This window comes from Notamacropus eugenii, chromosome 5, assembly GCF_028372415.1.
Source record: "Notamacropus eugenii isolate mMacEug1 chromosome 5, mMacEug1.pri_v2, whole genome shotgun sequence".
In the NCBI taxonomy this organism is placed as follows: domain Eukaryota; kingdom Metazoa; phylum Chordata; class Mammalia; order Diprotodontia; family Macropodidae; genus Notamacropus; species Notamacropus eugenii.
Window position 1 is genome coordinate 138,669,115 of NC_092876.1, and position 129,963 is coordinate 138,799,077.

General features: G+C 37.9%; 1 protein-coding gene and 1 long non-coding RNA gene across 2 annotated transcripts; one reads left to right on the forward strand and one right to left on the reverse strand.

Annotated features, from left to right (window-relative positions):
- Nucleotides 1-5,555: 5,555 nt before the first annotated feature.
- On the reverse strand, nucleotides 5,556-82,987 carry LOC140505245 (NXPE family member 4-like). The gene is made up of 6 exons (XM_072611049.1): nucleotides 82,440-82,987; nucleotides 66,338-66,458; nucleotides 35,645-36,372; nucleotides 35,274-35,335; nucleotides 17,342-17,560; nucleotides 5,556-6,312 (listed from the first exon to the last, which is right to left on the reverse strand). Exons 2-6 carry the CDS (start codon nucleotides 66,419-66,421, stop codon nucleotides 6,005-6,007), a joined length of 1,401 nt encoding a protein of 466 aa, XP_072467150.1. The 5' UTR covers nucleotides 66,422-66,458; nucleotides 82,440-82,987; the 3' UTR covers nucleotides 5,556-6,004.
- A 31,037-nt stretch (nucleotides 82,988-114,024) lies between these two features.
- LOC140508916 (uncharacterized) lies at nucleotides 114,025-123,985 on the forward strand. Its single transcript, XR_011968528.1, has 4 exons — nucleotides 114,025-114,231; nucleotides 120,874-120,973; nucleotides 121,315-121,478; nucleotides 122,068-123,985. It is a non-coding gene; the product is annotated as an uncharacterized lncRNA (long non-coding RNA).
- The last annotated feature ends 5,978 nt before the right edge of the window (nucleotides 123,986-129,963 follow it).

The window sequence follows — 129,963 nt, forward strand, 5'->3', positions numbered from 1 at the left end:
TGCCTCCGGATCCTCCCAGCCAGTGCTTGGGGTCTGAGACTCAAATGCTGCTTCCCAGCCTCAGGGCTTTGGGCAGGGGCAGGGCTGCTATTCAGTGTGAGATCAAGTTCAGCTGCCTGAGTGGGGGCAGGGCCTCCTCACAGGCTCAGTTCCCTCAGGGGGTTTATGCAGAGACCTTCAACAATGGATCCAGGCTCCTGCCTGCTTGGGGAGCCCTGGTCTGCTCCCACCTCCGCTGGTGCCTCCCAAGGGGGCCTGAGTCATGGGGGCTCCCCACTTCCCTCTCAACCCGCCAAAGAGACCCTCTCACCGACCCTTGTCCCCTGTGGGTGGAGGGATCCATGTGGCTGCTGGAGATTCTGTCCCTGAAGCCTGCTCAGATCTGCTCCTCTCGGCACTGGCGGCCAACGCAGGGCTGGGCTCTGCTCCGTTTCCGCAGCACGAAGAACCTTTTGCGAGAGGTTTTCAGGCTCTCTGGAACAGAAATCTTGTCTGCTCCGCTGTTCTGTGGCTTTTCCTGCTCCCGAATTTATTGGCAGCTCTTTTCTACAGATATTTCATGGACTGTGGGTTTGGAGCTAGCATATTTGTGTGTTTCTACTCCGCCATCTTGGCTCCGCCCCCCTGTTTTTCCAATGAGATAGTTCACGCTGTCTACTATTTTTCATTCCCTTGATTTTGTTTTATAATTTCTTATTTTTTCATAAAGTCATTAGCTTCCATCTGCTTCACCATAATCTTTAAGGAATTATTTTCTTCAGTGAGCTTTTGGACCTCCTTTACCCTCTGGTCAATTCTGCTTTTTAGGGCATTCTTCTCTTCATTAGCTTTTTGGATCTCTTCTGCCCTTTTGGTTAGCCTATTTTTAAAGTGTTATTTTCTTCTGCATTTTTTGGGTCTCCTTTAGCAGGCAGTTAACTCATTTTTCATAATTTTCTTACATCACTCTCATTTCTCTTCCTAATTTTTGCTCCACTTCTCTTATTTGATTTTCAAAATCCTTTTTGGACTCTTCCATGGCCTGAGACCAATTCATATTTCTCTTGGAGGCTTTGGGTGGAGGAGCTTTGACTTTGTTTTCTTCTGTTTGCATGTTTTGGTCTTCCTTGTCACCAAAGTAAGATTCTATATTCTGATTCTTTTTTCAGTTTTTGCTCATTTCCCCAGTCATTTACTTGACTTCTGAGCTCTGTCAAGGTAGTTCTCTGATTCCAGTTGGGGTGGGGAGTAGACACTCAATCCCCCCACAATCTGTGGACCAAGAGCTCCAAAAACAGCAGCTGCAGCTGCCCCTTCTACTGCTGTGGCTACTGTGGGTTCCTCCACCCTCTCCTCACTCAGCCACCCTGGGGCTGAGGCCAGATCACTGCACTCTCCTTCTCTGGTCCCACAAGCTTTTTCCACTGACCTTCCAATTTATCCTCAGCATTTTGGGATCACGAAGTCTGGAAACCAACGCAGGTGTGAGAGATTCAGTGTCCTTAAGGCCCACTCAGATCCTGTCTGTGCTGAAGCAGCCCACACTGGCCTTTTTGTGTTGTGATAGAAACTTCCTGGTGACCTTCCAGGCTGTCTTGGGCTAGAGCTTTGCCCCACTCCATCATTCTGTGGGTTCTGCAGTTCCAGAATTTTTTTAGAGTCATTTTTACAGGCTTTTCTTCACCACACAGTAGCTGGGAAGCATTTACAGAAGAGCTACACATGCTCTGAAGTAACAGGTTAAGGTTCTTGGCTAAGAGCCAGAGGCACATGTGTGAAGGACTGGGCCCTGTTAGACGAAAAAAGTTGGTTACCATTTTATCTTAGAGTCATTCACTTTTGTGTGTAGCAGCTTTCTTCTCTTTTATATAGGGCTGCAGTATGTGTGGATTTATCCAGTAAGACTCTTAAGACTCAAGACCACAACCCAGCAGGACATACCCTCCAATCTTCTTTTTCATACTGAGTTTAAAGCACTCCCATCATACCCAAGGAAAAACTTAGTCAAGCACAATAATATGGAATAACTATATTTAGTTCTTTGTACTCATAACCATAAAAAGAAAAGAAATTTAAAACTAAAAGACATGTCCCAAGAAGGCCAAATGTTTCTATTCAAGCCCAGGGAACACAGAAGTTTAAAAGATTGATTGTGAAAAGTTACCAAGAATGATTATTTTGATTAACATTTCAAGTACTTGGATTCATACTTTATCCTTCCTGCTGCAAAGAGGTCACAGTGTTAGCCTCACAGCTTTGCTCCCATCTGTCTAGGCACCTGAGGTCCTGAGCAACTCCCTTTGCTGCTATTTTTTTGCTTAATAGCCTCCTTTACATCAAAAACTTCAGGGAATTCAGGTCCCTGTGGGGTATGGTCAGCCCAGGCTTCTTAGTCCTGCCTAAGAAGGATGAAGGAAAGGATAAAACACATCAGCACCTGATGCCACTGCCCTTTTGCCTTCTTTGTCCTTGCCCTTTCTTCCCCCCTCATGTAATTGCAATATCCAATATTATTTTCTTTCCTACTAAACACTGTAGCTGCCTCTTTCATTGGCACAGGCTGACACACTGAGGCACGCCAGGGCAAAGAGGAACAGGGCAAGGGATATTAATTACACAAAGAAATGCCTCCCAAAAAGAAACACCCTTGATGCAATCTACCTGAAGTTTTCTTACTTTTACTAATGAGTCCTCCTCCCAGCAGCTTGGCAATGCAAGCTCCTTAAAAATCACATAAAGAAAAGACTCTATGTTATTGTCGTGTTTGTCTTTCATTTTCAAAGACCATGGCATCAGAGAAATGATCACATGACTTGCGCTTGACTTTGTTTTGAGTGAGGGAGGGCCATGCAAGGTCACCAACCTCACTTTCTCCTCCTGAGTCATCTAGGACAAGTGACCAGATATTCATCAGGATGAATGAAGATGGCCCAGGATGCAGTGGGAGACCTTGGCCTTTTTAGGTTGCCCTTTTCAGGTATTCATTTAGAATGAGGTAATGTCCATTCTGTGAATAGGCCTCTTTAAGAAGTAGTCAGGGAATGACCCTTTTAATGAACAAAAAAAAATTAACTAATCAAGCTAGGAGGGAAACAGAAACTGTTACTATTGATGAACACTCTAAGCCAGCCATTAAGTGGAGCTTGGGCAGAGACCTATTGTTGTCCATCCTATGGGCTTCAGAATGCACTGGGTTTAAGATTTTGGGAATAGGAAGGAAGGAAGGAAAGGAGGGAGGGAGGGAGCGAGGGAGGAAGGAAGAAAGGGAAGGAAAGGTTAGAGACATGCTTGACACTAACAAGAAAATTTATTGTAGCAAAATTCAGAGGAATTGAACACTTTGACCAAAACAGACCCCCATACTCTTTTCAGGAGGAGGGAGCATCAGATACAAAAGTGAGATTGGCTTTATACTGTTAGTTCAGGACAGATACTCCCATCAGGAAACGGATTGGTCCATTCTCCATTAGGTCACTATCTTCTCTACATGTCCATTACAAACCACCCCTGGTGTGATTCCCCCCTCCCAAATATGTTTTAACATAGGACCCATGATCAGAAAATGGAGGGATAATTTTATGTGAGATGTGTCTTCTTATATGCATGAAGTTCATTAATCAAGCACAGTGAAGAAAAGCCTTTTCCAGGTAAATCTAGGTCATTTTTCTTGGCTAGTTTCAGCTAGATGTAGATTTGGTTCCTTTATCAAAAACTTTGTAATTTTCTGAAGGCCACTGTCTGTCTCCTGATTGGTTGAGTCCACCTGCGGTCTGCTGGCCTTATTATCTGATTTATTCTCAATGACTTCATCAACTAATAATAATTTCTATGGAAACTTAACTTTTGCTGTCTCTCATGGAAGGAAGCAAGGAAAGAAGGGAGGGAGGGAGGAAGGGAGGAAGGAAGGAAGGAAGAAAGGAAGGAAGGGAGGGAGGGAGGGAGGGAGGGAGGGAGGAAGGAAGGAAGGAAGGAAGGAAGGAAGGAAGGAAGGAAGGAAGGAAGGAAGGAAGGAAGGAAGGAAGGAAGGCAGACATCTAGCCAGTAAACCCCAAGTTGACAGGGCAACCTCTGGCCATCCTTATTGACCTGGCCATCCAAATTGGCCTTCCTTTGGAGAGGAGAAGAAAGAAGAGAGGGAGACAGAAGGGAGAGAATGAGCTGAGTTACCCAGCTAGCTGGGTACCCACTCAGGCAGTTCAGTCTACTCACAGATTGTATTTATCCTTCGTTTTTGAAGAAGACCATGACATCAGAGAAATAATGATATGACTTACATTTCAGTTGGTCTATTAGTGACATAGTAAAGAAAACCTCAAATGGGACTAGCTCTAGCTAGAAGGCTTCAAGATTAAGATGGTACATATGGTGGGAAAAAGAATACACTGAGCCTTCGAGGACTGAGCTTTAAATCCTGGAACAACGGTTTATTACTGTGTGACCTTCTGGCAGAATTTAACCTCTTTGGGCACAGATTTCTTCATCTGTAAAATAAGTAGGATGGAGAAAATGCCTCTATGGTCCCTTGAAGCTCTGAATCTATGCTGCCACCTTTTCTGTCTGGGATGGGTTGAGTTTTTGTCTTGTTTTTGCTATTAGCATATGGCATAGTCCCCAAACTAGGAGTAGAACTTACAATTCCCTCTGGGAACAAAACAGCTGTTTAGGATTCTTTGCTGGAATAAGTAAAAGAACCTTAATTTAGTCTATTTTGCTAACAAATATATTAGTAAATTGTACAGCTTTGCTTGGTGAGAGGAGATTTTGAAAGAACTGACTAAAGAGGGTTTTAGAGTTCTTTTAGAATTCTAAAACATCTGCAATTCTGTCTCAACTACAAAGATTAGCTAGACCATAGAAATGAGCCAAGAAATATGAAATATTTGTCCATGGGGTCATTAGATTCCTGTATTTCCCAAGATTCAGACCTGGAACCACTGGGCCAGTAAAAGAGTCATTAGTGATTAAAAAAAAATCCATTCCCACACAGTTTATTTTCATAGGATGATTTACAATGCTTTGACATATTTTCTTCAATATTTTTTCTTCAATATTTTTCCTCTATCCACCATTCTCCATATTCTTTGATTCTCCTCCCCAGCCCCACTTGCTTTCTGTTTCTTTATGAGATGTTGGATTAATTGCCTTCAATTCCTTGTCCCATCTTTTTTTTATTGTTTATCTCCTTTCTTTTTTTAAAACCACCTTTCTCCCCTAATATCAACCTTCCTGCTCCTCTTTGATTTAGATATTTAAATACAGCTCAGTCCAAGGCATTTTCTGAGAGATATTAGGATGATTAAATTGAGGTTTCTATGTGGTTTCTAGTTAGCTTTCAAGTTCCAAGAAGTTTTCAATCACAGTTGGAAGAAGGTGAACTTTATTTAACAAGATAAATCTATAGATAGTTGTCCAAGAAAATCTGTCCTTCAGACCCATCACACAGATTAATTATAATTACTAATTAATTATGTGTAAATGCCTACTATGTAGAAAATCTTGTGAAAGGTACTGAGAGATCTGCTTTCAAGAAGCCTATAATCTACTACGAGTATTCATCACAAGATAGTCACTGAAGCTTTTTGTTGTTGTTTTTTTCATTTTATTGTGAAAAAGAGTATAACTGTGTTTAGGTAGGCTTACATCCTAATTTTTAATATTTGAACGTTCTTCTTTTCAACTGAACGTGACTGGTTTTAAGTATTTTCAAAAGAGACAGGATACTGGTAGGTTTGACATTATATTGGTGACTCCACAGTAGTGACAATCTGTTCATGGCATTTAGCAGGATCCATCTTTCCTAGCAAATGTAGTTTAAGAACATGTTAATCTGATTTCCAATCACATATTCAGGTAGATGGACCTCATTAGTGTCATAGGCAATGGTCATGTCCCAGGCATCAATGACACCTACACTGAGATACTGGAAGATGTCTTTCAAAACCAGAGACTGTATATAACCATGAAAGTCACTAACTCGCTCGGGATCATTATTAATTCCCCTAGTATTTTCACCCTTAAGGATCACTTAGGTGTCTGGGCTTCTCAGGAACAAGCGTTCAATGGCCTTATGAACATTAATGGCCCTTCGGATAAAGAGGTCAATGGGGAAGAATCTAAAGTGCTGACCCAGAGAAAAGACGATAATGGTGTTTCCGTCCCCAGCTATTCTGTCAATGACACGGGCCAGGTACTCATTCTCTTTTGCTGAATAGTTATATGAGCCAACCAAAGGGTAGCCATGTCTTTGCCACTGAATGTAGATCTTGTTTTCCAAATCCACAACAAGTTGACGATGGAGTATCCCAAATCCATGGAGGTCAATGGACTTCAGTGCTGATGTCAAAGGGAAAAGTAAAGTCACATATTAAACAAAATAAGTAAATATCCTATCGAATGGCAAATTATATATGACACAACCACATGTAGCCTCCCATGTGAGAAGAGAAATATAAATGAATTGAATGATTTAAAGTCATACACAAATGCACAGTGTTATATGTCTGGTTATTTTTTGCATAACTCATTTTGGTACTTATTTCCACATTGTCTCATAATATTCTTCAACTACTCCTTGTAGCAGACTCATTTCTCCAAGTAGACTGTAAGCTCCCAAAGGACAAGAACTGTGTCCTATACTTCCTTTAATCACACATCTTGACTACCATAGGGCTGAGCCTTAATAAATTCCTATTGTCTCAAAATGAATGAAACTCCATTGAGGAAATAGCAAATCTGGCACTCAGAAACATGAACTGGAGCACAGTGTGGTATGGTAAATAACCTTGCCTCTTCCCTCTGTACCCCTAAATAAAGCATTCTGTATGACTTAGGCAAAGCCAGGATTCTAAGGCTCTGGGAAAATACTCAGAAAACTCTTTGTTAGTTGTAAATAAACAGTTCTCTGGTGCATTTTCTATGCAGGAACAACACTGGCAAGTAAAAGACAGAAAAAGGAGGTAGAGTTCAGTGCTTATCTCTTGTTCCCTGATCCTAGCGGCTCTGTCTCCCCGCTTCAAGATAAAATCCAGTCAAATTTGACTTCTCTCTCTTTCTCACATGTGACTCTCTGTCTCTGAACTTTGTGTTGACTATTCCACATACCTGGAATGTTCTCCTCCCCCATCTGTACTTTCAAGCACCACCTTCTACAAGATGTTTGTCTTGATCCACCCAACTGCCAATGCCCTCCTTCCCAACCTATCTTGAAGCTGATTATTTGGTATTCATTTTTATTTATTCTGTTTATATTTATTTATGTGCTTCCCTGTACTAGAATATAAACTTGCAAGGAGTGTTTCATTGATTGTGTTGTATCCCTAGAGCCCAGCAGAAGGTCTGGCACACAGTAGACATTTCATAAAGGCTTACTAATTGTTTAAAATAAGTAAAGTATTCTGATTTATTAAATCAGAGAGATCACATAACACTGTCAGAGTCAAGTAAATTCAATAAATATTTATCGAGCCATGTGCCAGGCTCTGTGCTGAGCACTAGCAATACAAAAAGAGGCCAAAAGAAAAGTCAGTCAGTCTGTAAATAAACATTTATTAAGCACTTATGTGCTAGTAAGGAAGCTTGGTGGATGTAATGTTAATAGAATAGGAAGATATTCCCCATTCATTAATAGGCCTAACACATGGAACCTGTGATCACATAGAGCCTGAGTAACATGGAGCTCAGACTGGGAGGAGCTTGTTCAGGGAGAAGAGAGAGAGAGAGACAGAGAGAGAGAGAGAGAGAGAGCATGAGCAGAGAGTGAGAAGCAAGTTGTGAGTAGGAAGAGGGAGGAATTTGTGTAGGGGAACTTATTTCTGTGGGTAGGCCTGACAGAAAGAAGATTTAAGATGTCTGCCTTCCCTGGATTAGTGATAAGGACCCCTATAAATCTTACCTCCTGGTATTCTAATGGTATCTCAAATAAATATTTTAGTTTTGAGGAAGACAGTTTATTACATTTTGCAAATTTACCCTGGAAATACACATGTATATTCATAACAGCTGCTATGGGTATCACATTGGCATTACAGTGGTACATCAGATAGAGTGCCAATCCTGGAGACACGAAGATTCATCTTCCTAAATTCAAATCTGTCCTGGTTGTGTGACCCTGAGAAAGTCAGTTAACCCTGTTTGCCTCAGTTTCCTCATCTATAAAATGATCTGAGCTGGAGAAGGAAATGGCAAACCACTAGGGGTTTGTCAGTGAAAATGTGTCTGAGCTGAGAGATGGATTGGCACCTGTAAGGAAAAGCAAGGAGTCCAGTGCACTGGATCATAGAATGTGTAGAGGGGAATTAGATAGAAGAAAACTGGAAAAGGAGTCAGGCTACAAAAAAATTTGAACACCAAACTGAGTATATTATATTTGATTCTAAAGGTGAAAGAGAACCATGGTTATTTGTTGAGTTGGAGGAAGGAGGGGGGCATGATCTGACCTGAATATTAGGGAGATCACTTTGACAGCTTAGTGAAGGGGTCACATTTGGCCCTCTAGCTCCTCAAGTGCAACCCTTTGACTGAGTCTAACTTTTACAAAACAAATTCTTTTATTAAAAGGATTTGCTCTGGAAGTTTGGATTCAGTCAAAGGACTGCACTTAAGGATCCAGAGTGCTACATGTAGCCTTGAAGCTGCAGGTACCAGAGAAAGACTAGTAGCAAGGAACAAAAGCTCAACTAGCTATTCAGTTGTCTAGGAATGAGATGATGAGTGCCTGTTTCATGACAGTAGCAGTAAGCAAGTCAGAACAGAGAAGAGAAAATATACAAAAGATGTTACAAAGGTAAAAATTACAGGACTTAGCAACAGATTAGATAGGTGAGATGAGAGATGGTGAAGAGTCAAAGATGACATCTAGGATGTGATGGAGGGATGGTAGTAACCTCAATAGTAATAGGGAAAGCAGGAGGAGAGGAAGGTTTGGGAGAAAGATTATGAGTTCAACTTTGAACATGCTGACTTTATAATGTCTATGGGACATCCAGTTTGACATGTTCAGTAGAAAATTGGAGCTCAGGAGAAAGGTTAAAGCTGGATATATAGACATTTGAGAAACATCTGCTTAGAGATGATGATTAAAGATATGGAGGCTGATGAAATTATCAGATGAAATGGTAAAAAGCCTGAAGAGAAGATGACCCAAGACAGAACAGCTTGTTGGTTGTGATCTGGAAGAAGATCCAATAAAGAAGATTAAGGAGTGGCCAGACAGGGAGTAGGAAAGCCAGAAAAAACAGTGTTGGGGAAACCTAGAGAGAAGGAGAAGAAGATGACTGGCAATGTCAAAAGCTACAGAGAGCTCAAGAAGAATGAGGATTGAGAAAAGGCCATTCAATTTGAAAAGTAAGAGTTCATTGGGAACTTTGGAGAAAGAACTTTCAATTGAATGATGAGATGGGAAGTCAAAGTTCAGAAGGTTAAGAGAATAAAAGGAACAGAAGTCTTCTTAAAGAGCTTAGCCACAAAATGAAGAAGAAATTTAGGATGATGGCTAGCATAGATGGATAGATCAAGTGAAGGTTTTGGAAGATGGGGGAGACATGGGTGTATTTATAAGCAGTTGGGAAGCAGGCAACAGACAAGGAGAGGCTGGAGATTAGTGACAGTCATAAAGACCAGGAGACAATCTTCTAGGGAAGATGGAGCAGAATGGCATTACTTGTACTTACTGAGGGATTTGTATTCACAAAGAGAAAGAACACCTCTTATTGTGAGACAAGGATGAAGGATGAGGAAATGGCTGAAGGCATCAGAGTGGTGTGAGATGATGAGGAAGGTAACAAAGGTGAATGGACTCAAGTTTTTTCAGTAAAAAATGAGGGAAGGTTCTCAGTTGAGAAGGTGGAGGAAAGGAAAGTCATCAATTTTCAGGAGAGATGGAAAGGTTTGCAAAAGCTTCTGTGGTGAGTAAGATAGGGAATTCATTGGGGAGGTATAAAAGAATTGCCTTGCCATAATGACAGCCCACATGACATTAAATAGCATAAATTTATGGTGTACCCAGTCAGCACAGTTTTGTTATTTTTTCCAGCTTTGTTCAGCAGCATGTGAGTATTATTGAAGCCAGTAGATGATTAACGATTCATTTTTTACATGGAGAATGGTCTCAAATTGTGTGTACTGGCAATTTATTCTCAGCTTTGTACAATTAAAATTTATATCAGTTATTTGAATGAAGTCAAAACATACTTATTAAGTTTATATAACCCAAAAATAAATCTCAAATTGCTATATGATGACACAAGAAATATTATAACAAAGTTAAAAGATTAAAAAAATAAAAAAAAATTTAAGATATCTTATGTAAAAAACAACAGACTTGGAAAACAGATTAAAGTGAAGCAACTTTAGAATAACTAAATTACCTTCAAGTCATGACCAGAAAAAGAGCCTGGCTATCATATTTCAAGAAATCATAAAAGAAAACTGCCCAAATATATTAGAATCAGAGAGCAAAGTGAAAATACAAAGTATCCATCAATCTCCTTAAAAGACAGTCCAAAATAGACATTCTTAGGAACATCAGAGCCAAAAGCCAGAACTTTCAAGTCAAAGAGAAAATATTGCAACCAGCCAGGAAAAAATATTTCAAATCCTGAAAAGCCATCATCAAAATCAAACAAGATTCAGCAACTAACAAATTAAAGGGGGTCAAGAGTTTGGAATTCAATATTCAAAAAGGCAAAAGATAAGGGCTTACAACCAAGAATAATATCCAGCAAAGCTGAGTACAGGAAGAAAAATGGACCTTTAATGAAATGGAAAACTTCTAATCATTCCTGATTTTTAAAAAAAACTCTAGCACTAAGTAGAAACTTTCAAATACAAATAAAAATGGCAAAAGAAACAAAAATTGGTAAATATGAGCAAACAATTAAAAGGTACTAAAAAAGATATAAATACATTTTATGGGGGAGAAGCTACAAATACCCTTTCAAAACTATAATATATCAAGGGAAACTGAAGAAATTAAATAAGAAGGGGAGGTTGAGAGTGACTGCTGTTTTGATAATCTTAAAAGAAGAAAGAAAAGGAAGGAGGAAAGATATTAGTATGTAAGAAAGTGGGACTAAGGGGAATGTAGTATTGGGATGGGCAAGTTGAATAGAATACAAGCAAGAAGAAAAGCGGGGGGGGGGGGGGGTGCAGCAGCATACTTGAATCTCACTTTCATCTGAACTAATCAGAAGAGTACACACATAGAGAGATTTGGGTACAGAAATAAATTTAATTCAACCAGAAAACAGAAGGAGATGACAGATTCAAGGATGGATTAGTGATAAGCAAAAATACTTCTACCCTCAAAGGGTAGATTGTGAACAATGGTTTGAAAGGAAAGAAAGAAAGGGTAATAATTTGTAAGTGAGATCTGGGCAAGGGAAAGAGAAGAAACTCTGGAATCTAAAAGTCAATTTTATCAGGCATAGAACACTAGTGCTAAGCACATTCTTCTCTGACTACCTTTTTCCTTGTAATGAAGTAGCAAGGAGCAAAAAGGAAAGAAAAAAACAAAAGGATTAAGGAAAATACACAATTAACTATCACCATTGTAAATATTAATTAAATGAACTTACTCATAAAATAAAAAAGGATACCATGATGGATTAGGAAACAGAAATAAACAATGTAATGCTTACCCAAAAAGAATTGTTAACAAAACATAAACATGCAAAAAAGTTAAAATAAGGGGCTGAAGTGAAATCTGTATTTCAATTATACTTCAATTACGTTAACTTAAAGAGGGAGGTGTAGCAGAAATTATCTCAGACAATTCATAAACAATGAAAATCATACTTAACATATAAGCACCAAATGGCATGACATCTAGATACTTAAAGAGAAAGCTAAAAGAGTTACAGGGAGTTATAGACAATAAAACTGTAATGATTAATGACATCAATATACCCCTTTCAGAGTCAGACAAATCTAAGAAAGGAAGGAAGCAAGAGAAGAAGGAAAGAAGGAAGGAATGTTAAGTAAAATATGATTGCTCTTTGGCAATTGTAGAATTGTAATAGAAAAGTATTACACCTATTTCTCAGTTGCAAATGGCATCTTTACAAAAATGAACCAAGTATTAGGACATAAAACCTTACGAATACTGACCACAATGCAATAAAAATTATATTCAGTGTAGAACCATTAAAGAAAGAATCAAAAACTAACTGGAGACAAAATAATATGAAAGAATTAGTGGATCAACAAATTAATCATAGAAAGGATAGATAATTACATTAAGAAAAATATAACAATGATAAAAACAGACTGACATTTTAGGAATGCAGCCAAGGTAGTCCTTAGGGGAATCTCTAAATACTCATAAACAAAGAGAGAAAGAACAGATCAATTAATTGGACATAAAACTCAAAACAAAAACAAACTGGAAAACAAAATTAAAAATTCATTAAATATCAAAATAGAAATACTGATATTCAAAGAAGAGATAAGTAAAATTTAATGGGAAAAGTCCATTGAAATAACAAATAAAGCTGAGTTGTTTTTTAAATAAAATAAATTTTAAAAAGCAAGAAGAAAACCAAATTACCAAAATAAAAAATGAACAAGGGGAATTCACAATTAAAGAAGAAAAAATAGAAGCTATTATGAAAAACAATTTTACCTAACTAAATGAATAAAACTAACAAAAGTATAAAACATTAACTTATGGAACAAGAATTAAACAACAGTTTCATAAAACAATACTGAACAAGCCAAAAAGTGAACTCACAAATTAAAAAAATATATGAGATTCAGAGAATTTACAAGCAAATTTTATTTTACAGTATCCTCCAAAACTCTCTCCTATACTCTCTTCTCTTTTCTCACTTGGTAGTCTCATCAGCTCCCTTGGGTTCAATTAACATCTCTGCAATTAACGTGCTGATGATTCCCAGATCTATTTATATAGTTCTGGTCCTTTAATAAGGTGTCTCAGGAGAAAGAAAGAATATTGAATCACTTCAAAGGTCCAGAATTGTGAGTTGCCTTGACCCTGTGTCTCTCCTACATATTTCCCTCATTACTACAGTACTTTTTGTTCCTACCCACTCTTCTTTCCTTCCTAGAGTCTGGGTGTATTTGTGGGAAATGTGATTCTGGTGTTAACGAACATTATTTGTAAATAAAAATTATTCTTATAATGCCATTTGAGTAAGTGCTTTTGCTAGAAGATTGTTTAGGGGAAGCACACCTGTGGGAGTACATGACATGACATTGTGTTTGAAAGAAGAGCCCCCACAAGGTTACTCCTAAAACCCTGGGAGTAGTAACAGTGAATAGCACCCATCCGACCAGTGTTGTATAATTTAGACAAGTGAGCCCCAAGATGGCATTACACATGGGAGCTTAATCCAGGGGCAATTACAGAACGTCCACGTGTACTCCACAGTCTTTCAAAGAAATTTCTTTTATATGACCATGACTCTCCCACAAGCAGTTTCTCAAGTTCTTCATGTGGGAAAGCTGCATTAATTGAGTAAGCTGATAGGATCTGCATATGCGCCAGACTCCAGTTACCTATGCTACAAAAATCACTCTCAATATTTGAGAAAGAAATCTTTCTCTCACTCTCATTCTATGAGACAAATATGATCTTAATAGTTAATCCAGACATGTGTAGAGCAGAGAAAGAGCCCTATAAGTAAATATCAACAATGGTTATTTGTTCAAAATACATAAATAAAATCCTAGAGAAAAGACTATAGTAATATGTCCAAAAAGTAATTCAATATAACCAAGTTAGATTAATAACAAGAATGCAAGGATGGTTCAATATTAGGAAAACAAATAACATAATTAATCCTATGAACACTAAAGTAATAAAAACTAAACTATTTTATCCATAGATGTAGTAAAAGTCTTTAATGAAATGCAATAATCTTTTATGGGGCAGGGGAAAGGAGGAAGAGGAGAGGGGGAAAGGGGAAAGAGAAAGAGAAATCTAAATAGCCTTGGTATATAAGGCATATCAAGGCTATTTCCAATGATTAAAAATACATATCTAAAAACAATAGGTATTAGTTGTAATGGGGAAACACTAGATGTATTCTCTATAAGCACAGGATTTTTTAAAGGGTCCTCTGATACCCACTATTTAACACTTTTGACTTGGACTGAAATTATGATATCATTGTTATTGGAACTCCCAAGGAAGAAACACCCTCTACCAATGCAAACAGGCATGTGCTCTGCAAAGTGCAGCTAGATGGCACCATGCAGAGGGACCTGGGCCTACAGTCAGTTCAAATCTGGCCACAGACACTCATGATCTATGTGACCCTGAGCAAGTCACTTAACCTTTGTTTGCCCCAATTTCTTCATATGTAAAATGGGATGGAGATGATAATAATACCAACTTTGCAAGTTTTTTATGAGGATTAAATTAGACAATATTTGTAAGGTGCTTAACATATAGTAGGTGCAAATAAATCTTAGCTATTATCATCAGAGAGTTACTTAGGACATCAAGAAATTAAGTGACTTGCCCAGAGTCACACAGTCAATATATATCAAAGGAAGGACATGATTCCAGGTTTCCTGACACCACGTTCTTCTATCAGTCATACCATGTTGTTTCACCATCTATTTGCAAGCAATTTGATGTTATACGTAGAATACCCCTAAAGGACCAATAAATAAGCTGAGATGAAAACAGCTTTTAAAAAGTGGCAGGACACAAAATAAATCTGCAAAATTCATTAGCATTTCTATTTTGAAAGAAGAACTGTTATTTAAAAGAAAAGAAAGCTCCTTCAAAGTAGTTACAAAATCAATAAGATACCAAGACACACTCAAGACTTATAGATATAATCATTTAACAATCTACAGAAACGAAGAGGGAAAAATGGAGGAATCACTGTGACGATCTTCACAAGAAAAGAAAAAAATGGAGATCTATTCATTCTCCTGGAATAATAATAGTGTTAGATAAGACCTTAAAGGCAAAGCATTCAAACCCCTTCATCTTTAAGGAGAGAAAACCTCACAGGTTAATTGATTTCTCCAAGATTATACATTAATAGTAATATGCAGCTCTGTCTCATCCAATACTCTTGCCATTACACTATGATGCCTACTCAACTGTTTACAAAGCTAAGTAGCTATCCAAAGTTCCTGATGGTCCCTAGCAACTCCTCTACAGGATAATATATACATTTTTAAATTTGAATGTATTTATTGTATGAATGTTAAAGTAAATTTCATATGAATCATTAAATAAAATAATTACTTTCAATCAGTGAAATGTGTATATTCAGAGGGATGGTAATACACTTGGTGATCTTATCATCTCCCCTGTTTTCATTTATCTCCTCTCTGGGAGTAGCTAGGCAGTGCAGTGTTTAGAGCCCTGGGCCTACAGCCAGGAAGATCTGAATGAAAATCTGACCTCAGACACTGAGCAAGTCACTTAACTGCTGCTTGCCTCAGTTTCCTCATCTGTAAAATGGGGATAATGATAGCACCTACCCCCCATGTTGTTGTGAAAATCAAATGAAGTAAAATACAGTATTTAACACAGTGCCTGGCACATAGCAAGAGTAATACAAATGCTAGCCATCATTATTATTATTACCATGCAGATGACTCTCCGATCTGCTTATCTAGCTCCAATCTCTCTTCCAGCCTCCATTCTCACATTTCCAATGCCTAATCCAAAATTGGACATCTCATTGACTCAACATTCTGAATGTTGAATTCATTATATTTTCTAAAACTGAATTCATTATATTTTCCCCAAACTCTCTTCCCCTTCCAAACTTCCCTATTGAGGTACAGGGTATTACCATCTTCCCAGACACCCAGGCTCACAACTCAAGTGTTATCTTTGACTCCTCACTGTCTATCATCCCCATATCTAATCTGGTGCCAAGTCATTTGATTTGAACTTCATAACATTTCTTTTATACACCCCTTTTTCTCTTCTGACACTGCCATCACTGTCGTGCAGGCCCTCATCAATTCATTTCTGAACTGCTACAATAGTCTGCTAGTTGGTCTTCCTGCCATAAGTCTCTCCCCTTTCTAATTCATCTGACATTTAACTGTCAAACTGGTCTTTCCAAAATGCAGTTCTAACCATATCACTCCCCATTCAATAAATTGCAGTGACTCCTTATTGCCTCCAGGATCAAATAAAAGTTTCATGCCTCCTTCCTACCTTTCAAGCATTCTCACACCTTACTCCGCTGCACATACTCTGTAATTCAGAGACACTAGCCTCCTCACTGTTCCTCACTTATACTACTCTATCTCCCAATGTGAGCATCTTCATAGATTGTCCCCCATGGCTGGAACACTCTCCATCTTCATCTCTACCTCCTGACTTCCATGGCTTCCTTCAAGTATCACTTTAAGTTTCACCTTCTGCAAGAAGTCTTTTTCCCTGTCTGCCAGACCTAGAGGCCTGTGGGCTACCCGAGTCTTTCTTACCTCACCTCCCGAGGTCTTTGGCTGGCCATGCCGGGTGCACATATGAGAGAAAGGACGTTCCAGAGTCGAACAAGGGTTGAGCTTTATTTCAGGGTCTCGGTTACAAGTGCAGGGGATTCTTCCTTAGGAGGGAGAGAGAGAGGGATCTCCCAAGGAGGCAAAGATCTTACAATAAGGGATTGGAAGTAGAAGTATAAGTGAGGAGAGAGGGGGAGGGGAGAGAAGAGAGAGGAAAAGCGGAGCCTTGTTGTCCTGTCCGCTCCGCACCCCTCCCGCCAAGAGAGCTTTCAGGCTTTCCTGATCCTACTTAAACCCTGCAGCTGCATAGTTTGCATCTGAATACCGTGCCTGTTAGGTAACTAGGTGTGCTCCAATCCGGGACAATCTCGAGGGCAGGGAGAGCTCTCTCCCATCACGTTTCTCACGGGAAGAGGGGGAAATACACAAGATAGCTCGGTTCACCTCGATTCCCAGCCGTTTCCTGGGGGGGTCTCGTGAGAACTCTAAGATTTAGAAGTTCCCACCTTTACCCGCCCGAGACTGTCCACATGGAATTGAGCTTCCATCCCCAACACCTGTCCTCCTTTGTCTTAATGCCTTCCCTCTGAGATTACTCCAAACATCCTGCATGTATCTTGTTTATACCGAGCTACTTACGTGTGGTCTCCTAGATTAGACTATGAGTTTCTTGAGAGCAGAGACTTGTTTTGGGGTTTTTTTTGTAACGTCAGTATTTAGCAGTGTCTGAACATAGCAGGTGCTTAAATTCACTGACTAATTGGCTGACATCCCAGAAAAACAATATTGGAAAGTTTGTGATTAAAAGAAATGACAACAGAGAAAAGGTAGTCATGCTCTATTTCACCTTCAACCCCCAAGCCCAAAGAAGCAGTTTCTGAAAAGGTCCCAAGATTAGTTTAATGCTGAAACTCACTTTTGATATTTTCTGTAAAGTACATCATCCACTGACGGGTCGTGGAGTCTCCTATTATATAAATGAGTTTCCCCTTCAGACAATCTTTTATTTGGGTTTCAGTCTGGAACTGGGACAAATTGCAGGAAAACAGATTCCATGTGTTCTTCCAGACATATCCATCAGGAACTGAGGACTTCATCTCAAGCTTGCATCTCTCTGCCACTGGTGTCCTTTGGTCTGTTAATGAAATATAATATGATTTTAAACAACATCAAGCAATCCTTGGGAATTCACTGAGAGGCAGCATAGTCAAGTAGAATGACAGCTGATTTGAAGTTAGACAACTTAGGTTCAAAGCTCATGCAAATTACCACTTTTGGGGGCATCAGTTTTCTCCTCTATAAAATGAGGGAGTTGAACTACGTAACCCCTGAGGTCCATTCCACCTAAAAAGATATGATCCTACTGTTTGTTAAATTGGCCTGGGAGTAGAGAGACCTATGGTTTAGTATTCTCAGTAAAATTCCCCCTGCTTATCCTTGCTCAGGACTCTTTGACCTTCAATTTCTACTTCTGTGAAATGAGAACTGTTCACAAAGATTACTTCTAAAATCTCTTCTAACTATGATTCTGTTTAATCTTTGTATCTTCTCCAGGGGCTAGAAGAGGGTTTTGTACCCAACAGATATCTGATAAATGTTGGATGAATTGAAATGAAGGCATCTATGTTTGATGCAAACAAATGAAACAGATTGGTGATTTCTTCAGGACTTGCTATGCCTCCCTAAATAGGGTAAATACTTCCTAGGAAAATTGTCATTAAATATGGTTTTCATAAGTGAATACTGTTAATCTGTTTTCTAGGAGCAAGAATATTACCTACCAAAAGAAAAAGAGTACCCCAGATGTCAAATGTCTTTTTGGCACTCTTATTAGCCAAAGCAATTACAAGGGCACTTGCTTATGCAGCATTCTCTGAATTTCTCCCCATTGCCTTAGCTTATCACACTATCAGAAACACCATCATGGTCACTAGTTCCTTTGAGTTATCTTTTCCCAACATTAATTGTTTTAAAACTTTTTCTTTGGGTCCTGAAACAGGAAACACACATACACACATGCACACACACACACACACACACACACACACGCATACACACACTGCAACTGACCTACCTTCATACTTCACTGAGAACACTGAAGCAATATAAGAGTTCTTCCCCAACTCCTGGAATTAAAAACTTCAATATCTTCATCTATTCTCTCCTTTTTCCCTCCTGTCTCAGAGGATCAGGTACCTCTGCTCTATGCCAAAACTAATTTCTCTAGCTAATTCTTTAACTCCACATACCACCACATCCTCTAAGACATGGAGAGGCTAAATATGTTTGTATGGAAACCAGAAGTGGGAGTTAAGATCCATGAGAGCGTAAGGATACACTCTTCCACTAAGTAATACTGTGTGTCTTTGGTCAAGTGACTTAACACATGCATTTTCATTCTCTCTCTCCAGTGGCTCCTTCCCACCTACTTACAAAAAATTTTGTCTGAGGGGAGGCAGAATCAAGATGGCAGAGTAACAAAATACACTTTCTAGAATGCTGCCCCAAGCCCAGTCAAATACCTGAAAAAAATGTCTCTAAACAAATTCTGGAACTACAGAATCAACAGAATGACAGAGTGAAGTAAATCTCCAGCCCAAAACAGCCTGGAAGGTTGCCAGGAAGCATCTATCACGCCACACAGGGGGCAGGGCACAGTTCAACGTGGGCCACGCCAGCACAGACAGGACTTGAGCAGGCCTTTGGGACACTGAATCTCTCCTACATGTGGCAGTCTCCAGACTTCAGTACCCCAAAACACCAAGGACAAATTGGAAGATCAGTGGAAAAAGCCTGTGGGATCCGTGTGGGAGAGTAGAGTGATCTGGCCCCAATCCCAGGGTGGCTGAGCGGGGAAGGGACAGAGACAGCCACAGCAGCAGCAGGGGCAGAGACAGTGACTGTTTCTGGAGCTCTAGGCCCACAGAGGAGAGAGATGGGGAGAAAATTTGGAAGTCAGAATCTTATGGAAATGAATGTTGAAAACTAAAAATAAATAAATTAGAATTTAAAATAAATAAATATTTTTTTAGAGATTGTCTGAACTTCCCTTAGTCCAACAACTTTACTTATAGAATCCTAGAACATGAGAGTTGGAAGCACCTACAGAAACCATTTATTCCAATACATACACAAATATTCAAATAGATTTTTTTATCCCTTAATTTGAATGTTTCCTCCGATAACACAAATCAAGCCTATCCATGTCAGCCTATCTGGTGCAATTCTTGTACACATCTTCCCCCAAGTTCCCAATGTGCTAAAGGCCTCCTTTACTTTCTCCTGACATCATGAGAATGCCAGTTGAATGTTCATGTTGTCCTCTCATTCCTCATCCTTACCATATGGCTGGCCCATCGTCTTATCTCAGGCATTCCTGATAACCTCTTTTACACCTATTCTTCATTCGAATTCCTTGTGATTATACGTACAGCTTGATCAAACCTACTATACACCTCACCATTTTCTTCTGTGTGACACTTATTTAAAAACTGTGGCCTTCCATATCTCACAGTCATAGAATATCACCAGTAGAATACTGGTATAGAAAAGATGGGCTCTTCTTACTGGAAGAAGTTTGGGGTCATTTCTAAAGACAATTCAGCCTTTTCTCCTCCTACTGTTCTATTATGGGCCCAACTCATTGTCAATTTGTACTGTTTGTTCTGCAAATACACACTGATGGATAAGCTACACAGAAATATAGTTCTATGCTGTAATCTGAACAATAAACATTGTTGTGCATCACCTGAAATTTATAATCAACTGGTCACTGAATAGTTCTATTTTTGTTGTTACGTCTTTCAAATATTCATGAATGATTTAATGTATGTATGAGAGACTCCTTGATGGAAGAAAGCTTTTAATTGAAGGCTAATGAATCAACTGTTTTTATAGCTAACCGTCAGTAAATGCAATGAAACTTGTATTCTCTGCATCTTTTAGTCAATTGTAAGATGGTAAGAAGAAGTTAATTCCAAGTCATTTCAGTTTCTTTGCCAAGAAAAGCCCAAAGGAACACCTATCAGATTGGCTAACATAACAAAATAGGAAGATGATAAATGTTGGAGAAGATATGGGAGAGTTGGAACACTAATACATTGTTGGTGGAGCTGTGAGCTGATCCAAACATTCTGGAGAGCAATTTGGAACTATGCCCACAGGGCTACAAAAATGTGAATACCCTTTGACCCAGAAATACCACTTCTAGGACTGTATCCCCAAGAGATCATAAAAATGGGTAAAGGTCCCATGTGTACAAAAATATTTATAGCAGCACTCTTTGTGGTGGTCAAAAACTGGAAACCAAGGGGATGTCCATCAATAGGGGAATGACTGAATAAATTATGGTATATGAATGTAATAGAATACTATTACGCTATAAGACATGATGAACAGGAAGACTTCAGAGAGCCTTGGAAAGACTTATATGATCTGATGCTGAGCAAAAGGAGCAGAACCAGGGGAACTTTGTACACAGCAACAACCACAGTGTGTGAGGACTTTTTCTGGTAGACTTAGAACTTCATTGCAATGCAAGGACTTAAAAAATTCCTAATGGTTTTTTAAGGCAAAATGCCTTCCACATCCAGAGAAAGAACTATGGAATTCAATTGCAAAATGTAGCAGATCATTTTCTTTTGTATTACATTTTGGTTTGTTATATGATTTCTCCCATTCATTTTAATTCTTCTATACAACATGACTATGGTGAAAATGTATTTAATAAGAATGTATGTGTAGAACCTATATAAAATTGTATGCCATCTCGGGGAGGAAGGAGGAGGAAGGAAAGAAAAAATCTAGGTTGTATGGTAGTTATTGTGGAATACTGAAAATAAATAAAATTAAAATTAAAAAAAAGTCCAAAAGGAGTCACAAAGAATCAGACCCAACTGCAAATGACTAAACAAAAAACATGATAAGGATGTGATGGCTGTAGCATATCCTTTGCAAAAGACTACCTGTTTTCTATGAACACCTTCTAGTGTTCTCAAGTATAGATGATTCATAAAGACTTTGTATAGATGGGAAACTATATATATGCCAAAGTTAATGGTATTTTCTCAGTCAATTTTTACAACATTAATAAGGTGACATGTTATTAATACCTTTGGCATCTTCCTGTCCTTCAGATATATTAGAAATCATTCTTACTATGCCCTCACAATTGTGACATCTCTGGTATAGATCTCTTTTATGTGCAGGTTCAATCCTGTCTTTAGAATCTTTAATGTCATTTCTATCTCTGTTATAAGCCAATTCAGGACTGATATTAGAAATCATTTGTCCTTTGTAGTGAAAACACTTTGTTATTAAAAACAATAGCAACAACAACTTTGTAGCTCTTTTCCATCTTTCTTCTTGTGTATATTACCTTTCCATTTTCATCCACAAACACCTTTGGAATGATAATTGGGCTTAGGTGTCTCTCTTGCCAAGTTTTCTATGAATCATTAATATCTTCAACTATATCTCCCTGATTTATGAAGAAATTCTGCCATAATTATTAATTATCTAACTTAGTATGATTTCTATCTACACCAAAGTTGTCTTTAGTCAACATCTATCTTCACTTGGCAGTCAAGTATTTGCCAACTTTATTTTGGTATCTTTTCATGGTAAATTATTTATACATCTGTATAAAATTATTACAGTCAGTGTCAATATCATTTCTGCTGTCCAATAATATTCTTCATTAAGTTATAACTTACTTCTTTCAGTAATTCAGGATTAAGTTATTTCTATTAAATGTCATATTTTTTATCTTCTAACTTTTTCTTTTTTATAGTAAGTTTTACTGATGTCTTCTGTTTCTTCTATCATAGTCATTACAAATATTCTTCCTCATACCCTTCCAGGGAATCATCCCATATAACAAATAGTATTTTTTATTGAGGAAAAAATCAGCACAAGTTACTGATGCATTGAAAAAGAACAAAAACATGTCTGTTGTGTAACATCTATGGACTTCCCACCTCCATGAAGGGGTGGATTGGTGGTATCTTCTCATATATCTTCATTTGGGTCTTGCTTGATCTTTATGATTTTGTTGCATTCACTTATGATTTTTTGGTGTGCACTCATTCTTTCTACTTACATTGTTACAGTTAATACATATAATATTTTCTTATCTCTGCTTATTTCATTCTGCATCAGTTCAGGTAGATATGTTTGACAGGATTTTGTTTAAAACTTTTGAATCAATGTAATTGATTGTAATCAATATAATTATTGAACTATAGTTTTCTTTCTGTATTTTATCTTTCCTTGGTTTAAGTATTAGGAATGTATTTGTCTCAAAAAAGGGATTCTGATAGTCTTTCTTGATTTTTGAAAATAACTTGTAAAGTATAGTACCAATTGTTCACCAAAAGTTTGAAGGATAGGGAATATTCTTCCTCTTCCCCACTCCAACTCACTCTGTAGTACCTTTACAACTGGAACTATTTCCTTTTCTGACTTTGGTTTATTTAATATTTCCAGTCTTCTGATATTTTGCTTATTTTATGTTTTTGCAGGTATTCCTCTATTGTTTTATGTTCTCAGTTATGTTAGCAAATAACTGTGCATGGTCTCATTATTCTTTTTATTTCTTCTAGCTTTATTGTGATTTTACCTTGCTCATTTGCTATTTTATTAATTTTTTTCTGCCCTCTTCTTTTTTAATCAGATTAGCTAGATTTATCAATTTTTATTATTTTGCTCTCTTTCTCTCTAGTACAGTCTCCCCTCCCACCAAAAAAACAAAAAAACCCATTGATTCCCTTGTAGGCAGGAGATCACCAGGTTAAGACCACAATGCCTGTGCCTATCTCTTCATTGTTACCTCTACTGAACTTCTCTCTTCACCCTTCCTTATTTACATTTAGAAAAGAAGTCTCTTACTGGTTTTTCTGCTCTCACTCTGTTGCTGTTGCCTCAGCTGCTGCATTTATTCACTCCTTCTATATTTCTGTTGTCTGAAGTATTTGAGAAACAAATAATCTCTCTAGTTCTGGTTTTCTTCCTAAGAATGTTTCAAGTGCTTCTTTATTATTGAACATTTATCTTTTTTTTTCATTTATGATTAAGCTTAGATTTGAAGGGTAGGATACCCTGGGCTGCATCCTGAGCTCCATTGTACTTTAAAATGTATTATTTCATTATCTCCTATATTTTCTTGTAGATGAAGAAAAGTCTTATGTTAATTTTAATTTCCTTTCCATTGTATTTGAAGGTCTTTCTCCCAATTGCTTCCAGAACTTATTGTTTCTGAGTTGAATTATTAAATTTAACTAATCAACCACTTATTAAGTGTCTACTATGTGCCAGACATTGTGCCAAACACTGGAGGCATTGTGCATCTTGGAATTTATAGCCTTGAGTTTTGTTTGGTTGGGCTGTTTTTCTTTTTCCTAGAGGCAACCCTTGTTGTGTCCATCCTTCATTTTCAAAGAAGACCATGACATCAGGGAAATTATTACATGACTTGCACTTGACTTTGTTTTGAGTGAGGGAGCACTGTGCAAAGTCACCAGTCTCACTTTCTCCTCCTAAGTCATCTGGGTCCAGTGACCAGATATTCATCAAGATGACTGGAAATGGCCCAGGATACAATAGGAGACCTTGGCCTTCTCTAAGGCTAACCCAGCTCATCCTCTCTCTTTTTTCTCCCTCTCCCCTTACTTTGAAGTTTATTGAGTAGATGTCCTTTCTTCCTTCCTTCCTTCCTTCCTTCCTTCCTTCCTTCCTTCCTTCCTTCCTTGTCATTCTCAAAACCTTTTACCTAGTGCACTCTGAAGGTCATAAGTTGGACAATGATAGGACCCTGTCCAAGCTACAATTAGTAACTGGCTTAGAGTAATTATCAATAGTAACAGTTTCTCCTTCCTTCCCAGGGTGATTTAATTATTTTTTTTTCTTTTGCTCATTAAAAGAGTCATTCCCTGACTACTTCTTAAACAGGCCTATTCACTCAATGGGTGTTTTATGGCCCAGGATGCAATGGTAGACCTTAGTAGACCTTGGAGACAACCTATGAATTCTTTAAATTGATATTTCATTTTCATTTCACGTTCAGAAGTTCTGGCCATTTCTCATGGTGTTTTTTTTTCTTTTATTATAGCATTCAAGTTTTTCATGGTGTCATCTTCTTCTGAGATCTAAGATCCTAAGGTTGTCTCTACTCATCCTGGTTTCAAGAGTGGTATGCTTTGCTTCCATAAAATCCATATTTTCTTTTAGCATTATTTTTTGCTTCTCTTCTGCTAGGTTGTTCTCCATTTCTATGTATTTGCATTCCCCATCAATGGTTCTCTCTTTTGTTTCTTTAGTAAAACCTGCCATTGTATACAACAATTTTTCTATTCTGCCCAATTTTTGCCGTGTAGGACTTAAATTTTGCTCTCTTAATTCTCATTTCTCTTTTGAACCACTCAGAAACAATGTGCTGTGGTTCCATGTTCTTCTCACATTTCACAGACCCCTATGTCTTGTCTTATCAAAATGCTCAATCATTTTTTTTGTTTTCAGTGTTTATTCATAAATGCCAAAATTGTTTACTAGATCTGAAGGTTAAAATTTTCTCCATTGTTAATGCTTTGCTTATTAATTTGTCTCCTTTTGTTTAAAGTCTTTCAATTTTCTTCATCCTGAGATCTTTGGTAATTTCAGTCTACTCCTTTCCCCCTTATTTTCCCTTATTTTTCACTTTCTGACTCCCTCCCCTCTTATGGTGGTTTCCTTGGGGGCAGGATCTCAAAGTATTTTAGTTTCTTACCATGCTGGACAATTTATGGTTCACCAGCCTAGGTCTCTGCCCCCAGTGACTTTTGGATAAACAGGACTGGAGCCAGCTGGATGTCAAACCCTTTGCATCAGGTTTAATGGAATGCCACATAGTACCCCACATATACACACACAGACACAGACACACGTGGTAAGTTGTTCTAGTGATATGTCCTGCTCCCTCTGATCCTCATTTCACTTATCCAACACTAGCAATTCAGAGATTTTCTATATTGATGTTATGTGTATGATTTCTGTAGTTTCAGTCACTGAGGTTCTGGAAGAAAGAAGGGTGAGGTTGAGTTCCATTTCAAGCCCATATGTATTCTGCTCCTTTCTGTCATTCTGCTCCCCTGCAAAGAGGTTTTGCAGCACCAACTATTGTGCACAGTGGTGTTGGCTCTAATAAGCTTCTTGCCCTGAAGTGCTGCCATAGCACTGACTACCTACTATGATTCCTCCAAGTATCTATCCTAGAACAACAGCTGCTACACTGGTTAGGTATTGTGTCCAAGCAGAAAACCATAGCCTGGAACGACATCTCTATAACATTTGAAAGAGAAGGAGGCCCAGAGCTTGGGGCTAGGCTTTGTTGAAAGCCCATGTGTCAGGTCCTTGGGTCAGCTAATGTGTAGCTTTGCTGTCAGTATCATGGAAGTTGGGATAGGGATGCTGAGTAACATCAAGTTTGGAGTCAGTGCATGATTTTTACTATTTTTTAATCTTCTCCTGAATTATGGATGTCCTGAACAATGAGGACAGTTGAAGTTGTTTTATCTTTGTCACATAATTTCTGTTTTGAAGAAATTTGAGAGGTGATGAGGATCAGAAAACATATCTAGTCTGTCATCTTGTTAGTCTGTGACTCAGAAGGTTTTTTTATAGCTTTTTAATAATTTCAGTATTTTGTTCTGATAAATTAATGGTCTGATTGTATACAGGCAGCTGAATGTAACCAAATTAATTTTTGTGGTTACATTGTTACATAGTTCTTGTCATGTACATCACCTACCAATTCTTATTTTGTACAAATTATTCATTATGTAAACACATGAGACTTCTGTATTTACAAATCTTTGGCTTCTTTCGTTCCTTCTTCCTGATCCATGCTTTCTAACATATTTCTTACCATCTTCATCTGATGCTATCTTCTCCTTTAAAGTCACCAAGTATCAATGTATCAATTTAATTTGGAGGGTTTCTCAAAGTCTTCATAGAATTTCTCTACCTCTTCATTGTTAACAATTAATATTATGCATAAGTTGCAATTATCTTCACGACAGTCTTTTTTGCAAGCATTTATCATAGGCACTGAAATATTAGATAACCATATTCCCATGAAACAATGTTCTTTGCTGTTTTTGGATACACAATAAAATCAATTCTCCCAAACCCTTTCTTTAACTCTCAAAGAGGATCTATGAGTCATCCTTCCATTTATCTGTAGCTTCTTCCTTTCTTCTGGTATCAGTTATAACAGGAATGTCAAGAATAATATAATTCTATTCCTCCAGCAGTATGGCAACTTACTGATCATTGGGAAAGAATATAGTACCAACAGGCAGGTCAAAGTTCAAGTTTATATTCAGTCTGAAAACTGTAATTCTTAGAACATCCTGTCCCCTCTCTTGCTATTCTGCCATTGATGCTCTCCTGTTCAATGCATACCAGTCCAAAAAAAGCCTCTGCATCATCTCCAACAAGAAATCATCCAACCCTTTCTTAAAGATTACTTGGGGAAGTGAAAACCACCACCTCTGGAGGCAGACCATTCCATTTTTAGATATACTCTGATTATCCAGAAGCTTTCCTTCATGTCAGGCCTAATCTCTCTCTCTGTCTCTGTCTCTGTCTCTGCAACTTACACCCACTGCTCATACTTCTGCCCTTTGGAGTCAAGCTAAAGAAGTCTAATCTCTCTTTCAATGGGCCTTCAAACATTACTCAAGTATTCTCTTCTTCAGCCTCTTTTTACTGATCCTTAAATGGTATAATCTCCAATCCCTTCAACACCCTGGTCACCTTTTTCTGGATGTTCTTCAACTTATCAATGTCCTTCTTAATACATGGCACTCAGAACTGAATAAAATAATCCCAATGTGTTCTGCTCAAAATTGGATAATTACCTCTCTAGTCCTGGAAATTTGATAGTCTAAGTTTGAATTAGCATTTTTGGCCATTTTATCACACTGTTGATTCATACTGAACTTTAGAATTCTCTGAAAACCCAATTGCTTCCACCATCTTGTACTTGTGATGTTGATTTTTTTTTAACTCGAGTGTCAAACTTGTCATTCATTCCTTTAAATGTTATCTAATTAGATCCAGTCTAATATCCATAGGATGATATATTTAGAACTTATTGGAATTTAGAGGTCTTCTTAGAACAAAGATCATCAGACTGTAAGATTATCTATTTAAAATTGGAGGGAATCTCAGAGGCCATCTAGTCCAAATATCTCATCTTAAAGATGAGGAAACTGAAGCCCAGAGTCAATTAGATGACTTGCCCAAGGTCATAGGTAATAACCCTCAGAGAGAGGATCTGAAGCCCATAGTCTGACTCTAGAGCTAGTGGTTGTCCACTGTACTAGGTTGCCACATGAGGAGTATCTGTGCCTGGAGTCTTTCCCTTTGATGCTGAACTCAGAAGATGCTCCTACTGAACTCTACCTGGGGCCTTTCTCATTCCTAGGCCTCCTGACTACTTCCTATGCTGGCTCTGCCTGAGGCTTTTCCTCCCTACTACTAGACCCCAAGTCTGCCCCCATGCTGGGTTTTCACCAAAATACTTCAGGCTCCCCTCCAGTTAGCTTTTGCCTAAGGCCTTTCTCCTGTGACTGGACTCTTCCCTTTATTCCGTGCTCTAGTTGTAACTCCACTGATCACCTTCTTCAGTTGCCCTAGGGCTGCTTTGAACAAGGCTTTCCATCTACCTGGTTGTGTACTTCATGATTTCTGCATGATTCTGACAGTCTTGCTCTATGTCTCGGGGTTGTCAGAAGGATTCTATAAGTAATTGCCATTTCATTTTCAAGCTTTACTAAGGTGTTTGCAGGGAATTGGGGCTCCTCTAGATCACAGCACACTTCCATATTCCCCAAACATTAATTGTTCATATTCTCTATGTAACCTCTTTTCCATATTCAATGATTTCACATTCTCCTAGAGGAAATGAAGTATATGCATAAGCATTATCACTATTAATGAAACCAGAAATCATATTTTTTTTAAAAAAGGCCAAAATTAAGAAAGAAATATGAAGAAACCAGTTAAAATTCTCTACTAAGTTGGGTTTGTTTGGTTTGATTTTTTGTAGGGGGAGGGAGGAGTACTTGCATTTTAAGTATAAGTAAGTACTTAAGTACTTGCAAGTACTTGCATTTTAAAGTATATATGGCAACTTCCCAAATATTCCAAAATATGTGTATGGGGCAGCTAGGTTGAGTAGAGGAGTACCTACCAGGCCAGGAGGCAGAAAGATTCATTTTCCTGAGTTCAAATCTAGCCTCAGACACTTACTAACTATGTGATCCTGGGCAAGTCACTTAACACTCTTTGCTTCAGTTTCCTCATCTATAAAATGAGCTGGAGAAGAAAATGGCAAACCACTCCAGTATCTTTGCCAAGAAAGTCCCAAATGGAGTCACAAAGGGGTGGACATGACTGAAAATGACTAACTAATAAGAAAATGTGTGTATGTGTTTAAATTTTGCATGCTAAATGATCAAATCAGAGAGAGAGAATTATAGACACCAATTATTGGTTACAAAATTAGCAAAAACAGTCTAAGAAAGAATATTGGAGGGACAAAGCTTATTGACTTCTCCCAACAGAATTTTTTTCTTTCTCTCACAAAGCTCTCACCAAGAGAAGTTAGATATAGAGTTTCTGTTTCCTATGACAGGATGTTTACTTGGAAAAAATATATAGGAAACAACTGAAGATAGACAGATTTCTTGGGCAGAGGGGAAAGTTGGCAAGGTTACTAACTCAAGGCACATTAGCAGATGATTTCCTAGTAAAGAAAGCAGAAAAGGTTAGCAATTAAGCATCAAATTAAGGAGAAGGTTAAACTAAGAATAGACATGCAAAGGATTAAATGCCTACCAGGTATCAGACACTGTGCTAGGTGCTAAGGATGCAAATACACTAAATAAAACAATTTCTAGAAGCCATGGAATAGTGATTAAGAATTAATGGTGTGACATTATTTGATAAAAACTGATCAAGAACTGGAAAATAGTTTGGCAGAAACTAAGTTTAGCTCAATAACTCACAGCATATACCAAGATAAGGTCAAAATGGGTAGACATAAGACATAAAGAGTTATACCATAAACAAATTAGGAGAACATGAAATAATTTAACTGTCATGTCTATGGATAAGGGGAGAATTTAGGTTGAAATAAGATACAGAAAGCATTATAAAATGTAAAACAGATCATTTTGGCTATATCAAATTTAAAAGGTTTTGCACAAACAAAACCAATGCAACCAAAATTAGAAGGAAATCAGAAAACTGGGGGGAGGGGAATTTTTGCAACAAGTATATTTGATAAAAGCCTCATTTCTCAAATATGTAGAGAACTGAGTCAAACTTATAAGAATACAAGTCATTCCCCAAAGGATAAGTGGTCAAAGGATATGAACAGCAATTTTCAGAGAAAAAAAAATAAAGCTATCTAGGCATATGAAAATAATGCTCTAAATTACCATTGATAAGAGAAATGCAAATTAAAACTTACCAGATTGGCCAATGTGACCCCGCCCCCCAAAAAAAGAAAAAGATAAACGTGAGAGGGGATGTGGGAAAATTGGGACACTAATGCATTGTTGGTGGAGTTGTAAACTGATCTGAGCATTCTGGAGAGCACTTTAGAGCTATGTCCAAAGAGCTATAAAACCATGTGCATACCTTTGATTCAGTAATAGCACTGCTAGGTTTGTATCCAAAAGAAATTTTTTTTAAAAAAAGGAAAAAGGACCTATTTGTACAAAAATATTTATAGTAGCTCTTTTTGTGGTGGCTAAGAATTTTAGACCAAGGGGATGCCTGTCAATTGGGGAACTGCTGAACAAGCTATGGTATATGATTGTGATGGAATATTATTGTGATATAAGAAATGAGGCGGGATGATTTCGGAAAAACCTGGAAAGACTTATGAACTGATGCAAAGTGAAGTGAGGAGAACCAGAACATTATACACACAACAGCAATACTGTATGATGAAGAATTGTGAATGACTTAACTACTATCAGCAATACAATGATCCAAAACAATCCCAAAGAACTTGTGATGAAAAAATGCTGTCTGCCTCCAGAGGAAGAGCTGATGTTGCCTGAATAAAGACTGAAGCATATGATTTTTCAACTTCTTTCTTTTTTCTAATTCAAGTCTTCTTGTACAAAATGAATAATATGAACATGTTTTACATGATTACACACATATAACACATATGGGATTGTTTACCATCTCAAGGAGAAAGGGGAGAAAGGAAGGATGGTTAGAATTTGGAACTCAAAACCTTAAAAACAAGTTTTAAATTGTTTTAACATATATTTATTTAAATTAAATTAAATTTATTTAAATTTAATATTATTTAAAAAATAAAATAGCACAGCGCTTGGCACAAAAAAATTAATGGAGTGAGATACAATTATTAATTATATCTTATCTATTTTGGTTTACTGAGATACTTTAAAGAACTGGAGTTGGTATTAAGTGACTTGGTAGTTATGTAGATAATGGATCAGCAATTTGGACCTGGAGGGGCGGTTAGAAGTCATTAGGAACCTGAGACCCAAGATGGTTAAATGAATTGCCCAAGGTCACACAGGAAGTAGATAAGTACAAAATATGATTTGCACTCAGGTCTTCTGGTGCTAAAACTAGCACTCTTTACACTAAACTAAAAAATTCGAGTTATTTCCTAAAGATAAAAAAGTGAGGAGAAAAAGGCCCATACTTAGTAAGACTAAAATAATTATAAATAATCAGGTTTTTAATTTAGTATAACATTTTTATTTGGTATAAAATTGTGACTTACAAAGTGGTATAGTGGATCAGTATCCATCCTGAATACAATTCAAAAGGGAAGCATCAGTCAGTAAGATCCTTTGTTTCTTAAGACTTTGCCAAGGAGAGGATTCTAGGAAAATGGCAGAGTAGGTCAGAACACTTGTGGCTCTCCAAATTTCCTCCACAGAAAAAGACAGAACATTGCCTCAGAGGGAATATAGAGCAGCAGAAATAAACAAAAGTCATGGTAAAGCAGTTGCTCTTCTAAGACAACCTAAGAAGATCACAGGAAAGACCTGACCTCCAGGGGCAGAAGTGCAGCCTGAATGAAGAGCAAACACCTCCAGGTCAACTCTGTGGAATGAGCAAGCAACAAGCCCTAGGAGCAGCTGGGGCTGGGAGGCAGCCTCAACCTTAGAAACTTTCATCATCTCACAGACAGTGTGGAGCAGTATGGGGGTCTGATGACTGAGGAGGAAGAGACTGAAGGACCTTTCACTCTCAAGGGATGCCAAGCCCAGCTCTGCTGACCAGACATGTCCTGGGTTGTGGTTGCAGAAAAAAGGAGCTAACATATTCCTGGTGAGTGCAGTAGCAGGGCAGCAGGGACTCTGCTGTTTGTGGCATTTGCAGGACAGCAGGGTCCCTGGTTTCAGCTCCAGAACAACTATAGTTAGCAGCCACCAAAAGGACTAAAGAGAGTAAGAACATTTGTGGGACAGCATGACTGGGAGTTCTAGCCATAGCTTAGGAGTACAGAAGAGAGCCCAAGTTTGAGCCCTGGGACAGACTTCAGAAAATAACAGTAAGAAGGACTTGAGGCTTGGGACATTACTCCTCATATCTTGTGACTATACTCTGTTTGCACTAATAGCTGCAAAAAAATAAAAATAAAACAAAAAAATAAATAAAAATGATCAAGCAAAGACAGATAGCTGCTATGGGGATACAGAAGATCTGGATGCATATTCAGAGGAAGATAATGGAGCATAAAAGCCACTCCTTTTTTGATGAGAAACATCAAATGGTCCCAAGCACAAAAAGATATCTTAGAAAAAAAATTTAAAAAGGACTTCAAAAATCAAGTAAGAGAGATCAAGGAAAAATAAGAAAAAAATAATAGCATCCCAAGAAAATCAAGAAAATTATGAAGAGGAAGTCAAACCAACTTGAAATACAGAACCAAAAAGTTAAGGAAGAAAATAAGTCCTTGAAAATTAGAACTGGGCAAAGGGTAATGACATTCTAAGACACAAAGAAATAATAAAACAAAATCAAATAAATAAATAAAAAAAAGAAGAGACTGTGAAACATTAGAAAAACAACTGATCTGGAAAACAGATCAAGGAGAAATAATATTAAAATAGTCAGATTGCCAGCAAGAAGGCAAAGCAGAAAAAGAAAAAAATCCACCAATTAACACCTGAAAGAGATCCCAGAAGTAAAACTTACAGGAATATCACACCCAAGTTTCAAGGCTCCCAGGTTAAGGAGAAAATATTAGAAGCAACAAGAAAAAAAAATTGAATGTCATGGAGTTACAATAAGAACTACACAAGAACTAGCAGCTACTACATTGAAGAACTATAGGTTTTGGAATGCTATATTTTATAAAGCAAAAGAGCTGGACTTACAGTCAAGGGTAACTTACCCAGCTAAGTTAAGTATAATCCAGAATGAAAAAAATGGATATTTAATAAAGTGAAAGACCTTCAGGTATCTGTGACAAAAACAGCAGATTTTAAGGGAAAATTCAGCATATAATATCCAGGAGAAATATAAAGCAAACATTAATAAAAGACTCAATATGATCGAATTGCTTACTACTTATATATGAAAATATTATCAATTATAGTATGATAGTCATTTTTATTTGGGTAGTTTGAGAGAAGGGATTGGACTGAGTTGAGTATGATGGGATGATTCTAAAAACACTGCAGAGAGAGATAAAAAGGAGCTATTATCTCATATAAATGAGGCAAAAAAGGAAAAAATATACAGAAAAAGCTAGTAGGAGGGAGGCAGGTAGTAATGAAACTTTGCTTTCATTGGTAATAGGTTACAGAAAGTTACATATATATCTAAAAGGATATAAAAGTCTTTAATATTCAGAAAGAAATAAGAGGGCAATGATATAGGGTGAAGGGATAACGGAAGGATTCTTTCAGGGGTAGGTAGGTTAAGGAATAGGAGGACAAGGTAGCAGGTAGAAGGAAAGCAGAGGAGTGAAGAATGATAGGAATAGGATGAGAAGCATAATGAAGAAAAATAGGAAGGAGGAAAATATACAAGTAATTATAGCTTAGAATGTGAATGGGCTAAATTGACCAATAAAATAAAAAGTGATAGCAAGTTAAAATTTTCAATTCAACAATATGTTGCTTTCAGGAAATGCTATAGAAAAAAGAGAGACACACAAACATAAAATAAAGGTCAGAAATAGAATTTATTATGTAAAAAAGCTGGCATAGTAGTCATGATTTCAGACAAAGTTAAAGCTAAAACAGATTTGATCAAAAGAGAAAAATAGAGGAACAATACTATGTATCAGCCATATTATTCAATATTGTTTCAGACCATTTAAAATAACTAGGCAATATAAAATACCTGCCAAAACAGATACAGTTTAGGAATATAAACATAAAACACTTTTTATAGATATAGTTAGATCTAAATAACTGAAGTAATATTTATTGTTCATGGATAGGTAAAATCAATATTTAAAAAAATGACGATTTTACCCAACTAATCTTTTTATGTAATGCCATCCCAGTTAAATTACTAAAAATTACCTTATTGAGTTAGAAAACATAATAGCAAAGTTCATTTAAAAGAACAAAAGGTCAAGAACTTCAAAGTAACCAGGGGAGAAAAGATGTAAAGAAAGCAGATTCAGTAGTATCAGACCTTAAATCATACTATAAGGTAAGAGCAGTGTTGAAGTGTAAAATGGATAATTTTGATTATTTTAAATTACAATGTTCTTGTATAAATAAAACCCATGCAGCCAAGAACAGAAGGAATGCAGAAAATTGGGTAAAATCTTTCATGAACAATCTCTTAGACAGAATGGGATTGGGTCAGAATATTGCTGTGGTGTGGGGAATGAGCCGGTTGATTTAGAAAAACACAGAAACACCTGGACTTATGAAGGAAGATGCTATCCACCTTCAAAGAAAAAGCAGACCAATAGAAATAAGCATAATACTGTCTAACATATATATGGGTATATTTGTGTATGTTTATAGATGTCTCTGTACAAGTATAATGTGTGTATATGCATGTGTGTAGGTGTGTACATGTATATATACACACGTGTATATATACATGTACACACACATATATCCATGCTTAATTGTATCCTTCTTGGGTCAGGGGGAACAGGAGGATAAAAAAAATAAAGTAAAAAGTGCATAGCAGAGAACAAAAGAAAACCTACAAGGAAGCAAAAAATGCTGGACAGCTTTGAAAACAATGTGCAATATTTATTTATATAGGTTTCCTTGAAATGTAAATTTATTGCTTTATGTCAAATCCTCTCTAATGTTCTATTGTGTACATAGCCATTTTTTTCTTTTCTTAGTTTGTAGTTATATTTAAAATGATTTTTAAAACTTTTTTTAAAAAAAAAGACTTTGCCAAATACAAAAAGTTGTGTTTTCTTTTTCTTAAAAGAAGCAAACTAATGAAAAAGCTAAAGGCATAATTTCACTTCAACATGCTCTCTAACTGTTCTGGCATTTAGAGTATTTGTAAATCACTACTTCGGGTTACCACAGTCTCCACATTTCTGTGCTAATTGTTAAGCATAGAGAGGAGGGAGAAAGTCTATAGGCTGTTTCAGGTAAATAAGAGCATTGAATCTGGTACAAACTATGGGAAATATAAACTTTTTGATGTGCAAGTGAATTTCATCTAGAGATGTTCATTTCACCATCTCAGAAGCAGACAAGACTGGCAGCATTCCTGTAAGGCAGAGATGTGTGCAAAAAATGAAGAATGGTAATATCTTTTCAAGGGTTCAATACTATGCACTACACAGCAAAGAGAAGGCTTACTGTTACAACTGGAGACTTCAATGGAATTAAAGTCCTTCATAATTTCCATTCCCATGTTGGACCTTCAAGAGACAGGAAGAGAAATTACTTTTCAGTCAGGCATTCAAAAAGAAATGCTACACCCCCAGAGCCAAACTCTTTGGAGTTTCTAAGGGATGGAGTTTGAGGGCAAGCTCTCTGTGAACTACAGCCACAATTTCAGGCCATTTAACAAAGGTTAGCTTCTGCTCAAGGATGGTCATTGCCTGTGTGGTAGATTCATGTCAAAGTCTATTCAGCTCCACTTTCTAAAAAGCAATTCCATATAAACTTCCAAAATAAAATTGGTTTCAAAGAACTCTAAATCTACATAGGGCTCCTGGTTTATTTACCTGACAAAAAGTCTCTTCTCTAGGTTGCTGAGATAAGAAACTGCCTTATTCTTAGATTTCAGGTGAGTCAGTGCATCACAGGACACTTGTGGTGGTTTCACACAGTAGAAGGCTTCTTGATCTCGAGGGTCCAGGTACTGGCACAGTTCAGCACTTGTGTTTAGAACCAGACCACATTCAGTGAAGACTTGGGATGTGCCGTTGGCAAACTGGCCTGTGAAAATCACCTTATCATAGCTCCTATTTCTTGCTCTCCAGAGTGCAGATACCCCTTCACTGGGGTGGATAAGCAGAAGAGACACAGAAACTCTGCCCTCCCAGAATAAAGTGAAGCTGATAAGGTAGGTGCCATTGTTGAAGTCAGTCACTCTTCCTGATGCCCCTGCCTTTAGATCTGGGGAAGAAATCCTGGCCCTTAAGTAGTCCCCTCCATATGTTTTTCTTTGTCCTGAGTAATCTCTCACCTCCAGGAGAATATCTAGCTGATCCCCACTACAATAGGTGGTTTTGGTATTAAAGATGGTTACCACACTGTGGGCTGCACTTGTGGTGGTGTTGATATGAGAGAATGGCCTGGGTGGAATGAGCTGGTCTAGCTGTTCCGTGATTTTTTTAATTTGCAGATCAGCTTCTGTGGGTGCTGTGGCTTTGGTAAATGGTACATCAGGGCACACAGGTTTCTTAGGAGTGTCACAGGGATACAGGGAGATGAGAAAGTCTAGCGCAGGCTGAAACCGAAACAAGAAAGAAATTACAAAACCTGACTTGACTTTAGGTGAATATAAATGAGCATCATTTGGTACAAATTTTTGTGGATCAAAAGGGGTCAGTTGGTTGACTAAGATTATTACTGGTCAGGGTGACTCCTTAATTTTAGACCTATATAGGGAATCTTCCTCACAAGGGTAGTCTCCTTCCCAATGGACTTGTGTCATTCAAATAAGTTAAGGATACAGAGGAGACCAAAGTCCACTTCTTTTGTTGCCCTGGATTATGCCTTGGTCCATCCATTGTCACTTCTCTAGCTGCATGGCCACACACACAATCCCCTTCCCCCCAAGAAGCTAGAACTTGGGGTTATTAGAAAGACAAACATAGGTGGATGACTGTTCTTTCTCTCTCTGGAAGACTGGGTTCCTGAACTCTTCAGGACTGCAACAACATCAGGAAATTCCACTTTCTTCTCTCTAGGGCTCTGGGTCTATAAATTCTCTAGTTTGTTGTTGCCTGAGAAGCAACGCTAAGGCTAGTACAGCTCAGAAATTTCCCTATTCTCCCTAGCTGGGTTTCAGGAACTCTTGATTCATGACCTAATGGTTCCCTTCTCCTAGAACCACACAGTTAAGAACCCATATCATTTACAGTATTTCTTAGCCACTTCCTCTCCAGGGCCAAGTTGATGAATTTACAATCCAAGAATGTGGAATCCAGGAACAATTTATACTCCATGGTTACTGCTGCCATCTTTGGGATTAAGGTCAGAGGCCAATTTGTATATGTTGGAGGAGGGCAATGATAGGTGGTGGGAAATGGGGGACAAGTTTATGCCAATACACAGGTCCACTCCACCCCCTTCCCTCTAAGGACCACTCTAAGTTTTTAATCTGTACCCAGTTCATCCCAGTCCTCTCTGTAAATGGAAAAGTGCCAAAAATGAAAACTTCTTTTTATATGCTTAGCTCTGAGGGATGTCTCTACATGTGCAAACTCATTCTATGATGATATATTTACAGCTAGAAGGCAAAGAAAATAAATTCATACCCAATTGATCCACATAAACCCAAGATAATTATTCATTTTTAATTGCTAAGACTCAACCATTCATCTTTAATGTTCAATGTCCACAAGTGTCAATTGTGATGTTCCCATACATTTGAGGGAACTTCAATCCACATACCAATCTAAGGCTCATCACCCTGTAATTTCATCAAATTGATTGTGGGGAAGAAGAGGAATCAACTTCCAAAAAAGTGTTCTTTTAAGTGTGTACAGGTAGTGGCAACTAGATGGCAGTGGACAGAGCTTTTAGAATTGGAATCAAGAAGTTCTGAGTTCAAATCCAATCTTAGAAACTTAATAGCTGTCACTTAATCACTGTTTCCCTCAGTTTTCTCTGCTGTCGAATAGAGAATATAGTAGCATCTCCCTTCCAGGGTTGTTGTGAGGATCAAATGAGTCAATATCTGTAAAATGCTTAGCACAATGCCTGGCACATAATAGGCACTTAATCAATGCTTGTTCCCTATCCTAAGTCCAGGAACTAGGGGAAAACAACTTCAGCAGGTGATCTGGTAAGGATAGATGGATGAGGCATCTATTCTAGATCATGCTTCTACCAGCCCCAGCATCACTGGAAATTGGTAAGTGCAGGTTAAATTCACAGATGGGATTTGGAAATAAAAGGGATGCCACTAAACAATCTGTGGCATATGGTTGTGATGGGATGTTTTTGTGCTATAAGAAAGGACAAGGATAATTTTCAAAAAATCTTGGACTTATATGAATTGATGCAAAGTGAAGTGAGCAGAACCAGGAGAACACTATATAAAGTAACAGCAATACTACACAATGATCAGCTGTGAATGCTTTAGCTATTATCAGCCATACAATAACCCAAGACAATCCCAAAGTTCTCATGATGAAGCATACTATCCACTTTTAGAGAAAGAACTGACATTGTCTGAATACAGATTGAAGCACGCAATTTTTCATTTTTTCTTTCTTCTTTTCCTTCATTCTTTTTTTTTAATTTGACAAAATTCTTGTACAAAATGACCAATAAAGGAAGTATTTCCCATGATTGCACATATATAACCTTACCATCTGAGGGAGAGGGAAAGAGGGAGGGAAGAAGAAGTAGAATTTAGAACCCAAAACTTAGAAAAAAATTGTTGTAACATGTAATTGGGAGGAAAAAATTTACACATTTTTTTTAAAATTCAAGGATGGAAATGTTTCCACATTAAGGGCCTTAATCTCTTGGATCACAGGTCTAAATTGAATTGCTTGTGTTCTTTAGTAATCCAACTAATAGACCAGTTCCCTGGTTGCCTTCTACTTTCTTCAAGCCCTAACACAGCTGTCATATTCAGATTAATGTAGGAGTAAGACATCAATAACAGTGCACATGAAGCAGGTGGTGTAGATGGCTTTAGTCATATCCTTGTAAGGAAGAGTGTAGAGAACCTTGAGGGGTTTGAAAGAGCCCCTTATCAAGAGTTCCCCTCCTCCAAGGGAGAGTAGCTGTTTTGAGAAGTTAAGTGATATATTGTTCTCAGGTGCACATCCTTGAATTCGGGTGTTGAAGTTCCAGGAATCAGGGCCCCTGCTATACAGGATAACATTCTGATAAAGAGGCCTTGAGGCCTCCCTTTCTACTTATCACAATCTGTTCTGTTTCACGCCTCAATTGCTATCCCTATGGTTTTTTACTATTTAAGCACCCCGACCCCCTTATTTATTGGCTCAGTATGTCCAGAATAAACTCAGCTTGTTCAGACTGCTGTGTCCCACCTGTCTTTTCATCCTTGCTCTGTGAGACTAGTAACTGCCCTGAACCTGCTGGACTGTGCTGGCTGCAGCAGAAGAGCAGGAGCTTACTCATCATATGCTGATGATAATGTCAACCTCAAGAGTTGAGGGCATTCCTCTGCTGAGGAGAAGATGGCAGAGTATGGATCTAGAATCAAGAGAGTTTAAAGGCAGTCCCAAACTAGAGTTGCTCTAGAGTGACAATATCCAGAAGGCTAAAGTATAAATAAGAAGTTGGATGACAGAGAAGACATGCAAACTGAGCGAGTCAGTACCAGATTAGAAGGCAAGAAAATGGAGTATGGCTATTGGTTGGACTCTGTATTTTTCCTTCAAGTTCTATCATTTTATTCTAATAGTATGCATTCTCTATTCCTGTCGGTCCTCACTTTATCCATATCAGCATGCAATAACAAGATCGTCTTTGGACTGCTGTATCAGAAATGCCTTGGGAATGGACCCCACATACCCTATTTTAAGAGTCAGCAGACACATCAAACTGCTAGAATGAATCAAGTTGCCTTGGACTTCTTTGATTCTACATTAAGTCCTGGTATTAGATGTTCCTTGTTGCCCATTTCACTGACACTGTTTTGGCTTGCAGCTCTAATTTCATCACTGCCCTCTAGATGTTACTGCTTTAAATTACACTGTCATATGGAAATATATTTTTGCCTCTGGTTCATTTGAACTTGTTTTGATTTACTGGATTGTTTTGCTCTGCTTTGGACAAGAATCCCAACAGATTGTCCTGAACCATCAGATCCAGGAGCTAGAGCCTGGGACGTTGAGGGGCCTTGTCCATCATTTCTGGCCTAACCCAGCCAAGTCCCACAACCACCCTTAGTGATTCTAGCTGTTCTATCCAACAGAGGAAACCTACTAGCCACAAACAGAGGTGCACAACATTCTTTCTGAGGAGTCCTCTCTATCTTAGTCTTACAAAGACATGTTGAGAAGGGAGAGACTATGCTAGACTGTCAGTTCCCTGCAGACATCTTGAAACAAAGAACTCAGACTGATTAAGCCATTTGTAATCACCTATTGAAGGACTGAGAGAAGCTCCAAAAGCTCTGTTCTTTCCACAACTTCTCCTCCCCATGTCTCATGGAATAGACACCACAAGATCTTTTTTTGTTGTTTCTTTCAAATTCAAAGATTTTTCCTTAATTCTGATTACTGCTTCATATAAAAAGTTATGGTTAGTCATGAAGGCTTCTAGTGCATTTAAGAAAGGGGGGGATGGAGAAAGACATGGGTTAGCTAGAAATAAATACAAAATTTAAATTAGGGAGGAGAGCTAAACCTTTGTCTGTTAATAATTTTCCAAATAAAGGCTTTGAGCTGTCATTTAAAATTCCAGTTTCCATGTTAAAAATGTGTTTAAATCAGTCAGTGAACTAGTGTTTATTAAGCTCACTCCTGTTATGCACCAGGCCCTATACTAAGTGTTATAATAGAGCTCTTGACATTGGTTTTCCAATTTTTGTCTATTAAACTCTTTCCAGCTTCATTCTTGCACTTGAATACATAGAAAGTCAACTTCAGAAGCAAATGATGGTTTGGACAGCAGCTTTATGAAAAAGATCTGGGGGTTTTAGTGGCCTCCAAGCTGAACAAGTCATTAGTGTGATACAGCAGCCAAGAAAGCTATCACAATTTCAGACTACATTAAGAAGGACAGAAGTTCCTGAAAAGGAAAATGATGATCCCACAGAGCTCTGCTCTTAATCAGACCTCATCTGAAGTATCTGAACTTTAAGAAGAAATATTGACAAACAATGAAGATGGCGATGGGCCTTAAGTCCATTGCATGGGAAGTTCAGCTAAAGCAGCTAAGAGAAAAAATTTGACAGGTACATGATAACTATGTTCAAGTATGTGAAGGGCTATGAGTTTGAGGAGGAATTAGACTTGTCCTGTCTTGCCCTAGGTGGCTGAACTAAGAGCAGTTGGTAGAAAAGTTAAAAGGAAGAAAATTCTGGCTTAAAATCAAGAAAAACTTCTCATCAATTAGAGCTGTCCAAAACATGGAATGGTCTGTCTTGTGAGATGGCAGATCCACCCTTCTCAGAGGCTTTTGCATAAAGGCTAGATGATCACTTGTTGGGTATATTCTGGTAGAACTCCTTTTGTGACTGCATTGGACTAGATGGTCACTGTGGTGTCTTCCAACTATCTGTTACTTTCTGATCCTTAAATGCTCTTTGGATGGTGCAGTTTAATTGGGTCTCATGACAAATTACAAATGTTCTATAAATATATTTTCCCTTATTGCTTTTAGCTATTTTATGAGCTGATAATGCTCATAATTTTCATAAGGTCTTAGACTTTACAAATGAGTTTATATCATAAATTGGCAGTGCCATTGGATGCTGCTTGCCAAGGAGAGCAAGTGATTGCTGGCAAGGGCAATTTCTAGGCTCTTGGTATTACTCATTTGTGGCATAGCTTTATAGCAATTCATTAATGTATGCATTCATTCAACAAGCTTTATTAAGTGCCTACTTAGTAAATATTATTTTATACTCCTCATCATCTTTTTTGTTTATGCTTCATTTTTTAATATTTTATTTTTTCCAATTACATGTAGAGACAAACTTTAACATTCATTTCTTAAAAAATTTTGAGTTCCAAATTTTCTCCACATATATATGCACACATATACATATATGCCTGTGCACATATATATATATAACTTTTCCTTTTTGCTTTTTATCTCTTTGGGTTACAAACCAAGTAGTGTTATTTCTGGGTCAAAGGGTATGCACCAGTTGGTTGCCCTTTGAGCATAGTTCCAAATTGCTCTCCAGGGTGACTAGATGAGTTCACATCATGCATTAGAGTCCCAATTTTATTCTACTTTTCTGTCATATTAATCAATATGACAGGTGTGAGTTGGTACCTTAGAGTTGTTTTAATTTGCATTTCTCTCAGCAGTGGTCATTTAGAGCATTTTTTCATATGACTAGAGATAGCTTTGATTTCTTCATCTGAAAACTGCCTGTTCATATCCTTTAAAAGTTTATCAGTTAAGGAATGACTAGTATTCTTATAAATTTCACTTTTTCATTCAGTTTCATTTGATTGAATTGATTTTGTTTGTACAAAATATTTTTAATTTAATATAATTGAAGCTATCTGTTTTGCATTTCATAATGCTCTCTGTATCTAGTCCTAAATTCTTCCCTTCTCCATAGGTCTAAGAGGTAAACTAATCCATGCTCTACCAATTTGCTTATAATATCACCATTTATGCCCAAATCATTAACCCATTTGACCTTATCTTGGTAAACAGTGTTAAGATATTGGTCTATGCCTAGTTTCCACCATACTGTTTTCCAGTTTTCCCAGCAGTTTTTGTCAAATTGTGAATTCTTGTCCAAGAAGCTGGGGTATTTGGGTTTATCAAATACTAGTTACAATGGTTATTTATTACTGTGTCTTCTAGACCTAATCGACCCCACTGACCCAGAAGTCAATTTTTTTAGCCACTACAAGATACTTCTGATGATTACCATTTTATAATAAAGATTGAGAGCTTGTATAGCTAGGCTACCTTCCTTCACATTTGTTTTCATTAATTCCCTTGATATTCTTGTCCATTTTTGTTCTTTATTTTATTTTAGACTCAAACACCAGAACACAAATACAGAATATAGAAAAGAACCAAAAACATATCATAAACTTAAATATTGGAACTTAAATACAAAGTTAAAAAGAAAAAAAGCATGTCATGTGCACAGCAGAACATAAGAGAGGATTCAAATTACGTGACAATAAATTTTCATTTCAAGAAAGCCTATGTGATAAATAATACTTGCTGTGTGAAAATTGTCCATCTTTGCTTCCTTGTGAGTTCTTTTGTTCTCTGCTGTGCACTGTTTTTACTTTGTTCTTTTTTTTCCTTCCCCCACCCCTCCCAGAAGGCTACAATAAATTTAGATATGTTTCTTTATAGTTATAGATATATACATACATATATAAACATATACTTTCCCACACATATTCTACTCCTAATCTTTGTTTTTTTATGTTTGTGCATATCTCATTTCCTATCCTTCCTGCCTCCTCTACTTTACTTCTACCCATTAGCTTGCCCTCCTATTACTTGCCTATCCCCCTCCAAGGATCCCTCCCTTATGTTCCCATTACCATAAATCTAAACACCTTTCTAAATACCCTCCTTTTGCCTATTCCCTCTCCCTCCCCTCTAAAGATCCCTCCCTTGTCCTCTCCCTCCTCCCAATGACCCTACTGATTTATTTCTTCTGAATTTAGAAGACTTTTATACTCTTCTAAATGTACATGTATTGTTCCTGCTTAAACCCATTCCTGAGGGAAGTAGGTTACCAAAACTACCAGCCCTCCTTCCCATCTAATTCTTTGTATGGATTTTTCCTCTTGCACTTCATTTTTATAAAATAATTACTTTTTTGAGCTGTTCCTAAATGGTTTTACTTTTTAAATTCATATCCTACTCAAGTTTTCCTCCATCTTATTTATGAGCAACCCAATTATTACTAAGAATCTTAGACATACATTTTATATATATGAAAAGTAAAAAGTAAACAGTCTATCCTTATGAATCCTTTATAATAAGTCTTTGTACATACGATATATTTTTCTTAGTTCTTGTATGTCAAATCTTTTATTAAGTTCAGGATTTTTTTAACAGTCTTGAAAGCCTGAGAGTTTATCAAATGTCCTTTTTTTCATTCAGGATAATACTTAACTTTGCAGGGTATGATGTTTTCAGCCAGAGCCCCAGTTCTTTTGCTCTTCACTATATTATTTCTGTGGTCCTTTAATGCATCTGTTGCTAGCTCTTCTGTAAGTCTAAATGTGGCACCACTATATTTAAATTGTTTTAATCTTCATGCTTTTAGTATTTTATCCTTGAGTTATGGGTTTCAGAAATTTACTATGATATTCCTATGAGTTGTCCTCATAGGATCTCTTTTAAGCGGAGATCAATGGATTTTTTCTATTTCTACTTTCCCCTTTGTTCTAATGCTTCAGGACAATCTTTTTTATTTCTTGTATTATTGTATCAAGATTCTTTTTTTAATCATAACTTTCAGTTAGTCCAATTATTTTTATATTTTCTCTTCTTGATCTAGTCTCTAAATCTGTTGTTTTTCTTATGTTTCATTTTCTCTTCTATTTTTTCATTATTCATATTTTGGTTAATTATTTCTTGATCTCTTATAATTTTGTTGGTTTCACTTTACCCAAGTCTGATTTTCAAGGTGTTATTTTCTTCCTTAAGATTCTGTATTTCCTTTTCTAATTGGTTGACTTACTTTCATAATCTTTTTTTTCTTGGGTTATTCTAATTTTTTTCTTTATTTTTTCCTCCATCTCTGTCATTTGGTTTTTAAACTCTTTTTTAAAATCTTAAAAGAATTCTTTTGGGGCAGGTGACCATTTGACACTACTCTTTGGGAGTTTCTTTATTTCAATATCCTCCTCTGAAGCTGAACCTCAGTCATCTCTATTCCCATAATAGCTTTCTATGGTTGGATTCTTTCTCCTTTGCCTGTGCATTTTTGGTGGTTAATAGCTTAATTTTTGCAATCACCTCTAACCCTGGGGCATGGGAAATGGTGCCTCTTGCCCCAGATGTTCAGTTCTCCCCTCTAGCTTGGAACCAAAGCCAAACCTCCAACCTCCTGTAAGTGCCCACAGCTAGAAGCTTCTACCCCACTGTGTCTGCACTCATCAGGCATGTGCTGGTTTCTTCTCATCCCCACAGCTCTTCTGCAGCACAGCTGGGTCTGGCAGAGATTCCCTCAATCTTGCTAGGCTCAAATACCCAACTCTCCTCACTATACTGGGGTGAAAGTTCCTGTGGCTGTGGCCAAGACAGCCTCTCAAACCAACTAACCCCAGAGCTTGCCACTTGTTGTTCAAGTGGCTTGCTGCCTATTGTTAAAAGGCACCCTAGCCTGGAGGTCTTTACTCTTCACAGAGATCAAATGTTGTCCTGGGATTTTCCTTCTGTTCTTCCCAAATTGTCCCCAGAAGACCCCAGTGGTGCCCCAATTCTTATTTATCTCCATCCACACTTTGTTCACCCTAAGGTGCTATTTTAACTGTTTTGTGGGGGAAAATTTTGAGAGCCTGAAATTTTCTGACCTACTCCACCATCTTCCCAGAATCCTTTCCCATTTTGGTTCTTACAGATTTTGTTACTTTTTCTAGCTCTATGAACAAATTTTTGGTAGTTTAGTATGGCACTGAATAAATTAATTTATGTAGAATTGTCATTTTCATTACAGTGGCTCACTTTATCCAGGCACAATTAATATTTTCCCAATTGTTTAGTTCTGACTTTATTTGTGTGAAAAGTGTTTTATAATTGTGTTCATATAGTTCATATAGTCTTGGCATGTAGACTCACAAGTATTTTATATTGCCTACACTTATTTTAAATGGAATTTATCTTTCTATCTTTTGCTGCTGTGTTCACTGGCTAATAGAAATACTGATGATTTATGTGGGTTTATTTTATATCCTGCAACTCTACTAAAGTTGCTAATTATTTCAAGTAGTTTTTTTAGTTGATTCTCTAGGATTCTCTAAGTATGCCATCATATCATCTGCAATGAGGAATAGTTTTGTTTATTTATTGCCTATTCTAATTCCTTAGATTTCTTTCTTCTTCTCTTATTGCTACAGCAAATATTCTAGTAGAATATTGAATGTGGTGATAATGGAGATCCTTGCTTTACCCCTGTTCTTATTAGGAAAGTTTCAAGCTTATCCTCATTACAGATAATGCTTTCTGATAGTTTGATAGAAACTATTTATCATTTTAAGGAAAATTCCATTTATTTGTATGCTCTCTAGTGTTTTTAATAGGAATGGGTGCTGTATTTTGCCAAAAGCTTTTACAGTATCTACTGAAATAATCACATGATTTCTGTTGGTTTTGTTATTGATATGGTCAATCATGTCAATAGATTTCCTAATATTGAACCCACTCTGCATTTCTGATATAAATCCCACCTTGTTATATATTACTACAATCTCCTTGTAAGTATTTTATTTAAAATTTTTGCATCAATATTCATTGGGGAAATTGGTCTGCAGTTTTCTTTCTCTGTTAAAGCTCTTCCTAGTTTAGTTATCAATAGCAGATCTGTGTCAAAAAAGGAATTTGGTAGAATATTTTCCCAAAGAGTTTGTATAGTATCAGAATTAATTATTCTGAGGTAGAGCCAAGATGGTAACAGAAGCCAGGAAGTTGCCAGAGCTCTCCCCAGTTTTCCTCAAAAACAATGTTAAATCAAGCCTCTAAATGAATTCTGGAGCAATAGAACCCACAAAAAGATGAGGTCTGCCTCACTTGGGTGAAAGGGGAGCACAGCCCAGTACAGAAATTATCTAGGCAAACCAGTGGGAGGATCTCAGCCATAGCACAAATCAGCAACTGAGGCACCTTGGTCCTGGATTGGCAGACGTGTAGCACAGCAGGTCCATGGCACAGCAGGCTAGCTGTGAGGCCTCCAGGCCCAGTGCAGAAGGCAAATTGCCAGCCCAAGAAACCAGGCAACACCAGAACAGTGAGCAAGCCACCAGCACCTAAGACCTCAGCACACAAAGCCAGTGATCAGACTCCTGGCCTCCTGCACAAGAAGTTTGGAACAGCACCCCTCATGCCCCAGGAGCAGAGCTCAACTTTAAAAGTCACCAAATAGGCCAAAAACAAGCAAGAAGCAAAAAAGAACCTTGACCATAGAAAGCTACTATTGGGACAGGGAAGATCAAAACACAAAATCAGAAGAGGACAACAATGTCATAATGCCTACATGTGGAAACTCAAAGGGGAATATGAATTGTTCTCAAGTCCAAAAAATCTTTTTGGAAGAGCTCAAAAAGGGTTTTAAAAGTCAAATAAGAAAGTTAGAAGAAAAACTGGGAAAAGAAATAAGAGATATGAAAAAGAGTCAACAGCTTGGAAAAGGAAGGACAAAAATTGACTGAAGGAAACAATTCCTTAAAAAATACAATCAGCCAAACGGGGGGAAAATCCACCAAAAAAAAAACCACAACTCCTAAAAAAAGCAGAATTAGGAGATGATTCTGTGAAGATGGAAGAATGGGTCAGAAAAATCCAAGCTCTCCAGACTTCCCCCACAAATGAGATAAAATAGTGCCCCAAGGTGAACACAGAGCAAAAATATGTAGGAGTAGGGACAAAACGGTGGTCCTCCTGGGACAGGCAGAGAAGATCTGAAGAAAAACTCCAGGATGAGGTTTGGTCCCTGTGAAAAGTAAACACCTCCAAGCTAGGTCTGCTTACAAAAACAAGTGGCAAGCTCTGGGGTTATCTTGGTTGGAAGACAGCCTCAGCCCCAGCCATAGGAATTTTTACCCCCAGAATAGTGAGGGGAGTTGGTCATCTGAGGCAGGGAAAATCAAAGGAACCTCTGTTGACAAGGAATGACAGATCCAACTGTGCTGCTGAGATGTGTCCAGGGGCAAAAAGGAACCAGCACATGCCTGATGAGTGCAGAGGCAGTAGGGTGGGGATGCCACTGCCTATGGGCAGTTACAAGAGGCTAGAGGTCTTGGTTTGAGCTTGAGGCCAGAAAAGAGAACTGAAGGAAGATCTAAGATGAGAGGCACCATCCCCTGTGCCCCAGGACTAGAGGTGATTACAAAAACTGAGCTGCTATAATTTTTTTTAAATGAACAAGCAAAGGAGAAAGAATCCAACCATAGAGAGTTACTATGAGAACAAAGAAGACCAGGGTTTGTCTGTACAGGAAGATACTGAAACAAAGAAACCCTCTTCTACCCCAAAGAGTAACATCAAAAGGTCACCTGTCCAAAAAGAATTGTGTACCAAAAAGTTCATGAAAACTTTTAAAAGACTTAAAAAATCAAATGAGAGAATCTGAGAAAAAAATTTTTAGTTAAGAATAATCCAAGAAAAACAGCAAGATTATGAAAAGAAAGTCAACCAATTAGAATTAGAAAAGAAGATCCAGAATCTTAAGGAAAAAAACAATTCCTTGAAAATCATATTAAGCAAGGGGAAGCCAGTGAAGTTATGAAACCAAAAAATAATAAAACAAAATAAAAAGAAGGAAGAAGTAGAAAAGAATGTGAAATATCTCATAAAAAAAACTACTGATCTGGTAAACAGATCAAGAAGAAAAATACAAGAATAATCAGACTACTTGAAACCCATGATCAAAAAAAAGAATCTTGATACAATAATACAAGAAACAATTAAAGAAAATTGTCCTGAAGTATTACAATGAGGGGAAAGTAGAAATAGAAAAAAAAATCCACCAATCACCACCTGAAAGAGATCCTCTGAGGAAAGCCCACAGGAATAGTATAGTCAAATTCCAAAGCCCCCAGCACAAGGATAAAATATTACAAGTGACAAGGAAAAAAATTAAATATGGCAATGCCACAATTAGAATCACACAAGACCTAACAGTGGTGACACTAAAAGACTACAGATCTTAAAACACTATAAGTCAAAGAGCAAAAGAGTTGAGTTTCCAGCCAAAATTATGATACCTAGGAAAGTTAAGCATAATTTTGAATGAGAAAAAATACAAACGACATTCAATGAATTGTTAGACTTTGAGATTTTTGTTTTTAAAAAAAAAAATGAACTTAATAGAAGATTTGACACACAAGAGCCAAGAGAAATACAAGGTACATACCAAAGACTAATTTCAAGGGACTCAATAAGGACAGACTGTTTACCTTTTATGTGTATAAAATGTAAAACATATGTCTAACATTGGTATTAGTAATTAGGTAGTTCCTAAGAAAGATTGGAGTAGACCTGAGTATGATATGATTTTTTAAAAGTCAAATTGTTTAGGAACCAAAACAGTAGAAGTCAAAAAGAGTAATTATCTTAAATAAAGGAAGTGCAAGAGGAAGAAATGACCCAGAGGAATTAGATGGGGGGAAGGGTTAGTAGTTCTGAAATATACATGTCTTCTAAATTCAAAAAGAAACAAAATGCTAAGAGGATAGGAGAGAATAAGGAGAGATCTTTATGGGGAGGGTGAGGGAATAGGTTAAAGTAGGGTATAGAAGAGTATTTAGATTAATGGGAATGGGAGGATAAGAGAGGGATCCTTGGAGGGGGGGAAGGTTAAGTAATAGGAAGGCAAGGGAGCAGGTAGAAGTAAAGTAGAGGAGTCAGGAGGCATAGGAAGTAGGAGATACACACAAACAAAATAAAGATCAGGAGTAGAATGTGTTAAGAAAAAAAGAGGAAGGATGGTAATCATGACATTGGACAAAGTTAAGGCTAAACCAGATTTAATCAAAAGAGAAAAATAACTATACTATAGGTCAGCCATATTTATCAACATGGTTGTCAACTATTTAAAACAACTAAATAGTATAAGGTGAGAAAATTGCTGTGGTGTAGGAAATGATGACTTGATGGACTTGGAAAAATATGGAAAGCCTTGAACTAATGAAGGAAGAGGTTATCTAATCTCAGAGAAACACAATAAATAAGTATATTATGGTCTTACATAGATGTATGTGAATGTGCATGTTTATATATGACTATGGTTATCAATATCTAAGTATATGTAAGTATACATATATGTGTATATATATAGGTATATGCATATAAGTATGCCTATCATTCTGTATCTATGTCCATATATGTATGTGTGTGTACATGTATGCACATATGCACAGGTATACCTATAATTATCTATATATGCATATATACCCATGCCTAATTATAGCCTTCAAGGGGGGAAGGAGGAAGAGGGGAAATAAGAACAAAATAAAAAGTTCACAGCAGAGAACAAAAGAAAACTTACAAAGAAGTAAAGAAAAAATGGACAGCTCTCACTACAATGAATAATATCTATTATGCAGGCTTTCTGGAAATGGAAATTTATTGCTGTATATTTTGAATCCTTCTTTTTGTTCTGCTGTGCACATAACAACAGTTTTTTATTTAGCATTATTTTAGTCTTAGTATTTAAATTTTTCTCTTTTTTCTTTTCATATTTTATATTTAAATTTAAAATTTTTTAAAATCAAAAAAATTCTAAAAACTAAAAATAAATAAAAAGTAGAATTGGCCAAATGAAAAAGGAGATACAAAAGCTAAATGAAGAAAATAATTCCTTAAAAATTAGAATTGGGCAAGTGGAAGTTAATGAGACATCAAAAATCAGCCAAATAAAATCAAAAGAATGAAAAAATAAAAGAAAATGTAAAATATCTAATTGAAAAAACAACTGACCTGGAAAATAGATCCAGAAGAGATCATTTAAGAATCATTGGACTACCTGAAAGCCATAATCAAAAAAAACAAAAACAAAAAAAAAAAAACCTGGACAGCATATTTCAAGAAATTTTCAAGGAAAACTTTCCTAGAACCAAAGAGTAAAATAGTCATTGAAAAAAATCCACCAATCACCTCCTGAAAGAGATTCCAAAATGAAAACTACAAGACATATTATACAAATTCCAGAACTATTGGATCAAGGATAAAATACTGCTAGTATCCATAAAGAAACAATTCAAATATTGTGAAGTCACAGTCAGGATCACACAAGATTTAGCTGCTCCTATATGAAAGGATCAGAAGATTTGGAATATGATACTCCAGAAGGCAAAGAAGCTTGGATTACAAACAAGAATCAACAACCCAGCAAAACTGAGCATAATCTTTCAGGGGGAAAAATAGACATTCAATGAAATAGGGGACTTTCCATCATGCCTCATGAAAAGACCAGAGCTGAACAGCAAATTCAATCTTCAAATACAAGACTCAAGAGAAGCACAAAAAGGTAAACAGAAAAGAGAAGTGGGAAAAAAAAACATGTTTTCAATAAGTTTAAACTATTTTACATGCCTACAATGGAAGATGATACTTGTAACTCTTGAGAACAGTATCTTTATTAGGGCAGTAAAAAAGGACATACATTGCCAGGGGTGTAGGGACAAGTCGACATTGATGTGATGACATTAAAAAAACTTTAGGAGTGAAAAAAAATCTACTGGGAGAAGAAAAAGGGGGAGGCAGAACAGGGTAAATTATATCACATGAAGAAGCACAAAAGATCTATTATATAGAGGGGGAAAGGGGGAGGGATTGAGCATTGCTTAAAACTTACTCTCATAGAATTTGGTATAAAGAGAGAATAACATTCACACTCAGAAAGAGGAGGAAGGAGGAGGAAGAGGAGAGGGGTGAATAGAAGGGATAGCAGAAATAGTAGGGAAAAGGGGATAGAATAGAGAGGGGGCTGATAGAAAGGAAGGCAGACAAAGGAAGGTGATAGTCAGAAACAAAATATTGATGAGGAGAGACAAAGTGAAAGGAAAGAGAAAAGTAGAAATAGGGGGGAAATAGGATGGAGGGAAATATACAGTTACATTACTGTGAATGTGAATAGGATGAACTCTCCCATAAAACAGAAGTGGCTAGCAGAGTGGATTAAAAATCATAATCCTATAATAAGTTGTCTGCAAGAAACACATCTGAAGCAAAGAGATATACACACAAGGTAAAGATAAAAGGCTAGAGAAGAATATATTGTGCTATAGTTGAAGTAAAAAAAAGCAGAGGTTAAGAATCCTCATCTCAGACAAAGTAAAAGCTTTGCAAAATTAGTAAAATGAGAATCCTCATCTCAGACAAAGCAAAAGCTTTGCAAAATTATCAAAAGCTAATTAAAAGAGCTAAGAAAACTACATCTTGCTAAAAGGTACCACAGAAAACAAAGTGATATCAATACTATACATATATGCACCAAGTGATACAGCATCTAAATTCTTAGAGAAGTTAAGGGAATTACAGGAAGGGACAGACAGTAAAACTATACTAGTGGGGGATCTCAACTTACCCCTCTTAGAACTAGATACATCTAATCATGAAACAATTAGGAAAGAAGTTAAGGAGGTGACCAGAATTTTATAAAAGTTAGATATGGTAAACTTATGAAGAAAATTGAATATAGATAGAAAGGAATATACCTTTTTCTCAGTGGTACTTGGCACATACAAAAATTGACCATGTTTTAGGGCATTAAAAACCTCACAATCAAATGCAGAAAGGCAGAAATATTAAATGCATATTTCCTAGATCATGATGGAATAAAAATCACATGTAATAAAAGATCATGAAAAGATAGACTAAAAATTAATGGGAAACTAAATAATCTAATGCTAAAGAATGAGTGTGTCAAACAACATCATAGAAATAATTAATAATTTAATCAAAGGGAATGACAATGATGAGACAATGTACTGAAACTTATGGGATGCAGCCAAAGTGGTTATTAGGGGAAATTTTACATCTCTAAATTCTTACATGAGTAAGATTGAGAAAGAAGAGATCAATGAACAAGGCATGTAACTAAAAAAGCTAGAAAAGGAACAAATTAAAAATCCCCAATTAAATACCAAATTAGAAATTCTGAAATTCAAAAGAGATTAATAGAATTGAAAGCAAGAAAACTTTGAACTAATAAATAAAATTAAGGGGTGGTTTTATAAATAATGTAGATAAACCTTTGGTTAATTTGATTTAAAAAAAGAAGAAAACCAAGTTACCAGTATCAAAAATGAAATGGGCAAATTCACCACCAATGAAGAGGAAATTAAAACAATATTTAGGAGGTATTATGCCAAAAAATCTGACAATCTAAGTGAAAAGGATGAATATTTACAAGAATATAAATTGTCCAGATTAATATAAAATGAAATAAAATACTTAAATAGCCTCAGTTTAGAAAAAGAAATTGAACAAGCCATCAATGAGCTCCCTAAGAAAAAAAAAATCTAAAGAGCCAGATGGATTTATAAGTGAATTCTACCAAACACTTAAGGAATAATTATTTCCAATACTCCATGAACTATTTGGAAAAACAGGTAAAGAAGGAGTCCTACCATACTCTTTTTATGACACAAATATAGTGCTGATACTTAAACCAGGAAGAACAAAAACAGACAAAGAAAATGATAGACCAATTTCCCTAAAGAATATTGATGTAAAATATTTAAATAAAACATTAGCAAAGAAACTACAGTAATTTATCACCAGATAAATAAACAATAAATAAACACTATAGCTATGTTGGATTAATACCAGGAATGCAGTGATGTTTCGCTATGAGGAAAACCATCAAAATAATTGATCATATCAATAAAAAAATTATTCTGATAATCTCATTAGATGCAGAAAAAACCTTTGAGAAGATATAGCATCCATTCCTATTGAAAACACGAGAGTATAGGAATAAATGTAGTTTTCATTAAAATGATAAATAGTTTCTATCTAAAACCACAGCAAGAATTATTTGTAATAGGGGTAAACTAGAAGTTTTCCCAATAAGATCAGAGATGAAGCAAGAATGCCCAGTATCAGCTCTATTATTTAATATTGTACTAGAAACATTAGCCTTATCAATAAGAAAAGAAAAAGAAATTGAAGGAATTAGAATAGGCAATGAGGAAATAAAACTATCACCCTTTGAAGATGATATGATAGTATACTTAGAGAATCAACTAAAAAACTACTTGAAATAATTAACAACTTTAGCAAAGTTGCAGGATATAAAATAGACCCACATAAATCATTCACATGTCTATATACTATAAACAATACCTGGCAGCAAGAGATAGCAAGAGAAACTCCATTTAAAACAACTGTAACAATATAAAATGTTTGGGAATGTACCTGCCAAGACAAAACCAGGAATTATATTGATATAATTAGAAAAACACTTTTCACTCAAAAAATTCAGATCTAAATAACTGGGAAAATATCAACTTCTCATGGGTAGGCTGAGTTAATAAAATAAAAATGACAATTCCACCTAAATTAATTTACCTATTCAGTGTCATACCAATCAGACTATCAAAATAGCGTTTGATAGAGCTAGAAAAAATAATAACGAAATTCATTTCTAAGAACAAGAATGGTCAAGAATATCAAGGGAATTAATGAAAAAAATGCAAAGGAAAGTGGCTTATCCATACCAGATTTAAAACTATATTATAAAGAGACAATCATCAAAACTATTTGGTACTGATTAAGAAACAGAGTGGTAAATCAATAGAATAGTTAGGTATACAAGATGCAATAGCCAATGACTATAATAATCTCCTGTTTGATAAAGACTCTAGTTTCTGGGATAAGATCTCAATATTTGACAAAAACTGCTGGGAAAAAATGAAAAACAGTATGGCAAAACCTAGGCAAAGACAAACATCTTATACCATATACCAAGATAAAGTCAAAATGGGTGCACAATTTAAATGTTACATTTTTTACATGCTGATACTATATTTGTATAGTATACATACTATATACACAGTATATATTGATATTATATATGTATATTTTATATAGATAGATACTTTAAGCAAACTAAGAAAGCAAGGAAGAGTTTACCTGTCAGATTTACAGAGAAGAGAAGAATTTATGATGAAACAAGAGATAGAGTACATTATGAAATGCAAAATGTACAGTTTTGATTACATTAAATTAAAACAAACAAATTACACAAAGTCAAAGCAACCAAGAATGGAAGGAAAGCAGAAAGATGGGAAATAATTTTTGTTGCCAATGCTTCTGATAAATGTCTTATTTCTAATATATACAGAGAAATGAACAAAATTTCTATAGAGAGAGAAATGAACAAAATTTATAAGAATGAGAGTCATTCCTCAATTGATAATTAGCCAAAAGATATGAAGAGGTAGTTTTCACATGAAGAAATTAAAGTTATCTATAGTCATATGAAAAATGTTCTAAATCATTATTGATTAGAGAAATACAAATTAAAACAACTCTAAGGTACCACCTCACACCTATCACCTTGGCTAACATGACAGAAAGGGAAAATGCTAAATGTTGGAGATGTGGGGAGAATGGGACACTAATGCATTGCTGTAGTTGTGAATTGATCCAACCATTCTGGAGGGCAATTTGGAACTATGCCCAAAGGGCTATAAAAGTGTGCATACCCTTTGATTCAGCAATACCACTACTAGGTCCATATCCCAAAGATCATAAAAATGGAAAACGACCCACATGTACAAAAATATTTATAGCAGCTCTTTTTGTGGCAGCAAAGAGTTAGAAATCAAGGATATGCCCATCAGCTGGGGAATAGCTAAACAAGTTGTGGTATATGAATGTAATAGAATACTACCTTGCTATAAGAAAGTATGAGGAAGATGGTGGAGTAAAGGGGCACACCTCTAAAAGCTCTCCTCCAACAGCCCATAAAATATCTGTAAAAAATGACTCTAAAGAAATTCCAGAGCAGCAGAAGCCACAAAATGACAGAGTGAAAGAGATTTCCAGCCCAAGGTAGGCTGGAAGGCTTACAGGAAAAGTCTGTTGCACCAGATGTTAAGCAGAGAGCAGCCCAGCGTTGGCCATGCCATGGCAAGGACAGGACTGGAGCAGACTTCAAGGTGCCACTGGCAGCAGCTGCGGGTCCCAGACTCCTCAAATCACAAATGCCAAAGACAGCTTCAAAGGTCAGTGAGAAAACTCTTTCATCTGGGTGAGAAAGGAACTCAGTAGTCTAGCCCTGGCCCCAGGTGGTGGCAGCTTCCATTGTTGGAGCCCTGGCCTAAAAACCGTGGGTGAATTGAGCTGCTGATCTGGATCTCAGGTCTGAGTGGAGGCCCTGGGATGAGGAGGAGCTCTGACTGGTAAAGCTGGCAGAGGCTTTGGAGAGGGAATTCTACTTGCAGAAAAGAGTGCTTGTAGTTGCTCCTAGACCAGAGTACAGGTCAGGAGAGGAATACACTCCTCTCCCTTGATTGTGCCACCCTGGAGAAACTGAGAACTTACAAGTCCCCAGAGCATATTATCCTCTTGACAAAGAACTCAAAAATCAAGTAACTGACTGGGAAAATGCCCAAAAAAAGAAAAAATAAGAAGACAATAGAAGGTTACATTCTTGGTGAACAGGTATTTTCTTCCATTCTTTCAGATGAGAAAGAACAATGCATGCAATCAGATGAAGACCTAAAAGTCAAGGCTTCTACATTCGAAACCTCGAAAATAAATATGCAATGGTCTCAGGCCATGGAAGAGCTCAAAAAGGATTTTGAAAATCAAGTAAGAGAGGTGGAGGAAAAATTGGGAAGAGAAATGGCAGCAGTCCAAGAAAATCATGAAAAGCAAGTCAACAGCTTGCTAAAGGAGACCCAAAAATTGCAGAAGAAACTAACATCTTTAAAAACAGACTCATTCAAATGGCAAAAGAGGTCCAAAAAGGCAAGGAGGAGAAGAATGCTTTAAAGAGCAGAATTAGCCAAATGGAAAAACAGGTTCAAATACTCACTAAAGAAAATAGTTCTTTAAAAATTAGAATGGAGCAGATGGAAGCTAATGACTTTATGAGAAACCAAGAAATTATAAAAACAAAGCCAAAAGAATGAAAAAATGGAAGGTAATGTGAAATATCTCATTGGAAAAACAACTGACCTGGAAAATATACCCAGGGGAGACAATTTAAAAATTATGGGACTACCTGAAAGCTATGATCAAAACAAGAGCCTCAACATCATCTTTCATGAAATTATCAAGGAAAACTGCCCTGATATTCTGGAACCAGAGGATAAAATAAATATTGAAAGAATTCACCAATCACCTCCTGAAAGAGATTCAAAAGGAAAACTCCTAAGAATATTGTAGCCAAATTCCAGAGCTCTCAAGTCAAGGAAAAATATTGCAAGCAGGCAGAAAGAAACAAGTTGAGTATTGTGGAAATACAATCAGGATAACACAAGATCTAGGAGCTTCTACATTATGAGATCAAAGGGCTTGGAATATGCTATTCCAGAAGTCAAAAGGAACCAGGATTAAAACCAAGAATCACCTACCTAGTAAAATTGAGTATAATACTTCAAGGGAAAAAATGGTAATTCAATGAAATAGAGGACTTTCAAGCATTATTGATGAAAAGACCAGAGCTGAATAGAAAATTTGACTTCAAACACAAGAATCAAGAGAAGCATGAAAAGGTTAACAGGAAAGAGAAATCATAAGGGACTTACTAAAGTTGAACTGTTTACATTCCTATATATTTGTAACTCTTAAAACTTTTCTCAGTATTTGGGTAATTGGAGGGATTATACATAGGTAGATAGATAGATAGATAGACAGACAGACAGACAGAGGGCAGACAGTGAGCTGAATTGGAAGGGATGATATCTGAAAAAATACAATTAAGGGGTTAGAGAGGAATATATTGGAGGAGAAAGGTAGAAATGGAATGGGGCAAATTATCTCATAAAAAAGGCAAGAAAAAGCTTTTTCAGTGGAGGGAAAAGGGGGAGGTGAGAGTGAAAAAGTGAAGCTTACTCCCATCACATTTGACTTAAGGAGGGAATAACATGCACACTCATTTTAGTGTGAAAATCTATCTTACACTACAGGAAAGGAAGGGAGAAGGGGATAAGTGGGGTAGGGGGGATGATAGAAGGGTGGGCAAATGAGAAGAGGGGGGTAATTAGAAGCAAATACTTTGGGGGAGGGATAAGGTCAAAACAGAATAGAATAAATAGGGGGGCAGGATAAGATGGAGGAAAATATAGTTAGTCTTTCACAACATGACTATTATAGAAGTCTTTAGCAAAACCTCACATATATAGCCTGTATTAAATTCCTTGCCTTCTCAATGGGGATGGATGGGGAGGGAGGAAGGGAGAGAAGTTGGACCTCAAAGCTTTAGGAACAAATGTTGAGAACTGTTTTTGCATGTAACTGGGAAATAAGAAATAAAGGTAATGGGGTATAGAAATCTATTTTTCCCTACAAGAAAAGAGAGAAGATGGGGATAAGGAAGGGAGGGGTATGATAGAAGAGAGGGTAGATTGGGGGAAGAGGTAATCAGAATGCATTGTGTTTGGGGGTGAGTGAGGGGAGAGATGGGGAGAAAATTTGAAACTCAAAATCTTGTGGAAATGAATGTTTAAAACTAAAAATAAATAAATAAATAAATAGAAAAAACTTTAAAAAAGAGAAACTATGAGCAGGCAGATTTCAGAAAAACCTGGACTCGCATGAACTGATACTGAATGAAGTGAACACAACTAGGTAAACATTGTACATAGTCTAACAGCAACACTGTACAATGATCAACTTTGATAGACTTGGCTCTTCCCAGCAATTCAATGATCACAGTTCCAAAAAACTCATGATGGAAAATTATTTTCCCATCTAGAGAAAGAACTACAGATTCTGAATGCAGATCAAAGCATATTATTTTCACATTTTTGCTGGTTTTTTTTCATTCTTGTGATTTTTCCCTCTTTTTCTGATTCTACTTTCACAACATGACTAATGTGGAAATATGTCTAATATGATTGGGTATGTGGTGCTGCTTCTATTCTAGCTGAGATTTACAAGGTAGGGGGACCACTGCTCAAACAAAAGCTGACTGAAATTTTCCAGGTTATATGGCAAGAGGAGGTTATCCTCCAGGAGTTCAAGGATGCCTCCATTGTCCATCTCTATAAGGGCAAAGGGAATAGATTGTCCTGTGACACTCACAGGGGGATCTCTCTCTTAGTCATTACTGGCAAAATTCTTACTAGAGTCCTTCTTAATAGATTGATCCTTCACCTGGAAGATGGTCATATACATGAGAGACAGTGTGGCTTCTGAAAGAGCTGAGGAATAGTCGATATGGTGTTTGCTCCCCGACAACTCCAGGAGAAATGCCAGAAGCAGAACAAAGGTCTGTACACAATGTCTGTAGATCTGACCAAGGCCTTTGAAACTATTAGTCGTGAGGGCTTATGGAAAATTATGTCAAAATTCGGTTTCCTGGAGAAGTTCATCAATATTGTATGTCACTTACATGATGGCATGTTTGTTTAAGTTCTGGATAATGGACAAAGCTCCCATGCCTTCCCAATCACCAGTGGAGTGAAATAGGGCTGTGTGCTTGCTCCCATGCTTTTTAGTATTATGTTTTCAGCCATGTTGTCAAATGATTTCATTGAGAATGAACATGGCATCAAGGTCAACTACCATACTGACAGCAAATTCTTCAATTTGAAAAGGCTACAAGCCAACACCAAAGTGGAGAAAGTGTTGGTGCATGACTTCCTGTTTGCAGATGATTGTGCACTCAATGCAGCCTCTGAAGCTGAGATGCAACAAAGTATGGATCAAATCTCTTCAGCCTGTGCTAATTTTGGCCTAATAATTAACACCAAAAAGACACAGGTACTCCATCAGCCACCACCACATTATCCATATGTGGAACCATCAGTCACAATAAATGGAGAAGTTTTGAATGCGGTTGATAAGTTCACTTACCTTGGTAGTGTACTTTCCAGGGATGTACACATTGACAATGAAATGGATGCACACATTGCCAGAGCTAGCTCAGTGTTTGGGAGGCTCCAAAGAAAAGTTTGGGGGGCGGAGCCAAGATGGCAGAGTAGAAAGACGCACATACGCTACCTCCAAACCCACTGCCCATAAGATATCTGTAAAAAAAGAACGACCGGCGAATTCTGGAGCAGCAGAAGCCACAGAACAATGGAGAGGAGGAGATTTCTGCTCCAGAGAGCCTGAAAACCTCTCGCAAAAGGTCCCTCGCCCCGGACCTGGAGCAGAGCCCAGCCCTGCCTCGGCGGCGCGGTGCTGAAAGGAGCAGATCTGAGCAGGCTTCAGGGACAGAATCTTCAGCAGCCACGTGAGTCCCCCACCCAGAGGTGACAAGGGTTGGTGAGAGGGTCTCTTTGGCGGGTCGAGAGGGGTGTGGGGTGCCCCCATAACTCAGGCCCCCTCGGGAGGCAACAGCGGAGGTGGGAGCAGACCAGGGCTCCCCAAGCAGGCAGGAGCCTGGATCCATTGTTGAAGGTTTCTGCATAAACCCCCTGAGGGAAGTGAGTCCGTGAGTTGGCCCTGCCCCCACCTGAGCACCTGAACTTTATCTCACACTGAATAGCGGCCCTGCCCCCACCCAAAGCCCTGAGGCTGGGAAGCAGGATTTGAATCTCAGACCCCAAGTGCTGGCTGGGAGGATCTGGAGGCGAGGTGGGGGTGGAGAGGACACTCAGAAGTCAAGTCACTGGCTGGGAAAATGCCTAGAAAAGAGGAAAAAAAAATAAGACTATAGAAGGTTACTTTCTTGGTGAACAGGCATTTCCTCCCTTCCTTTCTGATGAGGAAGAACAATGCTTACCATCAGGCAAAGACACAGAAGTCAAGGCTTCTGTATCCCCGCGCACTCAATGGGCTCAGGCCATGGAAGAGCTCAAAAAGGATTTTGAAAATCAAGTTAGACAAGTGAAGGAAAAACTGGGAAGAGAAATGAGTGACATGCAAGCAAAGCATGAAAAACAAGTAAACACCCTGCTAAAGGAGACCCAAAAAAATGCTGAAGAAAATAACACCTTGAAAAATTGGCTAACTCAATTGGCAAAAGAGATTCAAAAAGCCAATGAGGAGAAGAATGCTTTCAAAAGCAGAATTAGCCAAATGGAAAAGGAGATTCAAAAGCTCACTGAAGAAAATAGTTCTTTCAAAATTAGAATGGAACAGATGGAGGCTAATGACTTTATGAGAAACCAAGAAATCACAAAACAAAACCAAAAGAATGAAAAAATGGAAGACAATGTGAAATATCTCATTGGAAAAACAACTGACCTGGAAAACAGATCCAGGAGAGACAATTTAAAAATTATGGGACTACCTGAAAGCCATGATCAAAAAAAGAGCCTAGATGTCATCTTTCATGAAATTATCAAGGAAAACTGTCCTGAGACTCTAGAACCAGAGGGCAAAATAAGTATTCAAGGAATCCACAGATCACCGCCTGAAAGAGATCCAAAAAGAGAAAGTCCTAGGAACATTGTGGCCAAATTCCAGAGTTCCCAGGTCAAGGAGAAAATATTGCAAGCAGCTAGAAAGAAACAATTCAAGTACTGTGGAAATACCATCAGGATAACACAAGATCTAGCAGCTTCCACATTAAGGGATTGAAGGGCATGGAATAGCATATTCCAGAAGTCAAAGGAACTAGGACTAAAACCAAGAATCACCTACCCAGCAAAACTGAGTATAATACTTTAGGGTAAAAATTGGTCTTCCAATGAAATAGAGGACTTTCAAGCATTCTTGATGAAAAGACCAGAGCTGAAAAGAAAATTTGACCTTCAAACACAAGAATCAAGAGAAGCATGAAAAGGTAAACAGCAAAGAGAAGTCATAAGCGACTTACAAAAGTTGAACTGTTTACATTCCTACATGGAAAGACAATATTTGTAACTCTTGAAACTATTCAGTATTTGGGTACTGGGTGGGATTACACACACACACATGCACACGCACATGCACACACATAGAGACAGAGTGCACAGAGTGAATTGAAGAGGATGGGATCATATCTTAAAAAAATGAAATCAAGCAGTAAGAGAGAAATATATTGGGAGGAGAAAGGGAGAAATGGAATGGGACAAATTATCTCTCATAAAAGAGGCAAGCAAAAGACTTTTTAGTGGAGGGATAAAGAGGGGAGGTGAGAGAAAAACATGAAGTTTACTCTCATCACATTCCACTAAAGGAAGGAATAAAATGCACACTCATTTTGGTATGAAAACCTATCTTACATTACAGGAAAGTGGGGGATAAGCAGGGTGGGGGGAGGATGGAAGGGAGGGCATGGGGAGGAGGGAGCAATTTCAGGTCAACACTCATGGGGAGGGACAGGATCAAAAGAGAATAGAAGTAATGGGGCACAGGATAGGATGGAGGGAAACATAATTAGTTCTTACACAACACTACTATTATGGAAGTCATTTGCAAAACTACACAGATTTGGCCTATATTGAATTGCTTGCCTTCCAAAGGGAAGGGGTGGGGAGGGAGGGAGGAAGAGAAGTTGGAACTCAACGTTTTAGGAACAACTGTCGAGTACTGTTCTTGCCACTAGGAAATAAGAAATACAGGTAAAGGGGTATAGGATGGAGACAAGGGCAGAGAGGGATGATAGAAGAGAGGGGAGATTGGCAGACAGGGGTAATTAGAACACTCAGTGTTTTGGGGTGGGGGGAGGGGACATAAGGGGAGAAAATTTGGAACCCAAAATTTTATGAAAATGAATGTTAAAAGTTAAATAAATAAATAAATAAATAAATAAATAAATAAATAAATAAATAAATAAGGGGGAAAAAAAAGAAAAGTTTGGGAGAAAAGAGATTATTAGAGTAACTACCAAACTGAATGTCTACAGAGCCATTGTGCAGACCTCTTGTGTTGTATGCCTATGAAACATGGACAGTCTACCAGTGCCATGCCAGAAAACTGAATCACTTCCATTTGAACTATCTTAGGAAGATTCTCAGGATCATCTGGCAGGATAAGGTACCAGACACTGAAGTCCTTGCTTGAACTGAACTGCCAAGCATTCAAACTATGTTTCAGAGAGAGCAACTCTGATGAGCTGGCCATGTTGTTCAAATGGAAAATGTATGCTTGCCAAAAAGACTTTTATGGAGAACTCACATGGGGCAAGTGATCACACAGAGGTCAGAAGAAGCAATACAAGGACACTCTCAAGGTTTCTCTCAAGAACTTTGGATATGCCTACACAACATGGCACAGGACCACTCAGCACGGTGTGCCCCTATCAGAAAAGGTGCTGTGCTCTTTGAGCAAAGCTGAATTGAGACAGCACAAAGGAAATGTAGGATGTGTACCCCAAATATTCATATGAACTATCTGTGCCTAATCTGTGGTAGAGCATTCCGAGGTCATATTGGTCTGATCAGCCACAGTTGGAAACACTGAAACTTCACTTTATCGTGGTGATGTCATTTTGGTCCTCTTTGTGAATGGACAACAACTGAACCAATTTTACCCTCTGGTTCTAGGCTTATCAGGGAAGTTTTCTTTGATAATTTCTTGAAATGATGTTCAGGTCCTTTTTATGATCATGGCTTTCAGGTAGTCTAATAATTCTTAAATTATATCTTCTAAATCTATTTTATGTTTTCTTCAATTTTTTTCATTCTTTTGAGTTTGTTCTGTTGATTCTTGATGTGTCACAGAGTCATAGCTCCCACTTGTCCAATTTTTAAGGAGTTATTTTCTGTAACTTTTTGCACATCCTTTTCCATTTTCTGTTTCCTTTATCAGGCTATTGACTCTTTTCTCGTGATCCTCTTGTATCATTCTTTCTTTTCCCACTTTTTCTTCTACCTCTCTTATTTGATTTTTAAAGTCCTTTTTGGTAGAACTCCTTCTGAGAGTTCTATTTTTGGGCCTGAGACCAGTTCTCATTTTTCTTTGGGGCTTTAAGTGTAGGTTGTTGTGGTTTTTTGTTTTTGTTTTTTTTTAACATTGTTGTCTTCTTATAAGTTTGTATTTCAATCTTCTCTGTCAGCATAATAGCTTTCTATGGTCAGGCTCTTTTTTTTTCTGGTTTTTCCTCATTTTTTCCAGTCTATTTCTATACTTTTAAAGCTGAACTCTGCTCCTGTAGTGGAGGGGGTACTGTCCCAAGCTTTGTGTGTCAGACATTGCAGGCCCTGGCTACTAATCTGGTGTTACACAGGTGCTATATAGGCCTGGCCACTTACCTAGTGCTGTGCTGCTACTCCACTAGGGGCCTGTTGCTGCTCTAGGTGCTATGCTAGGACTTGGTTGGGTGGAGAGGAAGGGAGGGGAGCCCCAGCCATTCTGGCACTGCACTGGGGCTACAGGTGGGGGACCCGGCTGCTAACTTTTGGCCAATAAGGGTGGGAAGAAGGCCTAATGCTGTGCTGGGGTCCATGATGGTGGGGTTGGAATAGGCATTGGGACCCACAGGGGACCTAGTGCTGATCTAGGACCTCAGCGGCAGTAAGGGAGGGGGGAAAGGAATCCTGGTCTCACACTTGCTGCTGAATCAGGGCTAGAGGGCATTCAGTGATCTATGCTAGGGCTTGAGGCTCCCAATGGCTTGCTGTGGCAGGGCCTGCTTCAGGCTTGCCAGGATACCACCTGCCTTTGACTGTGCTCCTCTTTTATCTGAATGAGGCAGACCTTTTCTGCCAAACTTCCAAGTTCTCCTGGGCCAAAAAAATGTTTCACCCTGTCTTTTTGTTGGTTCTGCCTCTTCAGAATTCATTTTAAGGCACTATGTTATAGTTGTTAGAGGTGAATTCAGGAGAGTTCAGGTGATTCTCTGCTTATTCCACCCCCTTGACTCTCAGAAGTCTCTTCTAATCATCTCTTCCATTTGTCCTCCTCTCTCTACTTACATAGCCTTCACCCTAGTACTGGTCTTCACCAAACTCTTGGTGGCACAGTTTAGCAAATTCTAGATCCTTAGGGGCAAGTCAAAGAAAGAATGTGACTGGAACATTCTATGTGCCACTCAGATTGCATTTGCCCCTCTTAAGATGTGAGTAGCTCACTCTACACTTTGTACAGCATGTGAGACTTTTGATAGCCTCATTTTGATAACTCATTTTCCATATAAAAAGGCCATGAGAGACAATGGATTTGGCCCAGGCATAGGTCATAGAGCATCTTTTCCCCAGCCACTCATTCACATAAACCAATGGGAGAATTTGAGTTTTTAAAAATTGGAGGACCTTGCACCTCAGAGCAATTTGGTGGTTACTGGGCAAATGGCCATTACCTGGTTAGGGCCCAGGCTACATACAGAGACAAAAGTTTGGAAAAAGGCCTGAACTGTCACCACAAATTAGGGTGATGTATTTTAATGGAGGAGACAAAGCCCAAAAGCTGGAAGAGTATAGAAGTACAGAATGGATTAAAAAAACAGAAGCCAATAATATCTTGTTTACAAGAAACACATCTGAAACATAGAGATTCACAGAGTTAAAATAAAAGACTGGAGTAGAATCTATTATACTGCTGCTAGAGTCAAAAATGTAGGAGTAGCCTAAAATAAGGTATAATGAGAGTTAAAGATCTTCTCTCCTACCCCCCGTTAATGGACCTCAGGTGAAGTCTATTAATGGAAGCTTGATTAGGGGAGGCTTGTTTTACAGAAAGGTTGCACCTTTTGCTAAATGCTAATGAAACACTGGGTCATGAGGGTCATGCCCTCTAGCTCTGAAAAGTGTATATATACTGTGAGTGAGGTTTTGCTTTGGGTGCTTACTCTTTGGAAGAAGGTTCATGTGCCAGATGAGAATTTGGGTAGCTGTTAAGGAGCCCCACCCCCAGCTTTGAAAACCCAGATGTTGGTGCTTCTCTCTCTGCTAATTATGTACCTGCGTAATGGTCAGACAGTTGGATCTGTCCTTTGATTTGTGATGTATGTATTGTTTGTGGTCAGACAGAAGCCCTATCTGTGGGTCTTTATTTCTCTGCTTATATTTTCTCTCTTGGTATACCTGATTAAAGAAGAATTGTTGACCCCTCAAAAGTTGCTTTCCTTTTAGAAAAGCAGATCTAAGAACCTGTGCCAGAAGGTCATCCTGGATGTCTGGCAGGGTGTTTGCTGTTACACAAGGCAAGTTTCTACAGTAGTTTCTACAGATGCAATCCATTTCAAAGATCATTGGTGTAAAACTCTCTCCTTATTTGGCAAATATAAAGGCCCTGCCCTATAGGAGTAGCATGTAGAGTCCCTGTCAAACTTCAGGACTCTTCAAGTATCCACTGATGGGCAGTTTTCCCTGGATGAGATCTAGGAGCCTCTCTCTTCATTAAGCTGAATTACAAACAAACAAACAAATTTCAACAGGCAAGTTCCTTCATTCTATAGTGTCTGGTATTATCTGGTATATATTCAGTATATAAAGAGTTGACCATCCAATTGCAGATGCTAGATAAGACAGTATCATATTAATCTGCTTCATCTCAAAGATACTAAATTTACAAAGTTATAGATATCATAGAGGAGCAACAACCTTTCCCTAAGAACTGTCCTATAGTCTGGTTCCCAAATGGGGCTGAATCACTGTTATTAACCTGCAAAAAATATATCTATTCAATCTGTCTTCAGTTAGATGGAGGTGAAAAGCTTTTGCATGAATAAAATCAGTGCAGATAGAATAAGAAAGAAACTCAATTAGAAAAAAGAACTTCATCAAATATCTCTGAGAAGTATCTAATATCTAAGATACACAAGAAATTAACACAAAAGTATCAATGAAGCTGGATTTAATACTGGAATAGAAAACAATTCATACCTTTGTTAAATCTTTGAAAGTTACAAATATGATCCAGATAACCACAACAAACATCAATATCAAGAGTATGTTACGAGTTTTCATACTTGAAGATGAGGTGAGTATCCTTCAAGAGATTAATCTGAAAAAGGAAAAGTACAAACAAATTCATTTGTAGGAAGATAATCCTTCATGGAAATTAATAAGGTTTTTCTCTAGCGCACTTTACCTGAGAGAAATCAGACATAAGGGGAGAAGCATTTTGAAGACCACAGACCAGGACCGTATGTTTTGCACATAGGGGATGATTTTCTTATTAATTATTTTATTTGCTTTCAGTGTTCTACAATCATTTCCATGTAGCTTAGATTTTCTTCCCCTCCTTCCTCCTCCTTTCCCCCACCTCTCTACTCCCTCCCTGAGACAGCATACAATTTTATATAGGTTCTACACATACATTCCTATTAAGTACACTGTCACCTTGGTCATGTTGCATAGAAGAATTAAAATGAATGGGAGAAATCATAAAACAAAACAAAACATAATACAAAATAAAATGATCTGCTTCATTCTGTGATCAAATTCCATAGTTCTTTCTCTGGATGTGGAAGGCAATTTGCCTTAAGAGACCATTGTGAATTTATTAAGTCTTTGCAATGAAGTACTAAGTACTTAGTAAGTACTAAGTACTAAGTCTACCAGAAAAATTCCTCACACACTGAGGTTGTTGCTGTGTACAAAGTTCTTCTGGTTCTGCTCCTTTCACTCAGCATCAATTCATACAAGTCTCTCCAGATCTCTCTGAAGTCTTCCTGTTTATCATTTCTCATAGCACAATAGTATTCCATTACATTCATATACTACAACTTATTCAGCCATTCCCCAATTGATGGGCATTCCCTTGATTTCCAGTTTTTGGCCACCACAAAGAGTGCTGCTATAAATATTTTTGTACATGTGGGATCCCTTCCCATTTTTATGATCTCTTGGGGAAACAGTCCTAGAAGCGGTATTGCTGGGTCAAAGGTTTTGCACATTTTTGTAGCTCTTTGGGCATAGTTCCAAATTGCTCTCCAGAATGGTTGGATCAGCTCACAGCTCCACCAACAATGAATTAGTGTTTCAACTCTCCTACATCTTCTCCAGCATTTATCATCTTCCTGTTTTGTCATGTTAACCAATCTGATAGGTGTGATGTGGTACCTCAGAGTTGTTTTGATTTGCATGTCTCTAATCAATAGTGATTTAGAACATTTTTTCATATTACTATAGATATCTTTAATTTCTTCCTCTGAAAACTGCCTGTTCATATCCTTTGACCATTTATCAATTGGGGAATGACTTGTATTCTTGTATGTTTGACTCAGTTCTCTATATAATTTAGAAATGAGGTCTTTATTACAGACACTAGTTGCAAAAATTCTTTCCCAGTTTTCTGCTTCCCTCCTAATCTTGGTTGCATTGGGTTCAGTTGTGCAAAACTTTTCAATTTAATGTAATCAAAATTATCCATTTTGCCCTTTATAATACTTTCTATCTCTTGTTTAGTCAAAAATTCTTCCATTCTCCATAAATCTGATAAATAAGCTATTCCTTGCTCCACTAATTTTTTTACACTATCAGTCTTTATACCTAGATAATGTACCCATTTGGACTTTATTCTTGTGTATGGTGTCAGGCATTGGTCTACTGTTATCCAGTTACACTGGATATCCAGTTTTCCCAGCAATTTTTGTCAACCAGTGAGTTCTTATGAGGGGATGATTTATCTCGGGGCCCAGGAAACTGGTTGGAGCGCACAGGTTGCTGAATCTGAAGTGAATTCTTCAGTCAGAGTTAAAATTACATAGATCAAGAACTCGAAGGGAACTCAGAGAAACTTTCCATTTCAAGCCCTCATTTTGTAATTAAGGAAACTAAAGCAGAACACAATTAAATGACTTCCCTACAATTACATAAGTAGTTGCTGGGATTGGAAGCTCAATTCCATGTGGACAGTCTCGGGCGGGTAAAGGTGGGAACTTCTAAATCTTAGAGTTCTCACGAGGCCCCCCATAATAACAACAGGGAATCGAGGAGGAGACCGAGCTATCTCGTGTATTTCCGCCTCTTCCCGTGAGATACGTGATGGGAGGAGCATCCCCGCTCTCGAGGCTGTCCCGGGTCTGGGCACACCTATTGTTACCTAACAGGCTCGGTATTGACATGTAAACTACGCGACGGGAGAGCTTAAGTAGGGTCAGGAAAGCCTGAAAGTTCTCTTGGGCGGAGGGGCCACGTGTGTGGACAGAAGGCTTCCCTTTCCTCTTTCCTTTCTTCTCTCCCCTCCCCCTCTCTCCCCACTTACACTTCTATTTCAAATCTCTTATTGTAAGATCTTTGCCTCCTTGGGAGATCTTTCTCTCTCCCTCCTAAGGAAGAATTCCCCCTGCACTTGTTACCAGAACCCTGAATAAAGCTTAACCCTTGTTCGACTCTGAGAGGTCTCTTCTCTCATATGAGTATCTGGCTTGGCCAGCCGAAGACCTGCGATAGAGGTAAGAAGACTCGGGTAGCCCACAGGCCTCTAGACCTGGCAAGTAGTAACATCAGAGACAGGATTTGAACTTAGTTCTTCTGAAGGAAGAACCTGAAGTCGTTCCATATTGTTTGTCTCATGTTTTAGTCCCTCCATATACACCAAAGAATCAGAAGACATAGAAAAGGGTTCACCAAAATTTACATCAATAATGTCAAATCTCATGGGATTTTTTCATTTTGGTAGGGGAGAGGGGTGTAATTTCTTTTTTGACTTTACATTTAAATACAAAATGAGAAAAGAAAAGAAAAACATTGCCATGTGCACAGCAGACCACAAGAGAGGATTCAATATAAAACATTAAATTTCCATTTCAAGAAAAACTATATAATAAATACTACACATTGTTTTCAATGCTGCCCAGTTTTTCTTTGCTTCATTTTTAGTTTTCTTTTGTTCTCTTCTGTATGCTTTTTAGTTTCTTTTTGCCCCTCCTTCCCTCCACCCTCAAGATTACAATTAAGTGTAGATATATATGCATAGATATCTATAAACATACACATATACACTCATTCATATACATATATATATACATATATATATGTATATATATATGTATATATATATACATATATATGTAAGCCTATACTATACTTATTTCTTCCTATCTTCTGTTTCTTTGAAGCTGGACAGCAAGTCAAAGTCTCCCCATGTTTTGTTAAATCAACCAGCTCATTATTTCCCACATCACAGCTATATTCTTTCTGGATTCAAATAGCATCTTCCTTCATAGGATCTTTGAGGTTAATTCTCATAGTTGCTCTGAAGACAATACTGCTATGGACTATATACAGTGTTCTCTTGGCTCTGCTCATTTCCCTCTTCATTATTTAGAGTTCTCACCATGTTTTTTTAAAATCATTGAGCTCATCATTTCTTATAGCAGAGTAATAGTCCATCATGAACATACACAACTTGCTTAGTCATTCCCCAATCAACAGGCATCGCCACAATTTCCAGTTCTTTGTCCCGACAAAGAGAGCTGCTATAAGTATTTCAGAACATGAAAGATTTTTTTATTTCCCCTAATCATCTTGGTATCTAACAGATCTAACAGTGGTATTGCTGGGTCAAAGTGTATATATAGGCAGTTTAGTAAGTCTTTGGGCATAATTCCAAATCTCCAAAATGGTTGGTTCAACTCACAGATCCACCAATAATGAATTAAAGTCCCAATTTTTCACATCCTCTCCAACATTTGCCACTTTCCCTTTCTATCATTTTAACCAATCTGATAGGTATAAAATTATATCTCAAGGTTGTTTTAATTTGCATTTCTTTAATCAATAATAATTTGGAGTATTTTTTTATGAGACTATAAATTGTTTTGATTTCTTCTTCAGAAAACTGCATGTTCATGTCCTTTGCTGTAGATTGCATTATCCACTGATCTAACTTTCTATTTCTTAGCCAGTACCAGACAGTTTTGATAATTACTTCCTTATAATACAGTTTAACATCTGGTACTGTTCACTTTGAGTGAGAATCTGAAAAGACCTTAGCTTAAAAGGGTCAGGGTCTCCCATTGCCTCCTAGGCCATCTCCAGTCATCCTGATGAATATCTGGCCACTGGACCCAGATGACTCTGGAGGAGAAAGTAGGCCTCCCTTACTCAAATCAAAGTCAACAATGAGTCATGTCATCATCTCCCTGATGTTATAGCCCTCTTCCAGAATGAAGGACAAACACAACAATTATTTCAATTAACTTTTTAATAGTCTTTAGGATTTTCAAAGTATATTGTCATAGCCTCTGCAAAAGAGATAGTTTTATTACCTCATTCCTTCTATTTCTTTTTCTTCTCTTATTGCTATTGCTAGGATTTCCAGTACAATACTAAATAATATCCATAACAGTGGGCATCCTTGTTTCACACCTGATTTTACTGAAAGGCTTCTAGGTTAACCCCATTACAAATAATGCTTGTTAATGGTTTTAGGTAAATGTTTCTTATCAACTTAGGGAAAAGTTCATTTATAACTATACTTTCAAGTGTTTTTAATAGAAATAAGTATTGTACTTTATCAAATGCTTTTTCCTGCATCTATCAATATTATCATATGACTTTTTTCTCTGATTATTGACATAATTAGCTATGTTAATAGTTTTCCTTATCTTAAACCATCCCTGCATTTCTGGTATAAATCCCACTTGATCATAGTGCATAATCTTTGTAATATATTGTTATAATCTTTTAGCTAGTTTTTATTTAGGATTTTTGCATCCATATTCATTAATGAAATTGGCCTATAATTTTCTTTCTCTGTTTTTACTTTTCCTGGTTTAACAATCAGTATCATATTTGTTTCATTAAAAAAAAAAAGTTTAGTAGGATTCTTCTTTCCCTACTATTCCAAGTAATTTATTTAATATTGGAATTAGTTAGTCTAAAACTGGTCTTTTTAAGGAACCTGTGAATTCCAACCACCTTTTCTATATGTATTTACTCTCTCTCTCTCTCTCTCTCTCTCTCTCTCTCTCTCTCTCTCTCTCTCTCTCCCTCTGTCTCTCTGTCATTATCTCTAATCCTCTGTCCCTGTCTCTCTGTCTCTGCCTCTCTCTCTGTCTCTGTCTCTCTCTCCTTCCCTCACTCACTCCTCCTCTCCCTTCCTCCCACAAAGATCATTCCCCAATATTAAAAATTTTATAGTTCAACAATATTTATTGAATAAAATGATTTTTTTCTTATCAATAATTATTTTCTCTTTCAGTTACATTTTAACATTGGTCTATGGTCTAGAGTTGTTGTGGTGTACTCCACAGTATCCCCTCCCACCTTTATTCATCCAGCCCAAAGGGACAGGCAAGAAGCTACCACACCTAGAGAAGGAAGGCTTTCCCTCCATTTCTTAGCCACAACTCCTGCTGTTTTGTCCACAGACATGACAGCAGACTACAGAGGTTCCTGGAATAAGGCTCTGTTTTGTTAATATATTTTCTGCTTAATTTGAAAATCTTTCCCACCCTTTAATAGGCCCATGTGACCTGTTTGAATCACATGGAGGCCTAAGTCACATGAGTTTGAGTCACATGAAGCCTGTGGTGGGAGGAGTTTGCTGAACAGGTAGAACAGGAAGAGGCATAGCTGGAGCAGAGCTGAGAGGAAGTTGGTCAGAGTAGTCAGAGCTGGGAAGGCCAGAGGAAGCAGTGGGTGGAAAGACCTGATAATGTATATAGACTTCTTAGTTACTAGGATGGATTTCTTTTTTGCTATGATGGATTTGGTTTTCTGGTGTCTGAATAAATGTTTTAGTTCTGTTTGTTGTATTTTGTGATTCAGAACTGTGAGGGTATATTCAAAGCTTCCATAGGCACAGTGAATATCACGTTGGCACTACACGCCCCTGTGATGGCAATCAAAATAGAATCTTTTGCTGTTTTTATTTTAGCATAATCAAGCACTTCTGGTTGAATCTTGCCTTTATCAATCAAGAGCCTTTACAAGGAGTAAAGTGCAGAAATAAGAGTTTGTTTAACTAGAAACAGTGTATGCATTGTTAATTATTTTAATGTGATTAAAGATCTTTCCTACCCATTGATGGGCCTGCCTATTGTGTGAAGCTTGATTAGGGAAGTTGTTTTATAAGAAGGTCCCATGTACCTTTTGTTCTTTCTACTGAGGCACTGGGTCAAAGTGTTCAGATTTCCTCTGGCTCTAAAAAAGGTATAAATACTCTGAGGGTGAGGTCTTACTTTAGGGCTTAGTTTTTGGTAAGGTTTGAGTGCCAGATGAGGACTCTAGGAAGATGCTAAGGAGTCCCCCAGCTTTGAGAACTCAGAAGTTGTGCTTCCCTCTCTGGTAATTATAGTCAGACAGCTGTACCAGTCTGTTGAATTCCGGCAGAGAAGCCATGTCTGTGGATCTTTTGATTTCTCTGTATTTTCTTTGAAGTTCAGGGTGCTGACTCCCCTGAATTAGGAGAATGATATATGTGCTTTGTTAAAGGATTGATACTTGTGCTTGATTAAAGTGATTGTTAACCCCTTGAAAGTTGCTTTCCTTTTATGAATGTAGATCTAAGAACCTGTGATAACAGCCTCCCCATCCCTGCTGTATATGTTGGGGTGCTTACTGATATAGCCTCCCAGGGTGCTGGTTTCAGATTTGGTCTATCCCTCTTCAGCTCTTAAGACAAAGGCTGTAAATGCCAGACCTAGACCAGGACCTTCCAGATGGGATCCACAGACCTCCCCTGGCTTTGCAGAAAGATCTGCCTTTCTCAGGGATAAAGGTCAAGGGAAGCTGAAAGGAGGCAGATAACTCTGGAGAATGTTAAGGGTAAATGTATCTTCAGTTAATACAGGCAAAATCATGAGGGTGAATGCTAGATCATAAACTACAATTACCTTTCATATGTGATGATTAAAAAGGTTCAAGAGACCAGTGTCTGGGTAACTTAATCATTTTATAAATAAGGCCAGTAGGTTATTAATAAAAGGATGGTCATATGACTTCTCTTGGACCAAAGACAATATTGGTGGCAGGCTCACAGTTTATTTACCATTCAAAGGCTACATTCAGTGACAGACAAAGAGTGATCTCATGTCACCCTTGGACAAAGAAACTATCTTTATTACAGACAGCCTTGGGCTATCTATACAAAAAGATTGGTCTTCATCTAAGCTTGAGTAGAACACAATGGGCTTTCCCACCTTAGATTAAATTCCTTTTAAGGTTGGGTGGAGTCTGACCAAGATGGAGGAGAGTTAATTCAATCTCATTATCAGTAATGTCCTTTGATAGACTGAACTTTTTAAAATCATGAATTTGGAAGGATAGAGCTCTGAATCTCCCCATGATATTGATTATTAATAATCATTTCTCTCCCATGTATCTCCATTTGGCTGTCATGAGAACTCTGCCCTCTTTTGCAATGGAGGAGGGAAATGCGAAAATACTATGTATACAGCAGGCATTCAAATACTCTTTTGAATAAATGGAGCCAAGAGGATTAGGAAATGGCAGTACAGGCAGTGATCTCTGAATTACTGAAGGCTGATCTACCCCATTTCCTCTTCAGTATTCTGAGCCCCATTTTTATCACTTGTTCCCTTTGACCCAAACTCTCAGATCCCCCATTCCTGACTGAGAGAGCACAATTCTAGGTATGAATATCAGAAGGATGTGTGTATGTGTGAGAGACAGACAGACAAGGACAGAAACAGAGAGAGACAGAGATACATGGCAGATGATATTAAAAATTTCAGTAGCAGTGACTTCTCTATAATTACCAAGGGATGTATGGGGTGCACTTTGTCTCTTCCATAGTTACTATCCCTGCAGATTCATGCAGGACATGACATACTTGAGAGTGAAAGGATGATACTCCTCACTACCATATGGGGGTCAGACCTGATAATCATTTAATATCATTTGAACCTCAATAAGGACCCTAGTCTGAACTGACCAGCCAGAAAATATCCCTTTGAGTAAACTCAGAGAATACCTCTTCCAATGTCAACACGGCCATATGGGTCTAACTTAAGAGCATTTTTTTCTGTTTATGGCCATTAAGGATGAGACCCTCAATCGAAGACACTATTTTGAATGAGACTTTTCTTATCTTAATATTTTATGGACATATACTATGTTATGGCATGTTAATGGTAAAGAAAATACACTTTGTCAACTTTTATTGTATTTGCTACCTATTCAATTAAGAAAATTCCTTTCTCATAATATGGTTAAACATATATGAAGATCATAAATTTCAGTGGCACAGAGACTCTGAGTTGAGATTGTTCTAATACATATTTAAGGCTGATCATTCTTTTATCAGACAGTCAGAATTCACATTCTTGCTCCTTGTACGTACATGTTTGCTAGTTTCATCTAGCTTTAAGGGAATAAACAATATGAATTTATATATCACCTCACCTGTTTGCCTCTTTAACCAAATTTTCAGGTTGACAAGCCTTTTCTGGATGAATCCAGGTCTCATGAACATATCTCCTTGTGAGAGGGGTCTCCCCCTGTGTGAGTCACTAGTCACAATATCTTTTTAAGCAGAGGCTATCCCATACACTGTGAAAAATGAATATTTCTCTCATATTTAATGAGTTATTGTATTAAATTAAATCACATGGAAGCCTAAATCACAAGGTTTTTCTCCTCTTCTACTTCCTCATCCAGAAATCAACAAGTGTGGGAAATCTCTCTTAAAAATCTACCTAGGCCAAGATCTTTTTATTTTTAAGTTAAATATTTTATTTTTCCCTAATTACATGTAAACAATTTTGAAAAATGTAATTCAATTTGGAAAATTTTTGACAACCAAATTCTCTTCTGGCCTCTCCCTCTCCCTACTCCCCGCAATGAGAAGGCAAGACCTTCCATTTTTACAGAAAACTCTTTTTTTGTTATTTATTTATATTTATTTATTTAACTTTTCAACATTCATTTCCACAAAATTTTGGGTTCCAAATTTTCTCCCCATTTCTCCCCCACCCCCACCCCAAAATGCTAAGCATTCTAACTGCCCCTATCACCAATCTGCCCTCTCTTCTAACATCCCTCCCTTCCCTTATCCCCATTTTCTCTTTTGTCCTGTAGGGTAAGATAACTTTCTATACTCCATTATCTGTATTTCTATTTCCTAGTTGCAAGAACAATACTCAACAGTTGTTCCTAATACTTTGAGTTCCAACTTCTCCCCATCACTCCCTCCCCACCCATTCCCTTTGGGAAGGCAGGCACTTCAATATAGGCCATATCTGTGTACTTTTGCAAATGACTTCCATAATAGTCATGTTGTGTAAGACTAACTATAATTCCCTCCATCTTATCCTGGCCCCCATTGCTTCTATTCTCTCTTTTGATCCTGTCCCTCCTCAAGAGTGTTCACTTCAAATTGCTTCCTCCTCCCACTGCCCTCCCTTCCATCATCCCCCCCACCCTGCCTATCCCTTTCTCCCCCACTTTCCTGTATTGTAAGATAGGTTTTCATACCAAAATGAGTGTGCATTTTACTCCTTCCTTTAGTCAAATGTGATGAAAGTAAGCTTCATGTTTTTTCTCTCACCTCCCCTCTTTTTCCCTCCACTGAAAAGTCTTTTATTTGCCTCTTTTATGAGAGATAATCTGCCCCATTCCATTTCTCCCTTTCTCCTCCCAATATATTTCTCTCTCACCGCTTGATTGCATTTTTTTAAGATACGATCCCATCCTATTCAATTCACCCTGTGCTCTCTGTCTCTCTGTCTCTCTCTGTGTGTCTGTGTGTGTCTCTGTGTGTGTATGTGTGTGAGTAATCCCACCAACTACCCAGATACTGAAAAAAGTTTCAAGAGTTACAAATATTGTCTTTCCATGTAAGAATGTAAACAGTTCAACTTCAGTAAATCCCTTATGATTTCTCTTTGCTGTTTACCCTTTCATGCTTCTCTTGATTCTTGTGTTTGAAGGTCAAATTTTCTTTTCAGCTCTGGTCTTTTCATCAAGAATGCTTGAAAGTCCTCTATTTCATTGAAAGACCATTTTTTCCCTGAAGTATTATACTCAGTTTTTCTGGGTAGGTGATTCTTGGTTTTAATCCTAGTTCCTCTGACTTCTGGAATATCCTATTCCATGCCCTTCAATCCCTTAATGTAGAAGCTGCTAGATCTTGTGTTATCCTGATTGTATTTCCACAATACTTGAATTGTTTCTTTCTAGCTGCTTGCAATATTTTTTCCTTGACCAGGGAACTCTGGAATTTGGCCACAATGTTCCTAGGACTTTCTCTTTTTGGATCTCTTTCAGGCGGTGATCTGTGGATTCCTTGAATACTTATTTTTCCCTCTGGTTCTAGAGTCTCAGGGCAGTTTTCCTTGATAATTTCATGAAAGATGATGTCTAGGCTCTTTTTTTGATCAAGGCTTTCAGGTAGTCCCATAATTTTTAAAATGTCTCTCCTGGATCTATTTTTCAGGTCAGTTGTTTTTCCAATGACCTAGTTCACGTTATCTTCCATTTTTTCATTCTTTTGGCTTTGTTTTGTGATTTCTTGGTTTCTCATAAAGTCATTAGCCTCCATCTGTTCCATTCTAATTTTGAAAGAACTATTTTCTTCAGTGAGCTTTAGAACCTCCTTTTCCATTTGGCTAATTCTGCTATTTAAAGCATTCTTCTCCTCATTGACTTTTTGAACCTCTTTTGTCAATTGAGTTAGCCTATTTTTAAAGCTGTTACTTTCTTCAGCATTTTTTTGGGTCTCCTTTAGGAAGGTGTTGACTTGCTTTTCATGCTTTTCTTGCATCTCTCTCATTTCTCTTCCCAGTTTTTCCTCCACCTCTCTTACTTGATTTTCAAAATCCTTTTTGAGCTCTTCCATGGCCTGAGCCCACTGAATAGTTATTTTGGATGTCTGGGATATAGAAGCCTTGACTTTTTTGTCTTTCCTTGATGGTAAGCATTGTTCTTCCTCATCCAAAAGGATGGGAGAAGATATCTGTTCACCAAGAAAGTAACCTTCTATAGTCTTATTTTTTGGGGCATTTTTACCAACCAGTTACTTGACTTTTGGGTCCTTTGTCAAGAGTAGGGTATACTCTGGGAATCTGTAAGATCTCAGTTCCTCCAAGGTGGCACAATCAAGCGTGTACTGGTCTGGACGTAGAAAGGGATTTTTGTGCCCAGAATCTTAGCAGCTACCTCTCCACAGCCACCTGGCCTCCAGTTCCACCAAGTCAGCACTGGGGGCTGACTTTCAGATAATCTGCATGGGCAAGGCTACCATTCAATGTGAGACAAAGACTAGCTCCCTCAGTGCCCCCAGGGGTTTTTATGATCCAGCAATGGTCTCAGGCTGCTGTAGGGGCTGCCATGAGAACTCCTGCCGCCTGCCCAATGTGGCCTCTGCGGATCACTACCTGAGGCCAGAGATATGGGAAGGCCCTTCTCCCTTCCCAGCCAGCTGAAAAAACCCCATCACTGACCTTTAGCGCCTATGGGTTGAGGGATCTGCAGACCTGCTGCTGCTGCTGCAACTGGGGATTCCGAGACTGGAAATTCTGCCCCAGAGGGCTGTTCACAAGCCATGCTCTGCATGGCCAAGCCTGGGCTGGGCTCCGCACTCCACTCCACGTCCTGTGCAACAGGCATTTCCTGTGGGTCTTTCAGCTTACCCTGGGCTGGAAATCTCCTCCACTCTGTTCTTCTCCACTTCTGCTGCTCCAAAATTTGTTGAGAGTCCCTCTCTACAGGTATTTTATGGGCTGTGTGGGGAGACTCTGCGTATGTGTGTCTTTCTACTCCGCCATCTTGGCTCCACCACCCCCCCCAGGACAAGATCTTAACAAACAGTAAAACAAATTCCAGATTTGGGCCAGTAGCTATATTCCTGCTCATTGTATTTTTCCAGAGAGAATTGGGGAACTATTGATTTTCTTTCTCTCTTAAGAAGTGAAAATGAAATTGATGTCTCTATTAACCAAGATTTGGATGACACAGGTCACGTACCACCAAGACCCTCATTTTAATATATAGCCCACCTCCCATAATAATGCTCACTCTCTTGTTGATCAATCAGATCTGATTTTCACTCTCATGTGAGATCTTTTTTTCAAAAGACTTTATAAAGTTCAAGGGGTTTGCTCTCTTTGGCTACTCAGTGAATAATGAACCTATTTTGTTGACTGCTTTCTAAATGTAGTCCATAAAACTGAATTTAATTTACCTAGAAACCCAGTCTCTCACAAATCATCACAATATCTTGTTTCATTCATTAAGAGAATGAATAAAGTCTTTAGTCTTGGCCTAAGTGAATCATCACTCCTTGTCACCTAATGCCATCTTTAAAAAAATAAAAATAAATAGACCAACACATGACACCATATACCAGAAAAAAGTCTAAACAGGTACATGATCTAGGTATAAAGGCTGATACTATAAACAAATTAGGGGAACAAGGAATAGTTTATCTATCAGATTTATGGAGAAGGGAGGAATTTATAACCAACAAGATAAAGAACATTATGAAAGACAAAAATGGATGATTTTGATTACATTAAACTGAAATTTTTGCACAAACACCAAGATTAGGAGGGAAGCAGAAAACTGGGAAAGAATTTTTACTATTAGTATCTGTGATAAAGGCATCATTTCTAAAATATATAGAGAATTTACAAGAATACAAGTCATTCCCCAGTTGATAAATGGTCAAAGAATATGAACAGGCAGCTTTCAGAGGAAGAAATTAAAGCTACCTATAGTCATATGAAGAAATGCTCTAAATCACTATTGATTAGAGAAATGCAAATCAATACAACTCTGAGGTACCACATCACACCTATCAGATTAGTTAACATGACAAAACAGGAAAATGGTAAATGTTGGTGAAGATGTGGGAGAGTTAGAACACAAATTCATTATTGGTGAAGCTGTGAGCTGAGCCAGTCATTCGGGAAAGCAATCTGGAACCATGCCCAAAGGGCTAAAAAAATATGCATACCCATTGACCCAGCAATACACTAGGGCTATATCCCAAAGAGTTCATAAAATTGGGAAAAGAACCCATACGTACAAAAATATAGCACGTCTCTTTGTGGTGGCAAAGAACTGGAAATCAAGGGGATGCCCATCAATTGGAGAATGGCTGAACAAGTTGTGGTAATAGTAATAGAATACTATAGTGTTATAAGAAATGATGAACAGGCAGACTTCAGAAAAACCTGGAAAGACTTATATGTACTGATGCTGAGTGGAGTGGGCAGAACCAGGAGAACATTATACACAGTAATAGCCACAGTGTGCCAGGACTGTTTTTGATAGACTTAGCTCTTCACAGCAATGCAAGGACCTAAAACATTTCCAAAGGACTCATGATGCAAAATGCCATCCACATCCAGAGAAAGAACTATGGAGTCAGAACACAGAATGAAGCAGACTATTATCCCTTCTGTTATGTTGGATTTTGTTTTGTTTTTCTCATGGCTTCTCCCATTTGTTTTAATTCTTCTATGCAAAATGTGTTTAATAAGGATGCATGTGCAGAGCCCATATAAGATTACATGCCATCTTGGGGAGGAAGGGGGAGAAAATTTCAAACTTATGGAAGTGATTGTTGAAAACTAAAAACAAATAAATAAATAAATCTATAAAATATATACATTTTAAAAATTAAAAAAACAACACCCTTAAGAAAATACTCCTCACTGTTTTCTGTAGCTCACATCAGGTTCCTTACTTGAAAAGATTGAGCTCCTTCTTACTGAATTAATAACAAGTGTCTGAACCACAGTCTCTTGTTTGACAGTGGTTCTTATCCTTTATGAAATGAATCCTCCCTTGAAGAGACTTTCCTGTTGTCCTCTGAAGTCACATAAGTTGTCTTTTCCTCCTGGCTTCCTCTTATAATAAAAATTATCCAGAAGAAAAGGGTATGGGGAGGAAGACAAACTAACTGTAGTTTGTACAACAAATGAATACTATATATTCCCATAAGCAACTGCCATAAGCCCTGTTGATGTGATAGAAAACCACTATTAGTTTTCCATTATTAGCTGAGGCACAGAATGCTGGTTTTCTGTTCAATGAGAATACCGAATATGAAGTGAGAATGCAAAATAAAAATTCAATATTATATGTGTTACAGACAAACAAGACTTCTAAAAATCCCACATATAATAAATATTTCAGGATCTAACACTAAAAAAAAAAATTACCCTGAAATATTAGATTCAGATGGAAAAATACAAGTCAACAGAATGTACAAAATATCAGTAGAAATAAAACACTGATTTAACTCACCAAGAAATGTTATGGTCAAATTTTGATAACAAAGGGGGGAAAAAATTAGAATATTCCATAAAACAAGGATGATCACTTTATTTTAAAAATGCATTCAGCAAATAGGGAGAATTTATGCCATTCTTTTTAAAGAACCTAGAAATGAGCAGAGTATTCAACATGGCTAAATCAAACAGATGAAAATATAGAACTTCACAGAGCAGTGAAAAACCGAGAAATTAATTTTGTGTCTGCTGGAGAAGGAACTCACCAACTACTCCAGTATTTTTTTCAAGAAAACCCTAAATGGGATCACAAAGAGTAAGACATGACCGAACAACAAAAGTGTTAGAAAAGACTATGAAGAGATGTGTTTGCTTGCTTTTTAATTTTCTCTTTTTAAAAAGATCATACAACATCTGAGATTATCTGAGAGACGCTAAGAGAACAAAGAGTGTCTTTGGACAAAAGATTCAAAAAAAACAGACATTACAGAAATAAAAAGGGCAAATGATGATGAAATAAAAGGCAAAGAATATCAGCATTCCAGGGTTTGGTTCACAGAGCACTCCCCACTATTATCCACTGCATTCTTCATGAATCAGTATTCCTAAAATGTGATTTCTAAAGTGGGGAGGAGTGAGAGAGAGAAAACAGTACATGGAAGTTCAAGGACGTTGGGCATGTAATAAAAGACAAGGGGAATAGGTCGGAGACCAGGACATATTGGTGTATATTGGTATGAACAAATGGTGAAAACCAATGGGCTAAGTGACCTAACATCTAACTTGAATGAAAAACATAGTTCTGATGGAATCCTAATAAAGCTGGCCCAGTCCCAATATTCTAACTTCCTTGTGGGCCTCACTGAACAGAAGCCCTGTGCTGATCTGACCACACAATCTGGCTTTAACCACACCACCAGACCCCAGACTCAATATCCTAACTTTTTCATATGTGCCTCACTGGAACAGCAGGTGTGTCCATGAACTCATGCCCCACTAGAACAGCAGGCATGTCTGTCTGCGTGATGGAATCCCAGCCATTGCCTTAGCTAGCCACTGCCCCCATATTCCTCACAGAAACATCAGGTGCGTCCGTGCATTCAACCACAGCCACATCCATCTAATCTTAGACAGGGCCATGACAGCCAGTCAATCAGAAAGCAGCACCAGCAGGATGTGGACTCCAAAACAATAGAAGGGACTTTCCTGAAATAGGTGTCTGTGCAGTAATGGAAAAAGCTGTCCTTTAGGTGAACTTATGATGTAGAGAAACTTATTATAATATCATTATCATACATACATGCCCCCCTCCAAGGGATTTTCTGTATGCATTGTAGGTAATCACATGTGCAGTTCCCCTCAGGCTGGGACCCCACCTCTATTACCTAATCCCTTCACAAAATACTCCTGCCTTTTTAATATTCATATTTTCTGTCAGGTAGCTACATCCTGTGCCCTATAAAAATCAGTCTTGCTTTCACTAAATTGCGAGTTCCTTCTTGGAACTCAGCGCTCTCCGGAGAGGTGTCACTCTCAATAAATGCCTTTGCTTGGGCTGGAAATGGTCTGAGTCTGAATTCTTTTGAGATGACCCCCCCCAACACACCATGAAACCAGAAAAGCAGGAGACCACCCTCCAACCTACTGAGCATGTTGTTTGGATAGCTGCATCCTTATACTGAGCGTCCTTGCAAGTGGAACAGTGGAGAGAACACTGGGCCTGGAGGTGGAAAGACCTGAATTCAAATTCAGCCTCCCACACTTACCAGTCACGTGACCTCTAGATGCCCCAGTTTTCTCATCTATAAAACAGGGATAACAGTAGCACCTACCTGCCAGGGTCATAGATGTAGGTTTAGTGCAGTGTCTGGTGCATCACTGGCGCTTAATAAATCTGTTCTTTCTGTCTTCCTTAGTTTTGAGAGCTGATGACTGTCCAAGGGGTGGTGCCCTTGGTCCTGACCCCACTGTATTTCTGTATCAGGGGACAGTCCCAGACCTCCCTGTGGCTGGAAACAAGTCAGTCCTCTTGTGCTGTGTTTTTATCATCAAGAAAGCAGTGTAGACTACAGGGCACCCGAATCCTGGGGAAGTCTGCTGGGAGGACAGGCTGGGCAAGGGGCATACAGAGACACCCTGACCCGGGGAGAAGCTTTGGGGACTGCACCCCTTCCCAGAAATCTTCAGCCCTCCCAGAAATATTGTTGGTGGTGGTGGAGGCATAGGCAGGGGATTGTTGTCAGGGACATTGTATTTAAAGGCATGAAAAACGTTCTCCTTCCGTGTGCTTGGCAGGGAAGGGAAGGGAAACCCACCCAGAACCAGACAGGGGAATAAGGGTTCCTGATCACATGACCAGAGAAGTCTGCTACCCTGCCCCCATCCCAAGCCCTTCTGGGCAACCTGCCCCTCCTCCCCTCCCCTCCCCTCCCCTCCTCTCTTTTCTGTCTCTCCTCTATCCACTCTTACTGGATCTGTTTTTCTTGGTCTCTTTTTCTGGAGCTACACTAAAGTTGAGTAACGGAAGCCACTAACAAAGATGGAAAGATAGGGCCGGGGGTGTGACTACTAACAATTGACCAGAAGTTCCTCTTTCCCAGTTCACTTTGTGTTTACAAAAAGGCACCACCTGTAAGGCAAGGATTTCTGGGTAGGATTAAGAAAACCTGGGAAAAGATAACCAGTAGAATTATGCTCAAAACGAGTTTTTGTTTGTTGTTTTTAAAATTCTTTTCTGTTACAAAAATCAGCTCTGTAAATCACTCAGGTTCTCTGACCTCTGAGGAGTCAGATGACCTGATTTGATATACAAATGCTAGCTTTGCAAATTAAATCAAACTACACTCTCAAATTTTGTGGCTCAATTTCTTTATATTTCAAATAACTTTAACATAATGGCCAAAACATACTTTGAAGCAAAGACTCCTGGAAATTAGGTATAAAGAAGCGCTTCCTCCCAGTCCCCAGGAAAGCAAAGTGCAAACTCCTACAGGCAACCTGTGTTCAGAATGATGAGGGTACATAGAGCCATAGATGAATAAATCAACATCAGACCATTTGTTTTACAAAAGAATTAATATGACAGGGAAGTGATTAGGTTTTAAATCTTCTTCTCCTATTTGGTGGTCACATTGCTTCCAGATTAATCTTTCTAATGTCTAGTTCTTTTTTTACAAAACTTTAATCTTTTTATTTATTTTAGTTTAGAACATTCAGTTCCACAAGGTTTTAAGTTTTAAATTTTCTCCCCCTCCTTCCTCTTCCCCTTCCCCCAGAATGGTATGCAGTCTGAAATAGGCTCTACATATACACTCATATTAAACATATTATCATATTAGTAATGCTGTAAAGAAGAAGCATAACCAATGTAATGAATCATAAGAAGGAAAAAACAAAACAAAAAGGAGAGAGCAATTTGCATTCGGAGTCCATAATTCTTTCTCTGGATGTGGATAGCATTTCCATCATGAGCCTTTTGGAGTTGTCTTAGAACCTCACATTGCTAAAAAGAGTCAAGTTATCTAACAATGTGACTGTAACTGTGTACAGCATTCTCCTGGTTCTACTCCCCTCACTCGGCATCAGTTCATATAAGTCTTTCCAGTTTTTTCTGGTGTGCCTGCTCATCATTTCTTATAGCACAGTGGTATTCCATTACATTCATATACCACAGCTTGTTCAGCCATTCCCCAATTGATGGGCATCCCCTCACTTTTCAATTCTTTCCCACCACAAAAATAACTGCTATAAATATTTTTGCACATGTGGGTCCTTTTCCCATTTTTATGCTCTCTTTGGGAACACAGCCCTAAAAGTGATATTGCTGGGTCAAAAGGTATGTACATTTTATAGTCCTTTGGGCATAGTTCCAAAGTGTTCTTCAAAATGGTTGGATCAGTTCACAACTCCACCAACAATGGACCCAATGTCTAATTCTTATCCAAGCTTCAAAACTCAAAAGCCTTCAGCAGTGCTTTGCCTGCTGAAAGTCTATTTACCTTATTCTGCCATTTAAGGGCCAAGAATATCTGGCTCAGACCTAGCTTTTCATACTTGTTTTATACTCATCTCTTAAATGTACTACACGTTCATCACACTGGTTTTCCCAATTGGAGATTCCTCATTTCTAACCTTCACCTGTAATCTCACACCTGGTTTAATGTCTTGTCTAATGCCAAAAGGAGAGCCATGACCACTAAAAGGAATAGGGTTCTGTTGGGATGGAATATAGGGGAGAACTTTCTAATTTATCTGAGGTCCTTCCTGATCATTGGTCTTTGTTCTTAGGAGCATGTAGACTTGTGGATCTAATTTTCAGTGGCCACGACAGAGTGGATTTTTAAACATTCAAGTGAAAGGGGAAAAGTCAAAGATGTTTTTAAATGGGAGAGACATGGATATGTTTGTAGGTAGAGAGTGGGGATAACAGAGAGATGAGATGGAATGAGCAGGTAGAGAGATTAGCATTGTTAAGGAGTAAAACCACTTTATCATGTGAAATAGGGCTGAAGGAGGAAAGAATGGCAGAAGATACCTGAGTGAAATGAAATGAGAAAGAGAAAAGAGGGAGATCATGGAGAATGGCCTCAATTTTTTGTATAAAATGTGAGGCAAGATTCACCTCTGAGAAGATAGGGTGCAGGAGGAGCCATGGAAAGTTTGAGGAAAGATGAAAAGGCTTGAAAGAGTCACTGTAGAAAGTGGGATCGCAATAAGAGAGGTGCAGAAACATTAGCAGCAGTGAGGTCCCAGTTGAGGTTGTATAACATAAATTTGTAATAGACCCCATCAGAATGGTTGTGTGATTTTCTCCACCTTCAATCAGCAGCATGTATTTAGGAGGGAATGATGGGAATTATCCAAGACTGAGGCTTAATAGGAAACAAATGGCAATAAGGGGGGCCAGGGACTCAAGAGAAGAGATCACTGTACTGACCAGCAAATACATTTACCAAAGGGTCATTATGGGGAAAAGAAAAGAGAGTGGCTAGTGCAGGGAAGATGACTTAAGAAAGATTAGAGGATCAAAGTATGAATGAAGAATCAAGTTTGGTAAGGGAAGGCAGAGGGAGAGATGAAAAGCCAAAAGATTATGGTCAGAGAAGGAAATTTCAGAATTCTTCTGCATGAAGGTGGTGTATTTGTGAGTGATAGCAAGATTAGAGGTATAACCATCTTTGTGTGTGACTAAGGCAGGGTGGAGGAGTCAGTCATGGGAAATGAATGAGAAGGCTGAAGAACCAAGTGATTCAGATGTTCATGAATCATGTTGAAGTTTCCTAGTATGAGAGCAGGAGCTGGGGAGGAGAGAAAAAAATGTGAGTCATGTACTAATGCAATGAGGAAGGAAAAGTAATGACCTGGGAACCTGTAGGCAATAGTTACCAGGATTTTCATTGGATGGCAGAAACAGATTGCAATTAAAGACTTCTCTTTAATCCACCTTCATTCAGCTTCTTCACACATATTTCCAAATACTGGTAAAATGTTGCTAAAGTATCATCACATTTCCTGGCTTTTTTTACCGTCCATTTTACTGGCCTTACTTGCCACCAAGATCTTTAATACAAATTTTCAAACTTTATAACCATGAGGTATTTATTTGAGCTTACCTAGTATAATCTTAAAATGTACCCTCTATTATCCCTAAAACAAAAAAAAAAAGTTTTAGGGATTTTGAAAGATTTAGTTTTAAGTTGGCAAATTATATTCTTCCTTTCTTACTCCTTAGTAATTTTCAGGCTATTGGTTCAGTAATGATATCATACAGTTAATATTTTATTTATTTTGGTTCTAACTGTAATCTAAGTCATGGTACCAAAGTTCCGAACTTATACTCCTCCTTCTTCCCTCTAGGAGGGTAAATTCTTCGCCTTGGATCTGAACTGAATATTCTATATAACTCATAGGACCAATAAAGAGCAAGATACAAGTTGCACTTCCACATCATAGTTCTGTCCCTTTCTGTCAATTCATATTTTGTCCATAAATTTTTTCAATGGGTAAAGTAAGCTTGGTCCAGCAATAACTGCATTACTTTGCTGTCATGACTCTATTGGGCCAATTTGCATACCTGAAGCTACTGCCTTGACTTGGACATTCCTTACTTCTTCACTATCACTTCTTCACTACCACCTCTATATGCTGTTATCTCAGAGTATGCAAGGTTCTGTGGAGGAGGCACATACATATTATGGTTTCCTCTCTGCTGGGCCAAATCCAAAAATCTGTTTAGTTCCTCTTCTCCGTGTCTCTTGGCTTAAATGCCCTACATGTCTGTTCTTGCTCTCCTTTAAAAGGATAAGTCCAAGGGTATATGGTGCAGGTGTACGAATGAGCAAGAGAAGTGAACAATCTGACAAAAAGGCAACCTGGTAGGGAGCTTAGAAAATATTGTGAAAGGCAATGAAGCCATGGACAAGAAGCCAAAGACAATAGCAGAACTGGTGGTGTTTTTTATCACTACTATCCTTCACAGCCAAGGGAGAGAGAAAGAGAAAAATGGTAGAAGAAAAAATGTTATTTCAAAAGTGAACACTGGCTAAGAAGATGGTGTCTGACAATGAGCTTTGTATTTCTTCACCTTGTCATAAAATATAAGGATGACATCAGAGATGAAGTATACCTCATTGTCTTAGGTCATGTACATATAATCAGAACAGCTTTAAAATAAAAGAATTAGGGGGCAGAGCCAACATGGCAGAGTAGAAAAACACAAATACGCAGGGTCTCCCCACACAGCTCATAAAATACCTGTAGAGAGGGACTCGCAACAAATTCTGGAGCAGCAGAACTGAAGAACAACAGAGTGGAGGAGATTTCCAGCCAGGGTGACCTGAAAGGCCCACAGGAAACATTTGTTGTTGGTTGCACTGGACGCAGACACAGAGCCCAGCCCAGCCTTGGCCATGTGGGGAACAGTCCTCAGGGGCGGAATTTCCAGTCATGGAATCCCCAGTCCCAGTAGCAGCAGTTCCCAGATCCCTCAAACCACAGGCGCCAAAGGTCAGTGACGAGATATTTTCAGCTGGCCAGGAAGGGAGAAGGGCCTTCCTATAGGTCTAGCAGTAGGCAGCGGCCACAGAGGCAGCACAGAAGCATTTATGGACTGCTCCATTGTTGGAGCGTAAAAACCCCTGGGGGCATTGAAGAGCTGAGTCTCACCTCAGCTCTGTGTGGAGGCCCTGGCCAAGCTGGTCTTTGTCTCACACTGAATGGCAGCCCTGCCCATCCAGCTTATGTGAAAATTAGCCCCCAGTGCTGACTTGGTGGAACTGGAGGCCAGGTGACTGTGGAGAGGTAACTGCTAAGATTCTGGGCACAAAAATCCCTCTCTCCACCCAGACCAGTACATGCTTGATTGTGCCACCTTAGAGGAACTGAGATCTCACAGATTCCCAGAGTATATCCTACTCTTGACAAAGGACCCAAAAGTCAAGTAACTGGTTGGGGGAAATGCCCAAAAAAGCAGGAAAAAAATAAGACTATAGAAGGTTACCTTTTTGGTGAACAGATACTTTCTCCCATCTTTTCAGATGAGGAAGAACAATGCTTACCATAAGGGAAAGACATAAAAGTCAAGGCTTCTATATCCCAAACATCCAAAATAAATATTCAATGGGCTCAGGCCATGGAAGAGCTCAAAAAGGATTTTGAAAATCAAGTAAGAGAGGGGGGAGGACAAACTGGGAAGAGAAATGAGCAAGATGCAAGAAAAGCATGAAAAGCAGGTCAACACCTTGCTAAAGGAGACCCAAAAAAATGCTGAAGAAAGTAGCACCTTCAAAAATAGGCTAACTCAATTGGCAAAAGAGGTTCAAAAAGCCAATGAGAAGAATGTTTTAAAAAGCAGAATTAGCCAAATGGAAAAGGAGGTTCAAAAGCTCACTGAAGAAAATAGTTCTTTCAAAATTAGAATGGAACAGATGGAGGCTAATGACTTTATGAGAAAACAAGAAATCACAAAACAAAACCAAAAGAATGAAAAAATGGAAGATAATGTGAAATATCTCATTGGAAAAACAACTAACCTGGAAAACAGATCCAGGAGAGACAATTTAAAAATTATGGGACTACCTGAAAGCCATGATCAAAAAAAAGAGCCTAGACATCATCTTTCATGAAATTATCAAGGAAAACTGCCCTGAGACTCTAGAACCAGAGGGAAAAATAAGTATTCAGGAAATCCACCAATCACCACCTGAAAGAGATCCAAAAAGAGAAAGTCCTAGGAACATTGTGGCCAAATTCCAGAGTTCCCTGGTCAAGGAGAAAATATTGCAAGCAGCTAGAAAGAAACAATTCAAGTATTGTGGAAATACAATCAGGATAACACAAGATCTAGCAGCTTCTACATTAAGGGACTGAGGGCTTGGAACAGGATATTCCAGAAGTCAAAGGAACTAGGACTAAAACCAAGCATCACCTACCCAGCAAAACTGAGTATGATACTTCAGGGGAAAAAATGGTCTTTCAATGAAATAGAGGACTTTCAAGCATTCTTGATGAAAAGAGCAGAGCTGAAAAGAAAATTTGACTTTCAAACACAAGAATGAAGAGAAGTATGAAGAGGTAAACAGCAAAGAGAAGTCAGAAGGGACTTACTAAAGTTGAACTCTTTACATTCCTACATGGAAAGACAATATTTGTAACTCTTAAAACTTTTCAGTATCTGGGTAGTTGGTGGGATTACATACACACACACACACACACACACACACACACACAGCACAAGGTGAATTGAATAGGATGGGATCATATCTTAAAATGATGAAATTAAGTAGTGAGAGAGAAATATATTGGGAGGAGAAAGGGAAAAATGAAATGGGGCAAATTGTCTCTCATAAAAGAGGCAAGTAAAGACTTTTTAGTGGAGGGAAAAGAAGGGAGGTGAGAGAAAAACATGAAGTTTACTCTCATCACATTTAACTAAAGGAAGGAATAAAATGCACACTCATTTTGGTATGAAAACCTATCTTACAATACAGGATAGTGGAGGAGAAGGGAATAAGCAGGGTGGGGGGGATAATGGAAGGGAGGGCAGTGGGAGGAGGGAGCAACTTTGGGGAGGGATAGGATCAAAAGAGAGAATAGAAGAAACAGGGGGCAGGATAGGACGGAGGGAAATACAGTTAGTCTTACACAACATGACTATTATGGAAGTCATTTGCAAAACTACACAGATATGGCCTATATTGAATTTCTTGCCTTCCCAAAGGGAATGGGTGGGGAGGGAGGGATGAAGAGAAGCTAGAACTCAAACTTTTAGGAACAACTGTTGAGTATTGTTCTTACAACTAGGAAATAAGAAATACAGGTAATAGGGTATAGAAATTTATCTTGCCCTTCAGGACAAAAGAGAAGATGGGGATAAGGGAAGGGAGGGATGTTAGAAGGGAGGACAGATTGGTGATAGAAGTAATTAGAATGCTTGGAGTTTTAGGATGGGGGGAGAGGAGAAATAGGGAGAAAATTTGGAACCCAAAATTTTGTGGAAATGAATGTTGAAAACTTAAATAAGTAAATTTAAATAAAAATCAAAAAAATGAAATAAAATAAAAGAATTAGTAAGGAGAAAGCCAGCAATTCCAAGCTAACAATAATAGAGAGTAACTATAATGAAAGAATAAAAGCTGTAATTCATAGGACAAAGCAATCAAGACAGGAACCTACAGTCAGACTCATGGCTTCATATGTGTGTATTGAGATACCCAGAGTTTAAGTAACAAGCAAAGAGGAAATTGAAGTGTCAATTCAAGAATATAAATTTAACTTCTTAGTTACCACTGAGACTTAGTGGGAATAAACTCAGAGTTGAATATGAATCTGAGTGGGTCACCTTATTCAAAAGAAACAGATTATGTAGAAGGTAGAGAGGGCTGTCATTGTAGTTCAAGAAGGTATACTTATGTGAAGGAATCCAGTAACCCTATGGGGAAAGCATGTTGAAGGGCATCTGGGTGAAGATCAATGGAAAGAGAAACAGAAGCAATTTTGTCATCAGAGCATATTATAGAACACCTGGACAGAACAAGAAAATAGATGAGAAGTCTAGGGAACAAATCATAAGCCTGAAATAGAGGCCTGATATAGTGATGATGGAAGATTTCAATTATACAGCCATCTGTTGGAGTTCTCTTTCTGTCAAAAGCATAGCAACTAACAACTTATTGACTTGTCTTAATGATAATTTCATCATTCAAAAAGTGGAGGAATCAGCCAGAGGAAAATACTAGATCTTATTCTTACTAAAAAGAAGGAACTAGTTGCAGAAGTAGAAATGATGGAAATGCTGGGGATAAGTAACTGCATACTCTTAGATTTTGTGATGGAAAAAGATAAGAAATCCAGGCACAGTCTGAAATTAACCCTGTTTGTTAAAAGCAGATTTTCAAAAGTTCAGAGGAAAGATAGATAAGAACTCATCATAACTCAGCAAATGTCACTCTAGGAAGAAGATTGACTGAGGAATGTTTTTCTACTCTCCTTTCCAGGGAGATGGCAAAACTAATTCTCTCTGACCATGCCTATCTCCACCCACTTCTGCTGGCTCTAGGCTTGACCTCCTCCTGAGAGCTGTCTTGATTCCCCTTCCTTCTCTCACCTCATGGGGGAGGGCATATAGAAAACCCAAAGGACCCTGGTCTAGGATGTATCTCCTTGGAGGTAATGGTATTATGGTATTATGAACTTGCCAGGTAAACAAGGGTCACTCTTTCATATGACTTATTTTCTCTGCAAAGTTAAAAATCTTACCTTCAAGAACTATATGAATACACCTACAAAGCACTCTTTACATAAATAGAGATGGACCTAAATAATTAGGGAAATTTTAGTTGTTCATGAATAGGCCAAGCCAATATAACAAAAATTATACTAATGCATAAATTAATTTATTCAGTGCCATACCAAAGTAGAAAATGATTATTTAATAGAACTAGGAAAATACAAAATTTATCTGAAGAAACAAAATGTCAATAATCTCAAAGGAAATAATGAATGACACTGGAGTGCTAACCACTGGCAATTGATTTTGGTTAGAAGATGACATAATGGTGGCACAAGCCAATAGCATTAGAGAGTCACCCCTAATCCCCAAGGATACCCCTAGAACTCTGAGAAGAGAGAAAGATAGTTAGCCTTTCTCTGGGAAGCCAAATTGCTAATGTACATGTAGGTTGAACAAGTAAGGCCAGAGTCTCACTATAGATAAATTAGCCAGTGACAACATCTGAATGGGGGGGGGAGGGGTGATCCAACTCAGGGGACATCTGGAGGATAACAAACACCTGCCTGGGGTGTTTGTGTGTGGCACTGGAGGAGAGAGGAGGCAAGAAGTGAGAAAAGGTGTAAATTGGGAGGTGGATGAGATGGATGCAAACTTCCTAAAAAGACACTGTGGTGTAGACATTCTTGTATCTCATATTGAAAGTAGAAGATTTGGGTTACAGTTGCACTTTTTCTACTAGCCCATGGAACCTTGGGCAAGTAATTTCCTCTCTTAGTCTTAAGTCCCTAATTATCTGTAAGATGAGGGGGTAGGACTAGAAGTCTTCCAAGATCTTTTAGCTCAGAAGGAGTAGATAAGGAGGAATTGGTTTCAAGTCTTGGCTCTGATGCCTGTGTGACTTTGTGCAAGTTATCTGATGCCTCTAGGTCTCCATTTTGTCATCTGTGAATTGGGGGGATTGGATTGCATGACATCCCTTCCAGCTTTGAGTTTAAGATTTTATGACTTGGCAATCAATGGTTTGAAATGAAAAAAGGAGGTTGGGAATAACTGTTTGAATTAACCAGAAAGAATAAAATGTGAAAAAAGAGTGCTGGAGAGGCAAAAGTTTCCCTAAATATTCTTACTGTTCTCTTCCTCAAACAACCATATATATGTATGTATGTAGATGGATCCATATCTGTGTATAAAATATATAGTAATATATCAATGTAGATGATGGAGACAGAAATAGAGATGGAGTTGGAGACAGAGCTAGAGATATGGGTAGATACTTATATATTGGTAGAGATGGCCATGAAATAACTGATAAGAGAGTTGACCTCAGAACCAGGGAGATATGGATTCAAATCTTGCCTTGTATATTTCTGGCTATGTGACCCTGGGCAACTCATTTATATTCTCAGAGCTTTAGCCAATTCATTAAGACTATAATTTTTTTAAGTGCCAACCTGCATTGGTAAATAGAGTTTTTGCACTCAGAAGTTTCCTATACCAATGAAATCACAGATCCAGACCTCATCCCTATACTAATTTATAGGTTTATATGTTATATACTACTTATAGAATCCTTAAAGAGAAGAAAAAATGCATTTCCCTCTCTTCTTTAACATAGGGAATAATAAGTTTATACAACTGTATATACTGTCAGAATCTATTTGCTTATATACAATTGTGAGATCATGGATCTGGAGCTGGAGAGCACCTCAAAGGTCGTCTGATCCAACCTACACATCTTACCAACAAAAAAGCTGAGTGGCAAACCAAGAGTTACACAGTGATTGCTGAAGGCAGTGTTGGAACCCAGGTCCTCTAACTCCAGAGCTACCACTAGGTCTGCTATACAATTGGCCAATCAGACAAACTTTAAAAGAAATTTTTAAAAACTAATAAAATCTCCAAAGGAAAATCTATTAGTCATTTGGATTTGATTATTCAGGGTTTCTAAGCCAATAGGCAAGTTCTATCCTATAAACTTTTAGTCTACATAAAGATCTTAGACAAGCCATCTCATGACACCCTAAGGTAAACAGTCTATGTCTGCTTAAAAATTAAAAAGAAAAAACAACAAAGAACAAGGATGAGCTCTCACAATGTACTCTAAGCAAATACTAGGCACCAGATGACTATGACAAGTACACTACATCCATATTCTGCATATTACCTTCTATGCTGATAATGGTGCAGTACTATCCCAAATATTAGTACTTAAATATTTAACCAAACAAAAGTTAACTCAAAGAAACTGGTATGAATCATAAAGGAAAACTGATCATATAATTACATTCTGAAACAAAAGGAAAAAATACCAAATTATGTTTAGTGGATTCCTATAAAACTAGAACACAAAAGTTGAGTTTTAGATAGAATATTCTTGAGTGGATTCCTGAAAATCCATAAATGACCCAAATATATCTTGGACAATGCCCCCATTCTGATCTTTTCCACAACTGGCACACATATTCACTAGCTGAGTTCCCAGAGTGCAGCTGCAGCCTGCGGTAACCTACTAGTCCTCACCTGTGTGCATTCCATTAAAATCAGTCAGTAGACACAATTATCATTTAGCACAGTCATTTACTTAGCATTATTTAGCAAAAGTAAGTATCGTGAGAACAGTAATCTTACAAATCTTGGACCTAATCTTCCCATAAAATGTAAATGCATTTGCACTCTTGAGAAATTGGGGATATTATATAGCAATGTGTTCTGAAAAGGTGTGTGGGGAAGAGATAGGTAGAGAAAAAAAAGAGTATGATAAGGATAGGAGGGGAATGATGTTGCCCTTGAATGTAGTCTGCTATTACTGTGGTCTTGCATCTACCTGAGAGGGGTAAGAGGAGAGCATGATGAGGAGACCTCATTACCTTTTTCACGTAGGTAGCCACTTATTATGCCAATGATCTGCTAATAAATGTTTAACTGGCTTTTTTTAAGTATCTATAACACATTTTTAAGTTGAATCTGTTTTAGTGACATTTATTTTCTCTACCACTTGCCTAGGGCTAGAAATCAATAAAACAATAAATTAAGCCCTGATTTGTAGAATTTGCTCATTTTCAAGGGGTAAATGCTCACACTAAAAATTCAATCAGCCCCTTGTAGTAGCTGACTTTAGCACACCCCTGTTTTATGCCATCCTCTAGGTTTATCCTACAATATCCCAGAATCATAGTTGACAAAAAACCTAAGTTCATCCAATCCAACCAATGCCTGTATAGAAATCGCCTGTACAATGTTCCTTACAAATGGTCATCCAGCCTCTTCTTGAAGACCTCCAAAGATGGGGCATTCAAGACAGCCCAGTCTGCTTTGGTAGAGCTTCAATTGTTAGGGAGCTTTTCCTTCCATTTCAGACAGAGACCAGACTTGAACCCAAGTCCTCTAGTCCTCAGTAAAGTGCTTTTTCATTTGTACCAGAATTGAATGTTACTTCTTGAGGGCAAAGATTATTTTGGTTTTGTCGTTGCTTCCTTCAGTGCCTTATAAACAATAGGTGCTCAATAAGTATTTATTAAATTGAATTATTTTTTCTATACCCCTGCTCTTAAATAAAGACCTAATAGGTGAATTTCAGACATCAGCAAGTTCTGTGTAGGAGATGGTAGAGAGCCACCCTAAGATAGCCCACCTCTCCACAATTCCAGAAATCCTTTGGGTTTATTAGACAGCAAGAAAGTATGTTAAAGTTGTGGGCTCTTCCTCCTCTCTTCCCTTATTAGGATTGTTGTATCTGCTCATTTCTATCCCACCACATTCTCATCAACTGCATCACACCAATAACACCATGGTTTAGTCCATTGTTTATCCTACTGGCAATAGAAAGAAATCAGCAGAAGACTTGTGACAAAAATGCTTCCCCAGTGACAGTTTGTATGCTATATATGTATGTGCATGTATAGTGTATATATGTGTCTGTGTATTCAGGAGTAGGTGCTTGAGCATTTGAGATTCCAAAGCTTCACCAGGTATTTTATACCCCAGGGATGGGGCTCCACAGGAAAACGTCAGTAGCCTAGAGAGACTTGGAATGGTGGAGCTGTCTTGCCCATTATGGAGCACAACATTATGACTTTCCCTGCCTCACCCTTTCTCAGAGGTGATGAGACAGGTAAGAAAAACTCGTCAGGGGATGTACCAGTAGAGGAAGCCAGAGCTGCTTGAATCACGCAAAGGGAATGCTCAGTGCTTATAGGGAAGTATAAGAATGTCAGTGTATGGCACATTCTTTGTCTCCCACAAGGATTCTCAAGGCCTAGAGAAGGGAAAGGATTTGTCCAACATTGCAAAGTACATCACTCCAAACTTATTACTAAAACTCACATCTCCTGAATCCCAGGCTGGTCCTCTTTCTACCACATCACATCTAATTTAATGATAGTTTGAATTCTGTTTCATAGTTTCTTATCTCCCTATGCCCAGGAAAATGTAATAATTTACAAAAGGAGAGATACAAAGAGAAAGACATGAGTAAATTAAAAACAAAACAAACAAAAACAAAAAACAATCTATTCTGGCCCAGAATTACCTTCTCTTTTTCATGCCTGGCTCCTATAGAAGTAGATATGAATGTTTAGTAGAAGTGAATAGTCTTAGTTTAAAAGTTCTAAGTAGTTGGAGAACAGAAGGGAAAGGTGAGGGAACCTGTGGTTGAAATGACTTGCATTTATAGAATTGAGTGGAAAGATGTGTTACATTATTTCTGTCCCAATCTCTCCCAGGATCTGAGAAAATTAGCCCTGGCCTTATCTTCCAACACTCCCTTGGTACTCACCTCTCCCCAAACATGCCATTTGAATTACCTCAGGACTTCCCCAACAAACACCATTTTTGCAGTTCTTTTAAAAACCTAGCTTCTTCTTAGAGGGTGGAGCCAAGATGGTGGAGTAAAAGCAGGGACTTACTAGAGCTCTCCCCACAAACCCAGCCAAATAACTGTAAAAAATTACTCTAAGCAAATTCTGGAGCTTCAGAACCCACAGAATAGTGGAATGAAGGAAATCTCCAGCTGAAGACAGACTGGTAGGTCCATGGGAAGCTTCTACTGCACTGTGCCAGGAGAAGAGTGCAGTCCAGCATAGGTCACACCAGCACAAATGGGATGACCTGAGCAGGCCTGAGGGGACTGAATCTCTGGCACATGTGGCAGTTTCCAGACTTTACAACCCCAAAAAGCCAAGAACAAATTGGAAGGTCAGGGGCAAAAACCTGTCAGGCCTGTGTGAGGGAGTACAGTGGTCTGTTACCAGCCCCAGGGCAGCAGAGGGGGTAGAGGAGCCTGTGGCAGCCACAGCAACAACAAGGGCAGCAGCTGTTTCTGGAGATGTAGGCCCTCAGACTGTGAGGGGGATTGAGCAGCTGACAGTAATGGCTAGGGAAATGAGCAAAAACCAGAAAAAGAATTTTACTTTGGTGACAAGACCAAAATATACAAAGAGAAGACAATAAAGTCAAAGCTCCTACATTCAAAGCCTCCAAGAAAAATATGAATTTGTCTCAGGCCATGGAAGAGTTCAAAGAGGATTTTAAAATCAAGTAAGAGAAGCAGAGGAAAAATTGGAAAGAGAAATGAGAGTGATAGAAGAAAATCATGAAAGCCAAACCAACTGCTTGTTGAGGGGCCCCCCAAAAAAAGCTGAAGAAAATAACACCTTATAAACAGATTAACCCCAATTGGCAAAAGAGATCCAAAAAGCCAATGAGGAGAAGAATGTCTTAAAAAGCAGAATTGGCCAGATGGAAAAAGAAGTCCAAAAACTCACTGAAGAAAACAATTCCTTAAAGATTAGAAGCTAATGACTTTACAAGAAATCGAGAAATTATAAAACAAAACCAAAGAAATGAAAAAAATAGCAGACTGTGAAATATCTCATTGGAAAAAAAAATTGACCTAGAAAAATAGATCCAGGAGAGATAATTTAAACATTATTGGACTACCTAAAAGCCATGATAAAAAGAAGAGCCTAGACATCATCTTTCAAGAAATTATCAAGGAAAACTGTCCTGATATTCTAGAACCAGAGGGTAAAATAAAAATGGAAATAATTCAGTGATTGCCCCCTGAAAGAGATCCAAAAAGGAAAACTCCTAGGAATATTGTAGTCAAATTCCAGAGCTCTCAGATCAAGGAGAAAATATTGCAAGTAGCCAGAAAGAAACAATTTGAGTATTGTGGAAACACAATCAGGCTAATACAAGATCTAGCATTTTCTACGTTAAGGGCTCACAGGACTTAGAATATGATATTCCAGAAGTCAAAGGAGCTAGAATTAAAACCAAGAATTACCTTCCCAGCAAAACTGCTTCAGGGGACAAAATGGTCATTCAATGAAATAAAGGACTTTCAAGCAATCTTGATGAAAAGACCAAAGCTGAATAAAAAATTTGACTTTCAAACACAAGAATCAAAAAAAGCATGAAAAGCAGGAAAGAGAAATCATAAGGGACTTGTTAAAGTTGAACTGCTTACATTCCTACATGGAAAGATAATATTGGTAACTCTTGAGACTTTTCTCAGGATAGTTGAAGGGATGACATATATAGAGACAAAGGGCACAAGGTGAGTTGAATATAAAGGGATGATATCTAAAAAAACAAAATTAAGTGGTGAGAGAGGAATATATTGGGAGAAGGAGAAAGGGAGAAAGAGAATGAGATAAATTATCCCTCACAAAAACAGGCAAGAAAAAGCTTTTTCAATGGAGGGGAAGAGAGGAGAGGTGAGAGGGAAAGAGTGAACCTTGCTCTCATCACCTTTAGTTTAGGGAGGGAATAACATGCACACCCAATTTGGTAGGAAAATCTATCTTACACTACAGGAAAGTGGGTGGAAGGGGATAAGTGGAGGGTGGGGGAATGATAGAAGGAAGGGCAAATAGGAGGAGGGTGTAATTAGAAGTGAGCACTTTTAAGGAAGACAGGGTCAAAAGAAAGAATAGAATAAATGGGATCAGGATAGGATGGAGAGAAATAGTCTTTCACAACATGACTGTCATGGAAGTATTTTGCATGACTGCACATGTATAACCTATATTGAATTGCTTGCCTTCTTGGTGGGAATGGTTGGGGAGGGAGGGAGGGAGAGAAGTAAAAACTCAAAGTTTTTAAAACAAATGTTAAAAATTGTTTTTACATGCAATTGGGAAATAAGACATACAGGCAATGGGGTATAGAAATCTATCTTGCTCTGCAAGAAAATAGAGAGGATGGGGACAAGAGAAGTGAGGGGTGTGATAGAAGGGAGGGCAGATTGGGGAAAGGGGTAATCAGAATGCACTGTATTGGGTTGTGTGGAGAGGAGAGATGGGGAGAAAACTGAAACTCAAAATTTTGTGGAAGTGAATGTTGAAAACTAAAAATTAATAAATAAAATAAAAACTTAGCTTCTCCCTTCTGAGACACACATGGAGTAGCAGTGAGCATTATCTCAGGATACTTACTCTTCTTCCTGTACTCAGGCTAGAAACAGAGGTGGTTCAAAGCTTCCATGCAGATCAGTAGTGAGACTGAACTGACTGTGGTGCACCTAGGCTGGAAAGACAGGGAGATTCAGTGTCAAAATAAAAGAACTTTCAAGGATTCCTGGGTTCATGATTTCCTATATCAGGAAATGTTCTGAGTTTTTTTTCAGTACTCACTCAAAAGGGAGCAGGATGGCCAAGCAGGAAGAGCACTCAATTTGGCATCAGGAAATCATGATTCAAATCTCTGCTATGAAAATTTGAGCAAGTCATCTCATCTATCTGAGCCTAGGTTTCCTCATTTAGAAAATGGAGATCAACTGTATTCTCTCTGTCTGACAGCAAAGTTGTGAAAGAAATGCAAAATTTAAAGCACTACAGAAATATAAGTTATTAACAACTACTTGAGAAACATTCCCACAGACCTCTGGGGCCAGTATCCAAAAGGAGAGTCCGAGGAACTGAGAGCTAAGAATCAGGGAGACTGTCAAATGAGTTCCCTACTTGTATTAGCTTTAATATGATGGTCCCCAAACTAGATTTTCTGGTTGTGCAAAGAAAGGCATCACAGAGTTCTCTAAGCACCTTCCAGGCAGAATGTCTCCCAAGGAAACTATGCCTAAGAGATCATTACTAGGGTACAATGGTCAGTTCCTGTTCCCAAAAACTAATTTGGAAGGAATGGGGGGGGCAAAATTATATTAATACATAAAGGAGATTTTTTTTTTTTAACTATCCAACACTATTCAGTCCTCTTCCCTTGAGAAGCCATAGATATTGTATTTGTTGTTTTACTATATAACATTGGAAGTGAGGAAGGGTGTAAAACACAAAGATATCGAGAAAAGGGACGATCAAATTAGCTACTATTTCCACAACTGTTGGTGGTTATGGCAGTAAAGAAAACATAATCTACATCTAGATGAGGCTGGAGGGAAGACAGGAAGCACCACTTTGATACTTCTCTGTTGAAGATGCTTGTAACAGTTTTCCCTTGGTCCAGCTCTCCAAACATAAGGTGGGCATGGCATAGTTAAATAAACTAGAAGTTTATATTGAAAAGGCCTATAATTTTACCAGACTATAACCTCAATATGAATCAGCAATATGAGGTGGCAGCAAAAGAAACTAACAGAGTCTTGAGTTATATAAAGAGAAGTGTAGTTCCCAGGAATAAGAGCACATGCATGCCTCTACTCTTTACCCTCCCTCCTCTAGCCACATCTGGAATATTTGTTCATTTCTGGGCTTAGGAAGCACAGTGAAAAGCTAGCGAGTGGCAGCTAGCTGGCTCAGTGGATAGAGCACAATCCCTGGAGCCAGGGGAACCTGAGTTCAAATCCAGCTTCAGACACTTACCAGCTGGGTGACTCTGGGTAAAGTTACTTAACCCTGATTGCCTCAAAAAAAAGAAAGAAAGAAAAGCTAATGAGTTTCCAGAGAATGACTAACAGGATGGTAGAATATCTTGAATCCATGTTATGTGAGGATTGCTTGAAGGAACTGGGGAGATGTTTTGCTTGGAGAAAAAAAACTCAGGGAGGTACAGAGGTGGGGGGATATGACAGCTGTTTCCAAATATCAAAGAGCTGTCATGTGGAGGATAGACCAAATTTGTTCTTTTTTTTAAAATTATTTTATTTTTTTTTAATGTTCTACAATCATTACCATAAAACTTAGATTTCCCCCCCCCGTACCTACCTCCCACCACCCCCCTCCCTCCCCAACACGACATACAATTCTATATAGGATCTACATATACTTTCCTATTGAATACATTTTCACTATAGTCGTGTTATGTAGACAAACTAAAATAAATGGAAGAAATCATGTAACCAATCAAAACACAGTACACACACACACACACACACACACACACACACACACACACACAGAAACATGATCTGCTACATTCTGCAAATGAATTCCACAGTTCTTTCTCTGAGTGTGGAAGGCATTTTGCCTTAGAAAACCACTGGGAATTTTTTTTTTAAGTTCTTGCGTTATTACGAAGTTCCAAGTCTACCAGAAAAAACTCGCACACTGTGGTCATTGCTGTGTGCAAAGTTCTCCTGGTTCTGCTCGTTTCACTCAGCATCAGATCATATAAGTCCTTCCAGGTCTCTCTGAAGTCTTCTTGTTCATCATTTCTTATGGTGCAATAGTACTCCATTACATTCATATACCATAATTTATTCAGCCATTCCCCAATTGATGGGCATCCCCTTGATTTCCAGTTTTTGGCAACTACAAAGAGTGCTGCTATAAATATTTTTGTACATGTGGGACCCTTTCCCATTTTTATGATCTCTTGGGGATACAGTCCTAGTAAGCGATATTGCTGGGTCAAAGGGTAAGCACATTTTTGTAGCCCTTGGACATAGTTCCAAATTGCTTTCCAGAATGGTTGGATGAGCTCACAGCCCCAACAACAATGAATTAGTGTTCCAACTCTCCCACATCCTCTCCAACATTTATTATTTTCCTGTTCTGTCATGTTTGCCAATCTTATAGGTGTGATGTGGTATGTCAGGATTGTTTTGATTTGCATCTCTCTAATCAAAAGTGATTTAGAGCATTTTTTCACATGATTACAGATATCTTTAATTTCTTCCTCTGAAAATTGCCTGTTCATATCTTTTGACCACAGATTTGTTCTGTTTGGCCCCAGAGGGTATAACCAAGAGCAATGGTTACATATATGTGTGTATGTATGTTTATGTATGTGAATATGAATATATGTGTGTGTGGTTGGCATGTATGTATTATCTTTCTCACAATACAAGCTGTCCAAAAGTAAAATGGAAGAAAAGTGTTAATTAAGCATTTTTAACACTTTTTTTTTAAAGAATGCATGAGAGGGATTCAGGAAGAACTTACCAGGTTTCTCCTAGGTATGCCCAGTATGCCCCTTTCCCTATATACAGTTTATATGAGCCAATTAATTTTATTTTGGCAGTAGTGCCCTCACATAGAATTTATGGTCAGATTAGGGAACAATTCTGCGTCTGCAATAAAGCATGAATCAGAAGATGGACTTTCTACAAAGAACTATCTGCTTAAAGTTTAGGATAAGGGTTTCAAAGCTTTTCATCTCTAAGAGCCTTCATCTGCTAATGCTTATGGCCCATGACTATCTTTGAATGAAGGAAGCATTAGCACCATGTCAGGTCGCATCTGGCAGCAACTTTCCTGAGCCACCAGCAGCTGATGGGTCTCATTTGAAACACTGAAGGCTAAATTGACTGCTTCTTCTAGTTTCTTTCAGAAATAAAGAGAGAGGGGAAGAGACAGATTAAGGAGGAGGGAGTAAAGGAGAGAAGAGAAAAGGGAGCCAGGGGAAAGAGGAGGGAAAAAAGCAGGAGAAGAGAAAGGAAGGGGAGAGAGAAGGAAGAGAACAGAGGAGAGAGGCAAGGAAATGAGGGGAGAGAGAGAAAAAGGGAAAGAAAGAGGAGAGAAAGGAGATATATAAAGAGTGAGAGAAAAGAGACAGAGAAGGAGAGAGAAATAGAGATAGGGAGAAGGGGAGAGAGAGGAGAGAGAAAAGGAGGGAGAGAAGAGGGAGAAATGAAAAGACAGAGGGAAAGATAGAGAGATGACGAAGATGATATAATTGATCATTTGAGTAAGAAGTTAAAAAGGAAAACCTTACTTTAACCACAAAGATGTGCTGACTTAATTTCCATCATCACTAAATAATAACTGTCATTTATGTAGGATTGTAAGGTTATCAAATCACTTTATATACGTTATCTCATTTGAGTTTCACAACAGTCCTGTGGGGTAAGTATTGCAGTTATTGTGAAGTCCTTTTAACATAGGAACTGTATAAGCCCTTCTTAGAGACTGTTAAAGAGCTGGATGGCTTTTCAATGGCTACCATCAGTATGGCTAATCCTTTAGCCAGCCAGTAACTTAGAATTCTATCACACTGGTGGAGGAATTTCTTCATACCTCATAAAGGAACACCCAAGTACAAACACTTCTATACACTTGCTTTACAATATGTGAATAAACCACTTTCCAGTTCATACTCCTTATAAATCTTCAAACAATTCATTTGGGTTTTGAACCAATAAAATTTCACTAGTTTTACAAGATGTGTGCAGAACAAACCAAAAGGTGAAGCCTTAGCATCTCATAATTTCTCTTACTTGCCCCTTTTGTTCTACAATTTCTTCAAGTGAGGGGAAGGGGTTTTGAAATTGTTCAATGTCTCCAATAAACCATCCCTTCCCTGCCCTGTATACAGAAGCAGAAACTGATGGTGAAAGAGTGTAGGCGTCTTTCCTAAGGTCACACAGTTAGTAAGCATCAGGGCAAGGCCTTGAGCCCAGGTCCTCTGATTCAAGTGCACTGTGCTTGCTATTATGCCTCCACTCAACTCACAAGGAAGTATGGTGCAGTATATAGGGCATTGACTAGAGTCAGAGACCAGGATTCAAATCCCAACTCTGGAGGAGACCAGTACAATCCAGTTCCATCTCACAATTACTCCACAAAGATCTACAAAATGTAATAGACTGAGCCATGATCAGGAAATTCAAGGAGAAAAAAACCACAGTGAGTTATTTTCCCAGCCCAAGTCAGCCTAGGGAGACAAATAGAAAGATCTAAGGAAGTTGGTAACAAGGTAAGGACGGAGGGAAGGGTGTGAGGAGTCTGGCAGAGAAAAATTAATGAAGGCCTTAAATTTTGCTTTAGGGCAAAAACAGGTCATGAACCAGCACAGAAAGGCCTAGCAGTGCTCAGGGAGCAGGAAGAGGTGCCCACTCTGATAAGTTCCTGTTGTTCATAGGCCAGAGCAGGGCCTCAGATCCAGTGCAGTCTGATGAAAGGATCTGTACTTAGGAGGGACAAAGCTCTTCATGGGGACCTGCAGAAAAGCAGCTAGAGTCTGAGGCTGTGTGATGCACCAAAAGCAGCAACGTCAACAACAGCTGTGACTTTACAAAGGAAATGAGAAGGCTAGGGAAAAAATGAAAAAGAAGCTAAAGCTATGGGGGAAAAGCTTAGAAAGAGAACACCTTAGCACAAGAGATATAAAACCTTACCCAAGCAAGTTTAGAAAGGAACAAATAGAAGTCAATGACTTATGAGACAACAAGAAATATTAAAACACAAGACTGGATAAAAGGACATAGTAGAGATTTCATATAAAAAACAACTGATCTGAAAAACCAGACAAGAAGAGAGAATTTGAAAATCATTGGACGACCTGGAAGCCATAACCAAAAAAGAGCCTAGATATCATATTAAAGAAATCGGACTAGATTTCTTAGAACCAAGGGACCAAGAGAAATGGAAAGAATTCACTGTTTTTTTCCTACTGAAACAAACCCCAAAATGAAAACTTCTAGGAAGATTATAACTAAATAATAGCTCAAATAAAAAGTACTACAGGCAGCCATACAGAAAGAATTCAGATACTAGCAAGCCACAGTGAAAATTATGCAAGATTTTAGTAGATACTAATTTAAAGAAATGGAGAACTTGGAATATGAGTTTCAAAAAACAAAAGGCACAGGCTGCCAACCAAGAACACTTTATACAGAAAAACTTAGCATAATTCTATGAGGGGGAATTGGACTTTTAATGAAATAGAAGTTTTATAAGAAATGAATAAAAATTAATTGTAGACTATATAACTAAATCCTTAATAATGGAAAAGTCAAAGAATGAGACTTCTGGAGCTATATTGGTGGAGTAAACATTAAATCACTGCAGCTCTCCCATATTTGCCTCCAATCAACCATTAAATAGCACACTAAAACAAATCCTGGAATAGCAGAACCAGCAAAAAGATGGGGTAAAGCAATATTGGCACAAGAAACTTGGAAAGTCAGCAAGATTTAGTAGATACTACTTTAAAGAAATGGAGAACTTGGAATATAATGTTTCAAAAAACAAAAGGCAAAAATACTTCACAAAGATTATACACTAAGAACTAGTTGGATTTATACCAGGAATGCAGGATTCGTTTAGTATTAGAAAAACCATCAACATGATCAATCATATTAATAACAATAATAAAAATATTTGATTAGATCAATAGGTTAAGAAAAAGCTTTTTGACAAAATACAACTATTTCTAGTTTTTTTAAACCTGAAAACATAAGGAAAAAACTGATATTTCCAAAATTTGATAAGAAGGATCTACGTAGGGGGAGGAGCCAAGATGGTGGAGTAGAAAGACATACATATGCTAGCTCTGAAACCCGCAGCCCATAAAATACCTGTAAAGAAGAACTCTCAACAAACTCTGGAGCAGCAGAAGCCACAGAACAATGGAGCAGAGGAGATTTCTGTTCCAGAGAGACCCAAAAAACTGACCCAAAAGGTCCAACAACGACCAGACCCAGAGCAGAGCCCAGCTCTGCCTTGGCCTCGAGGCACCGAGAGGAGCAGATCCAAGCAGGCTTCAGGGACAGAATCTCCAGCAGCGACGCAGGTCCCACCACCCACAGGTGCTAAAGGTCAGTGAGAGAGTCTTTTTGGCTTCCTGACAGTGGAATGGGGTGTCTCCATAACTCAGGCCCCCTCAGGAGGCAGCAGTGGAGGCAGCAGAGGACAAGGGCTCCCAAAGCAGTCAGGAGCTCAGATCCATTGTTGAAGGTCTCTGCATAAACCCCCTGAGGGAACTGAGACCCATGAGATGGCCCTGTCCCCACCTGAGCAGCTGAACTTAATCTCACACTGAATAGCAGCCCTGCCCCCGCCAAAAGCCCTGAGGCTGGGAAGCAGCATTTGAATCTCAGACCCCAAGCACTGGCTGGGCAGATCTGGAGGTGAGGTGGATGTGGAGAGGACACTCAGAAGTCAAGTCACTGGCTGGGAAAATGCCAAGAAAAGGGAAAAAAAAAATAAGACCATAGAAGGTTACTTTCTTGGTGAAGAGATATCTCCTCCCATCCTTTCAGATGAGGAAGAACAAGGCTTACCATCAGGGAAAGACACAGAAGTCAAGGCTTCTGTATCCCAAACATCCAAAATAAATATTCAATGGGCTGAGGCCATGGAAGAGCTCAACAAGGATTTTGAAAATCAAGTAAGAGAGGTGGAGGAAAAACTGAGAAGAGAAATAAGAGAGATGCAAGACAAGCATGAAAAGCAGGTCAACACCTTGCTAAAGGAGACCCAAAAAATGCTAAAGAAAATAACACCTTGAAAAATAGGCTAACTCAATTGGCAAAAGAGGTTCAAAAAACCAATGAGGAGAAGAATGCTTTCAAAAGCAGAATTAGTCAAATGGAAAAGGAGGTTCAAAAGCTCACTGAAGAAAATAGTTCTTTCAAAATTAGAATGGAACAGATGGAGGCTAATGACTTTATGAGAAAACAAGAAATCACAAAACAAAACCAAAAGAATAAAAAAATGGAAGATAATGTGAAATATCTCATTGGAAAAACAACTGACCTAGAAAACAGATCCAGGAGAGACAATTTAAAAATTATGGGACTACCTGAAAGCCATGATCAAAAAAAGAGCCTAGACATCATCTTTCATGAAATTATCAAGAAAAACTGCCCTGAGATTCTAGAACCAGAGGGAAAAATAAGTATTCAGGGAATCCACAGATCACTGCCTGAAAGAGATCCAAAAAGAGAAAGTCCTAGGAACATTGTGGCCAAATTCCAGAGTTCTCAGGTCAAGGAGAAAGTATTGCAAGCAGCTAGAAAGAAACAATTCAAGTATTGTGGAAATACAATCAGGATAACACAAGATCTAGCAGCTTCTACATTAAGGGATTGAAGGGCGTGGAATGCAATATTCCAGAAGTCAAAGGAACTAGGACTAAAACCAAGAATCACCTACCCAGCAAAACTGAGTATAATATTTCAGGGGAAAAACGGTCTTTCAATGAAACAGAGGACTTTCAAGCATTTTTGATGAAAAAACCAGAGCTGAAAAGAAAATTTGGCTTTCAAACACAAGAATGAAGAGAAGAATGAAAAGGTAAACAGCAAAGAGAAGTCATAAGGGACTCACTAAAGTTGAACTGCTTACATTCCTACATGGAAAGACAATATTTGTAACTCTTGAAACTTTTCAGTATCTGGGAGTTGGTGGGATTACACGCACACACACACACACATACACACGCACAGATATATACATGCACACAGAGACAAAGAGCACAGAGTGAATTGAATAGGATGGGATCATATCTTAAAAAAATGAAATTAAGCAGTGAGAGAGAAATATATTGGGAGGAGAAAGGGAGAAATGGAATGGGGCAAATTATCTCTCATAAAAGAGGCAAGCAAAAGACTTTTTAGTGGAGGGGAAAAGAGAGGAGGTGAGAAAAAAACATGAAGTTTACTCTCATCACATTCCACTAAAGGAAGGAATAAAATGCACACTCATTTTGGTATGAAAACCTATCTTACAATACAGGAAAGTGAGGGAGAAGGGGATAAGCAGGGTGGGGGGGGATGATGGAAGGGAGGGCATGGGGAGGAGGGAGCAATTTGAAATCAACACTCTTGGGGAGGGACAGGATCAAAAGAATAGAAGCAATGGGGGGCAGGATAGGATAGAAGGAAATATAGAGTCTTACACAACACAACTATTATGGAAGTCATTTGCAAAACTACACAGATATGGCCTGTATTGAATTTCTTGCCTTCCCAAAGGGAATGGGTGGGGAGGGAGGGATGAAGAGAAGTTGGAACTCAAAGTTTTAGGAACAACTGTCGAGTATTGTTCTTGCTACTAGGAAATAAGAAATACAGGTAATGGGGTATAGAAAGTTATCTGGCCCTACAGGACAAAAAAGAAGATAGGGACAAGGGAAGGGAGGGATGATAGAAGAGAGGGCAGATTGGTGATAGGGGCAATTAGCATGCTCCGTGTTTTGGGGTGGGGGGAGGGGACAAATGGGGAGAAAATTTGGAACCCAAAATTTTGTGAAAATGAATGTTAAGTTAAATAAATAAATTTTATAAAAAAGAAAAAGAAAAAAGAAGTACCCTCGTAAACTCAAGAACCATCATCATGTAGAATAGTGATAAAGCAGAACCTATTCTAATAAGATCAGAGAAAAAGCAAGTATGTTCATCATCACCCTTAGTGCTTGATATAAAGCTGGATATGCTCACTATAGCAATAAAACAAGAAAAATAAATTAAAGGAATAAACATAGGAAAAGGCTAAAAAAACTACGAACTTTTTGCATACAATGAGGGTTTACTTAGAGCATCCTGGAGAGTCAACTAAAAAAATGAAACGATTTACAAAACTTCAGCAAAGTAGCAAGTAATAAAATAAATCCACAAAATCATGAATATATCTATACATTATGAACAAATGACAGCAGGAGAAGGGAGAAAGGGAAATTCTATTTAAAATAACTACAGAAAGTATAAAATACTCGTCTAGTTATCAAGAAGCACATAAGAATTATATGAATACAACTACAAAACAGTTTATAGAAATACAGACCTAAATAACTGGGAAAAATTAATTGCTCATTAGTAGGTTGAGCTAATAAAAATTATAATATTACATAAACTAGTTTACCATACTAATCAAATCTACCAAAGGATTACCTTATAGAGCTAGCAAACATAATAACAAAATTTATCTGAAGGGGGAAAAAAGGTCAAGAATCTCAAAAGAAATAATGAAAAAAAGTGGGAAAGGAGACCTAGCAGTATCACATCTCTGACTATGCTACAAAGCAGTAATCATCTAAACAATTTAATGTTGCTTAAGAAATAAAGAGGTTAGTTGGTAGAATATATTAGGCATGTAATATGCAAAAGAAAATTAGCAGAATGCCCTAATGTTTGACAAACCGAAAGATCTTAGTTATTTGACAATACCTGTTGGGAAAACTAGAAAGCAGTCTGGCAACAACTACAAATAGAAAGAAGGTATTCTAACAGACTTTTATCTGACAAATAATATGATTAAAGATGCCATTATTTCCATAATGGTGAATCACTGTTACATTTCATGTATGAATTAAAATTGGTTGCTAAATCCTCTTTGCTAAAATGTTAACTAAAAAACTTGGATCAATATTAATTAGTCATTTTGGTCTATAATTTTTTTCCTTTTTTTTCTCCCTAGTTTAGGTATTCTGGTAATATTTGTCAGATTAAAAAAGTTTGGTAGAGCATCTTTCTGTTTTGGAGAATAATTTACATAATATAGATTTGTATTGCTCTTTAAATGTTTGATACAATTCACTTGTAAATTCATCAGGACCAGGGTTCCCCCAACCACCACTGCCCTTGGTAATCCATTTATGATTTGCTCAATTTACCTTTCTGAGATTTGTTTATATATGGCATTTCCTGTTTTGTTATTTGGGATATCCTATATTTTTATAGCTAGTCATATATTTCCTTTTGGCTCTGTCTCGCAACATAAAATTGTGTAGTTTCTGATAATAATCTTTATTTCCTCTCTATTAATTCTGAATTCATCATGATCTTTTAAATTTGTCTTTTAAAATTAACTTTTTATTTTGGCAATTGGATTTGCCTCTCTGACTTAAAATTTTTTTCATTTGCTAGATCAGTTTTGCAAGTGTAAACAACAAAACAGTTCCTTGCTTCACCAGTTAAATAGTTTCATTTTCAATTTTATTTATTTTTCCTCACTTTCAAATTTTCTTCCTTTATGATTATTTTGGAATTGTTGACCTTTTAATTCTCTACTTTTTAAAATTTAATGCTCAATTCATTTATTCTTTGTCTCTTTTTTAAATAGATGTTTTGGAGGATTTCAAAGTTTGCAAAGTACTCTTTTTTAAACAGCTTTGTGAAGTAGGCAAAACAAGATAAACACCATTTTATCGGAGGGGAAACAGGCTCTTAGAGTATAGGCAACTTGACTGTGATCACAGTATTCAGATCCAATATAGTATCTGGTAAACCACACTGTCACTTGAAATGTTTGCCTGTCTCTAGTCTACAGGCACCTTTTTTGATCTCCATGATTCATGAAAGATTAATAATTGATGTTTCATAATCATGTCAAGTTATCTAATTACCTCAAGATATAATTTTTTTCTGGTCCAGTGACTTGAATTTGTTCGGTAGATAGATATACCCAAGCACGCTTCTCCTTTTATTGTTTTTTATTAGATTTATAATCTAATTTACTTTTATTTATATATAATCTGATAATTTAATTTTATATCCACACTGTCATATTGTTGTATATTCATATAATTATGTGTATTATATTGTTATTATGTTATATATTATATTTTATTAAAATTAATATTTTATTTCCATTCTTTTTTATTAGATTTATAAGACTTTAGGAAAATGATTTTCTCAGCACGTCAGATACTATCTCCAATCATGTCCAAGGGTCCATCATCCCTAAATTTGGACCCTAGTTTAGTCATCAAAAACCCCTTCTCAGGTGGCATCTCCTTAACCAGTTTTTTACCTCTAAAATTCGACTTTTTGTTCTGAAGCCCTTGTCTTCCATCAAGACAGTGATAAAAGTATCACCTAATGTCTTCTGCTTCTTTTATCCGGCTTAAACTCATTAAAGAAGCTAGGCATAATAACTCTTCTCAGATTTTTTTTTTTATATTTTCCAGTTAAAAGGATGTCAAAAATACTTCTTTTTCTGTCATTTGTCAACATCATACCACATGCCCAAAGCAGTAAGTTTAGTTTTTGTGTTATTCTAGTTGCATACCTGTCTTTAAAAGTATTGTTTGAACTGCATTTTTTCCAAAGCTCTGCTTATTCTGGACTTTGGCCTTCCTGACATTAACCTTATAGGTTCTTACTAATGTTACTCATAAAGTATGTTCCTATTCACAAAAAGAATAAGAAAATTTTGCTCTTTTTAGGTACTTCCTTTTTATCATAGGCATAATTTTTTAAAACAGCTTTTTTCATTGTAAATTTAACAATCTAACAAGAGCTCCTTTACAGTTCTAACAAGGTTTGCCATTGGAAATACTCTAGTTAGCAGAAAACTAGCTATTCCCTCTTGAATGGCCCCTACTTTTATATGAGCAGAGCAACTCTTTTTCCCTACTATTCTGGTCAACTTTCCCCAGACCATGATTCTCCTTTAGTCAGACCTTCACTCTTAGAAGGGGTCCAGCTGGTCAGCAGACAGTTCACTTTAAATTATTCCCCAGAGGTCTTAGGATGCTTCTTAAATGCTACTTGCCATTTTAAATTGCATAGTTATATCCCTTTACATTAATTGACTCCAATTTGTTCAGCCATTCCCCAATCATTGGATGTGTTAGGTGATCAAAATTTTTTGTTATGATAAAGTAGCTGTGCACATTTTAGTACAGGTGGGTCTTTCGTGTTTTTAATTATGTTATTAAGATGTTTGGATTCCTAAAAGCTAATTCAACACATCACAAGTTCTGGTAGGTCCTACAGTGCACTGTACAGGCCCAGAAACAGACTTCACATTTGTCATGTGTGGTTTAGAGTAGACAAGTTTTTATTGTGTGTGTGGTTTTTTTTTTCAGAGTAATGGATTTTTTTTGGTTATAGCAAAGATTTAAAAGTCACAAGAAAGAAGAAGTCTAGAAGGAAAGTTTCTGTAGATGTTGGTCCAAGTCCAAGAATGGGTCTCTATAGCTTTAAAAATAACTTTTCTAGTTTTCAGTGTTAACATTTAGAAATACAGAGCCTCAGTATTTCTTCAAAGTCTTTTATCACAAAGAAAACAGGGGTAAACAGAACAAAGGAAGCCAACACAGCAGGAATTACTAAATACCTCTTGTTCTGTGTGGTGCCAGATTGTTCTCCATAGAGATCACACTAATTTGCAATCCTGCCTGAGGTATAATAGGATATCCACATCTCTTGAAACATTTTTTTCACCTTGAATTTGTTTTGTCAATTAGATGGGTTTAACATTTAATTCACATTATTTTCACTATTATTAGAGAGTTTGAGCAATTTTAGATGGTTTATAATTAGCAATTCCTCCTACTTTGCAAATTATCTATATCCTTGGCTATATATCCATCCAATGGTGCCTATGTGTTATACCCTAAACTATTCATTAGAAATTCTGGAAGCCAGATATTTACAAGATGCTTTCATTCTTTGATGAATCTGTGATGTCATCAATACCAGTATTTCCTACAATCATGCAGATGACAACCTATTCATAACTTATTCAGTTCTCTGTGACTTTTGCCCATATTTTCCTACCAATCTTCCACAGGAGGTGTACTCAATGGACTATATTTCTTAAGCTTGAGGAGATAGCCATGAAGCAGGTAGACTATCCATCAGTTATGCTTCATTCTTACTCTATATTCAAGCCAGCCTCCTTTTCTTTTATTTTAATTCAACTTTATTTCCAGTTCCAAATCCTTATCTTCTCTGCCACTCACTGAAAAGACAAGAAATAGAAATCCATTACAAATATGATCATGCAAAACCAATTTCCACACTAACCATGTTAATAAAAGAAGGAAGGAAGGAGTGAAAGAAAGAAGGAGAGAAAGAAAGGAGAAAGGAAGGAAGGAAGGAAGGAAGGAAGGAAGGAAGGAAGGAAGGAAGGAAGGAAGGAAGGAAGGAAGGAAGGGAAAGAGGGAAGGAGGGAGGGAAAGAGGGAAGGAGGGAGGGAAAGAGGGAAGAAGAAGGAAGGGAGGGAGGAAGGAAGGAAGGAGCCTGTCTTAGTATAAAGTGTAAAATGGTGGTTTATGCCGAATTTCTACCAGACTGCTTTCCAGTTTTCCCAACAGTTCTTCACAAAGAGTGACTTTTTGCCCAAACAGTTGGGATCTTTGGCTTTATCAATCCCTTTTCTCATCATGCAACTTATTAGACTTTACACAGTTTCTCCACAACTTTGCACTGATAATAATTTGCACCCTACTAACACTCACCATGCACCTCTCCATTTCCCTTGAGTGACAATGCTAATGCTGTGGACTCTGATATTCTATGAATCAAAGCCCTATAATATAGTCATGAGAATATTATTATTATAAAATATAGGCATATGTTTGGAGGAATTGTTTGGGGTCATTAAAACCACTACACAATTATAAAAAGAAACCCAACCCACTCTCCTACTCCAGTTCCACTGTATACCTAGCTCATTGGCCTTCTGCAATGTCTGACCACACTACTGATGGATAAGCTCTATCAGTTGCTTGTCCATTCTTGGTTTTTTGGCCCATGTGAATAATTAGGATTAATTCCTATGAGTGATCATGACGTTTAGGAGACTCTGATGCTTTATGCAATGAACAGAACAATGCCTTCCACAAAGAGAACTTGTCCATTGATAAAGAATTCCAGTTCCATTTGGACTGTGCCACGAACCTCCTTTGTAACAGTGACATACACCTTTGGTGAGTATTCTACCCAGCTTCATGCCTAATAAATCAGTTTAATTCAACAGAAAAATCATAAGTTGAGTGTTTAATTTTTTTTCTGTATATAGTTAAAACGGAATAAAAAATGTTTTATTTCATTATCAGTGCTTATATAACTAAATCTTCATAAGTGGTACAAAAGAGCACTGAGCCTGAAATCAGAAAGATCTAAGTTGAAATCCAGCCTCAGACATTTGGCCTTGGGCAAGTCACTTAACATATGTCTGCCTCAGTTTCCTCAATTGTAAAATGGAGCTGATAATGGCATCTACCTCACAACATTGTTATAAGGATCAAGTGAGATAATATCTGTAAATCACTTAATAAATGCTTATCTTCTCCCTCCACCCCTGGCCTTTGTAAAACTAAATAAAAATCCTTTATTTTACATTTTAAAACCACAATTTTTGCTAAGGTTTACCCTACATTTGACAAAGATAGATTTTTTTTTTTCCCTTTGGAATTACCAACTCCCTCTCCCTCTGCACCCTTTTTTGTTACCTGTTCTCTTTCCTCTATTAATTTCAAACACCTTTTTCATTGGGCACTTAGATATTTTTTAACTCTCCCTTCTATGCATCTCTTTATTCTTTTCAAAAAAAATCTTACCATAACACTTGATATTTGAATCAATCCTTTATTTTTTCTGTCTCTTTTTGGTGGTACGTGCTTCCTACAGTAAGATTTCAGATATGACTATTTCCTGATTTCAAGCACCTATTGTTCTGGTAAGCGTTAGGAACTTATCTCTCTCGGGCATAACTCCAGCTTTTTTTGAAAGGATCTTTGTGGTTGTTGACTTTTTCTCTGTGAATTCTTTGATGTCATCTTGGTTTTTAAACGTCTATCTTTTATCTTCAAACAGAATACTTAGGTCAGCTAGATAAACGATTATAGGATGTGAGCCCATGTTTTTAAAATTTATACATGTTCTATTCCATTGTCTTCTGTCTTTTCTGGCTTTTGTGAAGATACTGGCTAACAGCCTGATTTGTGTTTTTTGATATGTGTTTTCTTTCTTTTTCTGAGAGTTTGAAAGATTTTTTATTTTAAATCACTTCAGTTTAGAAGTTTGAAGGTGATGTGACTAGGTGAGTTGAATTTTAAAATTCTCTTTGTTGAAGTTCTGTGCATTTTTTTCTATTTACAGAGAATCATCTGGTTTTAAGATTTCTAGGCAGTTTTGTAAATAAGTTCTTAAAATAAAATAATAACATTTTTCCTTCTGTGTTTTGTTTAAGGGGACTGACATTTATGAAGTTTCAACCTCTTGGCCAATTCTTTTTATCCATAATTTTTTGTATGCAGTGTTTCAAAATATTTTCAAGTTATTTTTGAGCAAATGTAGTAGTGCCAGGTACTCTGCTAAGCACTGGGAATACAAAAAGAGGAAAAAAAGACAGTCCTTGCCCTCAAAGAGCTCACAATCTAATGGGGGAGACAAGAAGTAAACATATATGTACAAACAAGTTATATCCAGGATAAATACATTCTAAAAAGAGGGAAGGCACTAGAATTAAGAGGGCTTTAAGAAAGGCTACCTATAGGATTTAAACTGGAACTTGAAGGAAGCCAGGGGAACCAGTAGGTGGAAATGAGGAGGGAGAGTGCCGCAGGCATAGTTATTCATGGACTACCAAGAGGCCACTATCACTTGATCAAACCATACATGGTGCAGAATAAGGAATAAAAAGACTGAAAAGTGGTATATGTGCTTGGGGGAAAGGGGAAGATGGTAGAAAGGGATAGATTAAGAGGGGTTTTAAATGCCAGAGAAGATTTTGTATTTGATCCTATAGGTGGTAGGGAGTCACTGGAATTTACTGAGTAGGAGAGTGGAAAGGAAAATTACTTTAGTGGCTAAATGGAGAATCATTGGAAGCAGGGAGACTTGAGGCAGGTAGATCTACCAGCAGGCTATTGCAATAGTCCAGCCATGATATAATGAGGGCCGCAGAAAGGTGATGACAATGACAGAGAAGCATAGGGACATATTTGAGAGATGTTGCAAAAATGAAATTAATATACTTTGGCAATAGATTAGATATGGGAGGAGGGGCAGAGATATAGCAAGTTGTTGAGGACGATACCTAGGTTACAAACCCTAGGAAATGGAATAATGAAATTGCCCTCTACAATAATAGGAAAAGTAAAAGGAAGGAGGGAATTTAGGAAAAAGATAATGAGTTGAGTTTTGAACATGATGTGTCTAAGATGTCTATGGCATATTCCAATTGATATTTCTGAAAAGTAGTTCAGATGTAATATTAGAGGCCATTAGAGAGATCAGGTGGTAATCAAAGCCATGGGAGCTAATGAGATCACCAAATTAAGTACTGAAAAGGAAGAAAAGAAGAGGACCCAGGACAGAATCCAGTGGGACACCTACACTTAGAGGCTGTGACCTGGAGGAAGAGCCAATAAAGGAAACTGAGGAGTGTTCAGATAGGTAGGAGGAAAGGTGAGAGTGACATTCCAATAGAGAAAAGAGTATCAAGAAGAAGTGAAGAGGTTGATCAATAGTATCATAGGGTAAAAAGAGGTCAAGAAGAATAAGGATTGAGAAAAGGTCATTGGAGCTAGTCATTTAGAGATCATTGGTAATTTTGAAGAGAATGTTATTGGTGGAATGATGAGATTAGAAGCCAGATTGTATGGGGTTAAGAACAGGGTGAGAGGACAGGACATGGAGGCATGTACTTATCGATAGTCTTTGCAAGGAGTTTGGCCACCAACCAAATGAGTTTTTTGAGGATAAAGGAGACATAGGTATGATTGTAGGTAGTAGGGAAGGGGCCAGCATTCAGGGAGAGACTTTAAATCAGTTATAAAGTGGGGTGACAGAGGGGCAATTTGTTGTAGGAAAGGATAGATTGAGATCATTTTTGTAAGGGGAGGGGTGGGCTTTGGTAAGGCATAAGACCACCTCTTCATGCGAGACAGGGGTGAAGGAGGACATAGTATTTTCTGAGCTGCTTCTTTGACTCCATTATTTTTTTTTTTTTAGTATCAATGAATTTATCATGCCCTTCTCTGAATCAGATGAAACTTTCATATCTTGTTTGTAATTATACAGTTTATAAGTTTTGTCAATGCTTCTCAAAACGTCTTAGCAGTATGTAGCTTAAGAGCAATATCTACCAAGATCCCTGCCAAGCAAACTAGGTTCTTTTTTTTTCTTGAAAAGATAGGGAAGGGGTTCCAGTGACTTGACTAGTCCAGTGATCTAAGGTTTGAGTCATTAACAGGATTTTCTGGTCATCTAAAGCCTTGACATGTTAGGTTGGCTAGTTGAGATTTTTTTCCTAAAAGACAGAAAAGCTGTCCCTACAATTTGATAGTTCCTAGAGGCTAACATTTGAGTCACTGACATGACTTTCTTATTGCCCAAGGAAATAAGAAAGGCCAGATCATGAACATCCCTTCAGACCCGACAGATGTCACAATGTCCTGTGAGTCGTCACATTCTTGCTAACCATATGTGCTTCTGTATAGTTATTGTGGATAGAGACAAATGGTAACCTTGGGAGTTCCAAGCAATGTTGTGTAGTTAATATCAAATAATATCATATCTCAGACTTACTAAGTAAAAGCTATTTCCCTCCTAATGATATAGAGGAAAGAAGGGAAAGGTGAAGAAAATAAGCATTGATATAATGCCTACTATGTTCCAGACACTACACTAAAATCTTAAAAAAATATCATCTCATTTGATCCTCACAAGAACCTTGTAAGGTAGATGCTGTTATTATTCTCATTTTACAATTGAGAAAATTGGGGCAAACAGGCTAAGTGCCCAGGGTCACACCGCTAAATAAGTCCCTGAGGCTGGATTTGAACTCAGGTCTTCCTGTGTCTGGGCCCAGCACTCTATCCACTATTAAAAATAATTTGCAATAACAACTCCCCTTATAACAATTCTGAGTAGCTAATGAGGATGATGAATAATTTACAGTGGATTACAGAGAGACAAGTTGTCATATATTTCTATGACCAGTTCTGCCCTCATCAGTGCGGTGAAGCATGTAACACAGATCCCAAGTAAGTGGTGTGAAATTATCTACTTTGCTCATTATCTTTCCCAGGACAGAAACTAGTCAGAAGCAGATCACTTTCATTGGAAAAGAATCAATATACCCCTCACCATTATTCACCCAGGCAACTGAATTCTTTCTCATCCTGCCACCATCTGGTGGGCACATCATTGAATGAGATACCCTGTAGAAAGATAGTACTGATGGAGTCCAGAATGTGAGGTACTGTCCAGGTTTTGCTTGAGCCTTGTACTAGCGTAAAGGCTGATGTTCTCAGGATTGGCTCACCATTCCACTCCTGATAAGCAAGGATGAGATCGTCCTGACCCTAATTGTGTACCCCAAGGTTGTTATGCAGAAGGAACTAAGATATAGAAGTAAAAGATGTAAGCTAAAAAATGTTCTCATGGGAATAACGTTGCTTGCTTGCTTAAGAGAGTATATAAATCTTGACTCTCAGATCAATAAACTAGTCATGTACAGATGGTACAGGCACACCTAGCCCCCGCTTCTATCTCTTTCTTTTCTATCACTGCCGCACTTCCAATCTGCCAATTGCTGGCAATACCCCTTCCTAAGGGCACTGACATCCACATCAGGTTGATGACATTATGCTGACCTGGTCAAATGAGGTTGCCATGATGGAATATGTTTGAGATCCATATAGGGAGAAAAGGGTGAGAAATCAATCAATCAACAAGTTTTCAGAGACCTTGTGGTAGGCACTATCATTGCAACTATGAAGAATGAAAAAATCCCTATTTACAAGGAGTTTACACTCTAAAGTGGAGACAACAAGGACATATGTGTGTGTGTGTGTGTGTGTGTATGCACAGTATACACAAAGCGAATAAATATAAGGAAGATAAATGCAAGGTTATTTGGGAGGGAAGGCCCTGGTGGTTATAGGGATTAGGAGAGACTTCATGCAGAAGATGGTTCCTGAGTCACATCTTAAGGGGAAAGAGGAACTCTGCTTGGGGGAGGTAAGGAGGAAGTGCATTCCAGTTTTGGGGGAAGACCATTGAAAAGGCACAAAGAGAGGAGGTGGAGTGTTCTGTGGGAAGAACACAGAGACCAGTTTGGTTGGATAGTGGAGTGTAAGAGGGGGAATAGTGTTCAACGATGCTGGACAATCAGATTGCCAGGTTGTGTAGAACTTTAAAAGCTAAAGAGTTGTTATTTTATCCTAGAAGCAACAGAAAACCACTGGAGTTGGCTGAATAGAGAAATCACAGAATTAGATTCATGTCTAAGGAAAATGATTTTGATAGCAGTGTGTAAGATAGACTGGAATGGGGAGAGACTTGTGGTAGAGAGACCAATTAGGAGATTCTTGTAATCATCGATGTGAAAGGTGATAAAGGCCTGAACCAAGGTAGTAGTTGAGTGAGTAGAGAGCAGGAAGTGATTTCGAGGATTATGACAGTAGAAAGAACAAGATTTGGCAACTTATCAGATATGCAGGGTGAGAGGAGGGGGAATCCAAGATAATGCTGAAATTACAAACCTGAGACACCAGGAAGATGTGGTACCTTTGACAAAAATAGGGAAATTTGACAGAGTTTTGAGGAAAGGAAGATAATGAGTTCAGGTTTAGATATATTGAATTTGAGATGTCTCCAGGACATCCAGTTTGAAATATCCAAAGGGCAATTGGTGATGTGGGACTGAAGCTCAGGGAAAAACTGTCACTAGATATATAGATCTGAGAGTCATCTGCATAGAGATGATGGTTAAACCCATGGGAGCTAATCAGGTTAGAAAAAGAGACAGACATGCAAAGAAGGAGAGAGGTTGAGGAAGAGAGAGTATTAGAGAGAAGACAGAACCTTAACCACAGTTAAGGAACATGATGTGATGATGAGACAGCAAAGGTGATTGAGAATGAATGGTCAGACAGGTAAATGGTGATGGAGTAGTCTCACAAAAACCCAAAGAGGAGACAGTATCTGGTCAATCAATAGTCACCAATCATTTAGTATGTGCCAGGAACTGTGTTAAGTTCTGGGGAATGGTTTGGTTGGCTGTTCTTCCTTCATTCTTGAAGGGGAGCAATGACATCACAAAGATGATATCTTGACTTGTGAATGAGATGGATTTAAGTGAGGTCAACAGAAGAAAAGCACCATAATTTCCTAGAAAGTCAGACTTCAGCTAGGACTTGAGAAAAGACAAGTGGCAAAGAGAAAGAGCATTTCAGGAACGGATAACCAGTAAGTTGGGAGACTGAATGTCTTATTCAAGGAATAGGAAGGAAGTCAGTGTCACTGCAGCACAAGGGCAAGTAAGATGGAAGAAGACTAAAAAGTTGTCAGGGGAAGGGGAGAGAAGAGGGAGCATATTAAGGGACTTGAACAATAAATAGTGGATTTTATATATTTGATCATGGAGGTAAGGGAAATCTACTAGAGTTTATTGAGTAAGGGGGTGACATGGTCAGATCTGTGCTTTCAAAATTGTGTCAAATATAGCAAATAGATTGAGAAGGACTAGGAATGAGAAAAGATCAATAGCTATGGCAATTAAGAGACCACTGGTAACAAAACAAAAAAATCTAGGGCCCAATCTTCTCAGTCAAGTTTTACATAATGCAGTGAAGTAGGAGAATCTAGATGATTCTCCAGATACAGTCCAAAGTAAGAGAAATACTTTCCCACAATTTAAAAAACCCAGAGGTTTATTGGATGCTTTGGGTTTTAGAGAACCCACATTACTCTCCTAGGTTTCCTGACAGTCTCACTTTTATGGAGTCCTAAGTATCTCTCTTTTGAGTGGAACTCAGAACAAGTTCCAGCCTTGAAAAATCTAAACCAGGCCACCCAGCAGACTCTCTCCCTGGGCACTTAGTACTCTATGAGGTCCATGTTTTCAGAGGTTCTGTCCATAAAGACCATACTCTGTGGAGCCTTTTGCAGACACTTAGAGATGACCTGGCCAAATGACTACAAGGCTTTTGGAGCCACAAACACCACAAAATAGCCATTTACTTTGCCACTTTTAAAAAGTAGATACACACATGCTACGGGGTCTTATTTGCCACAATGACACTTTGTCCAGAATTGCCCATTTTGAATTTGGCAATGCAAAATGGTCACTCTAACAATATGACTAGGGCACAAGAAGCCTCTATTATCAAATAGAAATTACTCTTGGTCCCTCTGGTGTTAGCATACTTCATAAACAGGTTGCTATCTTTAAGAAGTATGAGGCCTCCAATCCAAGCTTCCACCTTTCACTAGCCCAATGTGCTCCCTCCTATGGTTTTAAGGAAATCTCTTTTGCCTTGTTCACCAACAACTATGAGAGAAGCATGGGCAAAAGGGGTGACATAGCAGGAAAAAAAACCTGATGTGATTAGTTTTTTCCAAATTATCCACAATGGAGGATGGTGCTAAGGCCACTGGAATATGCCACAATCAAACCACATTGAGAGCAACAATTCTGTACACCTTGTTTTTGGAAGGACATTAACATTGTGCAATAGAGGATGAGCTGTATGATAAGGGAACTAAAGACCATTCAATTTGATGCTCAGGTGAAGGAACAGAGGATGTTTCACTTAAATAAGATGTGTATGTGTTCATCCTTCATTGTGAAGAAGACCATGCCATCAGAGAAAAAATGACATGACTTGCACTTGACTTTGTTTTGAGTGAGGGAGGGCTGTGCAGGTCATCAGCCTCACTTTTCTTCCAGAGCCATCTGAATCCAGTGACCAGATATTCATCAGGATGACTGGAGATGACCCAGGATGAGGCAATTGGGGTTAAGTGACTTGCCCAAGATCACACAGCTAGTAAGTGTCAAGTGTCTGAGGTGAGATTTGAACTCAGGTCCTCCTGACTCCTGCACTGATGCTCTATCTACTGTATCACCTAGCTGCCTCACCTAAATAAGATAAAACATGAGGGGTTGTGGTGGGACAAGAGGAACGAGGGGATGATAACTTTCAAAGAACTTCCAGGTAAAAGAGGTATTAAAATAATACTATTTGGCCTCATATGTTAAAACCAAGAATAGTGGGTGGAATTTACAATCACTTGTTTCTTTACAAACCATAATTGTTTTTAAGTTGCTTAACACTTTTTTTAACTAGGAAGCACTATAACCACTTTTCTCTTCTAATTTAAAATCTAGAACACAAAGAATAATTTTCTAGGAAGCCAAGATGGTGGAGAAGAAAGAAACATATACTCTAGCATTTTCCCCACAGCCTACAAAATACCTGTAAAAAATTACTCTCAACAAATTCTAGAGCAGCAGAAGCCACAGAACAGAGTGAAAGAGGTTTCCAGCCAAAGGTAGGTAACCTGGAAGGCTAACAGGAAAGGTCTATCTCACGGGATGCTATGCAGAATGGAGCCCAGCCCTGGCCATGTAGCACTGGAAGAAACAGGATCTGAACAGACCTCCGAGGCAGGATTCCCAGCAGGGAGGGTCCCACATTCCCTCAATTCACAAGTGACAAAGAAAGCTCCAAAGGTCAGCGTGGGAGGGCTTTCCCAGCTGGGAGAGAGGGAAACAGGGTTCCCCCAGCACTGGCCCCAGGCAGCAACAGCAGCAGGCAGTGGGTGGTTACCCAGAAGCAGCCTAGGTCCATTACGAAGGCAGCTCAGTTTAAAGTCTTTGGGGGAATTGAGCAACTGATCTGAACCTCAGCCCTCAGTGGCAGTCCCACCCCCACCCAAAGCCCCTGAGGGTGTTCAGCAGCTGATCTGAATCTCAGCCTTGAGCACAGAACTGGGGAGAGGAGGAGCACTAGGACTCTCCTCTTGACAAAGGATTCAGAAGACAAGTAACTGACTGAGAAAATGCCCAAAAAAGGGGGAAAAAATAAGACCATAGAAGATTACTTTCTTGGTGAACAGGTGTCTCCTTCCATCCTTCCAGATGAGGAAGAATAAAACACACTCTCACAGGAAGTCAAGGCTTCTGCCTCCAGTACCTCCAAAATGAATATAAAATGGGTTCAGGCCATAGAAGAGCTGGAAAAGCATGTCAGCAGCCTGCTAAAGGAGAACCAAAAAAATGCTGAGGAAAATAACACCTTTAAAAAGAGGCTAACAATTGGAAAAAGAGGTCCAAAAAGCCAATGAGGAGAAGGAGGCTTTAAAAAGCAGAATTAGCCAAATGGAAAAGAAGGTGCAAAAGTTCACTGAAAAAAATAGTTCTTTAAAATAGAGAATTGAGTTCAGGGAAGCTAATGACTATGAGATAAACCAAGATGTTAGAAAACAAAACCAAAAGATTGAAAAAATAGAAGATAATGTGAAATATCTCATTGGAAAAACAACTGACCTGGAAAATGGATCCAGGAGAGACAATTTAAAAATTATGGGACTACCTGAAAAAAGAGCCTAGACATTATCTTCCATAAAATTATCAAGGAAAACTGCCCTGATATCCTAGAACTAGAGGGCAAAATAAATATTGAAAGAATCTACCAATCACCTCCTGAAAGAGACTGAAAAGAGAAACTCTTAGGAGTATTGTGGCCAAATTTCAGAGTTCACAGGTCAAGGAGAAAATATTGCAAACAGCTAGAAAGAAACAATTTAAGTATTGTGGAAATACAATCAGGATAACAAAGGATCTGGCAGCTTCTACATTAAGGGAGCAAAGGGCTTGGAATAGGATATTCCAGAAGTCAAAGGAACTGGGATTAAAACCAAGAATCACCAACCCAGCAAAACTGAGTATAATACTTCAAGGGAATAAATGGTCATTCAATGATATAGAGGACTTTCAAGTATTCATGATGAAAAGATCAAAACTGAATAGAGTATTTGACTTTCAAACACAAGAATCAAGAGAAGCATGAAAAGGTAAACAGGAAAGAGAAATCATAAAAGACTTTCTAAAGCTGAACTGTTTACATTCCTACATGGAAATATAATATTTGTAACTCTTGAGACTTTTCTCAGTATTTGGGTAGGTGGAGGGATTACACACACACACACACACACACACACACACACACACACACAGAGAGAGAGATAGACAGAGAGTAGAGGTTGAGTTGAATCAGAAGAGATGATATCCATGAAAAAAATAAAATAAAAATTAAGGGGTGAGGGAGGAAAATACTGGGAGGGGAAAGGGATAAATGGAATGGGGCAGGCTATAACTCATAAAAGAGATAAGAAAAATCTTGCTCAATGGAGGACAAAAGGGAGAAGTGGAGAGGGGAAAAGTGAAGTTTACCCTTGTCACATATGACTTGAGGGGATAACATGCTCATTAAACTTGGTATGAAAATCTATCTTACACTACAGGAAAGTAGGGGAGGAGAGGAAAAGTGGGGTGAGGGGGATGATAGAAGGGAGGGCAAATGGGAGAAGGGAGTAACTAGAAGTAAACACTTTTGGGAAAGGACAAGGTCAAATGAGAGAATAAAAGGGGGGGGGGGGACCAGAGTAGGATAGAGGCCAATATAGTTAGTCTTACACAACACAGTTATTATGGAAGTCTTTTGCAAAATGACACATATATAGCCTGTACTGAATTGCTTTCCTTCTCTGTGGAGATGGGTAGGGAGTAAGGGAGGGAGAGACAGAATTCAAAGTATTAGAAAAGAATGTTGAGAATTATTATTGCACATAACTGGGAAATAGGAAACACAGGTAATGGGGTATAGAAATTTATCTTGCCCTATAAGAAAAGAGAGAAGATGGGGATAAGGTGAGAGTGGGGTGTGATAGAAGGGCGGGTACATTGAGGGAAAGGGTAATCAAAATGCAAGGTATTATGGGGTAAGGGGAGGGGAGAGATCGGGAGAAAAATTGGAACTCAAAATTTTGTGGAAATGAATGTCAAAATCTAAAAATAAATAAATAAATACAATAAAAAAATTTTTAAAAAAACTTTTTTTAAAAAAAAGAATAATTTTCTAACATTTAAAGCTATCTCAATGTGAAAGGGACTTCATTAGGCAGTGGCTGGCTCCCCCCCCCCCCCCCACAGGATAATGTCCAATGAAGGCTAAATAGACTAGCTGGGGATATCACAGAGAGGATTCCTATTCAAGTATGGGTTAAATTAGATGGTCTTTGAGGTCCCTTTCAGCTCTGAAATTCCACAAAACTATGATGTGATATGATGGCTCAGCTAGGAAAAATAATTCTCACATGGAATCATCTGACAGACACAAACTCAAACCTAAATCTGGACTTTACTGTATAATTAAAAGCCTATTCACTTGGAGTAAATGGGCTTCCCCCTTGGTATTAATAAAGTTTTCTATTCCAACCTTTACTATGAAAATATCAAGAATAACTATGGAGGTTTCACATGGTAGAAGATTTCATGATCTCTGGGGTCTAGTTTACCAGCACAATTGAGCACTTGTGTTTAGAAGGACACCACATTCAGTGAAAATATGAGATGAACCACTGACAAACTGGACATGGAAAATTACCTTATCATAGTTTCTATTTCCTGTTTTCTAGAAGTCATATGTCTTTTCACTAGAATACATGCACATGAGACACAGAGAATCTGCCCATCCAGAACAAAGTGAAACTGACAAGGTAGATGCCATTGTAAAACTCTGACACTCTTTCAGATGCCCCTGGCTTCAGGTCTGGAGAAGAAATCTTGGCCCCTATAAAAGTCCCTCTATATATCTTTCTTTGCCCCAATTTTTCATTTGCTATTGAATATTCTGATGATTTTCTCTGCAGTATTTGTCCCAAGGGCTGAAGATGGTAACTGTGGGCTACACTCATTCACATGAGAGATATGAGGTATTTGTGTGGGATGAACTCATCTAACTGCTCTCCAATTTTGCATATTCTCAGATGCATCTCTCTGAGTAACAAGGTTATGCTACATAATGCTTCAGAGCACAAGGTCTTCATTGAAGTGCTCCAGTGATGCAGGGAGATGGGAAGGTTCAGGACATGTTCTCATTGAAACCAGAAGAAATGTAACATACCATATGCAAATCATAGAACTAGTCCAACTTGAAAAATCTGGGATAATTCTAGTGGTCTCTAAGCTCAATGTGTGTCAACTATGCAATATGACAGACAAAAAAAACTCTATTGCAATCTTAGACTGCATTAAAGGCAATTTCCAATTCAAGGAAGACAATCTGATGGTAGTTTCCTCTGGTTGGACTATATCTTGAGTCTCTCGTTAAATTTTGGACAATACATTTTAGGACAATATTTCAATAAGCTAGTGGGCAGCCAAATGAAGGCAATTAGGAAAGTAAAGATCTTTGCCAAAATAGTCAGAACTTTAGACAACAGTAAAAAATATTTTCTAATAAATTGTATTTGGACCCCTAAGTGTTGTGTATGGGTTTTCATCTTTTCATCTTCCCCAGTGCAGATGTTAATTTGACATATAATCAATCATTCATTCAGAGAAGCTTTTGCCATCAAATGTCAAAATAGAAATGGATAGGAGAAACTGATTGTTTCCTCATTTTAAAACTCGTGGAACTCACAGAAAAAGCCCTTATTCAAATTATATCTGTGAGTGGCCTGAATTCACCATGAAAAGAAGAAGAAAAATTGGAGCTTCACAGATTCTTCAGTCAGTGTCTTAGTCCTAGAAAACTGATTGTGTCACATTCTTCCTTTCACCTGGACTTGAGATCAGTTATCACCTGATTCCTTATGAATAATAAATCACAGTAATTGTTTTTATCATGCTGCTTAACTCTTCTTTTTGAACTAAAAAGCAGTTTATCTGCTTTTCTTTTCTAACTTAAAAGTTCATTTTTGAAATAAAGACTTTTCCATGGGATTCTGAAAGTTTTGGGTGAACTCTGGTGTGAAAGAATGACAGGTTTTAGAAATTTACTCTGAAAGATTTTGACATGCTAGAACATTGAGCCAGATCTAACAAGATGAAATTTAATAGGGAAAAATGTAAAGTAGTTTAAAAATGAACTTCACAAAGATAAGATAAGGAGCTGATCTGAAAAAAAAATGTGGGACTTTTATGGGGTTGAGAACTCCAGATGAATCAACAATGTGATTTGCTATTCAGTACTTCAGTTGTATTCAATTCTTTGCGACCCTGTGGACCATACTGTTCATGGGGCTTTCTTGGCAAAGATGCTGGAGTGGTTTGCCATTTCCTTCTCTGGTGGATTAAGGCAAATGGAGGTTAAGTAATTTGTCCAGGGTCACACAGCTAGTAAATGTCTGAGGTTAGATTTGAACTCTGGTCTTCCTGTCTCCAGGAATGTGCATTATTCACTTAATCATCTAGCTGCCCCAACAATGTGATAAAAGTCAAAAAAAAGCTAATACAATATTAAACTTCATTAAGAAAAGCATAGAAAACTGCCGGGAAAACTGGAAAATAGTATAGCAGAAACTGGGCATAAACCAACATCTCACACCATATACCAAAATAAAGTCCAGATGGGTACATAATTAAAATATAAAGGCTGATACTATAAACATATTAGGAGAGCAAGGAAAGTTTATCTGTCAGATTTGTGTAGAAGGGAGGAATTTATGACCAAGCAAGAGATAAAGAAAATTATGAAACGCAAATTGGATAATTTTGATTACATTAAATTGAAAAGTTTTTGCACAAATAAAGCTAATGCAACCAAGATTAGGAGGGAAACAGAAAATTGGGAACTTTTACAACTAGCGTCTCTGACAAAGGCCTCATTTCTAAAATATAGAGAGAACTGAGTCAAATATAGAAGAATACAAGTCATTCCCCAGTTGATAAAAGATGAAAGGATATGAATAGGGAGTTTTCAGAGGAAGAAATTAAAGCAATCTATAGTCATATGAATAAATGCTCTAAATCATTATTGATTAGAGAGATGCAAGTCAAAACAACTCTGAGGTACCACATCACACCTATCATATTCCTTAACATGACAAAACAGGAAAATGATAAATGTGGGAGAAGATGTGGAAAAGTTGGAACACTAATTAGTTGTTGGTGGAGCCATGAGCTGATCCAACCACTCTGGAGAACAATTTGGAACTATGCTCAAAGGGTTACAAAAATGTGTATACCCTTTGACCCATATGTACAAAAATATTTACAGCATCTCTCTTTGTGGTGGCCAAGAAATGGAAATTGAGGGAATGCCCATCAATTGGGGAATGGCTGAACAAGTTGTGGTGTATGAATGTAATGGAATACTATTGTGCCATAAGAAATGATGGACAGGCAGAGAAGAAAAATCTGGAAAGATTTTATGAACTCATGCTGAGTGAAATGAACAGAACCAGGAGAACATTGTACACAGTAACAGCCACAGTGTGTGATGACTGATTTTGATAGACTTAGCCCTTCTCAGCAATGCAAGGACCTAAAACAATTCCAAGGAACTCATGATGAAAAATGCTATCCACATTCAGAGAAGGAAATATGGGGTCTGAATGCAGAGAGAAGCAGACTATTTTCTTTTTTTGTTTTGTTTTATTTTTTCTTTCTTGTGGTTTCTCCCATTTGTTATAATTCTTCTATACAACATGACTAATTTGAAAATATGTTTAATAGAAATGTCTATGTAAAGCCTATATCAGATTGTAGGTAGTCTTGGGGAGGGAGGAAAGAGGGAGGGAGAAAAATTTAAAACTTATTGAAGTAAATGTTGAAAACTAAAAATAAGTAAATTAACTAAAAAAAAAAAAAAAAGAAAGAAAGAAAAGCATAGGTCTAGAACTAAGAAAGTAAAAAGAGGTCTGGCCTCTGACCATACCAAGTTATATCACATCTGGAATATTGGATTCCATTTTGTGTGCCATATTTTATAAAGGTTCCTAATTGAACCAAAAACTAAAAACCGCACCTTAGAAGTCTCCAGTAACGTGTTTACTTTTACTAAGCTATCCATGTAGAACACATTGAAACAAAAAATACAGCAAATAAAGTAATAATAAAAAAATTCCCTCATGCCCACAGGATGAAGTATATTTTCCCACAGGTAACCATACCACTAATGTGGGTAAACACTCAGACACATTCTTGACAAGAGAACACACATGAAGGGGACTCACAAGAGGAAACACATAGAAAGGGGCAAATACTCAGAGAATGCATGTGACCTTACTACATTCATAGAGATCATGTGCCCTTGAATATGTGCATGACCAGGGTAAACTCACACCTACACTACTATATAGTCATCACCAGAGTCCTACGGTGACATCACTGTGCTTCCCTCCATTGGGTATCATATTTCCAGTTCCTACTGGGCATCAAGTCTTCTCTTCTGGACCTCTCCATTGGTCTCTAGGCAAAGTGTTCATTGGGATTCCATTGTGGTACAAATAAGATTGGGTTTTTTTGACTCATTTTTTTCCAAATTCACTTAAAACTCTAAAACCCCTGGTTCCATCCCATTATCTAATTTGAAGTTTGAAAATGCCTTTTAACTCCTGTCAAATCCTTGATTGTCAGTCTGTTTCTCTACTTTTCAGAGTTCATCCAACAAAACCACAAAGGTGTTGTGTGGTGTTGGAGCAATAAACATCTCCTCATCTTCCATAATGCTCTCAATTTGTATATAAAATAAGTTATGGTCAAGAACAAAAGGGCTAGGTCAAGCCAATTATGTTATCAGCCCCTCTGCTTTATATCTTTTATTCTAAATACCTGCCTTTATCGTGCATATCTTCAAGCAACAAAATTTCTGGTTTCCCCTACAAAAATAAATATCACCTTTATTAACAACGTGTACGAATTTCAGGGTTTTTTCCAGAGTGTAAGGGGCAAAAATCATGTGGTCATCCTCCCTCATTATATAAGTCAAAAAACTGAGGTTAGAGAGAGTATGCCGTTTATCTAAGGTCACCCAGCTAGCAGAGATGAAATAAGATCCCAGGTCCATTCCATCCCAATCCAGTGTGTTCTTCCTTCTACATCATAATTGCCTTGAGTCAAGAATGCTCATAAACCATGACATTGAAGACAAGTTCTAGAATAGTGTAAGGAATTGGAGTCAAATGTTTGAAGACCTCTCCTTCCCTCTTTAGAAAATCAAATATAAAAATATAAAATGGGTGAATTAACAGAACAAGAAATCAGAGGATTTAAACAAACCAAACTCAAAGGAAGAACTTAAACAACCTATAAATGAGCTCTCAAAGGAAAAGCAGGACCAGATGGATTTCCAAGTGAATTCTATCAATCATTCAATCATTCTATCAATCATTTGCAGAAGGATTAAGTCCAATTTACACCAACTAGGTACAAAAATAGTTTTAAAAAAAGAATTTCACTAATTTCCTTCATTGGTACAAATATTCTCTTGATGCCTAAACAAAGATGGTCAAAACAGAGAAAGAAAACTGTAGACCAATATTTCTAATGAACAATGATGAGCAAAAATTTTAAATAGAATATTACAAAGAGGCTACACCTACATATCGCAAAGATTATACCCTATGACCAGGTTGAATTTATACCAGGAATGCAGTGTTGGTTTAATATTAGGAAAATCATAAACATGATAGACAGCATCAATAATGAGAATAATAAAAACAACATGACAACAGCAAAAGAGATGAGAAAAGCTTTTAACATGATAAGATAAGCATTTGAGTTGTTTTTCAAAATTAGAAAACACAAGAATAAATAGATCTTTCTTTCCTATGATAAATAGTATCTATCTAAAACCAAGAGTCAGCATAATATGTAATGAAAATAAAATAGGCGATCTTTCCAATAAGATCAGAGATAAAGTGAGGATATCAGTGCTATTGCTAGATATAGGGCTAGAAATGCTAGCTATAGGAATAAAACAAGAAAAAAGAAGTTGAAGAAATAAACATAAGCAAAAAAGAAAGAAAA

Bases quoted from the DNA above. Each gene is read 5' to 3' on its own strand.
- LOC140505245 (XM_072611049.1), bottom strand. From the start codon at position 66,421: ATGAAAACTCGTAACATACTCTTGATATTGATGTTTGTTGTGGTTATC. The intron at 17,561-35,273 runs GTAAGCCTTCTC...TTTCATTAACAG, and splicing joins TGAAGTCTCCAGTTGTAACA to ACCAAAGGACACCAGTGGCA. The intron at 6,313-17,341 runs GTGAGTTTCAGC...CTTTGACATCAG, and splicing joins CTTTACAGAAAATATCAAAA to CACTGAAGTCCATTGACCTC.